The 144,179-nt window shown below is 39.5% G+C and overlaps 2 protein-coding genes and 1 long non-coding RNA gene across 11 annotated transcripts; all 3 read left to right on the forward strand.

Moving 5' to 3' along the window:
* The first annotated feature begins 12,929 nt into the window (after positions 1-12,929).
* PRRC1 (proline rich coiled-coil 1) lies at positions 12,930-43,322 on the forward strand. 4 transcript variants are annotated; one of them, XM_083819182.1, is made up of 9 exons: positions 12,930-13,061; positions 20,013-20,129; positions 24,375-24,761; positions 26,056-26,219; positions 30,063-30,165; positions 34,768-34,931; positions 36,245-36,348; positions 38,692-38,794; positions 41,950-43,322. In XM_083819182.1, exons 2-9 carry the CDS (start codon positions 20,033-20,035, stop codon positions 42,157-42,159), a joined length of 1,332 nt encoding a protein of 443 aa, XP_083675308.1. In that variant the 5' UTR covers positions 12,930-13,061; positions 20,013-20,032; the 3' UTR covers positions 42,160-43,322. The 4 variants fall into 4 exon arrangements, with proteins under 4 accessions (XP_083675308.1, XP_083675307.1, XP_083675310.1 ...); XM_083819181.1 differs by lacking the exon at positions 12,930-13,061 and adding an exon at positions 13,211-13,311; XM_083819184.1 differs by lacking the exon at positions 12,930-13,061 and adding an exon at positions 13,387-13,413.
* Positions 43,323-54,284: 10,962 nt separating this feature from the next.
* CTXN3 (cortexin 3) lies at positions 54,285-86,773 on the forward strand. 6 transcript variants are annotated; one of them, XM_083818985.1, is made up of 3 exons: positions 77,871-79,278; positions 81,721-81,875; positions 85,822-86,773. In XM_083818985.1, the coding sequence occupies exon 3, from the start codon at positions 85,869-85,871 to the stop codon at positions 86,160-86,162; it is 294 nt and encodes a 97-aa protein (XP_083675111.1). In that variant the 5' UTR covers positions 77,871-79,278; positions 81,721-81,875; positions 85,822-85,868; the 3' UTR covers positions 86,163-86,773. The 6 variants fall into 6 exon arrangements, with proteins under 6 accessions (XP_083675115.1, XP_083675111.1, XP_083675112.1 ...); XM_083818986.1 differs by having other exon boundaries at positions 77,871-79,003; XM_083818984.1 differs by lacking the exon at positions 77,871-79,278 and adding an exon at positions 79,335-79,752.
* Positions 86,774-87,652: 879 nt separating this feature from the next.
* On the forward strand, positions 87,653-108,165 carry LOC310889751. Its single transcript, XR_014576757.1, has 3 exons — positions 87,653-87,851; positions 107,776-107,921; positions 108,039-108,165. It is a non-coding gene; the product is annotated as an uncharacterized lncRNA (long non-coding RNA).
* The last annotated feature ends 36,014 nt before the right edge of the window (positions 108,166-144,179 follow it).

Below are 144,179 nucleotides of genomic sequence, written 5' to 3' on the forward strand. Positions count from 1 at the left end.
AAGGATCATTGAGTCCAGCTCCTGGCACCACACAGGTCTAGCCAAAAATTCAGACCATATGACTAAGAACACAGTCCAAATGCTTCTTAAACTCCAACAGGCTTGGTGCTGTGACTACGTCCCTGGAGAGCCTGTTCCAGTGCGTAACAACCTTCTCAGTGAAGAACCTCTTCCTGATATCCAGCCTGAACCTCCCCTGTCGCAGCTTGACACCATTCCCTTGGGTCCAGGGTGCATTTTTTTTCTTTTTTTCTTTTTCCTTTTTCTTTTTTTTTCATTTTTAAGCTGCTATTTTTATTAAAACTCTACATAAAGCACCTTTGCCTGCCTTAAGCTTTCAGTACTTCTCCGAACACTGTTTTTGTGTAACATAGCACAAGATGCTTCAAACTACTCCACATTTCTTGATTTGGACACTGCCACCTTAACAGCTTGCACAATGGCATCTTTGTCAATGCCAAACATCCTCAGGAGCCCAGTTGACTTCCCACTTCGTGGTACGTGAGATACAGCCAGGCAGTTGACTGTGATACCAGGCTCACCCACTACTGCAGCGCATACCGCTTCTCCAATGCCACCTTCATGGTAATGGTCCTCAACAGTGACAATTCTGCCTTTGGTTGCTCTTGCATTTTTGAGTATTGTCTTCTTATCCATGGGCTTTCTAGTGAAGGGATCAATCACACAGATGAAGAATTTTTTTCTGTAGAAATACTATTAAGTTATTTGCAAATTGGCCTTGGACAATGGAAGACAACAAGAGCAGCACAGGCAGCCCCTGCAATCTTCTAGAGCTCAGTGAATCTAGAGGTTCAGTGGCTTGAAGAGAATGATGCCTTCCTCCTCACCCATAGGGACCTGTGTCTCAGCTAGTAGGAGCAGCAGTTCCTCTACTCAAGAGAGAGGCACGGTGCATGCACACCACATGCCACCCTGTGGTTTTACTTCAGTGGCTAGGAGAAGGACAGGAGGAAGTGGGATAGAAAATACACCTCGACCCTAGCAGTCAATCTTGAGTATGCTATTCACTGGAGAAGGATGTTTAGGAGGGGAATGATTCGGCAGGCAGCTATGCAAGAATGGGAAAGAACCGACCCCCCCAGACTGGGAGTAATTCTGATAGAGCAGAAATAGCTGCTTATCCAACTGGGATAATAACAACCCACAACACAGAAACCATATGAGAGACTTAGGGTCATAATGAGAAAGTACTCGCAGATGAATCCTGAGGACCCTGTAGCCCAAGGGCTCTTGAAAGTTCATTTTGTGATTAAAGCCTGGCCAGATACAGAGAAAAAGCTCCAGAAGGTGGGAGGATGGAGTGAACAGTCACTGGAGACACTCCTGTGGGAGGACCAGAAGGTGTATGTCAGGAGGGAAGATGAGAGGGAAAAGCAGAGAGCAAAACTAATAGTGTTCACAGTGCACCAGGTAGTGAGGCCAAGGTTTGGAGATAAAGGAAGAAAACTTTAAGGGGAAGTTGGGCCCAGGATGGAAGGGAGAGGAAGAAAAGACAAAGGGATGGCAGGCAAAGAAAGCTACCTATGTTGCAACCTAAATCCTAGCAGGGACAAGCTTCGAAAATATTGAAAATCATTGAAAATATTGATTCTGATCAAGAAAGTCACTTTACATCACAAATATTGCAAGGACTAATGCAGACTCTAGGAATTAAATGGGAATTTCACACTCCTTGGCATCCTTCCTCTTCTGGAAGGGTGGAGCAGATCAGACAGTAAAGAAGGAATTGACTAAGTTAGTTCCGCAAACTTGGTTCCTGTGAACAAAGTGCTTACTTTGGCACTTCTCTGAGTGCAAACAGCACCAAGAAAAGAAGTTTTTCTTCTGATGAAAAGGAGTTTCATCATATTTCATATTATTTGGATTGCTGTACCTGGGCAAAGGGAGTGAATTACCTTAATTCAGGACAAAAGATGCTTTCCTTAAAAACTATATACTTGGGCTGTCGTCCTCTTTGTCATCTCTCAGGACAAGTGGATTGTTAGCCCATACCCCACCCTTGGAAGTCCTGATCCATCCATTCCGAGCAGCAGATTGGGTTCTGATATGAATATGGAGGGAATCAAAGCTATAGCCTGAGTGAGACTGACCATTCCAAGTACTCCTGACTACTGAGGTGACCATAAGAACAGCTGAGAAAAGGTGGAGTCATTACACTCATTACATTTGGGAGAAAAGGTGGACTCATTACACTCATTACACCTGCGTGAAGGCATCAGTTGACCCTGAGACCCGAGAGACTGTCCCTATAGGAGAACCTTGAGAGTTAAAAATTAGGAGAATTTGTGAATCAAAGCTGTAAATTAACTCTTAACTTCTCCTTAGGGAAGAATAACGAATACCATGTGTAATTGGGGAAAAGGGTTGGATTACGTAGTATTTCCAGGGAATTCTGTTTTTTATGTTAGTATGTATATCATTATTCATACTAATGGAAATTCAGGGGGCAATAATACTGACCCTGGGTGTGGGAATGTTACCTGGGAGGTAAGGAATTATCCATACTGTACTGAATATGGTAATTATAGGAATGGTGTTGTATATAATGCACACCAGACACAACATGGGAATCATCCTGTAACCTGATGGCTGGTCCTGAATGGCAAGGGGTGGTATTGGCTATGTGGTAATAAAGCCAGGAAAGTGTTGCCCCTAACATGTAAGAGAGCTTGTACCCTGGGGGCAATAATTCCAAATGTATCTATTAATGCAGACATACAAAGCCAAAGGCCCCTTGGGATCCATATACGCAGAATTAAGTGGACTCCAGCTAATCCTCTAGTGAAAAGGAACGGGGCATTTCACAGTTTGGCGAGGTGGTTTATCCATTGGTTAGGGATGGGTGAATTAGAAAAGGCTATTGTGAATAACTCAGTCATAGTTGAAGAATTAAAAAATAACACTCTAGATATGATCTGGGGACTGCAAGAGATGACAAGTCTGTTAAAGATAGTATTCCAGAATCTAATGGTATTGGATTTATTACTGTGAGCCTGCATGGTCTGAGCCTGGGTTACTGGCTGCATATTGTTTCTCACACCATTGGGCCCCATAGACTGATATGCATCCAGCTGGAGCAGCAAATCCCACAAAAGGTCAGAGCACACAGCCACTCATTCACTCTCCCAGGTTGGATGAGGGAGAGAATCAGAAAGGTGGAAGAACTCACGGCTTGAGATACAGACAGTTTACTAGGTAAAGCAAAAGCCACCTGCACAAGCAAAGCAAAACAAGGAATTCATTTGCTACTTCCCATTGACAGGCAGGTGTTAGGCCACTTCCAGCAAAGCAGGGCTCATCACGCATAACGGTTTTCTTGGAAGACAAACACTGCCACTTCCAATGTCCCTCCCTTCCTCCTTCTTTACCACAGCTTTTACTACTAAGCATGGCACCATGCGGTATGGGATATCCCTTTTTACAGTTTGGGTCAGCTGTCCTGGTTGTGTCACCTCCCAGCTCCTTGTGCACCCCCAGCCTCCTTGCTGTCAGGGCAGCATGAGAAGCTGAAAAGTCCTTGGCTCTGTGTAAGCACTGCTCTGCAACAACTAAAAACGTCAGTGTGTTAGTAGCACTATTTTAATCCACAACATCCACAATCCATAACACAGCACCATCTGAGCCTCTACAAAGAAAATTAACTCTATCCCAGCCAAAACCATGGCATCATCAATGTCCTACAGGATTTTCCTAAACCTGTTTGTATCGGCTGTGTGCATATCCAGTGAACGACTGGGACATTTAAGTCACCCTTAAGGACAAGGACTGCTTTTTCTCTCACTTTTACTCTACTTTACTTACCACCCCACTGTGAGGCAATGAGCAAACAGCTGTGAGGTGCTTAGCTGTCTTCCACACTAAAACTTTGCACAAGGCCTCTAAGCCCTGCTCTGAGCAGCATGGGTCCTTTCCTTCCACTCTTGCAGAGCCACCTTCCACTGCAGGCTCAGTGACCATTGGACCTATCACGCTGATCTTGCAAGGCATCTTTGTCCTCAGCAGAGCGCTGTGGGGCTTCTCTGCCTGCTCTTGCACAGCCTCTTTGCCCTCATTTGCACCTCCTGAGCTCTCTGGTTGCATTTTGCTCCACAGGAGAAGGAGCCAGGTCCTCTGCTCTTTCAAAGGAACTTTTCCCCTTCTCGAGCACCGTGAAGCCCGGTGGTATTAAGAGCTTACTGGCACTGAGTTAAGCAATTCTGAGTTGGGTCATTTGCTCTTGCTGGACTTCTTTCTACTTCCTCATGTCTCACCACTCCTGGCACTATGGCATTGTATGGTGCCTTTGCCATGGCACTTCACCCTCTGCTCTTGCAGGGCTCCTGAGCCCCGATTCAAGCCACATGGGACTGTCCCTGGTCTTTGAGGACTTCCTTCCCCTCACTGGAGCAACACGGGGCCTTCGGACTTCTGTCCCCTGCTTTGACAGCTATGGGCCCTGTGCCCTGCTCTGAACTCTGCAGAGACGTGCGCTCTCCTAGCGGCTCTGGGCCCTGAGGAGAGAGAGCCCAACAGTGCTGGGCCCTCTGCTTCCACAGAGCCTCTGAGCCATGCTTTGGCTGCAATGAGCTCATTTGGAAACCCTGTCTCCATTTCACACTGGCGACGCTTTCCCTCCCTGGACTTCCGCATGTGTCCCTTTGCAGGCTTGTGACCCTTGTGCTCTGGGCTGGCTCCACTCGGGTCAGGAAAACCTCCATGCTCAGGGGTGACACCACCTTGCTAGAAAACCCACTCCTAAGCCTGACAGGACTTCTTGAGTGTCCTTTGGAACCCTGGGAGGACTTCTCTGTTTTTCCCTATCACCAGCCTGGACTTCTCCAGGCCCAGATCTGCCTCCGCTCCTCCTGCCAGCTACTGCTGGGAAGATCTCGTCCCCGTTGCAGTCATCCCATTCCCACAGGCTCCACGTTGTGCCCCTAAGCGTACTCTGCTCCATGCTGAACCAGTCCCGGTCCCACACCCTCCTCATGGGGCGAGTGCTCCAGCCCCACCGCATCAGTGCTCTCCCCTGAATTCCTCCAGCTTGTCGATGTCTCTCCCGCCCAGGACCCCAAAGAGGACACGATGCCCGGATGAGGCCTGATGGGTGTTAAGCAGAGGGGAACGCCCTGCTCCCTCCAGAGAGGGTCAAAATCAAGGAGATTCCTGAGGGCAAGGCAAGGGCTGCCATTAGCCTGCTGTGGGGAGAACCAGGGCAACGCGAGGGCTGGCCAGCTGTGCTGGAGTGTAGCAAGAGCAGTGTGAGGACTGTGTCGTGCAGCTTCAAAGGCAGGCACGAGGTTTTATGGAATGGACGCTCTTGCTTTATGGGCCTGGAGGTGTCTGCCATGGCCAGGGTGATCTGATGGTGCACTGGGAAGACACGGCCAAGGCTGCAGTGACTGGTGGATAACACCGATGCCAAGATGAAGGCAAACAATTTTGTGGGGCAGAGTGGTAAGTGACATTGTGCTAGACACAGACGCATGTGCTGGGACCAGAGCGCTGCCAGAGCGAGCGCTGCGGGGCAGGACGGCCCATTGTGATGGCTCCGAGCGACGCACTGTGAGAGCCTGGAGCGACGGATTGTGACTGCGTGGACCTCGCTGCTCATATGCGGGCGCAGAGTCCCACGCCGCTGGCTAGTGCCCGCACTCCAGCTGAGCGTTTACGCGAGGTCTGGAGTGAGGAGCAAGGTTGGCCTTGGTGCTGGTGTCGTGCTCTGGGAGTTGCTGCAGCAGCTCTCAGTGCCCTTCCCAGAGCCATCGGAGCTTCTTCCACGGCCCTGCCTCGTTCGGGCCGTCGGGAGACCCAGGAGGAGCGCTCGCAGCAGCATAGGTGAGCACGGTGGGGACACCTTCCCCTGGGCCCTGGGCAGCTGGAAGGGTTTCCTCCTTGGGGGACCTGCACAACTCTTCCAGCCGCCCCCGGTTCAGCCGATGACCATGGCCTCTTCTCTGCCTTTTGCAGCGTGACACCTGCTGCTGCAGCGCCGGTGAGAGGGAGCGGCTCGTCATCGCCAGTTCTCCCCAGCTCACCTCAGCAGGTGGAGAGCATGGCCACGGCGCTGGACACCCGCTGTCCCATCTGTCTGGACAGCTGGGTGAATCCCAGCTATGTGGTGCCATGCCTCCACCGCTTCTGTTTTGAATGCATCCAGCGGTGGGCTGAGAGCAAGCCCGAGTGCCCCCTCTGCAAGAGGAGGGTGAGCTCCATCGTGCACTCGGTGCGGGCAGACAACAGGTTCAAGGAGCTCGTCATCCCACCACCTGCGGAGGCACCAGTCACCACCCAGCAGGCAGACGGAGCTCCTGCCCACCCAGCCTCCCGACCAGAGGCTGCAGGACCACTGCCCACAGCCGCTGTGGGCGGCCTCCACCCCTTCGCCTGGGCGTCCCTGTTCCGGCTGTACCCTGCTGTGCTCCAGCCCCTGCTGCCCTGGCTGCGCCACGAGCTGGGGCAGCTCCTCGGGGATGACGGCAGGGCAGCCTCAGAAGCGCAGCGCAACGTCATCTCAGGCCTGCGCTTCTTTGGCCTGGACGAGGGGGCCCTCACCCTGCTCCTGAGGACCTCCCTGGGAAGGCAGACGGCCGGCTTCGTGCAGCGGCTCATTGCCACCGCCGTGCAGCGGTGCAGCGGGGAGGCCCAAAACATCCTGGGCCTGGGGGCCTTCCGCACTGCTGGAGGACAGGAGGGGAGCCCTGCAGCAGTCCCCAGCCACACTGCCACATCGGTGGGGACACCATCAGCTGGCCCAGAGAGCTCGGAGGGAACCAACGCAGAGGAGCTCCCTGGGACCTCAAATGCTGCCTTCCACGGGAGACCGAGCCGCCTTCCATCCGTCCCGGTTCCTGAGCCTAGAAATCAACAAGTGCCAGCGGAGGAACCAGAGGAGGCTGTGGCCGGTCCCTCCACTGCCGGCCAGGGCAGGGACCAAAGACGCAGGGGGCCCTGGCGAGCTGCAAAGAGGAGGGCCCCCACTTGCCAGGACTCTGCCCCACCCGCAAAGAGGCCACCCCGCCGGCGACACTAGGACAGTGCCCCAGGAGCTGGCCAAGCTGGGGCTGGGCCAGCAGATGGGGCACACGCCGGCAACCGGGGGGGGGGGGGCAGAGGGGGGGGAACAGGAAGGCTCACAGCAGTCTAAGGCTTTTAGACAAAGCAAATAAAGCCATGAAAACTGCAGAAAATGTCTGAGTATTTGTAACAACACACTTGGTGTCTCTGTCCCTACCCTTGTGGCAGACAGTACTCCAGGTGTGTCCGCACTAATGCAGAAAAGAGCGGTACATACTCTTCCCTCAACCAGCTGGTAATGCTGTGTTTGTCATAAAAGGAAACTGAGTTCATCAAACACAACTTTCCTGTGGCCCACCCATGTTAGTGGTGACCAGTGGCTGCATTTTCTCTCAAGTTTTTTTCAGGAACTCCCAGAAAAACCTACTCTATAATTTTAAGAGGCACTGAAGACAGACTGACAGACTTGCAATTACCAGGGTCTTCTTTCTTCCCCTTTTTGAAAACTGGGACAACATTTGTCAGCCTTCTTACGCCTGGGAGCTCCCCAGATTCCCAAGACCTTGGAAAAATAATTCAGAGGTCTCTTGATGGTATAAGCCAGCTCTTTGAGTACCCTGGGATGAATCCCATTTGGCCCCATAGACATATATGTATCCAGCTGGAGTGGCAAATCACGCTCTTTATCATTCTTGCTGTTATGGTCTTTCCACTCAGTGCTCTTGTGGTCCCAGGGCTCATCACGGATTTTAAAGTCAGAGGCGAAGAAGGCATTAAATGCCTCTGCTTCATCTGTGCCACGGATTGACAAGCTGCATCTGCATGTTTCTTTCAATGTCAGTCCCTGTTACTGAAGGATAGAGGAAAACAGTATTTATTCTCCTGATCCTTTATGTAATTATCCCAAGGCCCCAGAGTCTCTTCTGATTGCCTTTGGACTTGTCTTTGCAACTTCATCACTGCCTACATTAAAAATCAAGAATAGCTAATAATGTGAGGGCTGTATCAGGCTAGGAAGTCTTCTAGTAAAATCTTTCACCAAGCCCACAGGGAGGTTGTGTTTCTCAGAAGGGAGTCACCAATGACAACGTCTTGTTTTTTCTTAATGGAGGTGGTCATGATGTGGGGGTGGCTTGGCCATGGTGACCGTTCCAACCTGGATGGGTCATCGTCCACATTATTGTCTCTGCGTCCTTCAAGTTCCAGAGCCACACACCTCTTGTGTAAGAGTAGCTGGGAAGGCAAGGTAGGCGAGAGGGGATTCACCTGCCACCCCCAAGCAGAAACCAGCTTCCATTCCCCCTTATCTCTTAAGCCACCACTGTCTACCTGGTGGAGAGAGAATAAGGGGTCCTTTGTATCATGTGCGACAATGGTTGACATGTCTGCCCCTGGAATGGCAGAGTATTACTCCATCAGCTGATCTCCTCACAGGCTCCCTGATGCTCCTCAGCCTGCCCACCTCCTCCAGTAGCTCTGCCGTCATGCTGAGCAGTTCTACCTGGGTGCACCTCCTACAGGTGTGCTCACTGCTGTTGTTAGCTACTGAGAGACTAAATTGGGCAGACCCGTAATAATATATCTGTTACAACTTCAAAATAACATGTTGTAGAATGAAACTGTAGGATTTTAAGGATCCCGAGAACAATTATTTTTGGATTAATATAGAAGCATTTAGAAGAATTTGACTTCTACACTTAGCTGATTGTTGATGTAGTTTCTGAAAAAAAAAAGTTTCTGACCTCAAGGCACTGTTATTTTGCTGTTTTATGTATTTGTGCAAGTGAATGATCAGTATTTTTCCATCATATCCATTTTGACTGACTCTCTTGATTGTTTCAAGAGCTAGTTTCACAAGACACATTTTCAAATGTTCCTACTTTCATAAAGATTTTTTTTTTAACCTAATCTACTTTTCAAGATACCTGCTTTTAGCATGTCAGTTACTGTGGTTTAACATCAAGAACATCTCAGTAGTTGTGCCTTCCTGAACCAAAAGCATACCAATTTTTGAATAGCTTACTACCTTGAAAATTAAAGAGTCACAATTTAGACACTTCAGAGGCTAATTCCATCACTGTGAGGATTGTATCTTCACTCTTTGCATTTGAATTGATTTGATTCTGCTGTTTTCTTGCATCTTCGCCCTGACTCAATTCTATAGGACTAAGGAAGTGTTTTGCATGCTCATTTAGCCATGACTTCTACAGGAAGGACATAAAGGACATATCAAATAAAAGACAACCTATTATTTGATTTCCCATGAACGAACTTCACACCATTGTGTCAATCTCCCTTGTGACATTTTTGCAACTCCAGCAAGGGTATTTGATATTTCAATATATCTCGTTGCCTTAAACTGTTCTATATAATTTCATGTTATGATCTTAAAAAAAACACTTTTTAATAATTTATTTTTTCTTTTAATTGACTCATCAAAATAAAAACACAAAAGCCAAGGAAACTGAAGATTCCTACAATAAAGCAGTGGAAAGATACCATAAATGAAATATCTGTTTTATTTTGTCTGAGTTCTGTAACAGCTTAAACAGATTTAGATCCAAACTGAGGTGGCTCTGCCTTCCGTCTTCCTGCCTCTGCCAGCTCTAGCATTCATGTAACTCAGCAGTAAACTGGTTCAGGGATTTCATTTTCATATAGCTGAAAAGCAACTCTTTTTCTGTAAAATTCTCAACTGCATCTAGCACATGATGCAGTCACACAGCTGCTAGCTCACGTAAACAGGCTTATTGACTGCAGACAGATTTAGGTCACACTGCTGTGTTCTCAGTTATTGGCTGTTTTTTGCTTGTTGCATATTCTACGCACACACTACAGAAATGGTATACAGGGACTGAAAAACGCAGGAGTTTTCTTTTTCATTAGCATAAACATATAGAGAAATAGTTAGCATGATCGCTTTTAAAGTGACATCTCTGTCATTTGAATTTACACCCATGGAAGTGAGAGGAGCAGCAAACACTTCACAGACAGTACTTCAGGTGCTCTGCAAATTTAGGAAGAGATCATTCTGCATTTGCTTTACATTTCAGAAGTATTTTTGCAAGTCAAATGACCAGAGGCTAACCCTGCATAAAACCTCAGTTTTATTCCAGATTAAACTTTTATATATATATATATATAAAATGAAATACATTTATGATTATGTAATAGAAGCACATGGACTTGCCAAAATGCAAAACAAATTACCATTAACATAAACGGTCTAAGAACAATATATTATGTGTCCTAAATGAAGTTCTCAATCTGACCAACCTTTCCTGGTTAATCCTTCATGGCTGAACCTCCTCCCCAAGAACGTTAACTGAACCTTGGGGAACCATGCACTAATTCAGAGGGACAATTTTCAAAGTTTCTGCTAGAAATGAAAATATAGGCTGAGGCTGCTAATGAAACATTGTAGTAACATGTTCCCCTGACCAGCATCTGAAGAACCATTCATGTAAACAGTGGCAGAAAAAGAAGGAAAAAAACGGGAGTTCCCTCTACCCAGCAGGAAGGTAAACAAACTTATTATAAAAGAAAGGCCATGTTTATCAAGCTTTCACTGAGCTTAAAAATAAGCTAAGTAATGGATTTTAAAATATCCTCTGAATACTTAACTGATTATGTTTCAAGCTTCCCATAAGCTGAGGAGCAAGGAGAACCAAACAACATGACCCTGAGGAGTATGGTTATCCCAATTAAAACGGGAGGCACTCTACTGCTGCAGTGAAGGAATTAACATCAAACCCCTTATGGCTCTAGTCCTCAATTACAGTCTATCACATAAAAGACAGATGACACAATCACCAGATAAGTACTCTTCAAGATCGCTTCCTCTGCTTGCTTCCGAAATGCAGGAGAGTAACTCCGCCTGCGCCATCTATTCTGGCTCTACATTGCAAGACATGTCACAGCCTGTGTCCCTGTGATTGCCCTGCTCACAGCCCCTCTGCTCACCGGGAGGCGAGGGAAGCTCTGACACTGAGGTCTGGCAGGCCACACTGTACAGGGGATGCCGCTGGCTAGACCATCCCTTTACCTGTACACCTCGAGTCATGGTCAACACCAAGAGGTGTTGTTTCTTGAAGCACTTTACATACAGCTGCAGCTATTGATTTTTTTATTTCCACAAGATATCTGCATAACTACAAAACTCCACTGTCATCAGAACACTGAAGACTATGCTTACACAGGAGCAAATTAAAGAAAAAAATGTTATTAAAAAGAGGAGAAAAAAAAAGTTTCCCAAACTTTTTTCTATTTTATTCATTTATTTGATAGTTACCCCAGGGCTGTTTTTTTTTTTTGTTTGTTTTTTTGTTACGTACTTTATAGAGGTAATCATAACCATTTGTGTTCACTGTATCATTTAATAATGGGAATGACAAGACTTATGAAGATACATTTTAAGTTTGCAAAGCAGTTTTGAAAAAAAATGGATTAAGGAAAATCAAGAGTTATGTCTGTATTACAGAACTTGTTTCAAGAACATGCTATTAATTAAGCTGGTTGCCACAGAGTTGGTAGAGGCCAGACTGAGGTCAATATAACAAAACAATTCTGAATGGTTTCTTAAGAATGGGGAATGCAAAATCTTCATTTACACAAATCAATGCACTTGGTGATCTCAGCAATGTCACGATGAATGCTGAGCAGTTTTTGATGGGTTTATACTTAACTTTCAAATAATCACATACCATGCTGAAAAATGATCGGCATGTCTTCCATTTAGCTAAATGAGGGAGTGACTAAATGTCCTTTTATTTAGCAACAGCTAAAATACTGGAATGTTCCAGCCAAAGACAAGGGCGAATTCAACTCAAGTGGATATGGAGTATTTGGCTTTCTGAGGCACGGAAGACAGAACACAAAACGCATCTTGCACACACGATACAGTAATAAAACCACCAAAAAAAAAAAAGTGAGAAGGCAAGTTCTCAGAGCCTAGTGCAAAGTGAAAAAGCATCCTCTGAACCAATAGGAAGGGAACTGACTCTTCAATCTTATGAGGATTTTGCATATAGTACTTGTAAGAAAAACTACGTTTTTCCATCCACTTTTCCACTTGACAATCTGCTTCAGACAAAAGGGGGAATGATACAGCCAAGGAATAGATAAAATTAGTCCCCCTGACACACGTGGCTGGTTATCTTTCCATTACTGAAATAACATGGAGCAAATAATGATGGTTCTTGAAAAGTTAGTAAGTTACTCCTAAGCTTCATTTGGTTCAATTGCTCCGAATTCCTCAGTCAATTCTCTATTGCACTGGCACTTTATAGTTTTCCTTCATCATTAAAGCCACTTCTTTTTTACAAACCCTTACTATACTAGGTTGTTTTACACAAAAGATTACGTTTTCGTATTAGTCTGTTGTTTAACAGTCTGTCAGTTGATTATTCATTCTGGCATTTCTGAACTGAGCCGGGTCAGATCGACGTTAGTTTATGTCAGTTCTGTGGCTAAACACGGAAGTCCATGCTGCGGTATTGATAAAAGCGAGCAACGAAGCATTTCAAATATGTATCTTAACATCACATCGTCCACGTACTTGAATCATACAGCTGTTCACGGTTGTGTACGGCCATCTCCCAGCAAAAAGAGAGAAGCCTGTTAATCTGAACTCCAGGGTGCCCAACGGCGTGCTCAGACCGTAAGTAAGTCCACCACGCCGGTTTTTACCTGGTAGTGAGAAGGCAGGGAGGGTTATTTGCACGCATAAAGCCGGCAAAAAGCGTCATTACGAGCGTTAAGGCGAAGCAGTAAAACCAAAGTCTCCCATCTGCCGCTCGGAGCCGCCATTGAACGTGGCACAAGGGGCGGTCCCTCCCGCCGTCCCTTTAAACCCCCCCTTTAACCTCCCCCCGGCCGCCATCTTGTAGGGCATGCAGGGGCGGGCCTCCGTCCGGGCGGCGGCCGCGGGAGACGTGGCAGCTCGTGGCGCTGGGCGGGGCCAGGGCGAGCGGGCGGGTGGCAGCGCGCGTGCGCCGCGCCGCGGGGGCCGCCGGGAGTTGTAGGCGGCGGCGTCTGCGGCCCGGGTCCGTGCCCCGTTCGTACCGGCGGGGCGCGGGGCGCGGGCTCCCCCCGAGGCCGCGCGGCGGCGGCTGGGGCTGGGCGGCGGGGGCCGGGACCGCGGGGGGTGCCCGCAGCGCGGGGCTGGGGGGGCCGCGTTGGCAGCCGGCAGCCGGGAGGGAGTGGCCGGAGGGCTGGGCAGGGCTGGGCCGGGCCGGGCGGCGGGGTCGCGCCGCTGCCGTCGCTGCCACGCGCTCGCCGGTGCCGGTTGCGGCGGTAGGGCCGGGGGCGGGCGGGACGGGGCTGGGGGCTGGGAGCTGCTGAGGGCACCCCCGGGGTGGGTTCGTGCCTGGCCGGGGGCTGGGATCGCTGGTGCGGGTAGGGCTGCGTGGTTTCGGCCTGTGGTGGTGGGACCGGGCGCGGGGATCTCCCCGCTGTCTGTGCGGGGCTGGCCGCAGGAGGTGCCGCGGGGTCGCTGTAGGCAGCGGGAGCACTGATAAATGGATTTACCCGCGATTTATACGATGTATGTTTACTGTCTCATGAAAAAGGTATTTCTTTTTGGGGAAAAAAAACAAAAAAAACCACTCTGTAAGTGCAGGAGCTGTTACATCACATCATGCGGTGTAGCTGTTGCTGCAAGTTGGTGGGACATACACGCTTACCGCTTTTTGTCTCTTTTAGATGGTGTAATGTAGTCAGGTAAAACATCCTGTCCTAAACTAGTAGGATTGGTCAGCAATGATCAGAGGTCCTCGGTGTTGTACAGGCATTGTGATATTTAAAAATAAAGCCTCAGTGGTCAGAGTGCATGTGGTCTGGAACAAATCCAGAGGGGTGGCAGTGGTAGTGAGAATCTGGGAGACGGAATAATTTACAGAAGATTAGAAAGCTTTTGGAAGAGTAAAAACGAACTCAGAGTTGCTCAGAGTGGAACTTCCTTTTTGTTTTTTTTTTTTTAAGTGTTATGTATGAACTATGATATCCCTGTCTGTAAGTAGTCTCAAATTAGAGACAACCACTGCTGGCATGCCTGGCGTTTTGTTCCGCCTTGGTGATGTGATAGGTCTGAGGCACACTGGATTCTGATTGGTGATCGGTAAAGGCTTTTTTTTTCTTTTAAGTGAAACGTTGATGTGGGTGTTTTGATTGCCGTTATCTATGCTATGGACATAAAATGGCTATAGGAGGGTTCAGGTCATTCTTTTTTTTCCCCTTTGCTTGCCTCTCTTCAGAGCTTTGGGCTTCAGGACAAGTCATTTAACACCAGGTGATTAAAATGGTGATCCCTGTATGCCCTTCCTTTGGCTTCAGTGAGGCTTTGTATATCCTCAAGGACCTGTCTGCAGATTCTGAAGGAAGTCTTATCCCTGGCTCTCTCTGCCTCTCTAAAGTAGAATAAACCAGTGTGAGGAATATTTCAGATGAAACTTTAACTTCTTGTGTTGAAAGTACGTTGCCTTCAACCAGCATCAACTTCCTCTTTAATAGGCTGTCATTCATCTTTTGTCATTTTTTTTATTGCTTTCTCCTTGGTCAGTCAGTCTGTTCTGTTTCTAATATTTTATTTGAATCTTTGAGTTCTTGGGCTTTTTTCCCCCTTGGGTTTATGTCCTGTTCAATGGAAGTATGTGCCTGTGACTCAGTCAATACAACCTAGGATGTACCATTTTATTTGAAGTGGTGTTTGCTTTGGGTGTATGACTCCAAACAGTTGATTTGTTCAGATAAATAAATAAATGGCTACTGCTTATTCTGGAAAGCTGTCAACTCGTGTTTAGCCATTACTAGTGTGAGTAACCACACATAGTGTGTTTCAGACTTTAAGTAAAATAGTTATACCTATTGTGATGTACAGGTGAGAAGTTTAATAGTGTTTGAATTCAGTATTCCAGCTGTACTTTTTTTCATTTTAGGCTCTGCTTGGAGAACAGTTTTGCCCCTTCGAGCTCTTGAGTATGTTGTGTGTTTTTTTTAGCAGGAGTATCTACTGAAATACAAGAAGGGGTTAATTAAGAATGACTAAAAATAAGACCTTAGTATAAACACTAAAGTATGACTGATTTCTGGATAATGTGTTTTTATCCATGTGAAATTTGCTAATCTCCATTTGTAGGTAATCTTATCATTAACTGTCAATTTCTGTATATTAGAGTAATAACCTGAAGAATGCTTTTGAAGTATGGTTATGTCATTAAGATTATTGCTGAAATATTAAAGCAAATGTAATCACTTCATATTAAACTTAAGTCAAAAGATGATTAATTTCCCAGCTCAGCCTTTTAGTCTCTAAATCGAATGGTTTAGTTCCTGCTTTTAACATCAGCTCCGTTAAAATTTTCAGTTAGAGCTTTAGCCTGATTTTCCGTCAGCATACACAGGCCTTGCATTTGGGAATTGGGTTAATGGCTGAGATTCATCTGGTGAGAATCAGTAAAATACAGTTACCAGTCAGCTAAGGACAGGCCTTGCAGATGTGGCACACTTTCTCTCTGTAATGCAAGGATTAAGCGTCTTCCCTAATGCATCCTATTAATACTGAAAAAGATTTCTTTTAAACCAAACAAACAAACAAAAAAAAGATGGAAGCCTAGCAGAAGTAATGCTTCTCCTTATACGAGTTATTTTAAGGATGGCTGGTCACTGGGAATGTGGGGGGGGGTGTATTTTTTTTCTCTTTTCTGTATCACTTATTTTGCTTTTGTATAAGCATAAGTAAAGGTTTTCTTCCAATGAAATGTGGTGAGATTATCAAATTTGTGATAGCAGCTTCTGGTCAAAAATCAGTAGATGGCAGTACTGCTGTAATTTTCAACTAATTGTACGTACTCCAATTTGCTTGTCTCAGAGTTTCTCCTTTGTCTCTTCAGCTTAGTAATGCACAGTGTTCCAGTTTGCAGGAAGGAATATAAAAGTCTGTGTATTTAAATTAATTTTTGAAGTCATTTTTCTGTCTATTCATGTTGCATTACATGACTATATTTGCTTGAAAAATATTTGCTGACCATAAAGGAGCGATCAAGGAGAGGGGAGAAGTAAAGAACGTAGTAGGATGCACTTTAGCATTTATTTTTTGGCAAAACAGACTGGCTTGCAGATTTGCAACATGGCTGGCTTTGATGAACAGTATTTCGTAGAAAGTTAGGTGCAATAAAAACTGTCTATGTAAAAAGCAGAAAACCTCACTGTAGCTTCTATAAAGACTTATATCGTTAAGAAATGAAGCATAGTTTTCAGGGGCTACTGATTGTAAATTGGTTTTGGCTTGTAGTACAAATAATGATTTAAACATTTATTTTTATTTTTTTTAGAAATCACTAAAAGACAGGCCATTTCGAGCAGTAATTAAGGATTTGTAGGATTTACTGGGAAACAGCTGCACTGCAGCTTCTCTGAGGGAAGCTGGAAATCCTCATTGGAAACTTTGTTGAGGACATTATTTTTGAAGTTTGTGGATTCCTTGTATTTTGTTTTCTGTTCTTACACATTTCTCATATACTGCTTGCTTCCCAATTTCTCACATATAACTGTGTTCAGACAGGCCATTTAGATTCAAGTGCTAACGCATACATGCTGCAGAATTAGTTTTAATTATATGTAATGCTGGACTCTTTTGACATGATGAGCTGTTATCTTCCAATTACATCTGTTGTATTTTTCCTTTCCTTTTGCGCATTCCCTTCTCTCTTGTCTTATCTTTTATTTTTCTCTTTAACTTTTTTTTTTTAAATTATGTTAATGCGTGCAGCACATGCAAACTATGACTGGCTTATGTTGAGAATTCAGTGTTTAGAAAGCTGTTATTTGTGCAGGCTGCCAGGTCAGGACTTCACAGTGAATTTGACTGTTGTGTGACATTTCTCAATCTTGTGTTCTTCATAGTCAGAGCGTGCTCACGGTCTGTTTCCCTCTCAGAGCTGCTTGGGTGCAAAAGAGTGTCTTGGGGCAGTGGGGTATCGGGGAGTAGGAGCTCACAGAAAACGTGAAGACACGTGTAAGCTAAAAGGCAGGGGATTGGGTAGACGGAAAAAGACAAGAGTGAAAGTAATGAATTGAGAGGGGGAGGAAAATATTACAGGCTGCCCTGGCTGTGTGTTATGTGAAGGAATAAAGAAATGTCTGCCTTTCCACCCAGAGGTGGGGTGAAGTTGTCTTTTCCCCAGTTATTGGCAAAAATCCCAGTGGATTATAGTGGGCAATATATGAAGGAGTATATGATGTGTTCGGGTCAGAGGATAAAATCTGAGGCAGACAGAAGGGAGGCAGAGCAGTATACTTGTGACGGGGTACCATCAGGAAGGCATCCGGCCTACTGGGGACGTTGTCTGGTGGTGCACACCCAGAGCTGTGGAGCCCAGGGGAATGGGAACAAACCCCACGGCTGGTAGGGTTCCCCTCTTGAGCTTCTGTCTTTGGCCAGGCTGGGTTGGCAGATGGTTGGCTGTCCTGCAGAGTCTCCCCAGTGAGGGAAGAAAACGTGAAACCACTGATTTTTATTTTTTTTTAAATTTCAAATTTTGAGCCCCCTCCTTTTTTTTTTTTTTTTAAATCATTCTACTTCAGGAACTGACTTGCAATTTTTGCTGCAAGTTTGCAGGTGCTGTAGCAGTTCCTTTATTTTAAAGGCAGTAGAGAAAAGCAACTACAGAGTCTATTTACATTACTGCTTATCCCTAGTTTTCCAGATGTCAGTTCAGGTTTCTTTTTTTCGTCAGCATCTTTTTTTGGCCCCACCTCCCCTCCCCCTTCCTGAATCTCCGATGTCTGTCTGGCTTTGAAAAATGTTCTGTGTGGAGTTTTTGAGAAGTGGCCCCGTGGAAACTTTTCAGTCACTCCGCATGGCCACGGTATTTAATTTTGGTATTAGCTGCATTCAAGCAGCAGATCAGCGGAGCCTCGATGAAATAAGATGTTTCTAGGAGGTTTGGGTCAGTGATTACTTCAGTTGCACAATGGAAAATTCTTTCTGGCTTTGCAGTGTATAATTGGAAGAAGGATGACTTCGAAGTGCTTTCACGGATGGAATGTAAACTCACGTAACCTGATTAAAAGACAGAAATCTTATCATTGCAAATTCCTCTGCGTAGTGAAGTTTAACGGGAGACTGTGTGCAGTTCCTTTCAAAGGGACGATGAGATGGATGTGCTAACTCTGTAAGGACGGTCTGTTCCCCACCAAGCAGTTACTGACCCATCCATCCTGCCTAAAGTGAAGCTTTTAAATGGATTAAAGAGGTCCCCAGAAACTGAAGTCTTCCCATCATAAGAGTTTTCATGAAGAGTGCTGTCTGTATATTATATACATGCTTATTGGCTTTCTGAGGCTAGGCTCATTTAATACCGAATCATTGATGCAAAGTTTGCATAGCGGTTTGGCAGAGGGTCTGGAATTTCTCCTCCCATGATTTTGATGCTTTTGTTGCTTTTGGAGATATGTTATAAGCCTGACAGGACTAAAACTTACATCCTACATTTGGGATTTTTCAGTTTGCTTATAAGAGTTAATATGGAGGAAAAAAATAAACTTAGTGTTGTCTGTGCATTTAAAACAACAGTGGGGCAGTGAGGATATAGTTTTTTTTCTTTTTTTTTGTTTGAGAGAGAGGAAGAAATGTATTTTTGCATGTGGAATTACTTTTATATAAATGTGGGTATTCTTACTCAACACACTATCTACGCCTTTTCCTCTATAAATTGTAAAGGGAATAATCTGGCACTCCTCAGTAGCTGCAGACGTAATGGTTAAAGTGGAAAATATTTGAGTGTCTCAGCTTTTCATATGTATAATTATGTAGGATTTTTATTTTATTAAAATTTCCTTAAGAAATGTTACTTCAGGGAGTGATACAAATCTTTGCTGTGTAGCTTACCAGGCCTGGGAGGAAGCAGGGCTTTTTGTTCGCTGCCTCTGCACTGAAGAACAAAATTCTCCAGGTGTTCTTGAGTCTTGATTTTTATTTATTTATTTATTTTTTACCTCTCCTTTTCTTGTCCTACAGCTTTATACATTAATTTTAAACTTTTAAGTGAATGCATAGCTTTACTTTTTCAGTAGTGGTATATTTTGAAGGTTTACTTAAAAGCGTTACAAGATAAACTTGGTCTTCAAAATAAAAGCTGAATTTGTCATTTGTCTTTGTTTCTGACATTGTTACCAGAGTAGTACGATACACGGATTTTACAGGAATTGGCTGTACTGGAAATCTTATATTCAGTGTACTATTCATAACTTTTCAAGTTTAATTGATTTCCATGTAATTTTAGCCGCATTTGAAATAAATCCTGGCTGGTTTCATTTAGCTTTTCTGGGGGTTAATTCTGCTGACCCAAAGTACTTCTTAAGGTAGGTGAGCTGCTGGTTAGAGCACAGGTCACAGAGTCAGGAGCTTCTGGGCTGGTTCCCTGCCATGCTGATGTTGTTGCTCGTAGCGTTCAGCCAGGTGCTTTGCCCCAGGTGTGATGCTCAGCAGCATCTGCTGGTGTTCCTAGGCCTGAGGTGGTTACAGCTTCTTGTTTAGTCCTGGTTCTCTTGCTGCCAGCAGGGGGAGGCTTTGGTCCTCTGTCTTGTCCCGGTCATGTTTTGCATCCTATCCAGCCGTGGCTCAGAAAATAACAGGTCTTTGAATTGCTACCACTCAATAATGCAGCAAAATACCTGTATATATCTGTAGTATTACGCATCTAAATGCCATTAGTATGCATTAGACACAGTAAGTGGGCATGCACAGTAAGATTTTTAGAAAGATGCTCGGTGTCTGACATATTATTACAGTGCTAAAAATAAGGGTAAGGTGTAGGAGAAATAAGACATACTAGGTAATTATGTACTTGAGAGCAGAGAATTTTTTCCTTTTTTCCTAGAGTTGAGATTTCTCCACTCTGTTGGGTAACATAAATCACTGTGTTGTGACCCTCTCATTTTAATTTAAATTTTTTTGTTTTGTTGCTGAAAGCATGCTTTTTATTTTTTTCTTGCAGGTTTTTGTAGCTGAAGGAAAATGATGGAAGAGAGTGGAATAGAGACAACTCCACCTGGCACACCCCCACCAAGCACAGTGGGGGCTACTGCTGCCTGTGCTACACCTGTCTCATTAGGTACCAAAACTTGTTTTGCAACTTGGTCACATTTATTCATGTGTTTTGAAGTACAGCCATTCATCCAAAAATATTGCAATCAGCATAATTACAGTGCTCTTCTCCAGACTAATTTGAAGGATTTAAATTGTTTCTTAATCATGGAAGTGTGCTTATCTGATGCACATTTGACGCAATATTTTAAACTTTTTTTTTATTGAAACTTTTTTTTATAAAGTTAAGTGGGTACACTTGTGTTTTTTAAGGATGTGGTCAACTATTAAGAAATAGTACCTTATGCTACAATGCACGGTTAGAAGATCAGCATAGAAGTGAGTTATAGTAGTAAACCTGAAAAGTAATCACTTTTTTAGTACTGTGGGTGGAAGTCAAAGCTATATGTGCACTTTATCTAATTTTTTTAAAGGATCTGAACACCATATGCTGAATACCAAATATTTTGTTTTTCTGACACGTCTGGTATTTTGTGCAGTGGTCTCCAAAGTGCTATGTGCTTACTTCACAAGGTGCGCAAGACAATTCACTGGGGTGTGAGAAGAAAACATTCAAACTTTTATGGACGTTTATTTTTATCTTAAAAATAAAGCAATTAAGCTCTTTGAGCATTTAATATATGCCTTGACACCCACCAACCCGAGTGAATAATCCAGTATGTCAGACAATCAAGTTGTGTATGGTATATGAGGTGTCCTTACAGAAGAGTGGGTGTTCATAACACAGAGGGGTTGACAGTAGCAGCCTCTCTTGTTATCTTGCTTTCAGTGTATTGCAACATTGTGTGTCTGGTTTAGTGGAATTGTGGATTGTATTACCTAGTTTAACTAAACTAACCCTCACAAAATGGGCAAGTGTTTTAGAAAGATTCCAGCAAAGATACCACAGATTGAAGATAATGCTAACAACGTGAACACAAGCAGGCAGCAAGGAAATGACAGAGATGACGCTTCTGCACATTGTAAGAACTCTTTGTCAGCCACATTGTGAGGTAAAAACAATGACAATCTAATCAGATCAAAGAAGAAGTTGTCCAAAAAAGTTTCAAAATTTTCGGGATTATTTGAAATACGGTTTTGTAGCTGCCACTGTTAGGGATGAACCTTACCCTAAGTTTATATTATGCCTTTTGGTATTAGCTAGTGATAGCATGAAGCCGTTATAATTAGCAAGACATTTAAAAGCTAAGCATCCAGAACATGAAGACTAAACTTTACAATTTTTTGGGCAACATTTCAGGTCATATGGTACTCAGTCCAGTACTGTACAAAATTTCACTACAGTTAATACTAAATTTTTAGAAGCCTCTTTAGAGGCTTCTTTTTTAACAGTGAAAGACAAAAAGCTACGTACCATTGGGGAAACCCATGTTCTTCCTGTGATGGTAAAAATGGCTGAAATAATACTTGGAAAACAATACGGTGACAGCACATTGTCAGCAAATACTGTTGGAAGATGTATAGAAAACATTGCTGAAGATTTGAAGAAACAAACTACGCAGTGTGGGAGGTTTGCCATACACTTGGCTGAAAGTACGGTTGTTCCTAGCATGTCTCAGCATGTGGTGTTTGCTAGATTCTGTTTTAATAATGACATACAAGAGCTATTTCATTGTGAACCACTAAAGGAGAGATGTGCTGTAGAAGATACAAACTCAACAGTAAATTACTTCTTTAGTAAAAACACAGTTTTATGGGACAACTGCATAAGAGTAACCACTGATAGAATGGCTGGCTGCTTTGGCAGCTTTTGGCATCTGTTAAAAAACAGATGCCAGCGTAAGGTTACAGAAGTATCACCAAACGTGAAATTTATTCACTGCATTGTTCATGTCTATTGCAGCAAAGAAATTGGAGCCAGAAGTGCAAAGTGCTACAGGATGTTATTGATGTGGTTCACTTTATAAAAACAGCCTTTAAATAGCAGAATCTTTACAATAATTTGCAGTGAGATGAGGGTTGACCAGCGACATTTTTTGTATGATAGAAGGGTTGGATGGTTATCTTGTGGCAAAGTGCTTAAAAGAGTTATTGAGCTTAAAGATGAATTGCATGTTTTTCTGGTATGATAAGACAACTTTTCCAAATTTTCTAACCTTTTCTGTAATGACAATATCAGCATTGTGCTACCTAGCAGATACTTTCAAAATCTAATAGAAAAAAGTAATGTATCCCATAGAGGTGAAGGAGGAGTTTTAGCAAGCAATGAGAAAGTATGCTTTTTGTTAGAAACTCATGATACGGAGAGAGCATTTTGAAAATAGCTGTTTGGGAATGTTTCCATTATTATGTGATGCTTTTGCTGAAAAGTAATACAAGTATGTACCTGTGAAAACTCTCATATCTGTACACATAAATTTGGATAGAGAAGTTCCTAACTTGTTTAAAAATCTTCAACAGAAAGAGTTTCTGTGGATTTTGAACTGATCTGTTAAAAATATGAAAGTGCAATGTTAGTTTGCATTCTGATTAGCTTATATGAATTTACTAGCTGAATTTCAAGAAGAAAACATTTAAATAATTAATGGATGGAATGGAAAAGAAGAATCATGATTTAGAAAGCACAGTGAATGATGCACTTCCTCCACTTGGATCTACATCTACCATCTACTTGGATCTTTGTGAGGTGTTTTTTCAGCTATGACAGATAGTAAATCCAAGCTTCAGATTAAACTGAGCATAGAACCAAACCTTTTAATCACTATATCACAGTGTTAGACCAAGACTTCAGAAAATAATGAGGCTTACTCAATCACACTGCTCACACTAAAGAAAAAAAAAACACAAATTTAAGTATTAAAAGTAGAATTATATACTATATTAATACTTGGACTTGAGAGGAGGATCAAAGATGGGCAGAAAGCTGGAGCATCTCACTTAAAAAGATGGTATTAGAAAGGTGGGGTTGCTTAACCTAGTGAAGAGAAGGCTCTGGAGACATCTTGTAGCTGCCTTCCAGTGCCTAAAGGGGGCCCACTGAAAGCTGGGGAAGGTCTCTTTACCAGGAAGTGTAGTAAAAAGTAAAGTGTTAAAGGCTTTAAACTAAAGTAGGGAAGATTTAGATTAGACATGAGGAAGAAATTCTTTACTGAGGGTGGTGAGACAATGGCACAGGTTGCCCAGAGAAGCGGATGCCCCATCCCAGGAAGTGTTCAAGGCCAGGTTGGATGGGGCTTTGAGCAGCCTTACTTAACGGAAGGTTTCCCTGCTTACGGCAGGTGGATTGAAACAAGATAGTCTTTAAGGTTCCTTCCAAACCATTCTGTGATTCTAATAGTTATTAATAATATATTAATAATAAAAAGTTTTAGAGCAGAAAGATGTTTGTACTACTACTAAAAAAAAAGTTTTAAAAATGTCATTCATCTTTATCTCATCCTTTTAAAATTTATAATTTTGTGTTTGTTTTATAATGTACATGATATGCTAGTACAGTACTACAAGAAAGTAACTTATAAATAAAGAAATGTGCATGTATTGGATGGTGCTTGCTCAATTTTTTATTTTATTATTTTTTCACTGAGAGGGGGGTATGAGATCAGTGCATTAATGTAATTCAACATATCATTTAACTATTGATCATGTTTAGGCTGAGGTGCATGAATTGCTTGAGCTGATCCAACAGTTGCTATCAAAATAAATTGTTTTTGTTTTTCTAACTTAATTTTCTGGCTATCCTTGACTTAATGAGCAAAAGTGGCTTATCCAAGGATCAGGTGGGGCCAGACTGAAACAGAGAAAGCATAGGGTTTATGAGGCTAGATACCAAGGAATACAGGTCTGTCTGGTGTTCAGCATGCCTTACAGATTGACACCTGTGAAGTAACTACCCTAGGCCCATATCTAAGTTGAGTATACATTTGATTTTTCTTGAAGATGGACACTTCCTGCATCACCTTAAGTCCTGTTGATTAAGCATTGACTTAGGAAGAACGGTGCTAGCTAGAAATTTCTGCAGCAGCCTTCAGCAGCTGTCCATTCAGTAGACAAATGTTGACTCATCTTTTTCTTTTTTAGCTTAAGGCAAATAGGGTAATGCAAGAAAAAGGGACATGGATTACATGATACTGTCACAAAAAATGAGTGGAATCAATGTTGTGTGCAAACTTAAGCAAAACTAACATTCCCTTTCAAGGGAAAAAAGCAAACTTGCTCAAAACTTGCTTTTAAAGTTATCTGACCAACTCTGTAACTGAATTTCTGAGGTTAAGGCTTGATATTACTAAAATACATTTTTTTTTCTCTCTCCTAGCTTTGTCCAGTCCCCTTGCTACACCAAGCATGTCATCATCTCCAGCACACTCACCACCCATGCCAGCTGCAGTGTCTCCACTTCCTCCTCCTATGATGACTTCGGCTTCTCTTCCATTTGTACCTTCCGCAGCAGTTTCTACTATTGCACCACCTTTAACTCCTGCCCCACCTCCTATTGCCCCTTCAGCTTTTAGTACCTCCCTGCCCCAGTTCTCTACACCTCCTCCATTAAGCTCTACAGCTGGCTCTAGTCTTTCTGCACCTCCCACTGGTCCACCTATTTCAGGATTTTCTATGTCTTCAACCTATGACATTACCAGAGGTCATGCTGGTCGAGCACCACAGAGCCCACTGATGCCATCATTTTCTGCACCTCCGGTCACAGGTATCTTTTTTTGCCCTTTTTTTTTGTATGCTTTCATGTTTGTGAGACGCGGAGGGCGTTGACCTCCTGGGTGGTGGTTTTTTTTATTCCCTGCTCTGCTAGAGTCCTGCAAGTTTAAGTTCTTACTATTCTAGGTACACTTAATTAATGTAGCCGCACTCAGAAGAACGGAGAGTAGCCTTTAAAATACAGTCATGGTCTAGAACAGAGTCCCCTTTCATGGAGGTCTACTAGCATCCAGGCTTGCAAAAAAATCCTTGAGAAATGTGGGTTTTGTTAACTTGTGCAGAAGAATCAGACTGAATGTGGAGACGTATCTTTTGTTCAGGACAGAGGGTCAAGTACAGGCATGATATTTCCGCAGTATGGTATGACATTGCAGGCTGTAATCTCATATTATATTCTAGTTTTATTTTTTAATCTGTAGTGAACTGCTCATCCCGTGACACCAGCTTCTATTTTCTTGTTTCAAGTCACTAAATTTCATTAGGACAGCTAAAAATACATACCTTCCATGCAAGCAGTTTCTGTAGTTGCTTGCTCTACTGATGTCATTTTCTGCTAGTGGAATGGAAACTTGGCTGTTTACTTGCAATTGGGCCAGGCTTTTACTGTTACTGGTGATATCTCTTTTAAGTGTTCTGTATTAGGAAAATGTTTAAAAAGACCTATCTGTTGGGCAATGTAAGATAAAAATAACTCTTGATTAACGCCTGTGTTGGAAAATCTGTTAAAATAGACCTGAGTAACGGGGTAAAGGCTCAAGCTAAAATTTTCTATTGTTTGAGTTTTTTTCTTTTTTTCCTTAAAAATATGTAAAGCTTTTCATTTGTTCGCTCTTTTTTCTATTGCTACTAATTTCCAGCACTCAGGGTTAGAAATTTTCCTACCTCTCTTTTTATTATGTATGAGAACATTCCTGTCTTTTTATTCAGAGAGCAACACCCATCCTCTTTTTCCTCAACTGAGGGCTTATGAAAATTTGAATACAATAAAAAGCACAACTATTGAACTAAGCTCTAATGAAAATAAAACATTGTTTAATTTTATACATAACGTACAGGCAGTCTCAGTTCTATTAGTGGACATTGTTGAACTCATTTACAGTAGTTATATCTGCTAACCTTTAACAAGCAGAATTGTTCTGGGGCCGTAAAGAAATGAAGCAAAACAGCCCAGTATTCTTAAATTCTTCCTGCTCATTTTCCTGTTAAACAATGCATGTTGCTACAGTATAACATTTAAATGCAGTAGAATAAATGAACACTTGTGTTTTATTTCTCCATTTTACAAGGTGTTTTGGCAGATCCTATTACTCAACAAGCATCTTTCTCGTCCCCTTTGGCTTCTGGAACTGGAAGTGGTTCTGCAATCACTTTTCCTGAGGAGCATGAAGACCCCAGGGTGTCTGCTACTCAGGGTGGAGCACCTGCTGGAGGACTGTGGGGGTTTATAAAGGTAAGGTTTTTTTCTCTTGTTACTTTTCACAAGAAGTTACGACTTCTTACTGACTGCAGTAGAACACACCTTATTCTTTAAATGTATGTTAATATGAATCCTGTCTTTCCTCAGGTGTCATGTGAAAGGTGGTCATTTTTAGTAGTGATGTTTGTTGAAGTTAATGCTTTTTCTCTTCCTCTGCATAGAAGAGGAAGGACTGCATAAATGCAGGTGTTCTAGGTTAATTTTAGTTTTTGTGACAGGAAGACTTGCATGCCTAACAGGTTCTGTCACCCATTCTTAAATCAGGTGACGTTCTAGAACATCTGAAAGCTGCTTTGTACTTCACAGCAATTGGATGCAGAAAAACGATAATCTGTTTTACCTCAACAGAACTGTTTATTTCCTTTTTTTATAATTCCCTAATGAAGTGGATTTGATTTCTTTGGGATGCAAGTCCTGCCTGTTCTGTAACAGACAAGTCTCTTCAAGGGGAGACCAATAAAATCTCTTCCACCAAAGAAAAGTTTACCAGAGAAATGCCTAAGATATCTTGTACGATTTTTCTGTTCTACTAGAAAATGTGGAGTATATACTGAAGAGTAGCTGCTCTTGGAGCAGTCTCATAATTCTGAGGAAATAGGCAGCAACATCCACAAGTGGAATTTATTAGTCTGTAACCTTTTTGAAGCTTTGGAAAATGCTATGTATAAGTAGCTTTGTGTAGATGGTGGCAAAATCCAAGGACTTTTAATAAATGCTGAACCCCATCCTCAAGAGCAGCACCATCTTCTTTGCTGGTTTATGCCAAACCTGAAGGAAAGATCAAGAGGACTAATGTCCTGATGGGAATGTAGAGTCTTGGAGGGACTTTCAAGCTCTTTTGAATGTAAAAAGCTGGGAGAAAAAGTTGTGAGATGGCAAACTCTGCCAGCAAGGAATATACAACTTCACAGTGATACAGCTTTGAAGCGCCAGATTAAACCTCCATCGCTACAGTGAGAGCAGAGAGAGTGTTGTGCTGCCCTTTTCAGGGAGAGATGTCTTATCATGATTATGAAAATACGTGTTTTCTCTTCCCTTAAATAATAATGTCCTTCTCTCAGTCATCATCTTTATTTTTGTATTTGCAATAGAGGTAATGTTCCAGGGGAGAACGTTGTTCTTGTGGCATGGTTTTGTAGCCCTTTTGAAAGTACTAGAGCTTGCAGTTGCAAATTATCAGAAAAGCCAATCTCATCCCTATTACTGTTGCCTTTTTACCAGGAAGGTTCAAAAGGTGTCCTGTTTCCATTTTTGGAGGAAATCACTATCTGACATCAATAATAAAAACTAAATATTTATTGACATATTAAATGTTCTGCGTGGTCCATGTGCTCAGTGGCCTCTTTTTGAGGACTTCTTAGGTCAGAGAATAAGGAATCATTAATTACAATGAAGCCATCAAATTCTTGATGTTTGTCAGCATACATCAGACTTTGTTTTCTGAAGATGAGCTGGAATCTAGGAGACAAACTGGTAATTACTATAGAAATGCGTCCTGGATTCCCTGTTGGAGAACTAAAATAGTAGTTGCAGCAGTTACCCTTATTTCTATTCTGCATATAGTCTGAACTACTTTTTTCTCAGGTGTTCTTAAGATATACGTTTATACCTTTCTTCCAGATTCCCTTCAAGTTAGGTAATACTCAAGATTGTGACAATCTAAGATTAACAAGTTGATGGTCTGGAACTGAGTGAGACTGCTTCAGTTCCCTGGATCTGTCAAAGTTGGTTGAGGAGTCTTATAGATATATTCCAAGATTGGTTGTATGTGTCAGAAGCAAAGTTAGACGCTAATGCAGTCATTGCATCTTGTGGCTAGAGTATTTGACTGGTTAAGCAAAGAGGACATCAATACCTAAATTTTCAAGAGATTTGTATTTGCAGTCTTCCAGTGTTGAAGATTCCACATCTGTTTGGATTTATGTTGACTTAGCAATGACTTGGTAGAAACTCCAAATTTAACTACGTTATGGTTCGCAGTGTTGTGGTAACTTCATGTTTTGCACTGATAGAAAAATGCAGATTATTTCTCCCTGCTCTGTGATAGGCCAATGACCATAAGGCAGTCTGCAAAGGCAGAAGCAGCAGTTTCTTGCTCTTCAGGAACTTGATTACCTGCAGGAGATGTGTATTAGTTATTAGTTAGGCAGCCAACCTGGAAGCAATTGGAGAAGTAGTTCTGGGCAGACCTTTGCGGTGCCAGGAGTTGGACTTGATGATCCTTATGGGTCCCGTCCAACTCGGGGTATTCTATGAAGTACTGCTTGACTCCAGAACTGGAACTTCCTACTGGCAGCGTTTCTGAGGATCTTATAGCATTCCTTCAGTTCTTTTCTTACTTCTCCTTCACTTGAAGCAGACAAACCTCAAATTATGAGAGAATTGAAGACGGAATATTACTGGCCTGCTCATGACAGCATCCTGTGGATACATGAGAAATCACAATAATTTGCATATTACTGAGTGATGCTACCATTCAGAACAGTGTCTGGGGTTGTACACATGGGAAAGAAGTGGCTACCATGGGCTCTGCCTTGAAAAAGTTTCATTGTGCTAGCATTAGAAATTGTTTTGTTTTCTTTACCAAATTCTGTAGTCAGGCTTAATGTTCTCCACAGTGATGAGAAGAGTACCTGAACTCAGCAGTGAGTTATTTCAGTGTGAGATGTGGGTAAAACAATCCTTATTAGTATCTGTGCTATCTCAGTAGATGCAGGATCGTGCCTTTTTTTTCCTTTAAGTTTGCAACAAAGAAATAGAAAGCATTTGTATTTGTGGAAAAGAAGCTCTGCTGAGCAGAAGTTATTCTAAGATAATTAAAGCTTGTCTGATTCTGCAGTTCACTGAAATACATGTTACTTATTAAGCAAGCACTTGCCAAAAAAAGTGCATGCACTGTGCTTTCCTGCATAATGCTTATGCGGAAGAGAAGAAAATGTAAGCATCTCCATTTTTAATGTTAGACTTAAAGCAGCCTGTCTACCAAAGAAATGTTACAGGTGTTATAAAGTTATAAATGTTACAGTTTCCAGTGCTTTATCCCTCGCAGATTAAGCATTGTTGTCTCTCTTCTTTCACCCTATAATCTTTCTTGGATTTAAGTAAACTTCTAAAGAGATACAGACATTCATTAAGACTATTTGCAAGACACAGGACAGTGTTTGTGTTTATATTTAATCAACTTTGAAGTCTGTCAGCAGCTCCACCTATGATTTGGCTGGAGAGTACAGTACATTTTTCCAGTATTGTTTAGAATCTATTTATAAATTGAGGACTTTCAGCTCAGTTGCCCTAGAAATATTTCTTAGTAATGGACAATACAAAAATAGATCCTATTGTCTTTACGAAGGTTAGAAAAGAGAGTTCTTCAGCTTAAGTTAGCATAGTCTAAATCTAGCTGCATACTCTGATGGTGCTTATAGTTAGCATTGGGAATCTACAACCTTATTAAATGCTTACGGATTCCAGTCCCAGAACAGGACCAGATCAGGTGTGTTGCACACTATGCACACTATCTCCCTGATGGAGATGTTTCTTTTTAAGTCAATTTGGGTAATTCATTAATGCAGAAGAGGATGGTGAAGACAATACTTGAAGTGTATGCTCTAACTAGAGTCATGCAGTGATAGTCATCTCCTGTAGCATATATGCTGAGGAGTGAGATGCAATGTTAAAAGGAGTAGATGTGATAAGAAAAACACAAAACAGCTTAATATTTGATTTTTGAAGGGAACTTTTTGTTTGTTTGTTTTAAACTGTAACACCTTGGCATCCTGATAGAAGATAAATATGGAAATCTTATTTGCTTGAATTCAGGGTGTAGCTGAGAATCCCATGGTGAAGTCTGTTCTTGATAAAACCAAACATTCAGTGGAGTCCATGATCACAACACTGGATCCTGGGATGGTTCCATATATCAGTAAGTATTTGTGACAAACCATTACATAATATTTGTAAATAATAGGTTAACGTAATAGCATGCTACTTATACACTTGAAGTTTGTATATCATAGAATGGTTTGGGACGGAGGGGACCTTAAAGATCACCTAGTTTCAACCCTCCTGCCATGGGCAGGGACACCTCCCACTAGACCAGGTTGCTCAGAGTCCCATCCAGCCTGGAATACTTCCAGGGATGGGACATTGACAGCTTCTCTGGGCAACCTGTTCCAGTGCTTCACCACCCTCAGAGTAAAGAATTTAAATATGTGGTATGTTAATTCAAAGCCACAGCATTGTAGTGGTTTTTCAAGTGTATTTTCCAATGAATCACTCACTCTGGAACCTGGCTTCTTTTCTTTATGTCTTGAGGTTCATTTGGCATTTGTATTCCACTATAGTTCATGTAGTGGCATAGTAATATAATTTTAATACAAATTGTGGAAGATGAGGAGAAAAAAATAAAACCGATTAAGAGGACTTGTCTATAATCCCTGAGTTCCATACTTTTTTTTCTCCCACTATATCTGCATTTAAGTGTTACAGAGTTTAAAGTACACTTTAAGTATCAATCCTATTAGATCACATGATTAAATACTAGTATTGTATAAGGTACCATATTCAAATTAAAACAAGCTGAAAGGTGGACAGACTCAGAGAGGCAAAGGACAGAGGTATTCACATGGCTTTTGAGGCTTTCTTCTGACTTTGACCTGCTCCACTTTACTCTGCTAGTATTTATACTATTTTTAGGAAATTTGGCAAACTTAAAGCAGCAGGAAAGTTAAAATTTTAAAACAGTCTAATGAGGTCTGAAGTATTGCTGGGCATTGAGCCATGAAGGAAAAGCATTGCATTTCAATTAGTTTGAAAATTATTAGGAGGGAGAAACTTTATGGTATTCAACGTTTTTTGTTTTACTGAAGTACATTTTATGCCACATATAGTGACCTGAGATTTCTATTTCATTAAATATGGAACAGAAGACATGATTTATCCAGGGTGGTGGTTTGTTTTTTTATCCTTTTTTTCCCCCCCCTCTTCCTTCCAGCAGTTCTGTAAGCAGTCCTCCCTCTTTTGTTGTGCCAATACTGCCCTTTGTCTGAATGTAGGTCAAGCTGATCAGGAAGCTGATGTGGCTGAGAAATAACTATTAATATTTTTTGCATTTTGTTTTTTGGAGCTGTTTTTCAGCTGAACTGACTCTGTGATCAGGCTAACTATATTGCTGCAGTCTTGCACTAATGCAGTGGACAATATGTCAAATAAAAGGGGAAGATGTCCTGATTAGTAAAAGTAGTTAATCATCTTAAATTTAAGTAAATATATCCCAGCAGTTCATTCATTAGTGGTGAGATAGAGGGATATGAAGTCAGTGAGAAGGCCAGCCAGTAATTGAGAAACTGTTGAGTGGAGTAGCAGGAGGCAATGTACAGTAAATGATGATGATGCGCAATTAGGGGAACTGTAGTTAAGGTTTCCATCAGTCTTGACTGTCCCTTTTTAATATGGAATCTCTCAGAATCCACTGACAGTTTGGACGGTTTGATGCAATATTCATTGGACAGAACAGCATTACCTAGAGGAGGAAGTCATTTTAATAAAATGCTTTGCTTGTAAGATTCTGTTAGAGAATGGAAGCTCAATGGTTGTCGCAAAGTTCTCTGAAGTCATGCTGGAAGGGAAAGCAGCTGTGTACATCTCATTTGTAGTTGCAAGTTGTGGAAATAGGGCAGAAATTTGTAAACTTAGTATTTACCTTTTTCTAGAAATGTTTTCTGGAATCAACAAAAGTCATGCTGTCAACAGAAATTGGCCCCCTTCTCTCTGCTCTCCGTTGCTGCAATTCCAAACAAATTTCAGATTTTTCATGCCAAAGCCTAAAAGTACCAAAGCTTGTAGATGAGGTGGTCGAAAGAATATTTGCATGTGAAAAAACAGTATTTCTGTAATCTCTTCCTTGAAAACAGCTAAACTGTTTTCAGTGGCTCAGGGTAAAGATCTCAGTCTGAGTTAAGCAACTGGAATGGAATATCTCTGCACATTAAACGCTTGGTCACCTTATAAGCATAAAAAATCCGACAGCAATAGTTTTAGAACAAAAGAGGACAGGGAATCTCTAATTGTCTTTGGAACCAGCATTTCAGTAACATGCAGGGTGCAATGCAATTTGATGTACAGGGTCTGGACCTTAACTGGATGTGACAGTTCTGTCTCAAATATACACCAATACATTCAAATTTTTACACGTTAGATTTTACTATTTCCGTATCACCATAATATGTGACAGACTCAGTCACAAATTTTCTTTTAATGCATATATTACCTTTGTTTCCTTTCTGTATTTTCTGTGGTGAAAAAAGATAAATGCTTTTGTTACATGATGATACTTAATACAAAAGCACATAATCTAAATTCATCATGTGCAGAATACAAACGTGAGTCAAAATTACCATTCTTAAGTTAATATGCAGTAACGTATTATTAGATACGTTTTGGGTTAGTTTTCAGTTGCCTAAAAAGCTCATCAGCAGTTTTTCTATCCCTAGGCCATGCAAAACAAGGCTAGCTTCAGCAAAAGCCTGCAGTCAATTTTAAGAACATTTACTTAACTTGATTTTTATCAAGAAGGAACCAATGAAAAAAAGATATTTTCAGTGATTTCCCTATTTTTATTGGCCTGTTTTTTTGCTATGTGGAAAATAATTGCACTGGAGTTCATTGTGTACATCCAATTCCATTCAGTAAACTAATTAATATATAATAAGATTTAAAAAAAAAAAAGTTTTACTACTATTCTGGCATACCTCTGGCAATTCTTCATAAAAAGAAGGTATTTCCTGTAATTGAGGTCTGCTGAGTAATATGAGCCAAAGAATAAACTGTTCTTTCCTTTAAAATTTAAACTTAAAGCTTTGTTTGGAGGATTTTATTTTAGATCAGGATAAATACTGCAGGCTTTATCAGCATGTGTAGTTAAGTGGAATCTTCTGTTTAGTATCACAGAACAGCTCTGGTTGGAAGGGACCTTAAAGATCACCTAGTTCCAACCCCCCTGCCATGGGCAAGGATGCCACCCACTAGATCAGGTTGCCCAGGACCTCATCCAATCTGGTCTTGAACAGCTCCAGGGATGGGGCATCCACAGCCTCTCTGAGCAAGATGTTCCAGTGCCTCACCAACCTCTGCGTGAAGAATTTCCTCCTAACCTCTGTTCTAAATCTACCCTCTTTTAGTTTAAAACCATTCCTCCTTGTCCTAACGTTATCTGCGCAAGCAAAAAGTTGCTCTCCCTCTTTTTTTATAAGCCTCCTTTAAGTTTTGAAAAGCTGCAAAGAAGTCACCCATAGGAGAGGTACTCCAGTCCTCTGATCATTTTTGTGGCCCTCCTCTGGACGTGCTCTAACAGCCCCACATCCTTTTTGTGCTGGGGTCCTCAGACCTGGATGCAGTACTCCGGGTGGGGCCTCACAAGGGCAGAGCAGAGGGGGACAATCATATCCCTCGACCTGCTGGTCACTCCTCTGTTGATGCATCCCAAATGCAGTTGGCCTTCTGGGCTGCAAGCGTGCTCTGCTGGCTCATGGTGAACCTTACGTCCACCAGAACCCCAAGGTCCTTCTCTCCAGGGCGGGTCTCAGTGAGTTCTTCTCCCTGTCTGTACTCCTGTTTGGGACTGCCCCAACCCAGGTACAACACCTTGCAATTAAGGCTTGTTGAAGCTCATGGGCGCAAGCAAAATCATTGGACTTTGTTCTTTTTTCCTCACAGGTGCAGCTTGTTTTTTCTACAATCAGTGGGCCTGGGTGATAACAGGTTAAAAGGCTTTATTAGTTTGCTGCTCTTGTCCTAGAAATGTCCTGATGTGTCACAGAATCACGAAGTGGTGAAGGCTGGAAGAGACCTCTGGAGGTCATCTTGTCCAACCCCCCTGCTCAAGCAGTTAAAAGTTACTGAAAACTCGCCCTTCTTTATGAAACTCGTCTTTTTCATATGGAAGTTCTTTGGAAATACTGACAACTTTTTGATCCATAGATGTTTAATCTATAATCAATATAAAATTGTAGGGAGGAAGACGAACAACAAGATGATACTGAAATTTGCAGTCCAAGGACCACTAGAAAGTGATGCAATCCTTTCTTTTAAAACTTCTGTAACTTGACATTTGTTCACTGATTCTGTTAACTGAATCCGTGTTCTTGGTCTCTTTCATAAGGACAAATTTCTGTGTCACACCAACATTCTTTACTGCTTCCCTGAATATCAAAACATCCTTAGAAATGGATGTCTGAGTAACTCTTCTAAATCCATGGACTGTCATATTTAACGAGGAGTCTGCTTTTTTTCAGGTACTGAACATTTCTCAGTTCCCGTTGTCTTTTTTTCATCCATAAATCTCTTAGCTATTCATTTAACTCTTACTTTCTAGTTTCAGTTACTTCTGCTTCATGAAAGAGCTTTTGTGCAGTTCATGGGAAAGAGAAGACCAACTGAAGTGTATTCTTAAGATATAGGACCTATTTGAACTAGCTTATAATGTGAACATGGAGAAATAAATACCCACACTATATGTATTTTACAGAAACTGGTGGAGAACTGGACATTGTGGTTACTTCTAATAAAGAAGTGAAAGTTGCAGCAATTCGAGATGCTTTTCAAGAAGTCTTTGGAATGGCTGTTGTTACTGGAGAGGCTGCACAGTCTAACATCGCACCCCAACCTGTGGGCTATGCTGCAGGTTTAAAAGTAAGTTGATATGTAACTGCACTAATGTTTCTCCAATGCAAAGACAGATTGTGGAAACGTTCACCCAAAGCAACCTTATTTCCCGTAAAGGGAAGGTCGATTTGTAGTACAGGTGAACCTTTGTTTTTTTATGATCTGGATTGTTAAATGTTTTCAAGTGGTTTGTTGAAACAAGTTTTTACTTCTTGTTGCAAACGCCTTCATCGCAGATGAAGAATGTTTTCATCAATTTCCTTATAATGTCTTTTGTTTCCATCACATCTAGCATACTTTGTGATACTGCTCTAGTTTCTAAGTATATCGGGCATTTGTTCTCCAGCTATTACTAGCACAGTATTTTGGGAATGTTAGAAATGAAAGGAGACTCTGAGGCTGAGGTTGTCTCTGCACTAATTTTGTAGTTCAAAGATAGTTTGATCAACACTTGTCACAGGGATCTTCCCAAGCAGATCTATATTACCCTTAAAAGGTAAGAATTAACTGTGCAGCCTCATTAACAGCTGTGCTGGCCCAAAGAAATGGTTAGCAAAGGGTGTTTCACCAGATTTTAAACTGCATGATTGTTGAGTATTTATACATAGGTGGAACCACCACCTGGCCAATAACCAAAAATGCTGTAAAAAACTACTTAGTATTCTGGTTCTTAAATGTAAGCAAATCATTCGTTTATTCTCAATTAAGTAATTTCTCCTAACTGTTGGGGCAGTGTTCACAGCTGAGTTAAGACTACCCTCATACCTATGTATTAACTGATACAATTTAATACTGAGGTAAAGGGGGATAACGTATATGTTCTTTACCTGCTGTACCTCTTTTTTCCCTTTGGCTACTGCTGTGTACTTGTACTATTTTTGTTAAAACCTCAGAGTGATAACAGATTTGGGGAGGTGATTTCTAGATCTTACTTGGAGGGGTACCACAACACAGAGATTCTCCTTTGGTCTTACAACATTGATAAAGGATCTAAAAGCTGCAGAAATGGCAGTGTAAGTAAAAGGAATATATTCTTATGCCTTAGCTGACAGTGAAACTTGGTGCAGTTACAGATTAGGAATTCTTTGTATACTAGTGTAGGTCTTTTTCATGGAAAAATAGCAAACTAAAAACATTGAATTAGTCTTACAGTTTTTGGAACTATTGAGGATTCCCCTATGAGCTGTTTTTTTAATGTTGAAATAAGAGTAATTTTTCCAAATCTCTCATATTGTTTAACTTGAAAAGTACATTGAAGAGTTCTTTTTGTATTCATCTGCAAGTATTGTACTATGATGTGAGTCAGAGACTGTTGTGTAACAGCTTATGTTACTTTCTAGGGAGCCCAAGAAAGGATAGACAGCTTGCGTCGGACAGGAGTAATACATGAAAAACAGCCTGCTGTGTCAGTGGAAAACTTCATTGAGGAGTTGCTTCCTGACAAGTGAGAACCTTATACCTATTCTTGGCGGCTGGGGGCGGGGAATATTCTTTATTGACTCAAAGGGGCCTACTATAAGAAGTTGTTAGCATTATCACTCTCTCAGCAGAAGACAGGAGGGAGTCTGTCTTCAGTATTGCTTTGGCAGACTTGATTTTGGTGAGGTTGTTCAGCTTTTTGGCCAGACATCTTTAGAGCTGAATAGACAAGATCCTTGTCAGCTTTATCAAGATTCACATTACAAAAGCACGATGAAGTTACACGAAACTGACAAAATTAAGGAGCTGTAAAAGTTGAAATCTGGCTAATGACTTCCTTACTCTTGTGTGTGTGCATTCATTACAACTTGACTTCATAACATGCTTTTTGACAGACAGTTCTTGAAGTAGTTTTATAATTATCTTCCAAAACAATGAGACAATATCATGTTTCCTTGATGCAATCTTAAATAATTTTCTTTCTCATCTTTGCACTGTTGTTCGTGTAATGGGCTTTGATTCATTTTTTGACACACATTTGCTCCATTTTTGAAGGTACATTTAGTATCCTTAGTGGAAGATGAATGGTGAACTTTCTAAAGTAAAGAGAATTAGGAAGTATTTTAATTTTTGTTTAGCATTTATTTCCACCTAGTTCAATTTAGATGTTTTATTATGTTTACACAAAGGAGTAACTGTGACAACAAGGTCTGTGTTTCAGAATAATTGCTATTCTCTTCATTTGAATTTACTCATTCCTAAATCTGAGAATTTTCTATAAAATATTTGAAATGAAAGAGCTGGCCCAGGAATATCATTGAACAGAATGCTAGCTTTTCTGTCCACACCATACTTGCCCCAAGAACATCGTAATCTTCAATATTATTTACAGTAGAAACAAAGAATAATTTGATGCTTGCTTCATCCAACAGGTGACTTTGAAAGTTTCCCTGCATGTTGTTACAAAAAAAACATCTGAACAATTTTTGGCCCTATTTTTTCTGCAATGAAATAATAGATCATGGTGTTAATAATTGATAAATAATAATTCTGAAGTGAGCATTGTGGTGTTGCACTTCAGTATCAGGGATAGAGTTTGTGTTCTGCTGATATCATGCTTACAAATATCTGAAAGGAGAGCAGTGTTTCCAAGTAACCACCCAGTTCTCAGTGGTCTTTCAGAGAGCTGAAGGACATTACTTCCCTTCCAGTTGCGCATTCTGAATACTGTTTGCAGAATAAGTTGCAAAGTATTTTGTTATCTTTCCCTTTAACAACTTTTTTTTTATATAAATTGAGAGCACTTTATCCTTAACAAAGTCTTTCATAGTTGCAAGTGAGAGTAGTGCTCTATCACAGGGCATTCCAGTGCTCTGTTTCCTCCTACAAAAGAGGGTGCAAGTGAAGTACTTCTTCCCGTCTCAGTCTACTGCACTCTTGCTCTGACATTAAGCTATTGTCACCCCCCAGACAGTCATTTGTTAAATTTGAGTCTTGCATTTCTATTCATAACAACATTCTTGTTTCCCACACTTTAAAGTATAAAATTTAACTTATATGTAGACACATGTATAATATGTGGAAAACAACAGCTGCAATATTTAGCTTTCTAAATCTTTTATGATTTTGGCCTTGCTTTTTTGTTTGTGTTTTCCGTGAAGTATGTTTCTCCTGTGGCAGCTCAACTGTAAAACTGTTCTGGTAATTGAATACAGCGAGGCAATGATGATGCATTGCCCTTAGTTTTGTATCAGTGTTGTAAGTTCGATAGGGAGAAATTGCTTAATTTTTTTGCAAGCTAGATAGAGAAACATTTTTGATACTGCTTCAGTGGTTTTACTGTGCCTTCTGCAGCAGGCACCATTTTTTATGAAAGGTGCAGAACTGTTCTTCTGACTAAATCATTTAAGTGATTGTAGTAAGATTAGATATACCCAGAAAAATCTTCCGAATATAGAACGTGAATGAGAATTAAGGTTTTTGATTGTTAGGGAAAGTTATTTTAATTAGAAGCATTATTGCAAAGATTGCATGAAAACTGTAACATAATAAGTAGAATATATCTGTTCATGCCCCCTCTCCTTCAGCTTTCTGTGTTTCTTTGATCTGTTTCATGTATTTTGTATATACTTTTAGTTATTTTATGTTTATTACATGCATACTCATGCACTATAGTTACACATACACTAAAGATGATGTATACAAATTTTATTTAAAATATGCAACACACTTCAATGAAACTTCATTACATACAGTTACATATGTAGCAGAATTTGTAAAATACCTGAGTTGTAATTCAACTACTAAGAAATTTTCAATCAAGTGATACATAGTACTAAAAAGTGAATTAATTTGCATATTATTGCAGGTGGTTCGACATCGGATGTTTAATTATTGAGGATCCAGTTCATGGAATTCATCTGGAAGCTTTTACCCAAGCAACACCAGTGCCTTTACAATATGTTCAGCAGGTGAGTGTTCAGGTTTCTTACCGGTGTTGGATTAACAGTCAAGACATAAGACTTAAGTTTTGATTTCATTTATGATGTCAGTTCTTATTGTTGCTCCACTTAAATCTTTCTTTATAAATGAGGATAAAAAGCGCTTCTAAGTCATAGGTAAGTACTTCCTAAAAATCTGTAGGCATTTGTGGCAAAGTAATACTTGCTCAGGAGTCTCATTCTGCAGTATATGGCACATGGAAGCATTAGTTTTACTTTTCTATTAATCAAAAAGAAATATTCCAAGAAGAAATTAACTAAGAGGAAATATTAACCAAAAAGAAACTAACTGAGAAAAAATATTCCCTCAAAAGGGAATATAATTTTAATCACTGTACTACGTCTGTCAATCTGGTTCAGCGACTAAAAATAAACCTTACCAATCTTTAGATAAAATAAGAATACTCACACTTTCCCTGGTCATACAGGAAAGCCTTGCAGCTCAAGAATGCACTAAGCAAGTGCACCAAGTACATACAGTAAGCACTCTTACCCAAGGAAAGGAGTGCTTTCCTTTTCTTAACTTACTTCATGTATGTATTGGAGTTTCATCTGAGGTAAACAAAACTGTGTAATAGTGGAGTGTCTGCACAGGTGCACATGTTACCAAACCAGTGAAGAATCTAACATTTCATTCAGGCACAAGTATATAAACTGAGACCACTCCATTTTTAATAAAGCTCATAAAACCTAGATATTTTATGTTGTTAATTACCAGCATACTGATAGGATAGCATACTGTATTGGTTAGTGTTCCTAAAACTTATTTCTAATAAATTGCAGATACCTTTTCATATTTGTGCACGGACCTAATTCCACAACATACAGACTCTTACCTAAAAGCAAGACAGATTTCCTCTTCTGAATGTGCTATTCTCACAAAGATTTAAAATTTCTGAAATAGAAGGATTTAAGTCTTGGAAATTCCATGGGTCATCCCACTGAAAATAACCCAGTACTGTGCAGTTCTTAAACCAACAGAATTTTTTCATGAGATTGCTTACATTACTTGGGCCACACTGGGAATTACTCCAAACTCCAGTCACTGCATGTTGCCTGACTGCAGATATGAGTCATACATTAGTTAACTCTGGTTTGCAAATTATTTTTAATGTTTCTGTGAAGAATTTCAAAACAAAACTGTTTGGAGTTTGATCTGCAGAGGATTGTTTTGAGAAAACAAATAGTGATTGTTTAATTTTTTGTGTGTAATACCAGTTCCATTAGAGTGGACATTTGTGGGATTGATTTTTAAAAAAAATAACAACATCATGATAGCTTTCCTTCATTTTTGTTTTACAGAACAATGTTTTGTCATTTAAAAGGTACTGTTGATAGTTTAACTTTCTGAGTAATGTCTTCTCATAGGTAAACATACTTTTCAGTTAATATATGGATGATGTGTTGTAGCAAATTGTTGGGCTCTTGACTGTGTGTGTGCACCAGTTGTTACCTTTATTCCCATTATGTCTCTTCCAGTTTCTCTCAGGAATGTGCGAGAAACTTTGTATGAATCCAGTTCAATATCTGTAATTAAAATCTAGATTACAGAGTGGAGGAAAAAAACAACAGTAATCGTACAGTGATATTTCAGACTGAAAACACAGAAGAAATGTGCATTGGTTGATAGATATTATATAGATAGATATTATTTCAGTACAAAAGGTATAACAGAATACATGAAAAGCAATTAAATTGCTAGCTGTGTGTTTTGTTGTTTTTGTAATAGAAGTAGTGATAAAAGCATCTGCATAGAATAAAACTTTTTAGAATTAGAATATAATTCTTAATGTCTTTACCAATGGCATAAACGTTTTCTGAGCACATAATTAGAGACTCGTGGCTGTTTATAACTCTTAAATATTGCTTGATTTGAGATAGTAAAAAGGTGAATTTGAGATCTTGTTATGAGAAGCTTTTTCCGTTAAGAGGTCAGATGTCATCTTTTTTTTTTGTCAAAGCAGAAACTGCAAGAACATGGGAAAATACTAGGCATTTAATTTTTTATATTTCATTTGATGTTACCTGATATTTAGCAGCAAAAATTCTAAATTTGTCTATGAAGTTATGTGCAATTGTGGATCATAATGGAGATACCATAACAGATATTCAGTCCCTACTGTCAGGTAAATTATTTTCTTACTGCCGATATGTTTGGATTAATAAGAAATATTGAATTTGCTTTTTCCTTACAAAGGAAGATCTGTACCTCTGGAGAGCAACGAGTTATTTCCATTTTTGGATCAGATTGTATATTCTAACAAATTTATATATGGGATTGGACTAGATGATTTTTCAAGGTCCCTTCCAATCCCTAACATTCTGTGATTCTGTGATATATACTGTTACTTCACAAGACAGCAGTTGTAGGAAGGCTGGAACACACTGCTGAACTTTGGTCTGCTGCACATGCAGTGGAAACAGACTAACTCAGTTACTTGTCAAAACAAAAGCTGTATGAAGAATTTGGCCCATTGTGCAATGTTATGAAGAAATACTAAGAAGAGCCTTTCTTAGGCTGAAATTTTCTTCGTTATATGTGAGAGTGGCCAGAGGTGGTTGTCTGGGGTGAGAATGAGAACAGATAAATGCAGTGATAATTACACCACTATTTCCCATCTGCATCCAGCCTCGGGGAATTACAGTGTATGCACACTCTGTGATCTCATGCAAATAGCTCAATCCTCTTTTCCTTTTTTTTCCTTTCCTGAGCCAAGCTCAGTTTTCTTGTTACTTGTCTACTCCAAAAGGACATTTTAACCATTAAAAAAAATAAATCTTTGGAGAGTAAGAATTTACTGTATGAATATGTATTGATGCTGATTCCATCTGTTGGCTACTTCAAAAGAGAAAACTACTTCATACTAATAGCAGAATGTCTTTATGCCGTCAAATGTGCTTCACATTTAAATTGTTCAGATGTCACTTGGATCATGATAGACACAAATCTAAAAAGTGTAATCGGCTTGCAAAATTACAGGGTAGTATGAGATTTGGATTCTGATATTCTTTTATTTGCCATGTAGTCCTATTGTAAGAAAGTTTACTGCTAATATTGGTGAAGACAGAAACAAAACTACTCATTTCATGCTCATTCAATAATCACTTCTCAAAATGTTGCACAGGCTAAGAGTCTCACTCCTCAGGACTACAATCTGAGATGGTCAGGCCTGTTGGTGACAGTGGGCGAAGTGCTTGAGAAGAATATACTGAATGTCAACAGGACTGATTGGCACATGGTATTCACTGGCATGTCCCGTCGACAGATGATCTACAGTGCGGCCAAGGCTCTAGCAGGAATGTACAAACAACATCTACCACCCAGGACCGTTTGAAAGAAGGCTGATCCATGACACTAAGGAATACTGGCTTTGTTTCTGGTGAAAACTACATATTCTAATTCTCAGTGGGGATACCGCACAGATTTCTAATCTACCTGTAAACTGTATTTTACTTTTTAAGATGTGGAGGTAGTTTCCAATAGTGGAAATGAGCAATTCCAATTTTTAATAACCATGTGATTTCCAATATGATTCATAAAAGAGGAAATCAGAACAAACAGATATATTTATAAATAAGACAAATAACATCACAGTTTATAAATTGGAATGTGCTATTACTTGACACCTTCATAGGCATTTCTGAAATGTTTAATATTTCAGTTACTCAATGTACTTTTTTAAAGATGGGGATCATTGTTTAGCTACTTCTATTACATTAGTAATATAAACATGTTGACAGCATAATATGTATGTTATATGTGCATTTCAATCTAGAGAGACAACTTCTGTATTAGATGTTTTCTTGGGGCCTGTGCTTAAGTGGTATTTCACAATCAGAGGTTTGGTGTAAGTTCGTTCGTTCTCAGGACTGATGCTGAGTAGTTTTTTTAACATGTAACAGTGAACTGCTGAAAAACAGCACAAATCCATGCCCAGTTAGTTCGAGTCTGGGCTAAATAATTCTTGAAATCTCATTTTCCAAGCTGCATCTTTTTCTTTTTTATGTATAGCTTCTCTGTAGCAGAGATGAAATCATCTCCAGTTAAAACACACAGCAGATTTCAAGTTGCTTCAGTGGCTTTTAGATCAGGTAGCACATACACATGAAATTATCTTAGCATTGCATTTCAACATCATTTACTACAGTATTTCCAAACCACACATTTTATATGGAATTAGTATAATTTCTTCTATCAAGTTATGGTTGTCAGCAATTGGATGTGGAAAATAGTGAGATGTATATCACTTGCTTTGCTATTCTGCATTTTCTAAACATTTATAAGTCTTAAATGCCTTCTTGATGTCATGGGCTCACTGTTTATCATATAAGTTTTTAGTCTTCTCTGATTTTTTTCATGGCTTCATTCCTTCTATCTATGCTCACACAATCGTAAATCTTTATGCAGAAATACGGAAGTAATTGTGAAGAGAATATTTTGGTAATAATACTTTTTTTAAGAACAAAGAATAAACAATTACTTTTTGTTTGCCTTAAACAGTTTTTCAGCTTGTATTCTTTTGCTTTTACCTTTCTTGATGCTTTCAAAGGACATTTTTATATGCAATACTGTTAAGCCAGTTCATATTTGTACCCAGTGAAAGCCTGTCTATTTCCAAGTAATATATTTTGCCTTAATTGGCTTACTCTGTAATTTAGTTGAATAAATGTTTTTCCTAGAGGAAAATATTATAAAGATGTTATAAAGATTTACTTGTTTTTAATATAGCTGATGAACACCTTGATGGGAAGAAAAAAAAAAACACACGTATCTGACTCTTGAGGTCATGAGGTTTTTCACTGGGGGGACTTCTTAACTTCTTAGTATCAAAAGCTAAAAGGATGATACTGGGACTTCTGTTTGTCATCATGAGTGAAGTGAAGCTCTTATAACCTAATGGGAAGCTGTAAGTGACCCACTACATTATTTGAACATTCACAAGTCTATGGGGCTGGATGGGAGTCATCCAAGGGTACTGAAAGGAGCTGGCGGAAGAGCTCACCAAACCACCTTCAATACATTACCAGCAGTCCTGACTAACTGGAGAGGTCCCATTTGCCTGGAGTTTATTGAATGAGACTCCAGTCAACAAGGGCAGGAAGGAGGATCCAGGGAGTTGCTAGGCCTGTGAGTCTGACCTCAATGCCAAGGAAGGTTACGGAGCAGATATCTTGAATGACCATCACACAGCACATACAGGACGATCAAATGATCAGATGCAGCCAGTATGGGCTTATGAAAGGCACGTCCTGCCTGACTAACCTGATCTCCTTCTATGACAAGATGATGCATTCAGTGGGCAAGGGAAAAGGCTATGGATGTCTGCCTGGGTTTTAGTAAAATGTTGGGCACTGTTTCCCATAGTGTTCCCCTGGGAAAGTGGCTGCTCATGGCTTGGACAGGTGTACGGTTCTCTGGATGAGGAACTGGACAGATTGCATGGCTCTAAGAGCTGTAGTGAATGGAGATCAATTCAGTTGGCAGCTGGTCACCCATAGCATTCCCTGGGGCTCAGTATTGAGGCCAGTTTTGTTTAACATTTTTATCAATGATGTGGATGAGGGGATTGAGCCATCCTAAGTAAGTTCATGGACAATGCCAAGTTAGGCAAGACTGTTGATCTGCTTGAGGGTAGGAGGGCTTTGCAGGGGGATCTGGATGGGCTAGATTGATGGGCTGAGGCCAATCGCATGACATTCAGCGTGGCTAACTGCTGGGTCCTGCACTTGGGTCATAGCAACCCCACACAGCACTATAGGTTTGGGGAAGGGTAGCTGGAAAGTAACCCAGCAGAAAAGGATCTGGGGGTGCTTGTTGACAGCCAGATGAACGTCAACCAACAGGGTGTTCAGCTGGCCAAGACGGCCAATGGCATCCTGGCCTGCATCAGAAATAGTGTGGCCAGCAGGACTAGGAAAAAAATTGCCCCCTTGTACTCAGCACCGGTAAGATCGCACCTCAAATATTGTGTTCAGTTTTGGGCCCCTCAGCACAAGAAGTGTATTGAGTTACTCAAGCATGTGCAGAGAAGGGCAATGAAGCTGATGAAGGGACTGGAACACAAGACAGAAGTGACTGAGGGAGCTGTGGCTGTTTAGTTTGGAGAAAAGGAGGCTGAGGGAAGAACTCGTTGCTCTCTACCTGAAAGAAGTCTGTAGCAAGGTGAGTGTCAGTCTCTTTTCACAGGTGACAAATGGTAAGACACAAGGAAAAGGTCTCAAGTTGCTCCAGGGGAGGTTTAGATCGTACATCAGGAAGAATTTCTTCACAGAGAGGGTGGTCAAGCATTGGAATGGCCTGCCAGGGAAGTGGTGGAGTCCCCATCCCTGGAGGTATTTAAGAGTCATGTGGTTATAGCACTAAGGGACATGACTTAGTGATGGGACTAGGTCAGGTTGATCGTTGGACTTCGCGATCTTGAAGGTCTGTTCCAAACTAGATGATTCTGTGAACACATTGTTCAGTGCAGGTATCTTTGCTCTTAATGTCTTTTCAGCTTGCAGTGTATAATATATTAAATGCTGCCCTTTTATTCCCTGCTGCAATATCATAGAATCATTTAGATAGGAAAAGACCTCTAAGATCATCAGATCCAACTTTTAACCTGTGACTGCCAAGTCCACCATTAAAACATGTCCCTAAACACTATATCTACATGTTTTTTTGAAGACCTCAGGGACAGTGACGCAACTACTAGGCAGCCTGTTCCAATACTTCACAATCCTTTCAGTGAAGAATTTTTTCCTAATATCCAACCTAAACCTCCTCTGGTGCAACTTAAAGCCTTTTCCTCTTGTTTTATAAACTAGTATTTGGGAGAAGAGATCAATCCCCACCTTGCTATAGCCTCCTTTAAGGTAATTGTAGAGTGATTGTATCCTACATGATAAAAAGTAGAAGAGGACATGAAATTATCAGTAGGTTTGTGTGTGCTGAATTAATTAATTTAATGAATTAAAACTGAAGATGAAATTCTGTTTTTCTTCTCCCTTGCATGTTTACATTTAAAAAAAATAACATCCTCACATAAAGAGCAGGAGTTCAGCTTCTTCCCTAAGAGGCCAGGGAAAGCAAAAATGTCTACAGTGTGCTCTGCAAAGCTAAAAATAATAGATAAATTACTTCCTATTTGAGTGAAAACCCTTTTCAGAGTCTGAGCTGCATGAATGAATTCTGGAGCAAGTTAAAGATAAATTTCAGCTTTTCACAGTCTGCTCCAATAGGGTCATGATAGGAGAGAAAGCTCAACAGGTAGGACACTGACATCCTGTGTTAAATTTATGCTGAAATCAACTTAGTGAAGCAAATGAACACATTTGGACATGTAAGGGCAATTCTCAGCTGCTTGTCACCACTGTAAATACAGAGCAGAAATAATTGCTGCTGCTTTGTGAATGGATGTCATAAGGAAAAAAAAAAGCTCCCTCAAAAAAGCTCAGGAAAGCTCCCTCATTTGAAGATGGAGGCTACACGCAGAAAAAAGGGAAAACAGCTATATAAGGAAAGCAGAGTTGCTGTACTTTATCTCCAGATTTGGAATTACAGTTCATCTTTTTGTTTACTATAGATTTTGTAGCAAGCAGCATTGAAAGTAATTTTTTCCATTACCATGGACTTTTTTCAGTACTATCATGATGTTTTGGAGATACTTGCCTCAAAGAAATTGTAATTGTCTCAGCAGGAAATATATGTTGATAATCACACTGTAGAAAGAACATAACGTGGTATGACCTGCTTCTATTATAGCTCCTGCCTCACTGCCGTCAAAGTTATGGCACTGTACCAAGCAGGCTGCAGAAGGTCAGGCTGTGAGAGATGGTCTGCATCTTGTAGGTATGCTGAAGAGTAACAATGACTGCATGCTCTGCTATGACATTGGTGACACTGGTTTTCGCTGCACACCTTTATAATGATACTGTAATCTCCTTCACTATCAGCATGTGGTCAGTTCAGTTACTTGAGGCTAATTGCACCACTGCTTCTCAGCACTGCATAGTAGCTTTTTCATGACCCTGACAAAGACGTCCCGATTAAAAACCTTTAGTGCCTGTATGCATGTCAAAATACATACTTATCTGTTATACCACATAAAAAAAAAAAAAAAAACAAAAAAAAAAAAACAATAAAAAAACAGATAAAGCCAAATCTTTACAGCTTGAATTAAACTGAAGGTGATCTACCTGGGACAGAATTAAGGCTGAATCTTAAAAAAATGTTAGGGACTATTTATTAGCTCTGCTATTTGCCTGATACCCTACCAAGCAGCAACACTTGCTGCTTTTGTGTAGCCCCTTCAATGCTAAGTGTTTAAATATACTGCTTAGTACAAGTTAAGGCAGTGATTCATTTAAGGCACTTGTAGGTTGCACAGTGATAGCATTTTAATTGATGTTATGGAGAATACTAATTAGCAGACCTGTGATAAATTCAGGCTGAACTTGAAAGGATCTGTACATGCTAGTAAGAGGTGGATCAGTCTTCAGGAAAAAATCAGCACAAGGATCTTCTCTACAGGAAGAATATGGGATTTTTAAATTTTTATTAATTTATTTTTTCCTGAGGCTGAAAAATAATTTCAGGGCTTAGCGAAATTGTTTAAAAAATGAGATCTAGCTCCTGCTGGCAAGTAGAGGGCTCAAATTCTTTATTATGTATGTGATGTCAGTACTAAGAGTTAGTGAAAGATTTTTTTTCTGTTTTTTCCTGCAAGTGAGATTTTAGTACATAAGAGTAAAGTTTAATATATATATATATATATATTCATTTTTTAAATTCGGATTAGTATTCTTTAGGGAAAAACAACAACAAACAAAAACCAAAACTGCTATGTCAACAGCCATCCTGTTAAAACACCACTGTGTGGTCACTTAGACACCTTCTGTATCACGTTACTCCTACTGGCCATTCTTGAGCTTTTCCATTTGTAGCAGCTGTTTGGGGTGTTTGTTATTATCAACAGGCTTAGGAAATTTATTTATTTATTTATTTAATAAATGTACTCTTCCTGTTTGGTCCAATTCCACAACAAGTAACCCTCACAAAAAAAAAAAAAAAAAAGAAAAGAAAAAAAGAAAAAAAAAGTTTAAATTAAACAAAAATAAAACTAAAAGAAAAAAAAAATGATGACCTCAGCTGAGGAATAGCCCCATAAATAATCACATGCATGCTGATAACTTCAGTGGGCTGAGAGGTTGCCTGGAGCAGAATGAATTAATTATGAAAGTCTGACAAGACTGTGTGACTGAAAATCTGGGAAGCCAAAGCTTAGAAATGAAGTTTCTCAGAGTTTTGGTGCAAGCATTTAATTTGCCTTCCAGTCTGGGTCAGATCATCTAAACAGACTGAGACAAGCTGAGTGTTTAGGAGAGAGTGAAATATTTTTACGTTTCTTATTTACCTCTTTTTCCTGATATACCTAGAGATTATGTTCCCATAATTAGAATATACACTCTGTGCAGAAGCAGGACACCCCATCTATTTCAAAATGCCTGCAGCCTGCATACCAGTTATCCAGCAGAAGTCCAAGTGGAATGCTTTGTGAAAGGAAGCTGTGCACTTTTCTCAGTAGTAGAAAGTATAACCTCAGAAAGAGGAACCAGTGGTTACAGAGGAACCTGGTTACAAAAGCGTGAAACAAAGAGCACATGGGAAGGCAGCAGAGATAGGTTTACCTGTGCTAAATTTATTCTAGTTAGTACAGATGACCACAGAAGGAAAAACACGGAAACATACTTAGTCTCTGGATACTTTCAAGCTGGTTGTTATTCTGTGGTGAAGCCTTTGGCACTGCTTTTTTAAAACACTTGTTAATTGTGTCAATGTACAGGTTGCAAAAATGTGGCTGCTTGTGCTCCCTTTCCACTCATACCTCATTAAGTTGACCTGCTAAGTAGGTCATGAATATACATGACTCAGGAGACTGCAAAAGTCAAAATGAGGTGTATGTTCCAAATAGGTGCTGGGGTCAAATTCGGTCCTGTTGCAAATGATTTGATTTCACTGAAGTTAAAGGAGTGATGAATAAGAGCAAATAATTATTACTTATTAATTTTAAGCAGAAAATGATCTATATTACATAATATTCCTAGCAGAATAAGCTCTCTTTACTCACAGCCAGCTGAAGTTACCTGGGACTGCTCTCACACACTGTTTCGGTTGCAGCTAGACTGAGTTGAACAGTTACTGCTCTGGGCTCAACATCAGCCTTTTCATCACGTTCATCATTCAGAACTGCACCATTCTGTTAGAAATACCTCAGCTGTAGAACTCTCTACCCATCCGTTGAAACTACTCTGGATAAATTTCATCCAGCTACCTTCTTCAGATTTACTCTAATTATCTCTGGAGAAGAGTAAGGTATGTAGGGCCTGCAGAAACAGCAGATACAAGTTATTTAGGTGGACTGTCAGTTTATCTGAAATTAGAAACAAATCACTTTTGAGCCTATACACTTTCTAGGATGTTCTTCTTTAACAACAGGTTTTCAGAAATGCCTTCCAAATTCAATCTTCATTTTTAGACACCTGCTCAGTTTGGGCAAGTTACTGAGACATGGCAAAAGAGGGCAAAGAAAGGAATGAAGTCAAAGGATGTGATGGAAATCAGGATGTATCAGAGAAGTAGGGATGTTCAGTGAGGAACGGAGAACAGCTAAAACAAAGAAGGTAGAACAGCTTCATCGTCTTTTAGAGTTATTCAATGCACTGAATGCAGGAAGTAGTAGAGTATAACTGAGATAGCAGATGGGAATACAGTGTAAGTCCTGAATCCCTCTAAAAATTCCTTGGGTGTGTCTGCTATTGCTGAATTTGGCCAGCTTTAGAAGAGCATCCATGCAAGTCTTGCAGTAGAGAGCTCTAGCATAATTGTGATTGAGTATGTACGTTTAATGAAGTTTACAAGTTGCCTTTTATGTTAATCCTTGCATATGGTTTTTCAGTGAGTGATTTTCAAGTAGTAGGTTTCTGAAGAAATTGTATAAATAGAAACCTGTGAAAACTGTAATTTTAGTAAAAATCATTCAGCAAATTTGTAAAAATAGTCTTTTTTTTTTTTCTTTTTCAAAATAACATAATGTAAACTTTGCATATGGAAAGTATCAGTTTATCTCTGAACATTATTAACTGTCAAAGCTGGAAATTTATGGGTCTAGTTTACAATTACATTTAATATTTGACCAAGTGGTTAAAAAACAAACTAACAATAAAAAACTTTATTTTCTTCTTCCCCTTAACAGACATTGGAACAAATAGAAAGATGAGACCATTCTGTAACCTATCAAAAGTTGTTAAAAGATTTGAAAACCAGAATAGCATAGCTTCAGACGTGGTTAATTTTCTGATGTGGATCTTCACAGCCACAATTAAGTCTGTCTGTAATCTATCAGAGCCTCACATTTTGACATCATGAATCTTGGAGCCATTTGGCTTTGACTTTATGGCTCTGTTCCATCCATAGTTATACAATTAAGGAAAAACTATTCATGTAAAAGTAATGGTGTATAGAGCTGCAGTTCCTAAAAGGAAAAAATGCCAGTTGTTTTGATTTATCATCTCATTGTGTAGAATTCTGTCAAAGCTTTAGATATGCTAGCCAGTTGACTTTGTAAAGTAGCCAGACTATGACCTGGTAATTAAATTGTGAATACACAGTGCTGAAGACAAATGACAGATGCAAAAACACTCAGCTGCTGCTTCTGAACTAATGCAATCATTTTTCATAAACTGGAATCAAAGTAAATGTAGATTTAAAAAGGTTACAGACAAATTTAAACATTTCTCATTGAAAAAGTGATTTCCAAGTGTCTTGGCATTCTAGAAGTATGAGTGAATGTATCCATGGACTTTTCTGTAAAATAGGGAAGTACCTCATATCATCGAGGGGAGAGCAAGTGAGTTAGTTTTCTAAGGTTAAGTTGGCTTTCTTCAATGCAAAAAGAGATAGAATTCTGTTTTACGTCAGAGTTTTTAATCACAAAAACATGCTTCCCATACACTGTGACAGGAGTGCAAGTGATTTTTTTATTTTTATTTTAAACATAGTGCTAGTAATGATGAATTTAGACTCTCAAATTTATTTTAATCTATTTTTCGTAGATCAAAGAAAATAGCATATATTTGATAAAAATCAAGCTTAAAATTAACTAGTGTAGAAATTTTGTTGTGAACAATGCATTGAGACACTGAGTCAAATTTCTCCTTCAACTTTCTGTTGTATTCTATCACAAATTCTCTTAGGTTTAAGTTTTCACTGGAAAAAGCTCATTTTGAGTATCTACAGGTGCATGCTCTACATCTTATGCAGTTGAGTCAATTGTACTCTGAATTTTTAGGACTATTTCCTAATGGAAGAAAACACTTTTCTCATCTAAGAGGATACTGGAAGGAAATTCCTTCTTTTCAGCTCTGTAACAAAAACAAATAGATGTTGCCTTGTTCGTATGCTAAAATTGGATTAATTACTTTTGCTTGTGAGAAAATGAGTACATGTAAGATATAAGTTTAATTAAACTCTCATCATTTGCTGTATCTACAAATGTGAGACAGGCTGTGTAAAGCATATCATTCAACTGCAATGAGATGCACTCTAATTTATTATTTTCTTTAAGTATCAAGCATAGTATTTAAAGATAAGTTTCATGATTTAACTCTTACAATTGCAGAAACAACTGTTGCAAACAATAGGTGATTTTTACCACATGTCCTTGGGAAAGTGCAGGAAGTTGTATTTTGTGTAAGGAAATGTATTATGATTAGTCATGGGATTTTGAATGGTAGCTATGCCATCCAAGAAGCAGTAAAAATAGATATACTGCAGAGTAACAGGTTTAGAAAGTCTGCCTATATAGGTCAAACAGTTACGCCATAAATTCTACAGAAGGGATTCATCCCTGGGTACTCTAGGAGCTGGCTGACATCATCACAAGACCTTTCTCACATATTTTTCCATGGTCTTGGAAATGTGGAGAGGTCCTAGTTGATGGGAAGGTGGTAAATGTTTTTCCAGTTTTCAAGAAGGGTAAGAAAGAAGACTCTGGTAATTAGAGGCCTGTCAGTCTCACTTCAGTATCTCTTTTTATGGAGAAGGTTTTTCTGGGAGTTACTGAAAGACAATGGAATCACTGGTCACTGCCAACATGGGTTCACAAGGGGAAAGTCCTGTTTAAGGGGAATGTTATTATTATTATTTTTTAATTTCCTTTTATGACAAGGTTACCTGCCTGGTTGACCAAGGGAAGCCAGTAGACATACTCTTGTCTACCAACAAAGTTTTTGGTACTGTCTCTCACAGTATCCTTCTGGACAAAATGCCCATCACACAGCTAGCCAAGGACATAATACGATGGGTGAACAATTGGCTGAATCTGAATTAGGAGAAGTTCAGATTGGATACTAGGAAAGTTTTCTTCACTGGGAGGGTGGTTGCACTGAAAGAGTGTCCCCAGGGCAGTGGTCACAGCATTGAGCCTGTCAAATTTTGGTAAGCATCTGGACAACACTCTCAGACACTCAGTCTGATTTTTGGCTGGTGTGGAGCCGGGAGTTGGACTCAACGATCCTTGTGGGCCCCTTCCAACTCGGGAGATTCTATGATTCTAAGATCAAAATGGCTCTCTCTCTGCCTTGTACATGCAGTCCTTTGTATCTCCTGTAAACTCCTTTGCAGAGTTTATTCCCTTGGACATTCCAGCTCCCTTCAACACACTAGTACCAGACATACAAAATCTGGTGATAAATTGCTAAATCTAAGAAATTAAAATTGTTACTAAAGCTAGGGTGTTGTGGTAGTGTTCTACTCTGAAAAGGTTAGGTGCCACAAATCCCATGGATCTGTGACGACAGGTTCTTTTACTATGAGTGACAGACAAATAAGTAGGCAAATAACTTTGAAAAACTTCATGTTTTCTGGATTCTTAAGTACAAACAAGAAACAAAAGAAACATGACCTGTAGATGCCATGTCTTACTCTGGGCAGATTTAGAAGTTTCTCATTAGTTGTATAGGAATCCACCCATGGTGAAAACTGTACTTTAGCCTTAGGAAGGTGAGGAAGACCTAAGTGGTGACAAAGTATGTAGAACAATGCTGAGAAGGGAATGAAGTGTATAAACCTCATTTATGATGGTATAATGATAAGGATGAGGGAAAGCATGAAGTTGGAGCTGTGTTTTGGGGACTCTGTATGTGAAGGAGAGGTGGGAGAGAGCTGGTGCAAAGTCTAGCTACTCTTGATGACACTACCTGTATCTTGTATCAGAGTATCTTCCTTGCCACTGAGACTATCCAAACTAACACTCGAAGACCTTGCATGAGGGATTTTGCTTTTGTTCATTATTTTTGGAGAATTGTCTAATGCTGGGTGAAGAATGTTTGAAGATATATATTCAAAGTTTAGACCAATGCATGGAAACAGAATAAGGAATAGCTATGCATGTGAAGCAGTACTAGCAAAGTCCATAGAATAGTTGCATAGAATCATGTGTATGAATGCATGATTTTAATTTGCTTTGCTAATTTCAGTTACCTCTCACTGCTGCCTGTTTATATTACCTGCAATTTGCTCTCTATTTTCTTGGTGCAGAAGCCTCTCCCATTTCTGTTGGATGAAAGCATGAGTTTGTAAACAATTTCCCTTGCTAGTGTTTCAGGCTGTGATCAAAGTCACCCTTCTAGTTAGTGCTAACAGAACTCATCTGGTATTAAAGAGAAGGGCTGAGTAAACACTGTTTTGTGAGAGCAGATCTCTCCGGTCAGGGTTGACACATATTCAGGCTGAAGTTGAGCAGAACTTCTTGCCTCTGACAACATAGCATCCTTCTAACTGCAGAGTTGCCTGATTGCCTATAAATTTACTTTTCAAAAGAAAGGCCTATTTTTGTTGATTTTTTTGAAGTAGTTCAGAGCACATAATAAGAAATTTGCTACTGTATTGTAAATTCTAGCAAATTCCTAATAACTTGGTATGAATAAAACAGTTATAATAATATAGTTTCAGTGCATCGTTTTTAATTTACTTAGGCTCATACAGTGAGAGGGAAGTTGCTAGCAAATAATGTAATTATATATCCAACACATCCTCAGAGCAGTAGTCACTGCAGGAAAGCAGCTTAGAGGCAGAAAACACAACAGTCCTCTGGAAACTTTAGTAAGCAACCACAGACACCATGTGGTTTTGCACACTCTGCCTAGGCAGCTACATAAAAGTGATTGTTGCTTGCAAAAGTATCACAACAGAGAGAAGGTGTATCTGTGCATCTATTTATTCACAGTCATCCCATTGAGTCTTAGTACCCTAAAGCACTGAAGATTTTCCTTCTTTATCTTACTTCATTCAGTGAAGACATACTATTTGTGAGAGGTTACAGTTAAAATAACCCAAAGGTTTGACATTCCTCTAATGGGCTGGGGAGCTGTTTGCTGAGCAAGCTAGATCGCTTGTACATGCGACATCAATCCCTTTCAGTTTGACTATACCAGTGTGTTGGTGATGGCAAGTTCCCAAGGAGCAAATGCTTATGTTCACTTCCTTCATTCTTTGCATGTATTTAGCACTATTCATATGACAGCCCTAGTGCTGTACTTCTGTGTGAATTTGTTGAATAAGAACATTGAGGTTGACAAGGTTTCACACTTTTCACACACATTCAAAAAATCTATTTGGCTTTGCTTTTGGATCAAGGCAAAGCATCTCTCAGTCTTCAGAGGTCTGTTTTTCCTCAAGTATTGAGTCACACATGAGAGGTGCTGGACTGAAGGCAGTTGGCATTTTAAATTTTGGATGTGCAGTCTGTCGCTGTGTATTCTCTTCTGTGTATTTCTCCAAGAGAGATGAGCTACTGTGAAAGCAATCCTGTAATTATCCACTCCAGGGATATCAGTGCCAAGACAGCAGAGGAAAACACACGAGGTGCCAGTGACTGTAGCCAACGCAGCCATGTATACCTGGGGGCTTCTTCCCACCTACTGGAAGGGAATGCTGACATACACCTGCCATGCTCTGCTCCAGCTGATGCCAAGTGGAGAAGGTTTTATAACAGCTTATCGTGGGTGGGTGTAGGTGCTACTTTGCAGGCACAGCTGATGAAAACTTTAAAATGAAGACAAGGTAAGATGTGATATATGTGAACATAATGTGGACATACTGTCTTTGTGACTCCCAGCTGCCTTGCACTAGTTATGCTGTCTCCAAAAAAAAAGAACTGCTGGTTTTGTTGTTTATCTGGGTTTTATTTGTTGCTGTTATTATTCTTAACAAGGACGCTTCTATAATTCTTCTCTGTTTTGATTACCGTGTCAAACACTTATCTGCAGGCAACTTTAACAAGCACCAGAGCACAAGAAAAAAATAATTTCTAGGCATCTAACAGATTTGTTCAGCTGTAATTTTAACTCTCATTTCCTGATTTGTATCATTTCAACCATCCTAATCTGTCTTTCTATTAATTTCCCCTCAGCCTACTCTGGTTAACTGATGCTCCCTTACCTCACCTCCACTTCTTCTTTTAATTCTATTCACCTGGTTTTATAGGCTTACATTCATTTTAAGGAAGTCTCACTGCTGTGGTAGGCCTGTCACCCTCTCACTGGATCCCATTAGGGACATGTTAGCTCCTCTACCCTTTGACAAAGCTTCATTCCGCCCTTACTCCAAAGAACAACTTGGTCAATTCTGCTTGCTGTTTTGGCCCTCTGCCTTTGTCTTTGGCATTTAACATCACTGAGGAGGGTTGATCTGGCACTCAGAGATACATGCTTAACACCTCAGACTGTTTTTCTCCATTATTATTATTAATTTATTTATTTTTGTAATACATTTGAAGAGTTCTTCAAATATTGTAAGGAACTGTTGCTCAGAAGGCCTTAAGAGCCAGGTTAGCAGCTATGGAGATGTTGATTTCCTACAGAGGAGGGCAGTGTTCTTCATGCAGTAGCCACCACAGTACAGTATTCACAGGAGACATACAAGACCCTAGTCTAGTAAATGTTTGATTTAAAAACTTTATTTTTGGGTAGTTTTTATAATATACACCCATTTCCTGCTGGTGTTTGGCTCCCACACTTCAAATCTACCAAGTGAACAAGATACAACCTGAGGCTTTCCAGAGCAGATGCACTTAGACCTTTGTCTAGTTGGTTTTTGAACCAAACTCTATCTATTTTAACTTTTTTTTTTTTTTTTAAATAAGCATTGACAGAAAACCTGAATTTTGGTGTTTTCTGAAGTACTCTTGTATAATTCTTTATAAATAAGGGTGGGAGTAAGTGTGAAGTCTTTTATTTTTATTATTTTATTTTATTTTATTTTATTTTATTTTATTTTATTTTATTTTATTTTGTGGAATAGTAATGTGTCTCAAGTTATATCTTGGCTAAGCAGCCATCAGAACTATGTTCTTATGTACAGGGCAGACTCTTTATAAAACCACAGTTTTATATAAAAACTCCCCAAAAAGGGTCAAGAGAAAAATATCTTTCTAAATTCTATTTAGATTATGATATTTAAAAACTATGTGTATTCTTCATATAATAAGTATGAGAGAGAATAACCCTTGAAGTGATTCATAGGGCACTGCATTACATGATTTATTGAGAATATTTTGCAGGCTGCTGGTGATTGTAAAGAAGTGCTTTTTAACAGTGTTGAGAGAGAACCTCACTCAGCTCAGGTGTGTGTAGAGAAAGTATGAATGCAGAACATCACTCATGAGGAACTAAACAGAATTTTAGGCTAGAGATGGACTGCAACTTTCTGTTTAGTTGATATTTCACTTTTTTTCCTTTTTAATAGAAGTAGGAAAAATGTTGTTCTTTTCATTCATTATTAAAAAAAAAAAAAAGGCAGGGAAAGAATGTGAAGCAGATGGAGGGAGGTACAATGGAGAAGGTTTCAGTCTATTTAATAGCTGAACTTTACTTTTCATATTTACTGACTCTACTGAATCTTTAGGTAACAAATTGCAAAGAGGTGATCCTTCCCCTCTACTCAGCATTGGTGAAGCCATACCTGGAGTGCTGAGCCCAGTTCTGGGATCCTCAGTACAAGACAGACATGGACATAATGGAGAAAGTCCAACAAAGGGCCACGCAGATGGTTGAGGGAACTGGAGCATGTGTCCTTTGTGAAAAGGCTGAGAGAGCTGGGACTTGTCAGCCTGGAGAAGAGGAGGCTCAGAGGAGATATTATCAGCGCAAATAAATACCTGCAGTGAGGGTGCAAAGAGGATAGAGCCAAGCTCTTTTCAGTGGCGCCCAGTGCCAGGACAAGAGGCAATGGGCACAAACTGGAACACAGGAGATTCCCTCTAAGCACCAGGAAGCAATTCTATGCTGTGTGAGTGACTGAGCACAGACACAGGTTGCCCAGAGAGGTGGTGGAGTCTCTCTCCTTAGAGATCTTCAAAAGAAACCTGGGCATGGTCCAGGACAACCTGCTATAGGTGTCCCTGCTTAAGCGGGGTGGCTACACCAGATGTTCTCCAATGGCCCCTTTTAACCTCAGCTGTTCTGTATTCTGTGATAATGTTACTAATACATCTACTTTAATTGAAATATTGTTCTTTCTGGAAATACTCTCTCCCAGCGAAAATGTTGGCAGACATTTCCTTTTCTGTTTGCTACAAGCTGTGCTGTCTACAAGTGAATGTTGATGTAGGATGTGAATTGGAAACACAACAGTTATTTCTGAGTAATTGAATGTGTGAATGCTTCTGTTTCAGAAGCCTGTTTTTTCCCATTGACCTTAATGCCACACATGGAGATGAGCAGGAATGAATCTGTGCAGACAAGTTCTGTATCTGATTCAGTTCATTTTCTGAAGGGAAAAATGCTCTGTTCTTGAAGAGATTCTTATGTTGGCACCATTACCAAAAGTGTATGAACATACTTTCCAGACCAGATTGAGAGTCAATGGGATGGCCATATTCCAGGTTTGCCAGTCCAGTCCCTTCCCCTCTTAAAGGAAGATGTCTATTTGTGCTCAAGAGGTAAGAGATGCAGACTGTTGAAGGTCTTAGATATGTTAAAATCACAGGGATTACTGTGGAAAACTTCACTACTTTAGGAAAAACTGTTGCTATAGATTTTTTTAAGGTTGAAATAAAAATGTGTCATAAAGTTTTGTGCTCACACAAATATGTTGTGGGAAAAAAAAAAAAAAAGGACATTAACCAAGGTCATTGCTCTGCGTATCAGCTGTAGATTCAGAACAAGTATTCTTTGAGGAACTAAATCCTGGTAAATCAGAAGTGTAAATAAGTTCAAAAAGAGTTTAATAGAGAAGTACAAAATGTCATTAATCACAAGGATATAGACACAACTGTATCTCTAAACTACGTCTGTTAGAAAATGGGAGGCCTCAGCATGAGAAGTTTCGTTGTGTGCTGAGCTGCTCCTATGTTATTTCATATGGAATCAGCTTCTGACCAGGGTCAGAAATATGATGCATAGCTAGAGGGATCTTTAGCCAGACCCACCATAGCTGTTTTGATCTTATATCACAAGAGAGCTGCTGACAAAATCCTCTAAAACTCTCTGGAGATTGAATAAGACAATGGGCTTTCAAGTAGTTCTTCCGTTATTTTCTTGAAAAAAAAACAAACCAACAGACAACAACAAATAAAAATATTCACCAGTCTATGTTCTAGTTCTTACTCGTTAGTGACTAAGAAGCTATTAGGTATTTATTTCCTGCAACTCTAACACAGTCTACAGGGAGATATCTGTACCCACATGACCACATATTCTTGTGTAGTATCATTTATTTCTCTTGTCTCTTCTGAAAACAAATGCCTCCTTGGCTTCCTGCTGTTTCTTTTCTCATGTTCACCCCTTTGGCCTCCTACTATCAAGTTTCCCACACCTGAAATACTTGTTTTTTCACCCCTGTATACCAAATAGCCGGGTGCTTTCCATTCATTCTTTCTCTCTGTAATCTGACAAGATAGCCAGAAAGCATCTAAGTGAAAGAACAACTCCAACCCCCAGACCTGTGCTCTAGGTTGTGTCTGATTTCCCTTCGGTCTCAGATTCCTGCAGGGTTGAACTCTGTGTGGAGATTCACTGGTGGGCTGGGAGGCAGCCTTGTTACTGGAGGATCAGGTAAAGAAATAGTTGCTGTTTTCAATGAGATTTGCAGGATGAACTCCAGGAGGCAACCCTGCTCTACTCATTTTGTTGTGGGGGGAATTGCTGGAGCCTGTCTGTTGTACTGAAATCTATCTCTTGATTTTCAGCTGTGCCAGTTCCCTAAACTGGCCTACATGGCAATCATTATGGACTTGTCCGGAATTGTCAGTTACTTGCTCAGTAAGCAGATGAAAATATTGTCCATGCCTAGTAAATTATCACTACATAAATGTTTGTGGAAACACATCCATCAGACAGGACTGCTGAAGGAAAAGGTACCAGCAGGCATTCAGAAGGTATCAGAATGAATAAAATGGGTCATGGGATAAAGAAAATAAGGCTAAATTCAGGACTGGTACTAAAGCACAAGTAAGCAGTCTGAACTTGGTGACTTGACAGAGAATTTATGGTGCAAGAAAAAGATAAGAAATTGCTGGGGAAGGGCATGAAAAACGGTCAGATGGCTTTGAATGGGAGAAACCACCTCGGGGACAGTCTAGGAGAAACAGAGGAAAAGTATATATTGCCTGCTCTTACTGCCACAGAAGTTTAGTAACACATCTCCTTTGCATGTGCAGACTCCAGAGAGAACAACTGTCAGAAAGGAGGAGGCAGGAGGAAGGGCTTTCAGGGACAGTCGGACAAGGACAGACACTTGGAGAACTATTCAGAGATCCCTGTTTGGGAGCCTGGTGTGAAGAGCACAGCAACCACTTTGCTGCAACATAGGATGTATAACCTGAAATTTCACTGGAGCTGTTGTATCCCATCCTCTGTGGTCATACTACACAAGCCTATTCATTTCTCAGTCCTCAAATAACTTCTCAAGCCTTTCCCTGGCCCTGACCACAGTGGTCACATTCAAATCACTTCTTGATTTTGGTCCTCACTTGTGTCGCTGCCAGGCATCATGATGCAGAGCACAGTATGGCATATGACAGAGTGATGCCCATGGGTGTGCTAGGGGTTAAACACACTGCAGGGCTCTTTCTTTGATTCTACTCTTTGATTCACTCTTCTTTGATTCTGCTTATTTACTAATACAAACATAGCCTAAAGACCAATTTGCTGATGCTTCCTTCACAGTGAATTCCCCTAATCTATTCACCACTGACGTAACCTGTGGTAGCTGATAGATAACTGTACTGTCTTATCACACCCCTCTAAATGAAGCTGGCCGAGCTACAGAAACTTGGGCAAAACACAGCAGCAAATGTCCTTTCATCAACCAAAGTCTGGTTGCTTCCGGTTTTACTGCTTTGATTTCATATTTTACAAACTATTCATAATACTATTTTTGTGATTTAACCCAGCTGACACCTAAGCACACACAGTCATCCACTCACTCCCTCTCAGTGGGATGGGGGAGAAAATCAAAAAAAAAAAAAAAAAAGGTAAAACCTGTGGGTTGAAATAAAGACAGATTAATAGGACAGAAAAGGAATGAATAAATGAACAATTAATTAAATAAATAAATGAATAATAGAATATGGAAAACAAGTGACGCACAATAGAATTGTTCACCACAGGCTGATCAATGCCCGTTCCATCCCCAAGAAGTGGCAGCCTGCAGCACCCGGCCAATCCTCCCAGATTTATTGTTCAACATGACACCATACAGTATACAGTATTGGAAATCCCTTTGGCCAGTTTTCTGTCCCTTCCCAGCTCCTTGTACACTCCCAGCCTCCTCGCAGGTACAGCAGCTTCAGAAACTGAAAAGTCCTTGGCTCAGTGTAAGCACTGCTCTGCAACAACTAAAACATTGGTGTGTTATCAATATTATTTTCTTCCTGAATCCAAAACACAGCACCATACCAGCTACTAGGAAGAAAATTAACTCTAACCCAGCAGGAACCAGGGCAACTATGCAAAAATATATACATATAAAGAGGATAAAATTAACTTTCGTATTTGAAAGCTTTGCCTTTTTTTTTTTTTTTTTTTTTTTTTACCTCCTAGAGCCATGTAGAACAGTTCTACACTATGACACAACCTTTCCTGGCTCCACTGGCTCCCAGGGAAAGGCAGTTTCTGCAGATTGGCAGGAGACTTGGGTTTTGTTGTATTCATCTTCTGTTAAACCAAACTAGTGCTGGCACACAGTGTTTTGGCACAGCAAGAATGACTTGTCCTTAAAGTGTCACATTGGGTTGCTTGAGACTGCATTAGGTGGGGCAATAACTGTTCTCCCTTATTACTTCTGACCTGAGAGGTACTGTTAATGCTTTCATATCCGAGCAAAGATATATAAAGACAAATGTAGAATCACTGCTCTTCCACTTGTTCCAGTACAGGTTCTGCTTAGAGGCTTGATGACTTTGAACATGCTGGAGTGTACAAGGAAAGCAGAAGGCATCATATGGACTTTAGATTTCATTTTTGCTAATGTACAGACATTATCCTAACTCATTTTAGTTTACTAGAACAACTCTTGCCAACATAAAGTGGCAAACTGCAGTTAGTTTTGGGGCCTTTGACACCTGGTGAAACATAACCATTCATTTTCTTTGGTTTACAACTTCAAACAATGTTTGAGTCATAGTAATGAGGCAGACCGCAGGCTATCAGCTTGAATAGAGTTAATGTGCTGTTGCTATTATTCTGACAAGAAAACCCATCATGGATCTACTTTAAAGAAATACTTGTATCCTGCTTGTTTGAAGGTCACTTTGACCTCTCTTAAAGATTTGCTATGCAAAAGCCAGCTCTGTATGTTCTCTGCCAGGAAACCTACAGCCAAAACAAGTCAGTTCATAGCACTACCTGACTTTTGCTAATAGGAGATTCAACTGTCATCTGTATTTTCTAGCCCTTCACCTCATCATCCCACTTTGTTCTTTTGCAAATGTATGGGACTTAACATGTCTGAAGGTTAAAACAAAAATTGTATGTATACATAAGTCTCTCTCTCTCCCTCTCTTTCTCCATGAATAAAAGACAAACATTTTTTTTTTTCTTTTCCTGAGGAGGTAATCTGCAGCCTGTTCTTTAAGGAAAGCCACTGAAAAATGTGATACCCAGTAAATTCCAGTGGATGATGCTTGCACACCATTTTAGACAATTAGGGCAAAAGTGACTCCATCTTAGTTTAAGAAAGGATTGTTGTAGTTTAACCTAGGGGGAAGATGTGGCAGCTAGCAGAGCAGATCTCTAGTTAATTGCCAAGCAACTTAATAATCTTTTTTTTTTTTTTCATTTTTCAAAGTTGGTTTCATTATTGCAAATACAGTTGTTGTTTTTTTTTTAAAAAAAAAAAAGTTAATGTACTACTTTATCCCTAGGCCTTGGCTAGTGATAAATATAAAATGGGGAGATCTGGAATGCAAAAATGTGATTCCCAAGGATCTCCATGGCTACAGAACCAAAGCCTTTGGAGAAATGTTCCTCAATGTGCTTCAGGCATCCTTCAGTCAGTAACAGGTCACATCTCCACATGATGGACTCCTGTCAGGGGCAACGTGGGGTCTGGTCCTGTAAGAAATAAATGACCTCCACCAGCCAGCGTTAGGGAGGCAAGTTCTCTGCCATCTGACAAATAAATGCTAACCATGCCCTAAAATCTGGGATCACCTTGTCAGCCATGAATTTGAAAAGGAAAGCTCAGCAATGGTAATGAAAAAAGTATATGTAGCTTCTTTTAATGTCAACAATGCCATTATTTATGCCTAAGATTCTGTTATGTCTTGGAGATTGTTTTCCTCAGGAAATGTTACCTCTGAAGCAACACCTTGGAAATTACTTGGATCTATTCCCTTGTCTGGAGCTTGGAGCCACCACCAACTAATTGTAAAAAGTTCTACTGTAGTTTGCAAGGGAATATAGTTAAATCCTGTTGAATGTTTCTCTTAAATTATTTGGAAATGCTCAGAGAGTAAGTTTTGGTCAAAAGAAACATAAAAATACTGGAAGTATTTGGGCAGAAAGTTTTACTCTGGCCATGGAGGTCTTGTAAGTAAAATTGTTTTTAGTTGGCTAAACAAAATGAAAAATTCTAATTAAAAAATTGAAGAGATGATTCCACAGGATGACAGATCTCACCTGCAGGGAGTATTTCAACTCTTTATCATTCCTTCCCTGAGGGAAACATTTCTGTAGGTTTTTCTTTGATTTAAGCATTCAGATCTTTCGAAGGCCACAGACATGTTTATAGTTCTTTTCTTCTTCTTGGATTTTATTTATTTATTTACTTATTTTTAAGGGGAATTTTTTAGCGTGTGTTTCCAAGGAGATCGAAACATACTGGATCAACAATGGTACACGGGTATTTTTAAATAAAAGATATTAATTAAACCCAGCTATTTTAAATAATCCTCTGTATTTCAAATTTGACCCAGTCCAGAATGCCATCCTGTAGATTCTTAGGTAGCTTAAGTCCATATGAAATCCAGAAAGCATAACTAATTTATACCAATGGAGTATTCAGCTCATTGTTTCAAGCTCCTGCAGAAAATGATGGAAATATATTTTTTTATTTATCTATCTATCTATCTATCTATCTATTTATTTATTTATTTCCTATAAGGTCTTAAATAGAGGCTGTAGCAGAGAAAGATTCATGCCCATTACTTCCTCTAGCCATATTTATCAATATCATTTTTCTCTTTTCTAACATTGACCCTGAACTGCTATGACAATGTTAGCCTTGCTACATTGACAGAGTTTCTCCCATGTCAGATAATGTAAAAATTTTTCAAAATTCTTCTCTGTCATATACAACAGAGAATTTATTTTCTTTGATTTTGAACTAGACAGAAAAGAAAATATCACCATTTTCAGTATTTTTAAGAAATAGACATGGGAAAAGGCAGGTCTATTTAATGTCTCAGTGCTGTGACTGTTTGCAAAGATATTAGACATTAGTATGCATTTAGTTTACTGATAGCTCATTCATTTCACTTGACTAGATATATCTGGTAATTTTGCTTAGAGATTAGTCATTGACCTAGCGAATTATTTCTCTGTTAAGCAAAAAATAAATGTTGGATTATTTTCTCTTCCTATTAACTCCATGCCTATTCCTGTCCAGGAATGTAAACTTTGATACAAAACTTCCACTTCCTTCAGTGTTGACTCTTGGGAAACAACACAAAACCGAGTGTTTTGAGCGCTATCTATGGCATTTACTCCCATCTGTCACTACTGTGGAAATATAAGTCATGGTTAACAAACAGTCACAATACAGTCATTGAACAAGAGGAAACACCTGGATGCAAGCACAGTTGGCAAGGAAACATGCGCCACTTGCCTATTCCAGAGAAATGCTCAGAAGCTGTGTGATCCCAGAGCAGTTGCAAGGAAACCCTATTTCTAATACCATCCTTATGGGAAAAGTGCCAGCCATCATGTATTTGAGAATTGATCTCCCCAGAGGGAACACCCTGCCCATCACACAGAATTTAAAATTTAATTGCATGCCAAAGAAGTACTTTTCTGTCTCTCTCTTTTTTTTTTTTTTTTTAAATCTATCCATGTGCCCTTGCTGACATGCCAAAGAGGAGAGCTATGGGGAAGATGGGAATCACATTCTATCGCAGTGTGTTTTCAGATGTCAGAGCTTCAGGTGGTCTTGAACAGGAACGAAGGCCAAAAAGTCTGAAATTCTCCATCCACAGAAGGGAATTCTGGGAAAAAAGTACGCTTTGCAGGAATCTTACAAAATATATATGGAGGCAAATAAATTTTTGTATTAATTTTGCTATTTTGACAAAATTTTGTGTCATCATGGGTTGACAGATTCAGTTGGTTGTATATCTATACTAATAAACCTGTGTATGCCCTCTCATGCACGCTTTCTTTCATCCCAGAAACAATTTCACAAAGAAGTCATCCTACTCTCTTTTAGAAATATCTTCACTGTTTGTCATTAGAAAATCAATGTTGGTGGCTTCATATAAATTTCAGTAAGAAATTCTAAATTTGGGAGTAATATTATCCAGATATTTTGAATTGGGAAGGTATGAAAAAGAAACAAAACCAATCAATATGCAACCAAAAAATGTTTACTTTTAGCATGTTCGTGTTCCAGAATTTTTGATCTGTCCTTCACTGACTGCAATAATGAATGTAAAATTAGAATGCACTAATCTGCATCTCATCTTCAACTTTATGTTAGGTTATTTTTAACATTTAAACTACTACAATCTGAATTTCAACTGATTTGAATAGTTTATTATTAAGCAGAGGCAGCTTGGATGTGGTAACTAGAGAGGCTGGCTTTCAGAAGATGTTTATAATAGACTTAGGGTTGGTTTTGGATAGATACTGCTGTACTTTTAATGAATAAGGTGAATCGGTGCAGGAAATGGACAAAGACAAATGTAGATTGATCTACTTGTGAAAAATCTCAGCTTTTTGGCATCTACATTATTTTAGTATTTAAATTTTGCATTTTGAAAAAAAGAAAAGTATAGCACATGAAAGTTGTGAAGCCAAGATATATCATATTTACATTATATATGTATATATGCATATATATTCATATTTATTTATATTGTAAGTTTCTGCTTCAATGACAGAGAAAGAGAATAATCTCAAGGGATCACATGTAACGTTTGTGGAATTCAGTAATTCACATGGGTTACATCAAATAATATTCTCCAAGAAAGCATCTATCAATCCATTACCACTGTCCCCTAATGCTAATGTTCTTCTCACCTATCTATAATAAATAAAAACCATGTTTTCCTCCAGTCATCTTGTGCTTTTCCATAGCTACATGGACTTTCTGAAGAAGTAGCAAATAATGAAAAATTGGTGTGGCAACTGACTGACTAGACTTACTGCACAGCTTTTTCTGATTCATTGTTTAACTTCTTTTCCCCACAGATGTCAGTAAGATTAGTTTTATTATTCAAATAAGCAGCTGAACTGTCTTTTGATGCTAGGCTCACCCATAAGCAACAAGAGCTCATGGGAATAAGTACCTCATCTGTGGTCTATAGAGATGGATAGCCCAAAAATGGGACACCGAGAACCTAATTTAAGTGCTATATGTCTTAACTGGAGAAGAATCTGCATTAAATATACATGGTAAAAGTACTGTATTCAAGTACTGTAGTTAACTGTTAAAATAAAATATTATAAATACTCCAGAATATTGCAGATTAATTTTTATTGGAAACCTACGTCACAGCTTCACAATTTTTATTGCAAACACTAGGATCCTAAATATACCAGAGTCAGAATAACATTTTTCTCAGTTGCAGCACATGCTTGCACTCATCTTGTGATCAGGTGTATACACCCATGTCTTTCTTTTCCCTTGTTAGTGAATTCTCAGCTTCAAACAGAAGTTTATTCATCCCCATGTGCATGATAGAGGTTTCTTACTTGCAAAATTTAATCCTGTTTCAGTTACTTATATCCTCATATTTTCTTTCTAATTATGTTAGAAATTATATTAGAGATCTTTTCTCTTCACAAGCATCTTTGTGCTCTGTCTCTCCTTTATTTGTATGCTATATTTCAGATTTTTTTGTTCTTTCTATCTCCAATATGTAGACCGGAGAAGAAATGCGACTAACACTAGGATGCTCAGTTACCCTAGGACTTATGCCCAGCTTCATTCTTCACCAAACATTATGCCAGTGAAAGGCCATTGTCATTCTATTTCTGTAAGGGTATTTGCTGATGGCGTGTGCACTAAGATGAAAAAACGAGTTAACTTTAGATTGTTTCTTAGCTGTTCTTCTAGATGTATCAGTATGAGTTTAAGGGACTTAGGTACAGTCCATTTGTTGAGAAGATAAAACTTATCACCTTCTATAACCATCTTTTAAGAAACCAAATGTAGAACAACCAGTTGACCTTGGTCTCAGTTTTTTATTATTTTATTTTTGTTGTTGTTGTTTTTTCCTCCAAGGAGTGTTTGGTTTCTCTGGAAGATAACCTGAATCTTCTCTCCTTTCCTCATCTTTGTCAACACAGTTACTATTGACATCTCCTTCTTTATTAGCAGGATTTCAACAATATCATTTTTCAGAATACCATTTTGTGTTTCAGTCTCTCTTGAGACTTTGCCTGCCCAGTTCTTCTTTTCTTGAGCACCAGTCTCTGCTTTACCAGGGTTTGCTTCCTTTCCTATCTTCCTTGCTACATAGATTTCTGTAACTGCTCCTTTCTCAGCAGAGCAGCAAACTTCTTTTCTTGCTTTGCTTGGTCTTTTATTTTTCTTTGACTCTGTGATCAGTTTTCTCTCTCAAGCCCTTTTCTCTCTTTACTACCGGGTATGGAAAGCCCTCTGGTTCAGCAGCTGTCTGCAGATGAGATGATGCCCATGTAGTTAAGTTCCATAATCTTCTTCATCACATTTTCAAGACCATGTGTATTTTATTTTACTGTTGTCTCCCAATGCATTTATGAGCACAGATGAACGTCTTGGTTTTATATTTAGTAGGTTTTTTTTTTTTTTTCCCTGCCCCTAGCTCACAGGAAACTATGATATGTTCCTTAAAGATAGGCTCCACTTTTCTTGCTTTGGCAGGTAGATTTCTAGGAAAAAGTGCTACAACAATACAACACTTGAGAAAATGTCAACCTTTCCTTTCTGAAACATGAAGTATCTGAATGTGGAACACATAGTTACTAGCAAAAGTAGATTTGAATGAAAACTCTAACACATGTTCTCTTCATTTTTTCTCACTTGTGGCCATTTCCTTTCTTATTTTATTTCTTTCTTCTTCCAAGGAATCCTCACATCTCTTTGTTTTATTTTTTATTTCCATATCACTTTCCATCTGCATCTACTTTCCTTCAACCTTTCAGGTCCATGAACATGCATTATGTTTTCCTTGTATTTATTTATTCCACTCTTACCTTTGAATTAACCTTTTGTAGTCCTGTTTCAAATTATTTACCCCTCCAGAAGTACATTTTCAAAATTGCATCGGACAAGCCAAAAAGTTATTTTATTTTACCTTGTTACTTTTGGACATGAGGAATCTAGCAAAACAGACAACCTATCCCCAGGTATCCAGTGGATACCTTATCTTAGCAGAAAAATATGATGTTATTCACGAAAACATTGCAATTGCACCTTAAACTAAGCCTGTCACAGATTCAATGATTAATAGTAAGAAGTGCACAGATTTTCCTTATAAAAATGTGTGGAGCTAGCATGTGTCACTATGAAGGACATCTAGGAGCTCAGAACACTTCCAAACAAACTTACATCTGAAGAAGCATTGTAACACAGTTTCACAATATGGGGTCTGTGCTTCTTGGTGGGTAAAGACAGTAATGACAGTGATTTATGATACTGCTCTTCAGAAAACCAGTTGAGCCCCAGGACTGCCAAATTAGATTAAGGTGCAAAGAGAAGTTCTCAAAATATGGTCATGTGGTTTTTGTCTGTGTGAGTCAGAACATCACTTGAGAGGTTCCAGCTACACAAAAAGTTGCCTGCTTTTCTTTCTCAGCAAGCTAAGACAATGCTGCCAACTCCTGCAATTTAATTTTGGCTATTTGATGTTTTAATTAAGGCCCTATTCCTACTGGCATCTGACCATGCGAGAATTTCAGCTTCCACTTAAAGAATAATGAAGATTCTAGCCATCAAAATGCAGAAATAAGCACTCAGTAGGGATCCTGATGCACACTAGTGGCTCACAAAATGAAGGAGAAGGAGGAGGAGAAGAAGCATTCTTTGTTAAATATTAGACAAACATCTGCCAGAATAATTTTGGTGTAGTTGGGCTTGCCTTAGGAAAATCTCATGTTGGTTTCAAATAATGGGACTGAAAAGACCACAATTTCAAGTTTTGTTTGTAATTCTGGGAATAGGCTGTGAATTGGACAATGAGATTTTCATCTCTATTTTTATATTTTAAAGAATAATTAGTTTTGGTATTTTTAATGTAAAAATATTAAAGCACTTTTTTGTTGCTTTTGAGAATTTTCAAAGAAATGCATTTCACTGGGAAATGCAGTATCTGCAGAATCAACATAATTTTCAGGACATCAAATTCTGACAAAGTAAAATTAAATTCAATCTATGATATGAAGACACTTGATACATACATTACAAAACATTAGAGTTTTTCATTATATCATCAGATCTTTATAAATGATCTGTCAGAATAGAGTCTCCTTCCTTTCTCACAGAAAAAGCCTTCTCTTTGTGACATATTGCTCAGATTATGTGCAGAAAAAAATGAAGTTGAAGTCTACCAAGAAACTTGTAGACTTTCTAAACCAGAACTGAAAAACAGTCAATGAGAATGTCTTTATATGCCCTTTCAATAGTAATAAAGGATTGGATGAAACTTAGAGACATTAAATTTAAAGCTAAGAGAAAAAATATAGGTCAGTAGTTAGCTCACTGTAGAACTCATTGAAATGAAAGACACTTAGGTAAGAAGCAAAGCAGAACAACCCAGAGAAATAGATGATTTTGCAGCTGTTTCTAATATGAACAGTGTTTGCAGCCACAGCAAAACAAGGCTGTATTTTTTTTGTGTACGGGCATTGCCTTAATAAGAAGCAAGGAGTATGGGTTCAGGTGAAGTACAACCAGTGCAGCTGTACTCTCAGCTTACTCTGAGAAAGCTCAAGTACCTAAGGTGAACTGCAGTGTCAGTGCTGTGAAGGCACCCTCGTTGCCTCTCAAATGTGAATGCAGAGGATCAGCTGTTTCACAGAGTGGCTACTCTCAATCTGGTTAGGGTGACTTGAAAAAAATTACTTGACTGCAGCGGTTTTACACTGGTCCTCTGCTAGAGGCATAAACTAAGTGGATGTTGCCTGTGTGTACCAGAAGTAGATGTGACTGCAAAGCAGTAAAATCCTGCAGAGGACAGCAGCTTCATTAACGCTTTCTGATGAGACCTGCACTCCTTAGGTGGTAGGGGAGATAAAATAGCAGGGTGAGACAGGGAGGTCTATGCATACAGATTTTCACAATGACTGGGTATAAGTAGAAAATGAGAAGCAAGATTAATAGGTTTGTTGTTTTGAATGAGTAATTGCAAAGCCCTCAAAGGAGTGATCTTAGTGCATGTAGGCTGCTCAGAGATGGGAAGAATCTTTACTCTTGATGTGCTTTGAGTAAGGGAGAAGAGGCTAGTAAATGTGACCTGGCACAGCTAAATTGTGATTTGTTCTTCCTCATTCCTTCAAAGGAAATATTTCAAGTAATTTCTGTTGGCACAAAAAAGACTAAATTTATCAAATAAACTAACTGACTGGCATTAATAGCAATATTGGCTTCTGAGAGATTCATGCTATCAGTTATGCTGTGTGCAGTCTAATGAATATTCTATTTTGAATAAAAAAACAGAGTTATCTATTTGAAGCCATGTAAGGATTTGGTGAATATCTCATTTTTCTTGCTGTTTGTTGGCAATAAAAGACTGAGTTAGAGGTTAAGGAGTTAATGAATCAATATTAACTGTTTTTATCCCCATCAGATTTACCACCAAGCTAGAGGAAACATACGTGGATAGACCGGATGAGAGAGATACTGTTGTACTGTTGGAAATTATGAGAGATAAAAACTTTCAGTCTCCAGTTCTGTTAAGTCAGTTTCTTTAATAAGCTTCGCAATTGTTTCAATACTATTTAATATCTGAACTTTAAATTAATTTTAAATGTGGTTTTATCATCTGGAAAGCCTTAAGGGCCACAAAGTTCTAATGTCATCAGAAAGCTTTATTGATAAACATATGTGCTGATGAAAGCCGTGTGACAGAAAGCAAAGAAATGCTCTTTTGGTAGCATTTTCAGTGTTCATGGCTGTCAGCCACAGCTGGGAGCTCCCCCAGTACCTTATCTGAGCCTGCCTTTCACTAGACTGCAGTCTGCCTGTTACAATGCTGAAAGTCAAGACGCTGGAAGCTGACTTTCAAAACACTGTATCATCCAGTGGCTGGGACTAATCAGAACTGTTTAAGTGAATTGAAATATATTTTTTAAAGTATTGTGGACATCTTTTGCAGCTTTATGATACAAAAAAAAAGATCTCCCAGAACAAGGCTTGTTGTCCCTTTCTTTTTTGCTTTGTTTTTAATCTTTGACTTGTCAGATGTATCAAATAGATTTTTTTTTTTTCACTAAAACAATTTGAGAAGGGTAGAAAACACAAGGAGAGCCTTCAGATATTCCTTTTATTTTTCTTTAAGTGGAGAAATTAACCTTCTAGGGCTTTAATTTTTAGTATATCATACTAAATTTAAAAACACGAGAAAGCTATTTTTCACGATAGAGAAGCCATCTCCCAAATGGAGTTTTCCCCTCAGTTTCATATGTGTGGCCTTATCATGACAACCTAAGAAAAATGGGGCCTCAAGGAAAAAGTGAGCTTCCATCTTCTTAGCCTTTGGGTGACAGCAGATGTACAGACAGCTCCCACAGGACCAGGGCACCTCATGGCTGGCAGTGTTACTGCTGGTGCCGGCATGGGGTGTACAGACAGTGTAGAGCAGTGGGAGTATGGATGGCTGGGAGTCTTGTCGTGTACCATAATAAACCTGTTGCAGTACCAGAAATGTCTTCAGCTTGCAGCATGATTACAACCTTAGTATCATACTGCGTATTATTTGTGTTTGCACCTATAGACACAGCACATTAACTGCTATTTTCCTGTGACTTCTTCCCAAGCATTCTAATGCACAGAAGACTCCTATTCCTTCCTCTCAGCCATTAGACTCCCCTCTTGCTCTCAGGCACACTTAACCGAAACTGTGGTTTTGCAATTAACTCCTTCAAGTACTCCCATTTAACTCCTTCAAATGCTCTCCTTCTTCAGCCTTCTTCCCTACAGCCTCTCCTCCCTATCTCTTCCTACAGCTTCTCACAGCATGCATGCAGCTCCTCTGCAAACCTGCTGAAATCACCCCAGTCCATCTGCAACTCCCTCCCTTTCCAACCTGGGTCTGTTACAATCCTACTGCATATCTCTACTAGAGGTAGCCACAGCTGTGGCACACCCGTGGACCCTCCCATCTGTTTGAATCTCCTTCTTTGTCTGTCTCTAAGGAGAGGTCACTGAGGAGTCATTATCATCCCCAGCTTTGCAGGAAGGCTTAGGATGCAGTTTCAAGTTCCAGCTAAACAAATCTAATAATGAGCTGCTGCTGAAAAGAGACAGTCCTGCTCCTCTGTTCCTCCCTCTGCGCCCATCTCTTGAGATGCTAAATGATCCGATGAGATTTTTTTTTTTGCTTTGTTTCATTTTTTTTTTCCAGTTGAATTTTCCATACCTGATTTATGATGTAGTTGCACAATAGCTGTGTCTGATGCAAAGTGTGTGGTGGGAACCTTCAGAGTTGGAAGTTGTGGGGGGAGCGAGTTTGCCCTTTTTTGTCAATAGCTTGCACACTGACTATGCCGCAGCGTGAAATGGCTGTCTTGAAGCAAGAATTAGGGAGATACAAGGCTGGCTACAAAGGTCATCAATTCTTCTTGTCTAGTGGCTACAAGGGAGTAAAGTACCAAGGGATGTGGGCAACCTTGATGAAATTGTAAGAGGGAGTGAAAAGGGGGAGCTGTAATTTCTTTTATGCTGCCTAGCAAAACCTGTCTAAAATAACTTTAATTTTGTTTGTGATTTTGGTAATTTCTGTTTCAAAGCAAAGGAAGAAGGCTGAAAATTTTGTGTCATTTGAGATCTTTGCAGGTTATTGAAATACCAACCTAAACAAAGCGAAGGATGTGCAATCAACTGCATTACAAAATAGGAATGTATATGGATTTTGTTGATATGTTAGCAGTTATAATATAGTTTAAGTTGAAGGTTATAAATTTTCAGGTGTATTTCTACACCTTCTATTTGTAGATGGCAAACTTATTGATACGTAAAAATGCAGTAATGCAAACGGAAGCTTTATTGCTTTAGAAATACATTTTGCAATGTACATTTGAGGACCTGGCATACTCTTCCTTTGTTTGTCACAGTTCAAGAGCATACCACCTTTTGTAGAGAGTTTTTCAGATTAATTGTGATTAATGTATGAAAGGACCTTTCAAAGGAAAATGATTACATTTGCTACCAACTCTTAAAATAGAACTAAAACAATTGCCCCAGTCATGAAAAACGTGAACTTATCTCAATTGTAAATTAACTGCAGTATTAAATAACTCTGTTGTCTGTCTGTGTGTGTGTCTCTGTGAGTGCTCACATGCTTTGAGTTCTAATTAAAGAGACTAATTTTAGTTTCAGAGAATTATAAATTCCATGAGACAGGACAGTGAGAGGTAGAATTACAATATGCTAGTTATTATGCTATTTGGAAAAGAGAATTGCACAATTAATCTTTTGTCACGTCAAATTCATTATGCTTACATTTGAAATGTATTTTTTGTAGCCTTTGTGTATATAGTATTCCCTTACATTGGATAAGTGTTTTATGAACATTTACATAAATTAATTAATATTATATTGTGTTATTTTCTGATATAAATGTGTATAACTTATGTATCATATTATATCAATTGTGGTATTATACCTTTAGCTGTGGGGAAAAAAAGATCCATCTCATCTGTGTCCGTTTGACTTGTTGTTCTGCTGGAAGTGTGAAGCATTCATTATGGAAGTTCTGTGGTTTTTACTGAAAAAGCACTGTCACCTTTGGCATTTCTGGGTTAGCCAGCAGGATGACTTTCATTCCTTTAAGGCCCTAACTTAACTAAATCAGTGGATAAGAATCACTTGGGCGTTACCAGCTTCCTCAGCTGGAATTCTGTAGCACATTGTATAGAAATTTATCTGTAAGGGTTTGTTTAAGGGATCTACCTTTTCCTTTCATGACACACTTTCAAAGGATGACATCAGTGTGAGAAGGGGCAGCTTTTGTAATGGAAGCAGGATTCTTGAATGGGAAAAAGATACTCATCATTCCAAATTTCTCTAAAGGTCAGCAGTTATATCACAGTTACACTCAGCCTCTGCTGAGACAATACTCTCTTGCTTCTCATCAGTAGCTCCCAGTTCTGCAAAGTTATTGAAAATAAGGACAAAATCAAATAGCAAAAAAGCCAGTGTTATGCTCATTAAAGTCTCACACGTATTTTCAAACTTGTTATACCAAAATCTCTCTGTGTTATTCTGAGATGACTTTTAAGGCAAGCTAGTTAATATGGGGATGGGAATATAAGGTAGGGTTTATAATTTCTTAAGCAATAAAATCTGTTCAGTGATGTTATTCTGGGTTTATTTTAATGTGTATCAGCTAAAAAAATATTCCTTTACTGACATTACTGAGCTGCATTATACCAAATTGTAATTGCAGTATTCCAGTGATGTTTTTGGAAATCCTCATTCAGTCTCTTAGTTTTCAGCATCAGAGTAGTAAAATTGCACATTGCATGTTTAATGGCTAGCAAACTTATGGAGTAAAGTTAGAACTAATTGTACACTTCTATTCTGCTGTGTCTGTGCAAGGTAGAAGTTTAAATCATTGCTTTTCTAAAGCTGCCATTCTTAAGATATCCAGTACTCTCTTACATGCAGACCCAATCAGAATTTTACATGGCTCCCTATGTAAATCAAATATAGAAGAGAAGTTCTTATAAAACTTTGGCTTTTTGGCAGCAGAAATGCTGTCATGTTGTGTCAGGTGTCACATCTAGGCTGCATTAAGACAAAATGGGGAAATAGAGAAAAATGCAAAGAAAGTCAATTCCCTTTGAAATCTTGTTTTTATGATGAATTATGTAAATGATGTTGGGGATTGTTATTTAATTATTTTTTATCCCTACAGTGCAAACTAAAGAATACAAATGAAGGAAATATAAATCAATACTAGTGAAATATCATTTGCAAACACGGACTCTGAGGTACTAGGTTGTTAGTGTATTGAATGCCACCTCCTTAAGATGACGGCTTATGGCTCTTCATAGGTATTACGCTGAAACCCATGGTGGCCGATCCCTGTTCCTGCCAGCCTCTGATGTCAATCAGAGGTGAGTGACTCAATTGCACTTCAGAGGGTTTTGAAGCAGGACAGGTTTTGTCAGCTTTTGTGGCAAAACCGTAAGGGAGATGCTAAGCAGGATCCTGAAAGGGGACCCATGGGGCACAGTCATATAAAACTAAAACACACAAACAGGAATGTGAGAGCTTGATTTTCCACTGCATATATCATGCTGATGCTTTAGGCATCTCCTGACAAGGTGTTGTAACCCCACAACTTATCTTTGTTCCTTTTTCCCCCTTAATTCTCCAGGTGCAGCAGCCTCTCCCTGCACAAAGGAGTGCTGTTTTCACCTTGTCCTTAAAAAAACATTCAGAAGTAATTGCAGATTAGGATCATATAAACAGCTGTCGACATTGGTGGTCAGAATACGAATGATATTTACACTGAATGCAAAACAAAATTTCTTCTTGCTTTCTCTGGCCAAGCTGAGACTCCTGGCTCACATATTTATTTGATCTTTTTGCACTGGTTGGTGTTAAATATTACAGAAGTAGATACAAACATAAGATAACCGCTTTTACAGTGGGACTGGTGAGCAGAGATGCTACATAGTCTCCAGAGTAAATCTCAGTTGTAATACGACTTTTCCTTCAGATATCTGAGTGCTTTACCCTTCCCGCTTTGCCTTGGCACCAGTAAATATCGCTTTGCAGATTGAGGCACCCTTTACAAATTTTTCATTAAAAAAATATATTTTAATTTCACTGGGTCCTGCAACAATAGCTCTAACGTGCCAGACCAAACACGTATGCGAGGGCTGAAGTAACCACCACAGAAAACGCCACCGACAGAGGTGGGAGGGGGCAGAACGGGCAGGCCGGGGAGGCAGGCCGGCTGGGCTTGGCCTAGCCCCAGGAGTCATGCTGCTCACCTACCGCATCTATTCAGAAAATATCTGAACTACGCCGTTATTTGGCATTACCTATGCAAAGCACTTTTGCACGCCCTCTGAAGAACACTTCTCCCTGCATAGACAAAACAAGGAACTGCACTGATAAGACAGTGCAACGAACCCAGAGCGGACTTATGGATGTAGTGGGCAGATTTATTTTTCAAAACGTCCTTTGCAGTGGATGTAGGGGAGCCCCAGCTGCAGCGCTGCAGGGCATGGGAGGAAAAGCAGGGCTGGGCATCTCAATGTCCTGCCAGGGACCACTGGCCAGATGCTGTGCCTGCTCTCGGGATGTTTACAGCCCCTGACAGCCCCTGCTTGCTCATCCAGCCAAACACGTGTCATGGGGAGGGATGCCTCCAGATGTCAGCAGCAATTAATGCCAGCTGCAGGAAGAAGGGAGATTCAGTGAGGTCAGCAACTTAACACGTGACCCGTGGACTGAACCCACCAGGCATACTCCCCATTCTTGGGGAGAAGAGGCCAAAGGGGCTCATGATTTTCTCCTCTGCTTGACCTCTCCCAGCCTGGTGCAGGAAGCCCCATGGTGGCATCGGCCAGAAGGGCCACAGGTGGCTCAGCAAAATCACCTGGGACTGCACATCCTGCAGGAAAAAGCAGGCTGCACCTACCCAACCTGATGGTAGAGGGCCTGCAAGGGGGACATCTCCCTCTGAGCCCATAGCATGCCTCTGCCAACACAGCACGGTGCAGGCTGCACTCAGCAGTACCCAACCCAGAGAGCCAGCGACAGGTCTGTAGGTGGATGCAGAGGCACATTAAAAAGCCTGCTGGAGTGTCTCCCAGAGAGTTGCGATGAATGCCTCATGATTGCATTTATGACTTTTAATCAAAATCCATTTGTTTCCTGAAAGCTTGCCTTTGTTTACACCTTTTGGGACCAATACAGATTTTGGAACTGAAGCCCATGTGAATACCAAATATAATTATTTTCAAGTCTCTCCTATTTCAAGAAGTTATTAAGGGTGAAGCACAGCTTTATAGCAAAGCAAGTCAGGGCTATGGAAAATATTTTAATGGTACTGGCTGAGAAAAACTTTCTTTGAAGAGCAGGAAAGGAACTTTCCTCTTAAATAACTGGAGATGCAAATGCATCTTGTTACCAGTGCAGTAGGAAATTACCTGAAATACCAATGTTTCTGATATTTATTTCAGAAGTCAAAGCTATTTCCTTTCAAAGGCATATGCTCAGCATTCTATTTTCAAATGAAATAAGGACGTAGGAACTTGTAGTCCCTGGGGTTGCATATTATACACTCATTGCAGCCCCTGGAAGACTGACTTACAGTGTCTGATAAAAGCAAAAGTCTCACTCAAAACCTATAGCAGCCTAAAGCAGCATCAAGTGGACTATAGGAAACTGACTAATATCTGCTTGAACTCTCTATGCTGTCCTCTTATCTTCCCTCTTTGACCAAGCAGTGGGCCTGTGTGACACACCCCAGGACTTTTGCACTCAATTCCTGGCTCCTGTGTGTACCTTTTGGGGAGCAGACCCTAGCAAGAGCACTGCAGAAACTTCCTCAGTGGTCCAGCTTACACTATCTGGCAGCAGCACCCAACTTTTATATGTTAACCACCTGGATCCCACAATTACTTGTTTTCTTTTTTTTTTTTTTTTTTCCTTCTATCCAATAAAACACATACAGAACAATAGGAGAAAACCTCCTCTTCTATGGGAGTTCCCTTGTTGCTGGATAACATATCTGTGTTCTTATAATGTGTCTTCCTGTAAGAAATGAATCATTCCTTATTTTCTTACAGAATTGCTAAGCTTCTTGAAGCTGGGTGGATGAAAACATGCATCATGGTGAGGACAGTTTAAAAGGACGCAGGTGATTAGGAGTTTCTCTGCAACAAAAAGGTGTACCCTTTAATGCCCACCAGCTTGCCTGGATCACAGAGCAGTGGTGCTACAGTAGTGTACTGTTGAGACTGTGAGACTTTTTATTATGTGAATGAAGTTAAATGCAAAATACAAAACTTCTGCCTAATGTTATGAAATCACTGTCATGAAATTTTCTGGGAATGTAATCCAGCCTCTTTTATCAAGTCTTGTCATGAACCTTTCAGACCATGAGGGAGGAGGGGCTACTAAACCTTGGCAAATACCCTTCTAGCAGTTGCTTGCTATAGCAATGGGGTGGATAAAATATAGATTATCTACTGGATTTTAGGTTGAGAGAGTGGAAAATCCCCAAAGAAATAAAAGAGAAAATAAAGTTTGACTCTTTAAAGTCACAAAATGAGAAGTTCTGGTGGGACTAAAGGAAGTGTAGAAGAGGGCTTAAGATACCTTTTTGGAATCCAGTTTAGAGGCACAAGATCCTGAGGGACTCAGAGGATGCAGAACACAGCATCAAAGCTGACATGCATGTGTGCAAGGAAGAACAAGGAACTGGAAAGTCCTCTCTAGACAGCAAGAGGAGGTGCTTTCCTCTTTGTTTATTGCTTGCAAAGCATGAGAAGCCATGCTGTGAATGGGCTTAAGACAGACCCCCTCATGGGTGTATAGGGGTCTCTGATTGTCCATGTGGGTGTCCATAAAATGTCCGTCTCTGTTTTGTGTTACTCTGGGTGGCAGCTTTGCATCCTCTCTGAAACTATATTTTGCCCTATTATATGCACAAAACCATGGTCCCACACTACACACCGTTAAGCCTGCCACCCACAATGCAGCTGGAAACTTTAATGATCTAAAATAAAGGATGCTTCAACAGGAAAAAAACTGCAAGGGACAGAGAAAGGGAGATAGGTGGGATTTGAGTTTCAAATCTATTTTCCATATTAGAAGCCTCATGGAAAAATAAGAAGAGGATAATATACCATACTCTTTTCTTGCTCTGTGACAGTATGGAATATATAAAAACTTAAATTCCCAGTAAAAGATCAAAACAAATGGCATTCTGTCACCCTAAAATGGTTCAGGTTTCTGTGTGCATGTGTGTTTGCTTGCTTTTAAGTAGAAACTTGGGGGAAACAAACATACAAACAAACAAAAACTTACATGTTTTAATCTGTCTATTTGACAGACGTTCTAAAGCTGACTTTATTTTTTCCCATGGGAAAGGAAAACAGGAACCTTCTTATTTTAGTTATTTTCCTTCAAAATAAAACACAGCTATATCAAGGACAGTAGGGTGGAAACAAGAACAACTCTCAGGGCCAAAATGTCTAGATAAAAGTTGAGCGGTAAATGCTATGGAGTGTATCCTCTCCCATTGCAAGGTCAGTTTATTTTCTAAAGAAATATGCCACAGGAATACATATGACATGATTACATTTTAATGAGTGTTAATTCATGTATGTATAATCTTATTTTCAAATTGCAATTTATAATCATTATGTAAAGGTTAATGCATTTGAAGATCACAAATTGTAATAAATATTCAGATTGTCTGATAAATGCAGAGTTTACTGCCATTAAAAAGAAAGATTGCTGACAACAATCAGTGAAGAAGAAGAGAGAAATGCTAGCAGATTATAGCTCTGATTTTGCAAAGGTATGGGAATACCCTGTGATTTTTTATTTATTTATTTATTTATGGTACGCCTTTTGAATGTTAATGTTCTGCTGAAGATGGTTTCAGACAGCCTGTGAGGCTACTGCTGTACTTGGTGAAGCAGAATCCAGTGAAGAGTTGCTGAAGCAGAACTGAAATTATAGCCTCACTTTCAAGAACAACAGTATTGTCAACTAATTATTTCTAACACACAAGTAGGATTCTCATTCCATTTTTTGGGGAGATGTTTCGTTGATTTTTTGTTTGTTTGTTTGTTTTGTTTTTGTGATAAACTATAAACCTTTAAAAGGCAGCTTTTTATCTTGGGTTTTCACTGGTTCCTTGGTAGTCCTGATCCTTTATGCTTAGAAATACAAGAAATGTACAGAAGAATGGAAACTAAAGATACAACTTGTAACTACCTGTAATTGCTGCAGTGGGAAAAGAGTCAAGTTCTCTCTGGACTAGATGAAGGTATTTGTTTCACAGAAATTGCTTGCCTAAATTTCCTTATTTATTTTAAAAAGTTATAACCTCTATATTGCATATGCATGGTTAACACTGTTACATCCTACATAGCAGGTTGGGAATACTGACAGCAGATGAAAAAATTACAATAATTAAATGAATATGTACACCAATTATGTTGTTGCACATTCTTTGTTTTCTTTCTAGAAAGTATATTACAGTATATCATTTACAGATGTTACAGATGTAAGAAAGGGTAATATAAAATCCATTTCATGTCCTTTCGAGCTGCAAATGGCTTTATTTTATTTTATTTATTTAAGGATTTATGACTGTTAAGACTATAAAAATTTTCTACCTGCTGATTCACATAGGAACCAGACTACAAGGATTTTAACCATGTTACTCGTTTTTAAGGCTTTAGCATTTTTTGGTTATTTTATTATTACCATACATTTAAATATTCATTGTGGAGAAGACTTGCAATACTGATGCCTTTGTATCTGTATATCCTCTTTTAAAAAGAAGAGGGCATAGAGAGGAAGGAAAACAGTCTGTTGGGTGCATATTTCAAACCACTGCACAGGTGCCTGGATGGTATAAACACATTGGTGTTTCACAGATTCATGCATTCAGATCTTCACAGGTAGTATCTCATAAAGCTAGCAATTACTTTAGCAAATGCAGTGAATAATTCAAGCTTTTAGAGTAACTTTGACTTTTTCATGTATAAATCATCCTCACATCTTATACTATGTGTGTGCATTAATATTTTAAAGGTGAGGATTCATTTTAAGCATTCCATGGTGCATTAAATAAAAGTGAGGTGCATGGTATTGGAGAGAATCTACAGAAATAAAGAACCAATCAATTTCTATCTTTGTTTTATTGCTAAAGTTAACCCCACCAAGTTGCTTTAATAATGCCAATAGCTGAAAGGCACACCAAGAATGTCTTCTCCCACACAAAGTCTTTAAAAGCTGTTGAAAAGACAATGAAGATATGTGTCTGCAGGGAAGGGCAATGTCAGTTTGATAACAAATTTGTAAAAAAGAGGATGAAGTATAGCCAAAATAGGGTATTGTTAATACGTCTTCGTAAAGTATGCAGTTGCTGTTGCAAATTACTACACAGGATGAAGTACAAATGCATATAAGGCACATTTGAATACAAGGGTAGGGCATACGTCATTTAATTTTTTAGCTTTGTTCTTTTCTGTAATCGAGTTCAGTTTATTTACAACAGGTTCAAAATGCCAGGCACAGCAACTGAGCTGTGGGCACATGGAAATATCTTCACTCAAATAGTTTGTGTACAGATGTTTGAGCCTGAAGAAACTTGCCATGCGTTTTTGTAGCTAAGGAAGTGAGTAATCAGTGAAACTAGTATGGGTGGTATAGGAAAATCATGCACACAGGCTTGGCACAGTTGTGTGCTTGCTACATTCCATGGGATATTTCATAATGGAAACCCAATTGCTCCACTAACATAGGATACCTACATATCAGGCATACATTGTAAAGCACCCAGTGCAGTCACAGGACCACATTTTGCCCTTACACGTTAGTCCAGTAAATCTCGAGTGAACAAGAAAAGGACAAGATGGTAATTAAGTCAGCAGAACTCTAGCAGTATACTTGGCCTTGGGTCTAGTTAACAGGTCAAATATATTAAACCATATATCCCCATGAGTTGTTTTTGATGGTCAGATTCTTCCTTTCAATCTGCTTGTTTCAAAGGCCTCTCTTTTTGTTTTATGTGATATAGACAGAACAGTGCAATGAAGGATCTGGCAAGAAATAGAAATAAACAGATGCCACCACTAAATGATGTTTCATTCTTAATGTTTGTTGTTGTTCTAAAAATTGAAATACCCACTTTAAATCCATGTACACATAGACTGTGTATGTCACATTTTAGTCTGGATGTCTTCAATAGATTTTTGAGTTAGCATTTCTGCATCTCTTTTGAAAGATGAAGGGCCAGTAATGCTAATCCGAGTGTACCTCAAGCTACGCTGGGACAACTTTTGGCAACTGAAGATCACTTCCAGAGCCTCTCTTGTGTCTCAGAGTGTTTGTGCCATACTCCAGCCACACAAACAGGATCACTGGAGAGTTTATGAACAGGTAGGATATAGAAATTGTGAAAAGGGTAGAAGTGAGATTCTACTCAGCACAATGAGAATGTGATTACCTACAGTCTCTTTGGTTGTGACTTTTCACAAACATAAAAGGCTTTCATGAGAAGAATGTACATATACGAGTGTTGACACAAAACGTCATTTATGTTGTATATGGTAGTAAAGAAAGGGCACTTTAAACAACAGAACAACACCAAATTTAATTGTAAGTTTCTAGAGCTGCAGATCTTGTAGCCTATCTTTCCATTAGTCCTACTGTTTTCAAAGTAAGAAGCTTTAAAATATGAGCCCTGAGGAAATCCTTTAACTATAGAGCAATTTTCAAGTAAAGTCATCTTTGAAACAAGTGAAATGCAGAAAGCCCTAAAAGACCAGTCAAAGGTACTGTGAAAAAGTTTTAACTCTCAAGAGTCCTGTGAATTTGTGTCTTTCATACCAATGTGTAGATAGCTCTACTAACTAATTCAATGTCATTTTAATTTCAAAAATCTTAGTGGCTTGACAATAAAAGCTGTCTTTTGGTGACATTTGACCAGATCTTGTGCTAATAGGTCAGCTTCTGGGTTGAAACTATATGAAAGATATTAAGTCTTGGGATGTGCCAAGGACTAACATGTCGATTCAATGTTGCTAATAATATGCAATTTCAGTTCTGTTTCTTTATTACTTTACAAATTTAGTACCTTAGAATGTAAGCACCACCTCAGGGAGATCTATAATTGAAGTACCTAATGGATGTGTGCACACTGGCAAGGAGAAATTATAATAACAACCTGATGTGGATAGAGTGATTTGCAATTGTGTACTTATTAAACAAAGGATTAGTCACATCTGCAAGGAACCCATTATAGAAAGTAATTGAATAGGGCATCCCTGCATTAAAACAAAACCGTAAAAGCAGGCCTATTTTTTTCTTAAGTGAAGGATAATCTGTTTGTTCTATCAATTTTATCTGAGATGTAAAAAAAGAAAAAAAAAAGTGGGTCTGCACCTAGAGGAATCTTGGTTACATCAACTACTTTTAAACAACCTTGAGGATTTTCCACCCATACGATAACCTGGATCATTTCTGAGTGATTGGAACAAGCTGAAAAGAAATCTCCTGTCTCCCCCGTCAGCCTTCAATCTGTACCACAGAGGTGTGATGGAGTTCAGGCCAGCTGGCGGAATTCTTACAAGGACTGCAGAGATCCTTATACAAGAAAATACACTTTAAAGTTATGTTACCATTTCTGTGTGGTCTCCTACATAGGTAACATTTTCTGTTGGAAGAAGTTTCTGGTGCCCAGCTCCAGTGGAGCTCTCCTGACACAACCGAAAATGACTGGCAGGGAAGCAGATGGAGGGCTCAGGGTCTCCCTTGCACCATCCACCAGCTGCTGCCTGTTCCAAGTCTAACTAATTACTTGTGCCTAGAAATAACACCCAACTAATGTCATTAGCTGGTTAACTTCTGTTTTCAAGTACCTATGTACTTGTATCTGTAGAGACAGTTAAACATCATTTTGATGCATAGGAAACAGTCGATGATATCACTAAAGTTCTGGCTTGCAGAAGTGCTCCAAACAGGGCAATGGTTTTGATTATGCTGAGTATAGTGCCTTTCTATGTAGACAGACTGCCTGTCCCCAAAACCTTATAATTGTATGCAGTGATGAGCATACTCAGAACGCTGTCTGGAGACCAAAGCCTGGGAAATACATTCCTTTCAGCTTTGCAATGTAGTCTTGTTATTTTCCCACTTATAATCTATAGCATAAAGATTAGCATTTGGAGTGTGAAAAGCTGCTAAGCGTAAAACTATCAGACATCCTCCCATTCCTAAAATAAATGAGTAGCACTTAATGGTATGAAAATGAAAATGAGCATGAAATGAGTATGAAAATGAGCATCTGTATTATCCAGAATAGGTGCCCATACAGAGCCTAAAGGAAAATAATTAACTGTATTTGATTATCACTGAGTACCTAATTGCACATATCTCTCTGAAGTCAAGTTTCTTCAAAAACTGGAAAGATACTGTGTGCTGAGTCTATGTGTATTCAAAGTTTGACATTTAAAAGCAGCATGTCAAAAGCTGATCTTTCCTGACAGTTGTTTTCTCCCACAGTCACCTGCAGCATTGAAACAATGCCTAGAAAAATGTCAGGAAAGCATTTCCTAAAACACTCAGATCTGTGAGAGCAAGTATGGAATACTGCATCTTGTGATTGCAGGTTTAGGGAAGAGTGTTAAGTGTGTATAATATGCATATAGCTGACAGTGTGTGCTTAAATGACATGGAAATCCATGACATAATGTGTGAGTGTTACAGTTTTCTGTAGTCAAAATACCAGAGGGCTTTAAGAAGGGGTCACCACTGCTTTTGACTTTCACTGTAGTATCTCTGCCACCATGTTACATGCCTGTCTCAATTTATATATTTCTTCTTCTTTTATAACAAGATTGTTTATCATCAGAATTATTTCCTCCACAAGGTATCATAAAAAAAAAAATAAAAAAAATCAGTCAGCTTTATTAAACTGGGTGTTCCTTAAGTTTTAGCTCACTGTTAGATAGTCTGCATTTTTTATCGGTTGGTAGATGAAACATGCTTTCAAAAGATGAGAAGTTAAAATTTCAAATTTGCTACCCTTTCATTCATAAATTGAATCAGGCAATAACAGTTGTGCAATTCCCATATTTTTGTTGCTTTAATACTTTATTTTGTTTGAGGTATGTTTTTTAGAATAATACCATCAAAATGATAGTGTGACTATGCTTTCTGAATCCACTTATACCTGTTAACTGGTTTTGCTGAGGCATGCTTGTAACTAATTACTGACCCAAGTCCAGTGACAGAATAGCCACAATCACTTGCAAGTTCCACTTGTGCATACTTGTGCACTGCGTTGTGCTCTTTTCCTATTTCTTCGGAACATGTTCAACTGAGACAGTGCTGTCCTTCGACCTTCAACACTTCTCTTCCCGAGGTCATTTCTCAGGTAGTGTCGATGACCAGGCCTAAGCTGTGGCATCCAGCCGTGCTTCCTTCTTACTGGAAGGAAAACCCAGTGTGTGAGGGAGGAGGAGGCAGCAGCTGGCAGACACCCAGACAGACAGACACAGCAGCAGAAGTGCCAGGCCAGCGGTAGCACAGCCTGTGCTCTTCTGTCCAGAAACAGCCAAGCTCAGTCACAAATCTTGGTGATTCTCTTGATGCCATGGAGCAGGTGATATAAAAGACATTTTCTTGCTAACTATATTTGTAAACCTCATCGTGATTTTAAGTAAGAAGAGGAAACATTTGCCCTTGAGCTGCATTAGTATTTGACTTGTTTTAGACTGCCTTCCTAAATGTTTTCCTCTCATTTCAAACACTATTTATGCCCTTTCCTTATAAATGCTGCAGCGTTACAAACACTGGGTTGCTGCCTTCCACCTTGGAGACACATGCATTTTACTGTCCTGCATCAGATCCTGGTCCATCCCACCTCAGAACATTTCTGGTCACTGTGTATAAAGCCATAAATACACTTGTCTTTCTAGTCCCCCACGTAGAGTGGTATCAATTGCAGTTCGTCCATCCTGCAGCAAGGAATGCAATTTGTTTCCCAGTTGCCGTTTCTGTAGGTTACCCACTGGAACACTGTGATTAAAACCCTCATTTACCCTTCAAGGAAAGAAATGTTCTACCCCAGTCCAAATAATATGGTAGGAGGGAGAGGTTCCTGCCAGCTCAGGGTCTAGTGACATGTAATATCAGTGACTGAATTCTGCTATGCCAACAGAGCAGTACGGGATTTCTAACATGTCTCTCCTATGTGACACAGAGGCAGGCAGAACTGCTGTCAAGTCCTTTTCCATCTCATTTTTCTCCACTAGGAGAAAGTTGCATTGAACTAAACAAAAGGGCTATTCACAATTAACATTGCTTCCCCCTTGCCCTACAGATAACAAAGTGCATCTAAATGGCTTCTACTCTGACCTCAGCAAACTAATGATGAAAAGAAGGAGACTGTGGGATTATTCGTTTCAGCTTCCCTGGACGATGGATGGAGAGATATTCAGTGCCACTTTGGTGCCATCTGGGAACATGACATCAGATTCCAGCAGGACCCTGGAACAGAAAACAACCTTTGCCTTTGTGATTTTATTATTTATTTTCTTGGGAATCCTCGTTGTTCGCTGCTTCCGAATTCTGCTTGACCCCTACCGGAGTATGCCAACCTCAACCTGGGCTGATGGACTTGGTGGAATGGAGAAAGGCCAGTTTGATTATGCTCTTGCTTAGAGATTGAGAATTGTTAAGGCTTATTTAGCACACTGATAAAGAAAGAAAATTCAGGAATGTATTTTATTTTGGTTTTGCTTTGCATTTTATCAAATATTGTAGGAGTTACAATATACACATATGGACACAATTTTTAAAAAATTAAATATAAAAACAAGTAAAATTTTTGACAGTAGTTGAGTGAATCTTCCCATAGGAAAAAGAGACAGGTTGCATTAGCAGAATGGTGCTTCAAAATGCATTGGAACAATATATAGTACATGTGATCTCTTATAACTGGATAAGAATCACTAGAGCAAATGTTTGGTTTTGTTTGTTTGTTTGTTTCTGGGATATTCTTTTTATCATTAACCAGACTGTGTGGAGGAAAGCGTCTTATAAATGTGGTAAGAATGTCTTTTTATGATCTGTAGATAGCAAATAAATTTCTCAAGCCCCACAAGTCTCATTTTTTACTCCCATGCTCTGAAGACAAGTGAGGAAGTTTCTTGTTCTGTAAGATAAGTATGAAAGCTCTAGAAAATTTCAGGAGAAAAAATGCCTAAACTTTTTTCCGAGGTTTAATGTTCTTTCTTAGCATTAAACAGTGATTAAGCTACCTAATACTAACAAATCACTGACTGTAATCTTTGTTGTGAATAAAATGTGTAATGACTTTGGCCTATCTTTGTCTTTTTTGACAAAACTGATTTCTACTAAGATAAGTTTTTACATTGTTCTTACAACAGCTTATGCAAACAAATTTCAGTCTTGCATGAATTTCAGACTGTGTATTTCAAGCATTCAGTCAGTCTGTCTATTTGGTGTGCAGGTCACATTGCATTGTTCCTTTTTCCTAATTGGATGACTGAAATATCAGCAGTGAGAATCAATGAAAAACCACCACCCCCTTCACAGAGAAGTATCTCTGAAAGTGCTTGTACAATGAAAAAATATTCCTAGAAGTTAATGTAAATAAAAACGTATCTGCATGATCGATTGAAGGAAAGAAACATTTAAAAGATGGCATAAAATGGCATAGAATGACTTACAGTCTAAGTGGATGTTTGCAAGCATGGTTTAGCAGTACTGAAATACCACAGTGGAAATAACATCTGATGTACTGCCAGGAAGTAAAGGCCACACTCCTGAACACACAAGAACCGTGAAAACAGTCCTGGTGCTGCCTGGCTTGTGAAACATTTCATGGAGTGGGGAAGGGAAGCAGCATGCTGCCTGTTTTAAGAAAAAGCCTTAAATATAGCTATTTTGCACTCAGTATAACAATGAAGGCCGTTGGGAAGTATTCCCTTTGTGCTTTGGCTTGCAGCCTGTAAATGGAGGAGCAAAGCCAGCGCCATAGCTGGTACAGCTGGGGCTGTGCTGACTCACCCACACTGAGGCCCTGACTCTCGCTGTGGCACGTGGTGCTATTTATTTCCTTTTGCTGCTTGTCCTGTCCATCGGTTAAAGGTTGCAGCTATTTGTGGCAGAGGCAGTGGGGCAGGGGGTGGCTCATCACTGCGGCTATCACAGTTCACAGGAAGGCAGTGAGAGCTCCAAACTCAGCTCCATGATGAGAAAGAAAGGAGCAGGGCTACAACCTGTCACTGCTGGCATACAAGCACAGCTCTGCTTCTCTGTGTCATGGGGGCAGTAACCTTTGAGACAGAGTGGGCAGAAGGGACGGTATTTTCCAGAAGTCATGAGGTACTACTGGCTTTTGCTACTTCTTAACCTGTACAAGGGCACCTCGATCAAAGCTAACACAAATTTACAGACTATTAACCAAAGGTAATGACAGGGTGCATACAAAAAATGTTGCTGTTGTTGCATCAATACTGCCTAAAGCAACGTGTTGTCAATATTTATGAAGCTGCATTAACAGTGTTTCTCTCTCTGGCCTAGGATTTCTCTCCTGTACCGGGGTCTGTTTGTCTTCAGACACTATGGATTTGATTTTATTTTAAAAGAAGACAACTTTTCTTCGTAATTACACTGAAAGAGGGAGGTAATGTCTTCAACCAAAAAAAGAATGTAGACCGGTGTTCAAGTGAGGTAATTTGATTCTTGTGTGGAGCTTGGAAGTCGCTAGCTGAGGACTATTCTGGGGACTGAGCTTGCCAGCATCTCTGGTATGTTTGGAGGCATTCCAAAGAGATATTTTTGTAAACCACTGGGATAAGTCAGTCTGTTAAGGGGAATTTAATACTGCTGGGCAGTCACTTTAAGTCAATCTATCTGTGGATGTTGCTAACTTCATTACAGCAAAAAGAGGAAATTCACACCAGTTGCCATACCGCAGCACAGGATTTTTCCTTAGCACTCTCAAAGTCCAGCAGAAGTTTTCTGAAGACATGCTGGCAGTTCGGTTTTGTGATAGCTCACTTTTACTTTCCATGGAGAAACTGGACCAGACTTTGAATGGAAACAGTACTATTCCAGTCCACAAAGCAGTCTCTGGCACATTGCTGTGCCTCATAAGAATAAGTGTTCACTGTGGAATGACCTGAAATATTAATGAGATGGGAAAGAGAGGATCTGTGCGCTAATGCAGCTGTGCTCAGGCCAATCTGCAGCTCTGCATCACTCTGGTACAGACTCTCGCTTATTACATTGGTTTCTGTAGAAAATCTTATGCAATCTTTAAAAACTCTTCTTGAAATGAGTATTTCTTGATGTTAGTGAAGCAAATATACTTATGCACTGTGGACAAAGAAGTAGAATGTGTAAATTTTTGCAAATAGCACATTTATGTTAGTTTGTTTGGCAAACAATCTAACTGCGAGGAGTTTAAGTCAAAGGCTACTGCAGAGAAAGAAAGCCAAATAAGGACAGAGAGAAGACGCTTGATAGGCATGAGGGAGTAAAGCTGTCGTACTCCAGATGAGATTTTAAGACTTTTATATCTCAGTTATGACCCTTTATCTCAGTTATGACCCTTAAAGCAAAATGCTGGCCCAAACAGTGAGCTGAGATGGGAGCCTGTTCTCAGCAATGTGTGGGGTGTATGTTTGTGAGAACTGCTCTGATGCTATTTCTCCACTGCAGTCAGAGGTTTGGATGCAACTGGTGTTGAGCTAGCTACAACGTGAGCTAGCTTTAAAGTACCCACAGAAATCCATAGCTCTGTGCGCTCTGCAAGAGCCATGCAGTGGTTACTGCTGTATATGTTCTCATGTGCTGGACCTGCACAGAAATGTCTGCTATTGCCATGCAGCTAGCAGGATCTGAGCTCGCCTTCAAAGGCAGGTGAAGTGGTGTGACCAGCAGGTTGAGAGGAGTGATTCTCCCCCTCTCCTCCACTCTTGTGAGACCACACCTGGAGCACTGCGTTCAGCTCTGGGGCCTGGACATGGACCTGTTGCAGTGAGTCCAGAGGAGGGCCACAAGGATGTTCAGAGGGCTGGAGCACCTCTCCCGCGAAGACAGGCTGAGAGAGTTGGGCTATTTCAGGTGGAGAAGAGAAGGAGCCAGGTAGACTTTATAGCAGCCTTCCAGTGCCTAAAGGGGGCCTACAAGAAAGCTCTTTGCAAGGAAATGTAGTGATAGAACAAGGAATAACGGTTTTAAACTAAAAGAGGGTTTTTAGACTAAGACAAAATTATTTGCTGTGAGGGTGGTGAGGCACTGGCACAGGTTGCCCAGAGAAGCTGTGGATGCCCCATCCCTGGAGGTGTTCAAGGCCAGACTGGATGGGGCTTTGAGCATCCTGATTCAGTGGAAGGTGTCTCTGGCTTGGAAGGGGAGTTGGAACTAGATGATCTTTAAGGTCCCTTTCAAACCAAATCATTCTACAGCTTTATGATTCTGGGTTGGGATCCAGAAGTACAGCTGTGCTAGCAGAGAGAGAAAAAGAACCATCAAACAACTGATGTAGTTGGCAGCAAAGCAGACTTCTCCCTCACCAGAGATGGACTTTATAGAAAAGAATTTGGTGTTAATAAGAAAAAATGTATAAAAACAACTTGTCTTATTTTCTCTTTGCTCTGCTTGCTTTGTATTCTGAAGAGATACATAAAGCTTGATTTCAAAAAAATAAAATAAAATAAAATAAATAATTCTGAGAATCATAGCTTAGTCAGCTTTTACTACCCATGTTTCCAGAAGAAAGGCTTGTGGGTACTAAATGGGTCTGGACCTGTGGGCCTGATGGGATTGTTACACAGGGATTTTGCAGGTTGGAGATCTATACAGATGTACTAGAACTACACATGTCAGCAGTGATTTCACTGGACATTTTCAAGAGGTCTAGCTTGGGAGATGTAAGCTTTGTTATGATCTGTAGACCATTTGCTAGGAATTTACACTCAGTTAGTTTGGTGCAAAGATCAACAAATTTGTCAGCCCTTGTCAGTGACCACCAAGAAGCAGCCCATAGATCCCAAGGACTGCAGGAAAGAATCCCAAAACCTTTGATCTACAACATGACTGGGTGTGTGGCCATGACCAAAAATTTCTTTGACACAAAATCTCATTTTTTTTCATCCTGGCTTACTGAAATATGCTTAGTCTGTAAATAACATGTTAATGTTATTTAATGTTACATCTTTCATGAAAACAAAGCTATTTCTTTCCTACAATTTACATCCTATTTTCAGTGCTTCTGGATTTCTACAGAATTTCAGATCTACTTTCTGCAGCAAAGTTTTGGATTTTATTTTATTATTTTTAAAATATAGATTTGATGTCATTTCTGCAGCATCGATAACTGTGGCTGCCATGGCTCCTGCTCTTGTGTCAGTGTTACGATGCAAGCAGCTGACACTTCATTGCAATTTCTCTTTTTCCCCTTTTGGCACACAGACTAATCAACCCCCATCATGACTTCAGAGGTCTGCATTGTTATCTCCATGGTCTAGCAGGAACAGAAGGGAGTGAAAGGTTAAGGGCTTTTCAAGGCAGATACAAAGAACACTTATCATCAGTGCTAAGACAGGATCTGTGAAGCATAGGTTTCTGGCCCATGCTGAAGTCGCTGTGCCTTAGACAACAAGGCAGTAGAAAATGCATCTGTTTTATATAGAGGGAAAGCTACTGGTGCTGTAACTTCTCCCAGCATGTTACTTAGGCTAGTGCAAAAACTCCAGGGGAGTTGTGGGATTTGGTGCAGCATTGTTCTGGCACCTTGATAACCAGTGCCTGAATTAGCCTATACTTTCATGTTATGGATTTGATTTTCATTGAGATTCTCCATTTTTGGTAGATTGTTTTAAAAATCTTGCCTTGTCTCTTTAAATCGGTATTATAGGTTTAAATTTGGAGAACTGATATTGAGAATTAAATATTAACATCCAAGCAAAGAACTGCTTTGCACACTATGAGGCCATGGGGGAAAAAAGATTTTTTACTGTCTATTCCACGTGGAGAAAAAATGACAAAGGCTGGAGTGGGAACATTGCATCATAAAGTATGTTTAATTGTCCCCAGTTTGAGACAGCAGAAAGACTTATGTGAGTTCCTAATCTTTGTAATCCTGTGTCTGATTCTGGTGATCACTTCAGACTCCAATGTAAATCAAAGCAGACCTATGGTACTTTAATCTTGTGACATTAGTCACAGTATCCTTGTCACAGAAAAAGAAATGAATTTACAAAGTTTATGTAGTTGGAGGTTCCCATTCTTATGAGCTGATTCCATGTGGCCTTGGTTTCTTGTGATCAACTTTAGCAGCATTACTTCGGTATAACTGAGAATCAGCCTCCAAACTTCTGAACATATCAAGAACGAATTGGTAGTGTGCCACACTGATGTTTAATACATGTGCAGTCATTTTTTTAATAAAATAGGTTTTGAGAAGCAACATCGTTGGTTGTTGTCCTTTAATAGGTTCTATAAGAACTGTAATATTATTATGGGTGATAACATGCTTTTTTAGAGGCTTTATGACATGGCAGAGTGTAGCTTTCTTCCTGGTATTTGCCTGATAGTCACGGGGTGAGTCTCATAAAGGAGGAATTAGAATTACCATTAATAGCACCATTTCTATTCTGTCACTCTGTTTTTGGCTAGGCGTTACCACTGGTTGAGATTTGGGTCTTTTATTTTAACTATTTTATTTTGCTTTTTATATTTGTTTAAACTTTAGACAGTTTTTGTCAGAGTCTTGAACGTTGCCTCATAACCTATATAGACTGGCCATAAAACATTACTGTGTAGTTGCCAGTTATATAAAATGAGATGTTTCCTCTCTTTACCATTTGGATTTCTCAGTGTCAGGAGACTGTATTATAACATTTCTGCTTTCCTTTCCTAAAAACGGTTGGCATAAGATCACTTTTTTCTCTTCCTTCTTTGTCATTTCAGATATTTCTGCCTTAGTTTCTTTACTGCAGTTCTTTCTTCTGTTTGTGACTCAAAACTCAGATGTTCCTGTCTGCTTGTTCCAAAGCTTTACTTCCCTGAGAAAGGGCCATTTCCAGGTGTCATGAAGCAAAAAGACATGTTGCAGTGGCCAAGGTAGCAAAATATACAGTGAAAGAATTTTAACAATCAGATATTTAAAACAGTTGAGAACTGTGATTTTTTTGTGTGTCTCTTTATCCCTATGACCTAAGCTTATGGGTTACCCTATCAAAAGTATTATTTGTAGTCATTGTAGCTCCTACTATAGATGTGGACAAACAACTTCCATTATTGTTAACTTCAAAAGACAACCAAAAGACTTGGTTGTGTACAAAAATGCAGCTTCTTCCCTTGAAGCATCATAAGATGTTGGTGACACAATTACACCAGCAGTTATAACAGTTTAAATTTGCCATATGGTGTAATGTTTTCAACTTTTCCTGAGTTTCTCTCTAGCCATCGAGAAAATAGCAGTTATTAAATTAGAGGAATGCTTATTTATACAACAATTAAAATTGGAGTTCAGAGGTGATAATGGAATGGTTTTGTGGAATTTGATTGATAGTAAGCACTGGTTGGCTGATGTGTTCTTAGTTGCATAGCAGCAGACAGAAATAATAAAATCACAATTCAATAAATTTGTCTTGAAGTTTAAGCCATAGACTGAGAAAGATCTTGCCTAAAACACACGGATAATGTAGAAATAACTTACAGAATGGTATATCAAGATTAGAAAGCTTACAGTGTTTAGAAAATAATTATTCACAATTGCTAGTTAATGCATTTTATTAATCTTATACAGCATTACAAGTATGCATACCTGTATGTTAACGGGTATTAGTTTACATGCTTTGAAATGTTTCTTGATCTATTCAACCTCATATTTACCAAAAGATTTTTTTTTTTCTCAAAAAGAAACCAGTGCATTTACATAAAGAAAGATGTAGTTAGCTGCATACAACTAAACTCATGATGCTATTACCTGAAGCAGAGCTGCATAAACTAAACTCATGATGCCATTACCTGAAGCAGTCACTGCTGTGACATGTGTATACAGGCATGTTTCTCTAACTGGACATGTAACAGCATAAAATCCTAATGTAAGCAAGCACAAAGTGGCTATTTCAGTATGTCCACTGGAAATTGCTACTGTACACCTTCATTGTGGAGGCTGAATCTACGTCTGCATAATAGAGACATATACAGTATGTCTACTATCCTTGTAGTTTGTGGAGGAAAATACACTTCAGCTCTTGAGTAACAACTTCAATATTACTAGTAGCATGGCCACAGCACTGAAAAACATTGTGGCTCAGCACTGAACAGATCCTGAATAGGATCAGCAGCTCTTGCTAAGCCCTTTGTAGCTGCTTAGTGCTGATAACCAAGATACAGGGTTTATAGTGAAATGGAATAAACCTTACAGGCATCCCCATCCCTCTGGACTGTAGCATGAGCCATGGTCTCTGTAAATCTCAGAATAAAAAGTCTTTGTGCCAGCTCACTATTATAATTTTATATTTAGATGGCTGTCACGATGTAAAAATAAAAATAAAACCCTGGATAAGACCCATTAGTTCCTATTATAGGACAAAATAGTGTTTGTGAAGTATGAAGTTACGCTAACATACAAATGATGTATCATCAGGAAAGATCAAGAGAGGATTTATTTATTTGTTTATTTTATATGTGCTCAGAAACATTAGCAGAACATGTTGGTTAATACACAGAATCACAAAAATTAGAGGGCATGTAGGGAGATATGGTTAGATGATGTTGCTCAGGGCTGTGTCCAGTTGTGTTCTGAATATCTGCAAGGTTGGAGATCCCACAGCTTCTTGGGCAGCTGTTCAAGTATTCAAATGTTCTCCAATGGAAAAAAAAAATAATCTTGTTGGAATCTCCTATGTTGAAACTTTTGCCTACTGCTGCCTGTCCTTGCACCTCTGAGAAAAGTCTGTCTCCATCTTCTCTTTGCCCTCCAATGGGATCAGCTGTAGGCAGCAGTAAGGTCTCCTGTGAATTTTCTCTCCTCCAGGTCAAACAATCTCACCTTCTTCAGCCTGTCCTCACTTGTGAAGGGCTCCAGCCTCCTGACCATCCTGGAGACAGCTGGACTTGCTCCTGTATAGCCATGTTGGTCTTATGCTAGTGAGACACAACCTGGACACAGTTCACCATACATGATGCTGACCCTAGTGCCTAATAGAGAAATATCACTGTCCTGGTTCTGCTGGCTACACCCTTGCTACTACAGCCTGGGATGTGGCTGGCTGCCTTCACCACAAGAGCAGAAAGCTGGTTTATGCTGCTTTCTTCCCAGCAACACTGTTCAGTAACTCTGGGTGCATTTTCTTGCAATGAAATAGTCATGCTGGAAGCTCAGCTGCCAAAAGTCTACTGTGATGGAGGTTATTTTACAGGGCATTTTGTTTCATGTGGGGAAAACTAAATAGAGGGTATATTTGTTCCTTGACAATTTCAACTATAAGTTTTCAAATTTAGAGAAACAATTGTGGATTATGCCAAACACAACTTTAACAATCTCATTTTCGTCACCTCTTTGTGAAGAAGTACAGCAGGGGCATATCTGATGATTCTGTACTGGCAGCATGCAAATAAATCAATTTCCTTTTGATTTACAGTCTTTTTCAAATCTCCCTTGAAGACCGTATCCATTCAGTCCTCCTCTTCCTCCCAAAACAGAGTGAAAGAAAACAAAAAACATAGAAATCCACCAAGACCAAGAGAAAAACACCCTTTCTGCAATCAATTTCAATGGCTGTTTGGGCATGCATGGATTGTTCCTGTCTTAGCATGCCAATCAGTAGCTGGAAAAGGGAGGAGGACTGGTCGGTAGTTTAATTCCTCTTCATAAAGCTATTTGGTAAATCCTTTTCAGTAAGTTGAGTACCTAAGTATATCAGTTACTCTAGTAAAACTCATTACCTCTTCCTAGAGTCTTCCTAACGTGCTTAGACCACTTTGTCATAAATGACAATAGAGCTATTAAAAACCAAGGTATTACGCAGTGACTGATGGTTGAACTGATTTTCCCACAGCAGAATAGGAGAGCCTCCCATGTAATGGTTTTATGAGTGTTGCCAACATACATTTTCATTTTAGCAGCTAGATTTTAAGAGCAGGGATTAATGACGAATCATTATCACTGCTGAAATGCAATCTACCTATAAGTAACCATAAAGCTATTTTCCCTGTCCTGTCAAGCATGTATATCAATTGCTGGATATGCCAGAGATTGTGTGGACAGCTTTTAATTTTCAGTGTACGGGACTTTGGTTTTCCACAGTTCCACTCAGCTAACACAGTTTAGATAACGTGCACCCAGGGAAAGTGTCTTTCCATTGCACATGAAGATGTACAGCTACCATCTATATTTTGATAGCAAATTTATTAGAAAGAAAGACCTGCCTGTGCTGAGTGAGGCTAGGTCAACAAGCACTATTCATTTTTCAGATGTAACAAGAGGAAATATAAATATTTTCTTGAAACCTAAATGATTGTGTCATTTCCTGCCATTTTCCTTTCAAAAATTGAAAGTGAAAGAAGTGCATATTTCTAAAATCCTTCTGGAGTACCAGAGCAGGGTTCCTGGGAAATGGCTCAGTTAGGTCCATTTTCTCCTTATTAGTTATGAAAATCCTGCCCATTATTTCTCTAGGAAAGGGATTTCTAAATCTACAAGCCCTCTGCTGAAAAGAAAATTTCATCTCTGTAGAATCATGACAGGAAGTTCAATAATCTAAGCAAATAAAATGAAGTAATTTTATTAGGGTTATATTATTAATTGTGATTATTGTTCTAGACCACTGGACAACTTCTATTGATTTCAGTTTCCAAAATCAAGACAAGTGTGTAAGATCTGTATTTTGTCTTTGCTTATTGCCAGGACTACATCTGATCCCCATTTGATAGAGTTATATTATGAGGAAAGAAAGTTCACATAAGATCAGTTCTGTGTGGATAAGACAGTGTGCTCAGCTTCAGGCTGTAACACACTGCGTGCAAATTATATTTTCAGGGGTTGAACTCACAGCCAGAAGAGCACATGTAGATGTGGGAGCACATGAAGGACATAACACAAGGCTGTTAGTGAACAAAACCTACCTCCTGCCACCTGAACACTGTTTACTGTTGATTCAAGAGCAGAGCTGGACATGCTGGGAATTACAGACCTGACAATCATAGCACGTACAAAGCTTAAGTGGGAGTCTAAAAAAGTATTACATTTCTTTCAGATAGGATTGCCTGTCTTCAAAAAGTGGTCAAGTATTGCTCTTTGTAGTGACAAAATGTTTACAGTGCTGAAGAGCTTTTGTATGGTAGGCCTGAAAGTGTGTTTTTGTCAGGGTTATTGTAGTGGTAGGAGCTTTGATATCCTGTTTTATTTGTTCACACATTTTTTCCTTTGAATTGCGTATGAAAAAATATAAAAACTGGAATATATAACCACTCTTCTGTGCCTGATGATAGGAGGTAGGGCAATGCAAAACACTGACCTAGAAAAATTGGAAAATTTAAACAATTTAAACTCAGGTTTGGATAAGTTTGAAACAGTTAAGCATAACTGTTAGTGAAAACAGACAAAGAAAAACCACCACCAAAAAAACTTCTTCAACTTGTAATACAAGATCAATTAAATCTCTTTTGCACCTTGATAACAGTAAGGAACCAATAACTTGATTGCTTGTTTTTACCAGCTCTGTATAAATAAACAAAGTCAATCACAGGAACTCATACATAGCTCTGTAAGGGGTTAGTATCTATGTAGTACAAACTCCCAACTCAAAGCAGAACATACCAGAAGCAACATGGATCAGAAAGAAGAATATTCTGAGATACTAATGAAAACCTCTTCTGACTTGTGTATGTGTGAGTCAGAAAAGCAGAAAGAGGTACCCACTCTTGATCCCTACATACAGCAGGTATTACAGAGGTCTGAAGGGGCAGGGAGCAATATGATCTGACAGATCACAGAGAACTATGTTGGCTGCAACAACCTAACTTGGAAAAAGAGAACCGTTTTGCTCTTAGCTGACCCAAGCAACCAGGAGCATTGTGTTGCCTTTGACATTTCATTGCACTGCTGAATTTGATCAAATGTGAAGATAAAAAAATAATTTAAAAGTGCGGGTATTTCTATTTTAAGTTAATGGGATTACTCAGTATGCAGCGGTATCTATTTCAGGCTCTTCTTTTATATCTATCAGTTTGCCAGTAAAAGTCATCAGAAAAGAAAGCTTCTTATTTGTGGAAATTGTTCTTGACCATGTCTAGTGTATCATAAACAATTCAGTTCAGACTACATAACAGCTTGCTTTCCTTAACATTACTCAGAATACTCTATTCTGAAACGTAGCCATTGTTTACACTATCTGGTTAGCTGTGCTGATGTGCAGTAAACAATCCACTTCAAGTTAAACAATTCTAATGTAGTAATTATGTCTGGAAAGTGTATGGGACAGTCAAAGGCATCACTGTAGAATCAGCCATACTGAGGACCACTGCAGGTGTGTCTCATATGCTACGGTCATAACTTGAACATAAAGGCTTTGTACTCAGCTTGCTGTGGGGTTTGTGCTGATGGACTACCTGGCTGCAGGAAAGTAGCTGACCCTTTGCCATAAACTGGGCACTGCATTAGATGAGTCTGATAACACTGTTTGTAGGCTGTCTAGAAAGCTTGTCATAAAGCTAAAGTTAACTTGGTCACAGAAAATTTGCGGAGAGGAGGATCCACAGATGGATAATGGAAAAAATTGGACCTTTTTCGTACTATATCAATAACCTTTAATAATATTCCAAAAGTGGATACCTGCACAACCTTAGCAAGGGAATACCCACCATATGTTGTGAGTACTTGTATGTACATTGGTTTATTTTCTACATTTGAGGTCTTAAAAACTAAAGTAAAAATAGTAGTTGCTGAAGTACATTTTTTCCCAGTAAAAATGTGATTATATTGGGATATTGCAGGTAATTTGCAGACATACTTTAGTCCCTTATGTCCTTAATGTAATTTTCCTATAAGTATTACCTTTTGCTAACCTTGTTTTTAACAGCATTCAGGCAACTACTCTGAACTATTTTGTATATTCAGTAATCTGCTTTTTCATATTTTTTTAAAAAAAGCTATGAAAATGATACTAGTGATAACTTGGAAAACAAGATGTAAAAATAACAAACCTCCAGTGTATCTGATGAATTTAACTACTTCACATTATGTTGTCAATTAGTTTAACCATTTCCCCTCCACATTATAATAACAAAATTTCACATCTGCAAAATACATAGTCTGTGTGTGGGATATACCCATTATAATTACGTAAAGTAAAACTGAAGCTAAAATGTAAAAGTCATAATTAAAGTATATCTCTGGAATGTTATGTAAGAATTGGAAAATATACACACTGAATAATATAAATTTTTGTAAGTTGCTCGATTTCCAGTCTTCACAGTGCTGGATTTCAGAACTGAGAGACGCTTACAGATTATTCTGATTGTGGGACTGTATTTGGGGCTGGTATAGCTGTCAGTGTGAAAACCTAACCACATGCTTGTGGAGGACCAGGGGCTGCTGCAGCTGTGTGCTCCGTTCTGGCAGCAGGTTCCTGAGGAGTTGCTTACATCCCTTGTACGAGCACCAGGGCTGGTCAGCGACCCTGTGGTTTCACAGCAGGCTCCCTGTCTCCTTTCACTGAGAGCTGCCTCAGTTTGTCTGCAGCTCTCCGTAGCCCCAGGGAACAACTTTGTCCGTCAGAGGCGGCTGGGGCAGCGTGCCTGCTGGTGTGTCACCTGCACCACACTGCCAAGCACACGCCTTCCTCTCGAGGCTGTGAGGGAAGTGGCTAGAGCCCATAAGCCCGCTTCATCCTCCCCTGCCAAGGGAAAGCTCAATGGAGCGGCGAATCAAACACATCCAACCTGGATCCAGCCCAAGAGGCTCACAGTTGCTCTTAGGGTGGTGCTCCTCGGTGTACACATTGCTAGTGAAAGGACGAGCTTGAAAACATGGCCTGAAGAGTGGGAGGAGAGACCTGCAGAAACAGGTTATAATTACGGATATGGAGGAGGAGAGGAGCAGCCAGCAGGGCCCAGCAGGCGCAGCTCCTGCTGCTGACCACCGAAGGAAGGAGCGCGGCGCTGTGCCACGGAGGAGGTGCTCTGTGCATGGACCGCAGAGCGATCACAACGAGCTCGTGAGCCCGCAAGGCAAACATGGTTCTCTGAACATCTATTTCCTGTAATCTCAGTTCACGCTGGGCTTTTTATTGTCTTTTTAAGCTTAATTGAGGATAAGATAAAACAAAATCCTTGTAGGGGAACCTTGGCCTAAGTCCCCTCAGGCATCTACTGCCACAGCTGGGTACTTGGTCCATGCTGGACACACTCCCTGTGTGCTATTACTGGGAGCTTTTTCTGTCTTCTCCTTGTTTTCCAGCCTCTCTTTAAAAAATGTAAAAGTTACGGCGGTACATCTGAGCTGTACACAGCCCAGAGACATTTAATGCTCACATTTAGGCAAAATTTGTTTGCCAGCCATTGACATTTATGAGAGTAACTAAAGTTCAGTCTTTCCTGAGCAGAAGATTCCATATCCGAACCCAAAATGGTTACATCAGCAGTACAGAGATTTAAATAAAAACATGTTTGGCTTAAATTGTCATTCATCTAGAGGTTGCAGTAATGAATTACACAAAGAAAATTATTAAGCATACCAGTGTAAACTGGTGCAATTGCTTGCTACTGTAAGTATGACCTAAATCACTCTTGGCAGTAGGCTAGGTGTGGAAGTCACATAGGAAAAAGTCTTTGGCTCTTGCAGATTGTCTTGGCCACCCTTCCTGGCAGTACTATTCATGCACTGATGGTAAAGGTGTCTGAACTTAATGAGTGAATTAAAGTATTACCTTCGAAACAATGACAATAATCAGTTTTGAAACAGTTCAGAAATAAGCATTTATATTAAACAATGAGATGCTGACAAGTTAGGGAGTGATACAGGTACGTGATGTGTGAAACGGATTCCCGCGTATTGACAGCAGGTTGATTAACCTCACAAAATCTGAAACCACACATTTTCTGGGTGCCTAAGTTAAGGAGCAACACAACTTTGCCACAGGTCACTCCATGACTGGCTGGAGTGTGCTGGATCTCCCTGCAGAGGAATGGTACTTTACTTAGGGCTGCTTTTAGTAAAAGGATTTATGCTGCAGCATGGCCCCTTCCAAGGGCAAGTAAATCTTTCAGTGCAAGGTAAGATGAACATGAGCAAAGGAAAAAGAGTTTATTTTCTCATTCATGCTCCACAGAGCTAGCATGCTAGCATTTTTTGCAGTTATACTAGGAGCATGAATGTGAACAGGATGACAGACTGGGGTGAGTGGGCTGCCTCTAACAAGTAATGACTAAACTTCGTGGAAAGTGGTACATGGACTCCAGAAAGACCACATCATTATGGTCAGAAAAAAATGCAACAAAAAGACAGGGAAACACAGCCAGACTGAGAGAAAAGGGAAGCAATCAATCTCGCATACACTTACAGAAGTGTGCAACAAGACCAAAACTAACAGACACACACAAACAGAGACATTGAGGGGAAAAAAAAAAAAAAAAAAGCCAATGAAAGAAATGGGATTAACATAGAAACCACAGGAAATCATGTGGTTACACTAAGATATCACTCCCATCATTGCACACCATCTAGTTTTCAGTAACAGAGATCTGCCAAGGCCTGACCACCACTGTAAGCTCCACCCGCTCTTGTAAAATGGAAGCTCAGCAATTTTTGATTTATTTTCCAAAAACTGCATGGGGCTGAAGTGACAGAGATGATGTACTATTTTATGTAAAACTGGACATTTTAGATGGGACAAAGGCTGTTTCCTCTTTCGTTCAAGGTATCCTTTCAAAGGAGGAGCTATTGTCTCTTTTTTTTTTTTTTTTTTATTTTGTTTTAACAGAAGAGTTTAAGCAAACCAAGCACTCTTTAGAGAATATACTGACTTTTAAAATGCAAATCAGTGTAGCTGCTGAATGTTTCTCAAACTATAAAAAGACATCTAAAATGGTTGTTGTGAGGGTTGTGTCTCTGGGAGTACCTTCTGGCATGTCCCTGCATTTTGCGGTAACTGATGGCAGAAGATGCCATCGGGGGGACATGCACAAAAGTGCCTGTCTGTATTCTGATATGTGTTATTTACCTCTTTATTAAGCACACTTCTAAAGGAAAAGGTCCAACTTGGATTTCTACATAAATGCCACCCAGAAAATTTGCAATGACTTTAGTAAGGGCATTTTCATCCCTGTTTAATCTTTTATCTTAAATAACACACCTTGGCAGCAGCTAGTCAGAAAAGTGTTAAAGGACAAGCTCCACTGGCGTGATGGATTTCTAGCCAGAAACCCTGCTGAGCTTTGGGGTGAGATATACTGTTATGTTAGCTGGGAGGGAGGGGAAGAAGAGAGGAGATGTATGGGTGAGAGAGACTGACTGACTGGTTGACCCTGAGTGAGGTTCCCCAGAACTCTTGTTCACTGTGCAAGGGCAAATATTTGTAAGGAAACCTGAGACAAAGGCATACGAATGAGGTAGGGCACGAGAGTAACGGGGATCACCTCTACTGGAGCAAGAGACCCTGGTTGACTGATGTCTGTGACTCGTGGCTGAGTTGGTTTTCAGCTGCAGCAAGTGAATATGTTTCTGATTCTTAGCAAGGCAGTTTTAGTCCTTGTAGGATAGAGGGAAGAATGAGTGGCACAGACTGATATGTGAACATAACCTGAAATCTCTAGTGTTCTGAGCTACTGTGGTGGGAACAAAATATCCCTCTTTTCTGTAAGTCTGTTCAGGGCTATGAGCTTTGCAACAAGGCTGATGATGAGCTGTAACTCTGTGGAGTAAGAAGGACTATTGCTTGTGGACCAGGTAAGTTGTCAGGACCTGCATGTCCTACACAGGGCACAGGCTGTGAGCTCTCTGCCCCTGGGGTTTACACTGATAAAGCAGGATGAGTATCTTACTCTTTCAGAAAGCGAAAATGGGGCTGAGGGGCCCACAGACAGGATCAATGTGTCACCTCCAGAGATGGTACTGGTTGCTGTTCTTTTTTCTCTTTCACTTTTTTTCCTCTCTCCTCCTACAACCCATCTGGGAGGCAAAAAAAAAAAAAAAAGAGGGAAAGGTGCTTACAGACATGGGCTTGCCCACTCTCAGAGTGGGCAGATCTTCCTGAGAAAGGCAGAACTGTCCTAAATTTGTCTGGATTTTTATTTTTTTTTTCTTCATAGCATCAGCAAAAGGTGTCTAGACTCCAGGAGAAATGAGAGTCTCAAGTTTCCTGCAGCTTAAGAGCGGTGAGGGTCCCAGCAGGTGGAGCCTTGTGTTGGAAACTTCCAAGATTCAGCTCTTGGAAGAAAAGGGCTGTGAGGCCTTGAAGTATAGGAGGCCTTGCATGAGGCTAGGGAGCTGTGAACACAATGTATGAAGATACACAGGGGCTTGAATACATAGATGTCGTGGAACATGTTCCTCCAGACTGGACTTTCTGTGGTTACCCCCAAATGGAGACTATGAATAGTGCCCTATACTCATGTACCAGATGCTGAAGTATGCCTGATTTTAAATATACGTGTGCACAGGCCTGCGTGCACGTATGCACATATATACACACACACAGAGGTCATGCAGTGAAACAAGATTGTAGTCTGCTGTTACAAACTCATAGAAAATGTCTGTGCTATGATTCACCTAGAGCTAGGGCTAATATCCTGACTGCCTGAATGGAACTAGTATTTGGCTGTTCCTTTTCCTGATAATTTCAGGTTTGTTTGCTCTTATTTCTGTGCTCTTCGCACTTAATTTACAAGTGGCTAAAAGCCAGATTCTCTGAGAACTTAGTCCCTTTGCAGACATTCTCAATTATTTATGCCTTTCTTTAATAGTGAGTCTATTGTTCTTCTGCCTTGTCTGCAATGAATCCGTCTCCTCTATGTGAGGAGTATTTTCTGTCATACAAGGATGTTCCATTTTTTTTGCAACAGCTAGTCTCAAATTACCAAAAAGCTAAACAGTTTTTGTAGGTGATGATTTAAAGTGATCTTCATTGGAGCACATAACTATAATGCAGTGGGCAGAACAGTAATCCTCAAAGGAAAGAACTTACTTGGGGAAAAAGAGTGACTGATTCCCCATTTCTATGAACATATGTTAACCAGATTACACTCCAAAAAATATCCTTACAGTAGACAGCTGTGCAATTCTCGTTTTTGTTAGGAGTAGAAATGTGATGTGCATGGGTAGTGCCACATCATCTTTGTTTTTTGCCTGTTTATAGTCTCCTTGTTTTCTTTATCGTCATCACTTTCCTCATAAGTGACTAGGTTTCTAGTTTTTGTTGTTGTTTTTGGCTAATTCTTTTCCCTACCTTGTCTTCTGCTTTCAAGCATTGTTCAGCACAGGGCTATTCTGTCCATGCTTACTAGCAAGCAATCTTGCTATAGATCATTTACAGTGCTTCTGCTATGACTGTTTCTCAGAAGGGTCTGCTGAGGTTTTTACCTGATCCCGTTCAACATTGATTTCTGTACTCCTCTCTGCACCATTTTAAACATAGTATTTTCTGTTAGCCAATGTAGTCCAATTGTCCTCCTGTACTCTGCTCTGGTGACTCTGCACCTTGAGTACTGTGTTCAGCTTTGGGCCCCTCACTACAAGAAGGACATTGGGGTGCTCGAGAAAGTCCAGAGAAGGGCTACGAAGCTGGTAAAGGGCCTGGAACACAAGTCCTATGGGGAGCAGCTGAGGGAACTGGGATTGTTTAGTATGGGGAAGGGGAGGCTCAGGGGAGACCTCATTGCTCTCTACAACTGCCTGAAAGGAAGGTGTGGGGAGCTGGGGGTCAGCCTCTTCTCCTAGGTAACTAGTGATGGGACTAGAAGGAATGGCCTCAAGTTGTGCCAGGGAAGGTTTAGGTTTGAAATTAGGAGACATTTCTTCTCAGAAAGAGCAGTCAGGCACTGGAACAGGTTGCCCAGGGAGGTGGTGGAGTCACTGTCCCTGGGGGTGTTCAAGGAAGGGTTGGACGTGGTGCATAGGGACATGGTTTAGTGTGTGACATTGGTGGTAGGGGGATGGTGGGACCCAATGATCTTTCCGACCTTAATGATTCTGTGATTCTATGATTCTTCCATTCTGACTCCCTTCCTCCAAACACTCGCTTGTTACTTGCCTTCAGGTAACTTTCTTCAGCTTTTTCTTGGCTTTTTTTATGGTTACTATGAAAATTTATGTGTGCTTAAAACATTTCTGGGAATTTCCTACTCTTTAAACATTGAGTAGTTTTCTACCAAAACAATAATTTCCTTTTCCTATCTTCCTCAGTTTAAAAGCTGAAAGAGAAAGAATTTAACAGGGCATGCTTTTACATAAATACGGTCAAAAAAAAAAAAAATCACATATATATTCTAGTGAACAATGTTGCAAGCCACCTAAAGAGAGCTTTACACAAGGAATATTGATAAAGATAGCAAATGATACAACAGGATCGATAAATTTCCTCCACATATTTATTTTGTTTAATGAACTAATAGTAGTAGTTGTTTAAACATTTTTAGCTGTGAACTTATTTGGTAAATCCTGCATATTGGTCAAAAGAATGTTTGTTCTGTATGGGCCTTATGCAGGTTATCATTTCTATCTGTACATATTCTGTATGTAAAACTTATGAGATCATAATTTTCCCGCATTTCTTAATCAATAAGCTAAGTCAATGTTAACTAGGTAAAGCTGAAGGAGAAAATGGTCCTTCATGTCCACAGCCATAAGAAACAGGCAGAATTCTTGGCACGTATATATAACTGCATATACTTAACAATAGATTTATTTTTTTTTTAAGCTTGAAAGCAGCACATGTCTAACAAACAAAATTAATTTCAATTTTAGTGTGACTAATTCTCCATCTCAGAGCTCTTAGTTTACTTATTTTGCCATACAGATGGCCCAAACCGGTGTATGTGAGTGAGAATACATGTGTGTTAAGTAAATACTGGTCTTTCTCTATTTCTAAAACATGAAACTAAAATGAAGAACCAAAGCAACTTGCCAGTAAGAATCGTAAATCATATTAGGATGTTTATCTAAGTATTTTGAATAATTATATCCAAGGATGAGGTATAAATGGACAAACACTTTAAAATCCCTGCTCTGTTTCCAAACAATAAGTCCCTTTTTAAAATTTGAGATTTACTGTATGTATGAGCTAGTCTAACTGGACAAAACACTTTTCTAAATAGTTCAATTTTCTGCTTTTTAAATCAGCTTGTCTGTAGAAACTGTTTCTCCTAGGCCAATTACATATTAAAATTAGCAAAAAGTTGAGGTGATTTTTTTTTTTTTTTTTAATTTCACAGAGGGTGGTTTACTGAATGCCCATCCGTAGGTCTATAATATAGTGGTGCTTCACAAATGTGTGTTTATGGTTCGTAGAGATACACTTAATGAAATGGAAAAGTAATGAATTTCTAGAACTATGCCTGAACAATTATTATATTAGTGTTATTTAACAGTGGAGACTGCTGTACTAAAGTTTTGTAGCTTCTACCAGACCATTGGCCCCTTTGTTATTTTTACTTAAATTGATTCTCTGTTCATATTTTAAAACCTCACCCACTTTCCTGGTAAAATTACACTGTCAGAACTTTTTTTTAAGGCACTTTGAAAAGGCACTAATATTAATGCTGTGAAAACCTACCACAAATGCCAACCAATTGCAAAGAAAAACTGAATTTTCCATTGTAGGCTCAGCCTCAGTTTTACTGCTGTAAGCAGTTGTGTTTTAGCTACTGAAAATCTGATAATCTGATGTCTAAAAAACATGTAACAGAATGACATAGCTAGGAAAAGAGGACGGAGATAAGTGTTGCTTTTGTCTTTAGTGAAATAACAAGTTTCTTCTTTTGTACCAGCACACTTCAGTAATTTTATTGCTATAGTTTCTTTTTAGTCACTTAGCAGACCGGCCATCAAAACAGATAGTTAAATAGCTGTCCTTCTTTCCCTACAACTTGGATAAAAATGCTGATCCATTTTATCTAAGATTTTAGATTTGCTTCAACTGTATTAAGAAGAAACCTACATTAAAGGAATCCTGTGATCCCGGTGTTTCAGGAATTGCTGACTGAAACAGCAACTGTTCAGATAAATATGGTATCAATTGTCCAAGTCGTGTGAATCTTCTGCTATATAAACCTCTGCTTTAAAAATGAACTTCAGTTTGGTTGCCTTGAAGCTGTAGGAAGAAAACACTAATTAGGAAGAACAATGTAATAGAGCTTAACAATGTGTAAATCAATGAAATATGAATTCCTTAAAATGCAAACAAAACCCCTGAAAAGTCAACCAAAAGGGGGTGGGAAAGGGTGGGAAACAAGACAGTGTTGTATTCCTAGAATTTGTTATGAGGATGTGGAAAAAATCCATGCCCAGCACACATACTCGCCAGAAATCTCTCTTTAGACAAAGACACAGGAAAAAAAATCTGCCTGTTGAACTGACATATTGCTTAATCAAGGTTTCACAACCAGAATTACTCCCTACTATTTAGAGAGTGATTGAGTTGGCTGAATACATCTCGCTATTGTAGAAACTTTAGTTTTTATGGTTAGCTAAGAAACTAAGCTTGTGCACTTACGATGCCCATTTCCCTTACTTTTTTTATCCAGCTTTAATTTTTCAGTGAAATTCAAAATGGGAGCAACAATCTTGTAGATAAATTTCCACAGAAACAAAAGCTACAAGGGAGACAAGGCACTAGTTAGTGCACCTAGTTTTTTTGCATCTGCAGAAGGGAACTAGGAGGAGAAGGAAGAAATAGAGGACATGGGCAAAAGGAGAATTATGAGTTGGAACTGCTGTGGTGTACATAAAAAGAAGAATCTGCAAAAACAAAAAAAACACGGCCCATTTAATTTTGCTGTCTGGGGGAACATGTCTTTTGTAGTCAGTCTTCTGCATATAATGACAAACTTACAGATAGCTTTACAGGTTTCATCTCAAACTTGGCTGTTGGCTACTAGAAGTACTTTGAACCAGAGTTTGGAGTCACTTTTGCCTCTTTGATGTCACTAAAGTATGAACTACAGCCCTTGTGCTGTCGGCTGAAGCCGCTGAACTCCTCAGTGAGAACACAGGGAACAGTGCTGGAAAAGTCTATCATAGAGTGGGTTCTGCTCACAACAGAAATCCTAGCAATTGTCATTTATTTTCTAGGTTCTTCTGGAAAATATGCTTTATATTAGTAGATTTAAAGTGGAAGTGTTTGGTGTGCTAGATATGGCCCTGGACTCCCCCTCTGGATCACAGGAGATGAGAAGCAAGAACATTGAGGCTCTGGATCAATCTTGCAGCTGTTGTGGGTAATGCTCAGCAGTTTCTAAAACCCTTCTCCACTTAAGAGTGTATTGAAATGCTGTCTGCATTCTGGCAGCCAGAAAGAACTCAAGCTGATGTCTTCCCTCCCTCTCTCATTTCAGGTATTTACAGAAGGAAAAAGAACTTGGAGATGTCCCATGGCTGGCTCATTTAAATGACTATACAGTTCTGCTTCTTGTGAAAAAAAAAAAAGAAAGAAAAAAGAAAAAAAAAAAGAGAGAGAGAAATCTTCAGAACTCCCATTCTGCTCTGGCCCAGAGTTCTTACCTCAATGAATCAGTGTGATCACACTTCCGAGTTCATAAATTGCAGCTTGAACACAGATTTCTACATAATCCATTGATATCTATATAAGCCAATAAAGCTGCTGAAGGTGGGAATTTCAGCTGGAGAGATGTCTGACTACAGAAGCATATTGTGCTATGATTATAGATGGGCTAGGGACTTGTGACTATTGTACTGAAATCGTGGACTGTTTTCTATAGATGGTTCTCTCAAAGGAAGAAAGAAAGAGTAGTCTACAATTAGGCCACAATTAGTCCATGATGACTCTCATTATCAATGCTCGTGATAAATAAAAATATAGCTGCTTCAGAATATGTGTCAAGGAGAATTTTCTAATCCAAGGCAATTACTAATTGTTTTTCTTCCTTTGAAAGCAGATTTCTGCACTCAATTTCACTTCGCTATTGTCATTAGTAGCAACTGAAGTGAGCTGGAGGGCAGATGCTTGAAGAAAGAATGGTGTGAGCAGTGTGAATTTTTAAATTAAAAAAAAAAAAAAAAGGCCGACTGGGTTGCCTAAGTTTTCTAAAAGCAGTGTACGTTGGGATACTACCAAATATCACCAAAAAGGAATTTCATATTCATGAGCAGTCTGAGTTCCAAGGAAAAAAACGCTCTTCCATTCTTCTGGTTAATTTGGTTTTGGAAATTTTTTTTCCTTCATAGTCACTTAAAACATCTGAGATGTAATAACATTTTAAATGTTCTGGACTGCAAAGGTTCAGGAACAGATTCACTGGCAGGTGAACCATTCTTGCCTCACAGTATGGCAACTCAGGTGAGAGGAACTGTGAAGACCACAGTTACTCATGGTGCTGGCTACTAGCATCTAGTCCCAATCCTTTTGACTTCTTTTCCTACTTTTGGAATACTTGAAAATAACAACTTCTAGAGAAGACAGTGAGATCATTTACTTACTTCCACCACATTAACACTATTGAAATCCTTTTTGGATTTTCCTGTATCATTTTAGATTTGTCTTGCTGAGATAAATTTTGCATGTGTTTTGACTTTTGTTGTAGTGTGACTTAGGCATCTAAGTACAATTTGAAAGTTTTCACCCCTTTTCAGCTGACTATGAAATGTTCTTTGCTTAGTCAGAGCAAGAAAATAATCCAAACCTTACTATATTGCTATAGCTTTGAAGCAGTGATTCAAATACTGCAAGGCTTGAAATAAATGTTTATAAGCTGTTATAAAATAAAGTTTATGAAGACCTCAGAGATACTAAAGATGCTTGGAAGATGTTTCTTTAGGCTAAACATGCCATTTATAGTTACAATCTTTGGCATAGGGTTTACCTCCTTGTCTTGTGTGACCCACAGATGGTGTCATATGTAACAGATATCATCTTGTGGAATCATTATTAGTTGTCATCAGCTGGCTATCACCCCGTCTCTCTGATAGGTGGAAGAACATATCAGTGTGCTGTTGTTGTGGTTTAACCCGGCTGGCAGCTAAACACCACACAGCCATTCGCTCACCCTCCCCCCTCCCTCTCTGGGATGGGGGAGAGAAACGGGAAAGTGAAGCCTGTGAGTTGAGATAAAGACAGTTTATTAAGACAGGAAAATAATAATAACAATAATAATAATAGTGATAATGATAATAGTATTAATAATAATAATGTGTAAGAAACAAGTGATGCACAATGCAATTGCTCACCATCTGCTGACCGATGCCCAGCCTATCCCCAAGCAGCCGGCCCCCCCACCCCAGCAAGCCACCCCTATATATTGTTTAGCATGACGTCAGATGGTATGGAATACCCCTTTGGCCAGTTTGGGTCAGCTGTCCTGGGTCTGTCCCCTCCCAGCTCCTGCTGCACCCCCAGCCTGCTCGCTGGCAGGACAGAACGAGAAGCCGAAAAGTCCTTGGCCTGGTGTAAACACTGCTCTGCAACAATTAAAACATCAGCATGTTATCAGCGCTCTTCTCATCCTAATCCAAAACATAGCACCCTACCAGCTACTAGGAGGAAAATTAACTCTGTCCTAACTGGAACCAGGACAGATATCCACCCCTTATTCCATACCATTTATGTCATGCTCAGGTTACACTCTTTCCAATACATTCTAATTAATCACTATTTTTATCTATGATATATAGCAATCATGGTAGTGATGACATACAGTATTATATAATAATTAACATACTACAATTCAACTCATGGGCTATTCTCACCCAGTATTAAATCCCCTTGAGGTACACACCGGACCTCCCCATTCTTTTGCATTACCCACCAAGTGCATCCAGGTCCCTGAGCAAAAGCAATTCCACGAATTGGTTTGCCTTTTCCTGAGGCAGGAGTAGCCCAGACTGTTTTACCCAGCATGTTTCTTACGTGCACTACAGGAACTTTATCCCCTTCTACAGTGCGTAACAGGTTTGATTGGGCAGGTCCAGCTCGGTTAGCAGATCCCCTTGTATTGACTAACCAGGTGGCCTTTGCCAAATGTGTATCCCAATTTTTGAATGTCCCAGCACCCATTGCTTTCAGTGTAGTCTTTAACAGTCCATTGTATCGTTCAACTTTTCCAGAGGCTGGTGCATGATAGGGGATGTGATACACCCACTCAATACCGTGTTCTTTGGCCCAAGTGTCTATAAGGTTGTTTCGGAAATGAGTCCCATTGTCTGACTCAATTCTCTCTGGGGTGCCATGTCGCCATAGGACTTGCTTTTCAAGGCCCAGGATAGTGTTCCGGGCAGTGGCATGGGGCACAGGATATGTTTCCAGCCATCCGGTGGTTGCTTCCACCATTGTAAGTACATGGCGCTTGCCGTTGCAGGTTTGAGGGAGTGTGATGTAATCAATCTGCCAGGCCTCTCCATATTTATATTTCAGCCATCGTCCTCCTTACCAAAGAGGCTTTGACCGTTCGGCTTGCTTGATTGCAGCACATGTTTCACAATCATGAATAACCTGTGCTATAGTGTCCATGGTCAGGTCCACCCCTCGATCATGAGCCCATCTGTATGTTGCATCTCTACCTTGATGGCCTGAGGTGTCATGGGCCCATCGGGCTATAAATAATTCACCTTTATGTTGCCAGTCCAGGTCCACCTGAGCCACTTCAATCTTAGCAGCCTGATCCACCTGCTGGTTGTTTTGATGTTCTTCAGTAGCCCGATTCTTGGGCACATGAGCATCTACATGGCGTACCTTTACAACCAGGTTCTCTACCCGGGCAGCAATATCTTGCCACAATGCAGCAGCCCAGATGGGCTTGCCCCTGCGCTGCCAGTTGTTCTGCTTCCATTGCTGTAACCACCCCCACAGGGCATTTGCTACCATCCATGAATCAGTATAGAGATAGAGAACTGGCCACTTTTCTCATTCAGCAATATCTAAAGCCAGCTGAATGGCTTTCACTTCTGCAAACTGACTCGATTCACCTTCTCCCTCAGCAGCTTCTACAACTTGTCGTGTAGGACTCCATACAGCAGCTTTCCATCTCCGATGCTTTCCCACAATACGACAGGACCCATCAGTGAACAAGGCATATTTCTTCTCATTTTCTGGTAGCTTGTTGTACAGTGGGGCTTCTTCAGCACGGACCACATCCTCCTCTGATGATATCCCAAAGTATTTGCCTTCTGGCCAGTCCATAATCACTTCCAAGATTCCTGGGCGACTGGGGTTTCCTATTCGAGCCCGCTGAGTAATCAGTGCAACCCACTTGCTCCATGTAGCATCAGTTGCATGATGTGTAGAGGGGACCCTTCCTTTGAACATCCAGCCTAGTACCGGCAGTCGGGGTGCCAGGAGGAGCTGCGCTTCAGTACCGACCACTTCCGAAGCAGATCGAACTCCTTCATATGCTGCCAATATCTCCTTTTCAGTTGGACTATAGCGGGCCTCAGATCCTCTGTATCCCCGACTCCAAAACCCCAGGGGTCGACCTCGAGTTTCCCCAGGTTCTTTCTGCCAGAGGCTCCAGGTGGGGCCATTCTCCCCGACTGCGGTGTAGAGCACATTCTTTACATCTGGTCCTGTTCGGACTGGCCCGAGGGCTACTGCATGAACTATTTCCTGCTTAATTTGTTCAAAGGCTTGTTGTTGCTCAGGGCCCCATTCAAAAGCATTCTTCTTACGGGTTACTTGGTAGAGCGGGTTTACAATCAGACTGTAATTTGGAATATGTATTCTCCAAAGCCCCACGACACCTAGGAAAATATGTGTTTCTTTTTTGCTAGTTGGTGGAGACATAGCTGTTATTTTGTTGATCACATCCATCGGGATTTGACGACGCCCATCTTGCCATTTTATTCCTAAAAACTGGATCTCTTGTGCGGGTCCTTTAACTTTATTTTGTTTTATGGCAAAACCGGCTTTCAGAAGGATTTGGACTATTTTCTTCCCTTTCTCGAAAACTTCCTCTGCAGTGTCACCCCACACAATGATGTCATCGATGTACTGCAGGTGTTCAGGAGCTTCCCCCTGCTCCAGCGCAGACTGGATCAGTCCATGGCAAATGGTGGTGCTATGTTTCCACCCCCGGGGCAGCCGATTCCAAGTATATTGGACTCCCCTCCAAGTGAAAGCAAACTGTGGCCTGCACTGTGCTGCTAAAGGGATGGAGAAAAATGCATTAGCGATATCAATTGTGGCATACCACTTGGCTGCCTTTGATTCCAGTTCATACTGGATTTCTAGCATGTCCGGCACTGCAGCACTCAGTGGTGGTGTGACTTCATTCAGGCCACGATAGTCCACTGTTAGTCTCCACTCACCATTAGACTTTCGCACTGGCCATATGGGACTATTAAAAGGTGAATGAGTCTTGCTGATCACTCCTTAGCTCTCCAGTTGACGAATTAGCTTATGGATGGGACTCAGGGAGTCTCGGTTGGTGCGATATTGCCGCCGGTGCACAGTTGTGATAGCGATTGGCACTTGCTGTTCTTCAACCCTCAGCAACCCCACAACAGAAGGGTCCTCTGAGAGACCGGGCAAGGTAGACAACTGTTTAATGTCCTCTGTCTCCAAGGCAGCTATGCCAAAAGCCCAGCGGAACCCTTTTGGGTCCTTGAAATATCCTCTTCTAAGATAGTCTATGCCAAGGATGCACGGAGCATCTGGGCCAGTCACAATACGGTGCTTTTGCCACTCATTACCAGTTAGACTCACTTCAGCCTCCAATACAGTTAACTGCTGGGATCCCCCCGTCACACCATAAATACAGATGGGCTCTGGCCCTTTATAGCTTGATGGCATTAGAGTACGTTGTGCACCGGTGTCTACCAAAGCCTTATACTTCTGTGTGTCTGACGTGCCAGGCCATCGAATCCACACAGTCCAATAAACTCGATTGTCCCTTTCCTTCCCCTGGCTGGAGGCAGGGCCCCTCTAGTCCTGGTCAGAATCTTCGTTTCTGTGTTTAAAGGACTGCCAGCTGGAAGTTGGAGCAGCAAACTTTTCAGAGAACCCCTTTTTCCCAATTGTTTTCTTTTGCAACTCACGTACCCGTGCCTCTAGGGTCGAGGTAGATTTTCCATCCCATTTTCTCATGTCCTCTCCATGGTCACGTAGGTAAAACCACAGGGTGGCGCGGTGTGTGTGCCCACCATATTGTCTTCCTTGCATAGATGAACATTTACCCCTAATAGCTGAGACACTGGTTTGTACAGGTGGGGAGGAAAATAATCTCTCTTCAAGTTGGTGGATCTTTTCAGAAAGTTTCTCCAAAGTATTCTCTTTTAGCTGGTGGACACTGGTTCGTTCAGGTGGAGGGGAAGATAAATTCTCTTTAAGTTGGTGGACCTCTTCAAATAGTTTCTCCAAAGTATTCTCTTTTAGCTGGTGGACACTGGTTCGTTCAGGTGGAGGGGAAGATAAATTCTCTTTAAGTTGGTGGAACTCTTCAGAGAGTTTCTCCACAGCCGAGACACAGGCCTGTAGGGAAGAGGAGAGGTTTCTTTCGTACTGCTGGAGTTGTTTAGCCAATTGATTCATTGTGGGTTCCTCATCCTCTTTCTAGGTTATTATTGCCAATGAGCTGGCATATGATGATGGTGCATTCCGTACAAACTTCCGCCACATGGGTCGTGTACACTGGACTTCATCTGGATCTGTGGATGTTTGTGCGTCATCTAGGTCTTTATAAATTACTTCCCGTATGGCTAATTCCCTCAGGTACTGAATTCCCTTCTCCATGGTGGTCCATTTGCCTGGTAGACATACAAGTTCTTCCTTGAAGGGATACCTTTCCTGCACAGCTGACAGGAGATGCCTCCCTGACGAAAAAAGGCAATAGGTGTAATTGCTAATAGTTTCCGAGATATGGGTTCCAAAGTATAGAGTCGACGACAGTGCTGAGTACAAATACCAGGTTAGAGTCATGACCAGAAATTTCATCATTTCATAAGCCATTGTTACACCCCACAGTACCATAACAATCTTAAACCAGGGCCCGGAAAGGATAAACAGTGCAACAGGGAGCAGATACAGAAAGTAACGTGCTATAAAACTCAATTTGGAAAACAGGCACAACAGTCTAGAGATTAAGGCAATCAACATGGTGACTAGCACCTATTAGGCAGGTCCAATACTTATACCAATTTTAGTTTAACACACTCAGGTCAAATCTGTCGATATCTCAACCCTTCGAGCCCCACGTTGGGCGCCAAAAGGACTGTTGTGGTTTAACCTGGCTGGCAGCTAAACACCACACAGCCATTCGCTCACCCTCCCCCCTCCCTCTCTGGGATGGGGGAGAGAAACGGGAAAGTGAAGCCTGTGAGTTGAGATAAAGACAGTTTATTAAGACAGGAAAATAATAATAACAATAATAATAATAGTGATAATGATAATAGTATTAATAATAATAATGTGTAAGAAACAAGTGATGCACAATGCAATTGTTCACCACCCGCTGACCGATGCCCAGCCTATCCCCGAGCAGCCGGCCCCCCACCCCGGCCAGCCACCCCTATATATTGTTTAGCATGACGTCAGATGGTATGGAATACCCCTTTGGCCAGTTTGGGTCAGCTGTCCTGGGTCTGTCCCCTCCCAGCTCCTGCTGCACCCCCAGCCTGCTCGCTGGCAGGACAGAGCGAGAAGCTGAAAAGTCCTTGGCCTGGTGTAAACACTGCTCTGCAACAATTAAAACATCAGCATGTTATCAGCGCTCTTCTCATCCTAATCCAAAACATAGCACCCTACCAGCTACTAGGAGGAAAATTAACTCTGTCCTAACTGGAACCAGGACAGCTGTTCAGATATATAGCATTCTCTTAATGGAGATCAATAGGAGGCTTGTGATAATCAGATGTTGCTTTGGGCATTTGGTACCTATACTGGAAAACACATAGCCAGAAAAACATTGCAAGAGCAAAGCAAAATTCCCTTCCCTTCCATATTGTGAAAGTAAAGCTATACTATATTCAAAGATCATTTGGTATGCCAGTAAACGTATACCATTGTACCATTGTGGTTGAAACCCACAAACAAGTTTGGAACAAGAATGTGCAGCATAAAAGGTGCCAAAGGAAAGCAGGCATAATGAATACTGAAAGCTCTGGCATCTGTAGCTGCTGGTATACTGTGAAAATAAGACTAATTTTCTCACCAATTAAGCCACAGGAACTGGATTCCAGCATGTTGAATTGATGGAAGATTTCATCACTACATTCAACAGGAGGAAAGAATAATTTTGCTGTGGGCTTGCAGTCTATTTGAACTTCTCTATTTCTTTCAAAGGATGTTCAGTGGTATTCAGATGCTATAAGTAAAGGTAAGAAGCATTTAGAGGGGAATCTGAGGTTGCAGTCTGAGGTAGAGAAGTTATGACTTGATGGTTTGTAAAATGACTTTGTAAGTTAATGCCCCATGGCAGAGCATGTGGACATGCTAAGGTTCTCTGTTGCAGGCAAGACAACTAATTTTATAGTTGCATTTTGCTGAATGTCAAAAAGACTTGACTTTTTGTCATTTTGACTTCTTAGTGGATTTTGAGATACTGACCTATCCATGTTACTGGATTCATGACTCATCCTCCCTCTTCTCCCCTTCAGAAAGCATAAGTTCTATACACTCTTATTACTATACATTGTTTAATTTCAAAGCTAAAACTTTGTTAGTCTGTTTGGTTATTAAATGTAGAAGAGTACTTCATAGAATAGTCTTTTAACATTCTTTCACTTCACATTCTTGACTGAAAATATGAAAGTGTTTGGAGGCAGTTTGTTATCTTGCACTTCACTTTTGTTGGCAATGTTAGTGTTGATCTACCATGGAATATTTGATTTGGAACCTGACGTTTTTGCAAAATATAATTCATTTCAAAATGTTAGGTATTCAGCACTTCTCTAGAGTGTGAAAACTTGAATTTTCAATAAGCGGTACTTTTACCTATGACTTATGAAATACAGAAATCTTGGTTCAATTTTTTGGAATTTTGGAAGACTGTGATACCACACACAGAATTTTAAATCAAACAGATCAGGAGTGTTAGACATCTATGTGTCTTTGTAAATTCAAGCTCTGAATTTACAGATTGTGATTAAATCTAACTGTACAGAAATATGTTCCTTTCCAAATTTGATTTCCATACAGTCATTGCTTTGTTGAAAGTGAACTGTGAATCTCCAGTCACTTAGAGCAATCCATGGCACTGTGCCCTAGTCCTTTCATTGCAACACCAAAGCAAACTTACTCCTTTTGCCAACTACTTGTGTCACTTTTACCATAGGCATGGTAGCTAGCCTACCGAAACTGCTTTCCTAAAGCAGCTGTGGTACCCAGGAGTCCGCTTTTTCCTCAAAGGCAATGAAAAAGTTTCCTTTTGTTTGCTTATAATTCACCCTGGAATAGAAAGAATAAGCATTCTAGAGGATAGGTGAAACTTTGGACTGAAGTTTTCTTAGCCACATGATTTTAAAAATATGTGTAAGAAACACAGGTTTAATATATGAATGTTAGGAAAAGGTTTTCCAAAGCACAAAACATATAAAAAAAATACACCCCAGTGTTATACAAAATTCACACATAGCTACTTTATTAGTTTGAAGGAGGTGATACATCAGGCTTGTTATGAAAAAAATATATATATTTCTTGGAAACAGATATATCACTTTCTAATCCTAAGGTATTTGGAGAAATCATATGCTGCAGACCAGTGACTGAACCAAATGGAAAGACCTTAATGGAAAGACACATGGATCTGATCAGTTAAATAAGGCTGTTCTCATTAAATATTCTATCTGAAGTATGCTGTCCCCAAAAGCAAAATAATATAATACTGAAGCTGAATGTCTTCACCAGCTTTGTTGTAGATGATTGAGTGTGGGTTGAGTCATGACAGTTCTTTTCATTGTTATGAAAGCTCAAAACCTTTCTAAAGAAATATTTTCCTTTATGAAAATCGATGTTCCCTCAGCATCTTCTGTGGGGAAAAGATCACTTCTGGCATACTTCTTCCATGGGTTAAGTCCTAAATAAGCCATATTTGGAAGTCAATTTAGAAACCAGCATCTGCCTGAGCTTTTGGAGTGCCTCTTTAGAGCTATATATCTGACTCGAAATATCTTTTCTCCTAATCCTATTCTGCAGGACTTGCTCCCCAGTGATATTATGCCTCTTGTAATGCACAGTAGTTTCTGCTTGTCTTTCTGTTTCAGTTCCACCAGGTAGAACAGCAGATTTTTATTCCCCAGCTAGAATAAAAATACCTTTTCAATTGGCCCAGCTGTTGTTCTCTTGTCCTTTGCAATGCATGAGAGATGGAGAGCAGCTGAGACATCTGCTAGGTTGAAAGCCAAAGCCTGAACTGATTCCTTCCTACTTGTGAACAGATGGGAAGTAGTCTCTGCCCTGACTCATGGGACAAAGGTTCATGCAAATTGCCTAGTATCAGCATGCTTCCTTGAAAATGATAATCTTAGCACTTTTGTGGACCATTTGCAGCGAGTCTAAAAATTGCACCATCCTGACAAAAAATAAAGCAGATTGATCACCTCCAAAAGACAGTTTGATTAAGAGAACAAGCAGAAGACATGAAAACAACATTTTATTCTCTAGGAAATAATGAGGCTATCAGAGAAATGGAAGACAGATTTGTTGCTAAATGTTAAAATTTAAGAGCTTAAGCCCTGACCTGGCTGTGTAACAGGGAAGAACTGCCCCTGCAGTTGATAGCCCACTGCCTCTCCTCAGGCGGCTGCTAGGAGATAAGAAACTACCATAAGACTCTAAAATAGCAACAAAAATCAAAAGAAAGGTGTCACGTCAGCCAGACATCTGTCTGCCTGTTGTTGCATGTGATACAGCCTACAGGGGCTGCAGTTCCAGTGGGAACAGGCTGTAGCTGCAAGATCACCGTGACAGCAACAGCACATACATCAAAAGCAATGCACTGGTAGGAGAACAAGAGGCGGCAATTATAAAATGGTTGGAGTGAAGTGATGGTGCATCACCTCCTTTTATTTGGAGAGTTTTTCTCTTAACGTGGCATTATAACATGGCACTGTGCATTGTAATATGCTGCTGTCTGCGATGTCAGATAGGAAAAAGGTGGTTGTGATATAAAGAGGGTTCCTTTCAGCTTCTTGTTACAGAATACCTGAGATAGAAAGGATACTCATAGACACCTGTAAAGTACACATCATTGCAGTGTACAAAATAAATTTCTGTTAAATAAACAGAATGACATGCTTTGATTCCACTGGAAATTGACATGCTGTCAGGATGTGAGCACTTATGAGATAATTTTTCAAAGAATATGTATGTTCTATGTATTCTAAATTATCATTCAAATAAAATAGACATGTTAAATACGTTTTTTTGTCATGCAGTTGTGACAGTGCAAAAGATCATTGGTTTCGTTCCATGAAATACCTTGTTTTTCCAGAAACAAGCTGTGAGGTTGTTCAGCTTTAACCAAAACCCATCAAACATGGTATAATTTTCTCATTTACTTCACTGGGAGAAGACTTCTGTTGCTATAACTATACTATTCATAGACTTAAAAGCTTCATTATTAAAACGTGTATTAATAAAGTAAAATACTCTTTATAATTACCCCTTCAAAACTTGAAATTACATATTTCTCATCTTTTATTTTTCTTTTAGAGAAGACAAGAAAAAAACTATTTTATGAAAACAATTTCTGTGAGAAGTGTCCAATTCATGAATTTGGTAAATGAATTCCAGCTAGGGAAGGAAACATTTTTGATGGTAATAGTAAAATATAGAAACAGGAATAAAAATATCTATTCCAAACAGTACAGAAAAGAATTTTAAGGTAACAAATTTTAAAAAAATATAAAAAATGCAGCTTTCAACCAAAAAAAAGTAAGAAGAATTTTATCTGTTTGCTAGTATGTTTTTGCTTTGCTATTTTATAACACTTCAATTAGACCAAAGGCTCAGAAGAATAGGATTCCTATTTCTCTGGGGATGGTTGATGTGGTGACTAGGGTCCCTCATCCTGTAGGAACCCTGGGATGGGGACAGTGGGGGTCCTGGAATCCCCAAGGTGGTGACAGTATGCCTCCCCAGACAGGGAACAATATGTCTGCCCCAAGATGGGGAGCCCCTTGTTTGCCAGAGACTGAAGTCCTGGGGCTGTGGGGGTCCCAATGTCCCCAGGGACAAGGGTGTGGGGACACCAAAGGTCCTGGCATCCCCAGGGACTGGCCTGTAGAGGCACCAGTGGTCCCAGTGTCCCCACAAGCAGTCAGCATCCCCAAGGACAAGTATACCAAGACACATTTGGCCAACGCCCTCAGACATATGGTTTAATTTTTTGGTAGTCCTGTGCAGAGTCAGGAGTTGAAGATCCTTGTGGGTCCTCTCCAACTCAGGATATTTTATGATTCTATGAATCTAACTGTCCAACTTGCATCTTGTCATGCTTTTCTTGTGCATCTGGAATGCTGTGCTCTGGTAGAGATGTTTCTCAGAGGCATTGTCTCAGAACAACAGAGATGTTCTGCACTCGCTGTCAACAGATGCTGCTTTCAGGTTTATACCTATATACATGGATTCTAACTCCAAGTCCCTGAAACTTGGGTCAGCAGAGGCAGAGTTATAATGGACTGCTGATCTGCTATTTAATAGATGGAAGCATTTTATTTTTAAGATTTTCTGGAGCTGTTTGTACCAGGGTGAAGCTGAGGAATGGTTACTCTCTAGGAAAATAACTTTTGGATCAAAGGTCTTAATTTATACCATATTATTATTAATATATTATCATTCCCATATATTATATGGGAATATATCTATTCCATACACAATTTTAACTCTATCACTTTTCTGGTGATTGCCTCCCCTTCTACCCCAAAGGCTCCAGAATGGACAATGAGCAGAAGTTTCTTTTCTTATTTTTGGAAGTAGCTATAGATCACACAGTAATTACATGCTGTATTTTGTTTATAAGCATATTTGAGAAGCTAAATTTTTAGTCTTTTTAAGACTTAATTGCAATTTGTGTGAACTTGTTAAGTAAGGAGAAGAAACATTGTGAGGAAGTTTAGAATATCTTTAAGTGTTTCGGATTCTTGTGAGAAATTAAATACTTTCTCATCACCTTAGTGATGTTTACAATGGGCACCACAAAATGCAATGTTCCTGAAATATTAATCTGAGTTCCTGAAGTATTATTAGCTTAGGGGACTTTTTAAAAAATGTGTTAGGGTTGGAAAGCAAACAAACAAACAACAACAACAACAAAAACAATAGAATGTGGGTGGGTGTTTGTCCATAAATACTTGTTCATTCATATAAAGTCCATTGTCAAAAAAAAAAAACTAGCTCAGATTTAGGGGTAAATCCTGCTCTCACTGAATGCAATGAAAGCTTTCCTATTGATTTCAAAGAAAGTAAACAATCCATCTAAATTAAGATCTCAGCTTTGTAACAAGCAGTTGTTACAATAAAATACATGGGAGTCTGTAGGGGTAAGAAACACAAAAAGGTTAACCAATTTAGAATGGTAAACAAGTATGATTTTAATTATCTGTCTGTTGAGACTGTGGGTGGATTTTTTGGTCTTGCATTCCTCTTTTTCTCTTCAGGCATTAGCCAAATTTCAAAGAGGCTATTGTTTAAGTTTATTTGTGATTCAGTTGCTGACGAAAGGAACACTGTATTTCTCTATTTCTGTGCTTATTTACACTCCGTAAAAGCATATTTTTGTCTTGGCTGTGGCATGCCAGGTCAGTTAAGCAGGAATTTCAGGGGCTGCCTGGAGGTGGAAAGAGTAATGACCAATCATCATCCCTTGTCCCTTCCACTTGATCTGGCAGCTAAATAGCACATAGAGTACTGTGCTGTCATTGGCAGCCACAAGGGAAAAAATTTGCTGCTCCCCAGTCCTACCTCCCCCCCAGCAACCCTCTACCCACCCACCCCTCACCCCTTATGCCCAGCACCATGTTACTTATTGCAATCAAAATCCCTGCCTGAATTTCCAGCTGTGAATTCATGTACTGACCAAAAAGCAAGATACCTCTCCCTCTTCAAAAATTTTACAATTTATCCCAGAACCTATACAGAAAGGTAAAGTTTTAGAAAATCTCATTTTATGGTAGGGGACTGGTTCTTTTACAAGCTTTAAATGATGGGCATTACAGATATCTAGATTTCAGGGAAAATACTCTGGTTTTCTTCAAGCTCAGTTTAAGTTCTGTAGTTCAGTCCCAGATTTAATTTAAGTACAAGTCAGGTAAGTATTAATCTGTCAATTCTTACAACTTTTCAATACACTCTATTCAGTATGAGAAAACGTTGTATAATTTCACCTATTTAGTCTAAGGGCTTATGAAGGGAGTAAAACTATTTTCATGGCACAGGCTTTTACAACATCTACCAAATTTACTTGAGGAGAAGAGAGATATATTATAACTCCAAATAGACCTTGATGTGTACAAGCAAACTTGCTCCTGCTCCTTTCCACCCAGCTGTCTGTGTGGCATGATACTTAGCCAAAAGGAAGCCCCTCATACACAGCATACCTCCTAGTTTCACACCAGTCTTTTACAGTAGCTGAACTTGTTTTAGGCAATAGACCTAGCTGGCAAACCATTTTCTTAGTGCCTCTTCCCTCATAGAAGGCTTTCTATAATATCTGGTGCATGCTTTTGAGAGAGAAAAATGTTTACGCTGCTCAGGCAAAGTAATTCAATGTCTGCAAGGTGTTGCCCAGACCTCACTACTATCCTGTTTTTGAAAGAGAAAACTGTGGCTAAACCTGATCTGCTGTCTTCCTGCAGGATGGAGGATACGGATGGATCTAGTATTGCGAATTTATGTTCAGATGAGTGCTAAAGACATTTTGGTTACAGCAGAAGACAGTTTGAGGATTAAGGCATGAGTCAGGCTTTTAATTGGATGCATTTAACTTCTGCTTTGTATTCCGGCTATAGCCTTTCTTTTTTTCTGAAAACATTATTTCATTGAACTGTTGCAGATAGTACATGCATAAAGCAAATGGATTAACAACGTGAAAATTGCCTATACCAGACAAGTGCATGTACACAATATCATAAGAATGTGTTTTTTACAAAGAAACTTCTTGCATTGGGAAGAGGAGTAGTGTAGTCTATACAGATCATATCCAAAAACTAAAAATATGCTAGCTTAAAATGACTTGGTAAAGATGTGATGTTGAGTTCCTGAAAGGAAACTGCAATTCAATTTGTAAGTGAAATATAAAGGGAAAACCAGTTGCTATTGTTTCTAGTGTGGAATCTTTGCAAGTTACCTACTCATGAATTAATTGTACCAAGTTTACCTGAAAAATTCTCATCTCCCTGTAACATTACTGTCTACGGGGCTATAAAATTATGCAATGTCTTGCAAATGAGCAAAACCCCTTGTCCTAGAACAAATTCCCAGTTTTCTTGATGTAGACCAGTGCAAGACATACTTCTGCAGTAAGGACCTGATTCAGAAAGCTCTTAGAAATATGATAATCTGAAAAGTACTTTGTAAAACGTATGTCTCCAGCAAGATTTTCCCACTAATTTCAATTTCTATACAAGCTAACAAGAGTTGTATGATTATGTTCTGGTGCAAGGGTAAAGTAAAAAACAAATGTCTTGAATCTATGTTTTTCCCTGTGATTATGTTAACATTTTCAGTTTTCCAATGAAAGCTTCACATTCATTATAATTCAATCTGTGTATTAAGATGCAAATGTCCCAAACTTAAATAACCATTTGCAGTTGCTGAAACTCTGGAGTATTATTCACACAATGCACTAAAGCAGTTCAAGTATCTATTATGTGGATTCAGAGTTAAAAAGAGAAATACATTTATTTATTTTAACAAAATCTGAAAGAAAACATGTTTTGGCTTTCCTGTTGGAGTGTAAGAAAAATTCAGAAAAGCTGTTTTTCCAGAAAAAGCAACATTCTTTCACTCTGTTGGATGAAACAAAAAGAAGAAGGAACAAAGCAGAGGAAAAATTCTGAACAGTCCTAGGTTTGAGAGGTCTTCAACAAATTTGGCAATATCTTGTTTAAATTAACAACATCATAGAGTCACTAAAAAAAAAAAAAAAAAAGGCAATATCCTAGGACCCTGCTGACATTCTCTGAACTGTAGAACAGTGTAGTGAGTGTTTTTCTTCTCTTCTTCTGAACTGATGCTGCATTTAATTTTTTGCCACCAAACAAAAACAACACTACCAAATTAAAAAAAAAAGAAACAAACAAAAACATAAACACACACAAAAACAGCTCAAGCAAGCCACAGGCAATCTGCAGCAAAGCTTTTGTAAGATTAAAGTATTTAAAAATGCTCAGCCTGGGAGTGCTTTGTAAGGATAGAATAAATTAACGTAACCACTACTTATGTTGTGATTAGACTACTGATTGATAAGTTTTATGCCTGAAAGTGGATGCAAGTTAAAACATATGAGTCACTGCTGGAACTGTAAACTGCTAAAAAACATCCATGTGACGCAGTAATGTGTATGTTTACAGGGTACTCTGCTCAAGCCGCATGGTCCTTGTACACCCAGAAGACCATGGGAAAACATTTTCATGCACTTATGCCAGTGCAATTCTGTTGTCTTCAGATCTTCCCACAGTCCACGAACAGAGGAAAAAATCCTTAAACATTTCAGGTTATTTTTCCCCACTGGCCCACAAAATATCCAGGAGGACTTCTAAATCTTAAGGGAGGGAAAATCTTGGGAATAATTCTAAAATAATTTTTCAAATGCCTGACCTTTCTAAAAGTTCTGCTTTTCTGATTTACTGAACTGGACTGTGAACAGCTGTACTCTGCAGGATAATGAAGCCATGAAGACAAATTGCAGAGGCCTCTCTGCTCTCTGACCCTTTAATTCATTTGGGATATCTGAAATCTTTATCTGAGCTTGAAATCTTAGATCTAAGTATTCCCTGACTGAGTCCTTTCACACTGGTTGCTGGTTTATGCACAGGCAAGACAAGTTTAGCTCATGTATATGTGAATATGAAATATTACCTCAGTGTGCTATCACTCACCACCTTTTAATTTGGCATATGACCTTTCTAATAATTTATAATTAGGAAATAGTATCCTAGATACCTGAAGTGATCACTCTACTTAACAATAGAAATAAAAACTGCTGGAGATTCTTTGGACTGCATATACTGCTTGTCACATAAGGACAATAAGTGGCTATGTCACTCATTTGGTCTAAATTTGGTCAGTTTGGTATTTGCTTGGACAAAGCTCCAGCTCCAGCTTGGAGAAGCAGTGGAGTTATGCTGTGGAAATACTCATCCTAATCTGCTGCTCTAATAAATGAGATTTTCAGGGCTAGACAGGACTGCTTCAAATTTTGAAAGTGTATATGGTATAATGTGAAGTCTGTTCAAAAATTTCAAGAAAGTCCAACCTGAATTTTCTTCTTAAATAGTCTATTGGCTATTACAGGCAAGTATAAAGGGTAGTCTTAATTTTTTTACTTTTTATTTTATTTTTTTTTAAGCTGGGAGGCTACATGCTGAATTAAACTTTGTAATTGTTTGTACATTGGCTCTGGAAATATTTGAAATTTTAAAAAGTTATTGAAATTTTAGGGAACAATAGGAATAAATTTTGATAGTCAGTACAATTGTGTCCAATTTTGCTTATGTCAGCCAAAAATTTGTTCAAACAGAATTCATTTGCCTGGCATACTGAAATGATTTCTCCCTAAACAAGGGGAACTAGTGAGAAGGAGAAACTGAGATTTTCTGCTTTTTTTGGCCTCATGCTCTTTTAACTAACTAGCAATGTGAGTGCAGACACTTAAGATAAGCTATGGAGCTGGTATTCAACTTCTGAAGACAAGTCCCCTCACTTAAATCTATGTCGTACTGGGGTAAGATCTTTGCCCTTAAATGTCACTCTGCCATTCTCCGATATGGATAACAAGCCAAGGCCACTGATCATGCTACAGTAGTTAGTATGGAGACAAAAATAATAGGAATATATGTTCTTCATGTGACATTTGATATTCCTGAAAAGTCAATTGTCTTACTTCACTCTTCACAACACCGCCTGCAGCTGTTGTTAAAGAAACACCTTCTCTCATGTCTTCCCTGCTTTCTTGCATTTTGAAAGTGAACGCTCTCTTCTGAGGAAAGACACTGCTTGCACTCTTCATGTTCCTGTCTGAAATAAAGTAACGTCCTGTCTTGTAAACAATCTGTACAAATGAATTGTTGTCATGGGAAAAGGTCAAATTGGACAGCTTCGTGACAACTAGACCACTGGAGGTTATGGGAAATCAAGCTTTTAACGACCTTGAAATATGTTACTAAAGTTTTAGAGCTAGCCCCTTGCTGCTGCAGAGCTAACATAGCTCTGTTGACCTCCAGAGAACAGAAGCGATTGACATCATTCTTACCATTGATTTTCCTTAGGGTGCAGTGTCCTGCTGTAATCAGCTGTTTGTCTATGCTGCATCCTTGAGACCAATGGAAGAGTCTGTATTTTGCTATTTGCTGTATGTTTTGAAGACCATCATTTTCCTTTTTCTACTCATTATAACCCCTATGTTCTCCTTCACATAAGGTCAAAAACAGCTGCTTGGCGGTTGAAGCTACTTATGTGATATTAGCTCCTTATGGAGAGAGGAAAGAAATGAGGAAGCATAAAAAAAACAAGCAAGCAAACGAACAAACAAAAAACTTGGCTTTCATCAAGACATCTCTTTGCCTTCTGCCTTTAAACGACAACTACAGTCAGGTTTCTTGTTTCCCAGCATGCCTCATACAGATGTTTCACATCACCCTGGACTAGGTTGGTCAAGACATCTTAACTATTTTTTTGTTTTCTTGCAGAGTGGCTGGTGTTCAAGCATTTTGTTTGTTCCACCAAGGAGAGATTTTAGTAATCAGTTGTGGCACAGTATTTCAGAATGGCTTTCAGATTTTTTTTCCCCACACACCCTCACAATTATCTCACGTGGTTCACCATCATCTAAAGGTGAGGTGATGACTCTATTTAACAGTAATCATCACTGCATTTTCCGTAGTTTTGCTCTACTCTGTACTGCTTAGCAGAGGAACTGAGGTACCATAATGTCCATTCAGAGTACACTTATCAGATTACAAAGGCAGCATGTGTCTCTGTTAAGGGCAAAATATCTCTGGTTCCCATTACCTACTTATGAAGGAATGTAGTACACCATTAAACTGGCATTTAGTTTTATCTAGGCTTTACACAATATGTGGCACATCTCACTCTTCGATCAAGGGCATCAGAATGATATGTGTCACTCCAAAGAGGAAAAAAGAGATCTTTGGGAGAGAAAAAAAAAAAAAAGAAAAAAAAAAAAGGAAAACAGCTTTTAGGTTTTCTGGGATTTATTCAATTTTCTGCCAAACTTTATATTTGTCTTCCATTTCTTTTCACTCTGTTTCATTGCAAAACTTGAATTTGCAGTTAGAACAGTAAAGTTTACTTTGATGCAAGAAATTCAAGAAAATGAGAAAATTCTACTTCTGGAAAAAGTTATCTTCAAAAAAATGGCCCAGAAAGTTCGGAGATTAGTGCATATACAGTGAATGGTGCATTTGTATAGTTCAGGGTGGCTGTTTGAGAGAGAGTGAAAATGAGCACAGAAGAAAAAGAATGTTTTAACATTCTTAACAGTTTAAGCTGGATATTCTGTATTTCTTACTATTCAGTTACCTAAGGAAGATATTGATAGATATGGAGCTCAATACTTTGTCATTGCTACCTGTTATCTACCATACAAACGGAAGAAGCCAAGGAATAATTCAACAGTGCAAGTTATGCTTTTATAGTGAAACTCTAGATATGTCTGGATATAGAGGGAATGAGAGGGAGAGAGAAAGAGGGAGGGAGAGAGAGAAAACAACCCTCCTTAAATGCGGATGCTAGCTACAACAAAGCAACATTAAAAAAAAAAAAAAACAAAAAAAAAAAAACTTTTTTTCTAGTGGACTAATGGAATTCCATCAAAATCTGTTGAACGTAAATAAAGCATTTCACTGAAATTTATTGGCCCTGGATCAAGCCCATTATAAACTAGTTCTCTTTCTGATTTGGTCTCAATACTGACTTTTCTACAGCAATGGAGAATGCAAAACTTTCTGTGGTGGTACAAAATTTTGTGACAACAAAAACAGAAACTTGCTATTGCAGGCAAAACGCAATGCATGCTGTAAATGACTAGTGCTGTGCTTGACGTTACGCAAGGTAACATGCTAAATACATGCACGCTGCTCTGGACACATGGGTTTTCGGAAGGGTATCACTGTTCCATCATGCTCAAATACATCACGTGATGACAGATCCTCCAGGCTGCAGCGTCAGCGGGGGTAGGGAGGGGAGGAGTGCAGCCTCTGTTTTGTTCTAGGTAAAGTAATGCTGTTTCTTGTGTAGACCTGCCATACAGCAGCCTATACCCAGACACTTGCTCAGTTTAAATGTCAACAAGTTAAACCGATGGGTTTATGAGACTGCCAAACAAGGCAAACACAGGAAATGAGTCCATCCCTAAATCACTAACTTTCAGCTGCTTTAGTATTTGTTCTACATGCAAGTGTGTGCAGACAGATTTTGTCCTTTAAAAGATCTTTCTCTTGTTGCCCCTATTGACATATGCAGGAGGAGTTGGGTGACTTCCCTTTTAAAGGAATATCCATCAGTTGTATTCAACTTTGCAGTAGACAGAGCTGTGTACTACAGATGAAGCTGGAAATCCACTTAGAATATTCTTCCATTATTTCCAGATCAGGTCAAAATTCCACCTTCATAGTTCATATTACTTATCAAAAGATAATCTTGTCATATGATTTTTAGAAGTTACAAAGAGTCATTGGTTTCTCTGAAGCAATGCTAACTTTCAACCCACTGGACACTGTAAAGAGTGTTGTATACAACTGATATGAAGCTATGAAAAACTGCATACGTGCAGTAGTTAGTAAGTATAACCATTCATTATCTCAAATTACATTAGCAATTAATTTACAGTTTAGTTTGCAGGAACATGTGTTTAAAAAGTAACGACCTGATTTTTTATATCCAGCCAAACTTGTACCTAAGAGATGTGACAGAGAGAAAGAGATTTAATGAAAAAGATATTTGGAATTTCATCAGCTGAACAAACATTGAAATTTTTGTCTTCCTCTTATTTGGGATACTTTTCTGTGAGATGTTTAAAAGAAATAGCTTTGTTTCAAAAATGAGGTCCTTGTGCCCACTGCTAGAGAAAAACACAAGCATTCGCAAACACTCAGCAAAATCGTGTACTTGTCATATGATCCTGTGGGCCAGGTTCCTGATGTACTTGTGTGTGCTGATTGTGTGACCAGATGCTTACATTTTGGTTATATGACAAAAGGGATGTGAGAATGACATGACCATGAAAGACAGCAGAAGGGATTAATACCTCAGAAATGTTTGCGTGTCCTGGTTCTGGCTGGCTGTGAACATCTGAGTGACCTTCAGAAAATGAAAGTGACGCTAAGGAGCCAGAAAACAGGTTCTGCCAGTCTAGATGTGGGACAACAGTTGGCCTCTGTCCATCTGTAGCATTTTTTTATATTTCAGCTTTTAAGCAGTGGAGACTGCCATAATATTTATGCTAATGTATTTGGTCAATTATTACATGTAATCTAATACATCATTCTTATTTGTCAGAATATAATTCATCTAATAAAATCATAAAAAATGATGATGTGTTAAAAAATGTATATTAGAAAAAAGGCTTGATGTTTGTATCATTTTAAATGGAGACAGAAAAAAAACAGTCAAGATAAAAACAAACAAACAACAACAACAACAAAAACAAACAAACAGAAACAAACAAACAAAAAAAAGAAACAGAAAAAGATTACACAGGTAAGATACATCCCAGAAAATTTAATGGACTAGATGAGACATTCCAGACTGTCGCAGACAACTACGAAAAGTTGGAGAGGGGTTCCAGTGGACTGAAAAAGGACAAAGTATGTTTTGAGAAAAGAGGAATTATCTTAGGATTTACAATCCAATCAGCTTAATTATCCAGAAATACACTGGAAAGTTGATCCATATCTTTTTGGGAGATTTAGAGAATAATAAAGTCATAAAAGAAAGTCAGCATATATTTCTCAAAGAAAACTTCATATCCAGTGCTTTTCTTAGGCAGCATATCTAAAAAGAGCACAGGAGAAACTCTGCCTTGATTTCACTAAGATTTTTAACAGTTCTGTGTGACATTTCCCTAATAAACTAAGAAGATAAGACCTCAAGAATTTACAGTAAGGCATAACTATACCTGATTGTAAAACAGGAGGTAAGCAAAATATTAATAATTTTCTATCAGACTGAAGGACTTCTCAAGTGTACGGAGGTATATGGAATATCTGAGGACTGGTCAACTGTAAAACAATCTGGTCTTTTCCAGGTCTACCTCACATTTTTGCTAACTGCTATAATGGAAGAGGAGTGCATTTATAAGCAACCATGAGCTAAGAGGAGTCACAAGCACAGTGTGGGGCAGAGTTCAAATGCAAATTGCTCTAAAATCAGGTAGGTGAAATTCAAAAAAGATAAGCTGCATAACATATATTATACTTTATATATTTTATACTACATAACAAATATACTTTGGAAGCACCCTTGTAAAATTAAAAATAAATGGCTAGGTAGAAGTGCTGTAAGAAAGAATCTGTAAGGTGTAGTGGAGTACAAAACATATGAATAAAGATGTAAAGTGTTCCTTTAAAAAAAAAAAAAGACATTGCCTAAGTATTAATGGTATCGCTACATGGAATGTGTAAAAGATTATGCTGCTTTGTTCTGACAATACCTTGGGTAGGTAGAATGACTAGCTTAAGACATTGTATAAAGAGTTTGACATTGAAGAGAAGTAAAAATGATAGTATCAGAAAAGATTTGGAAGATGCCTTTTTGAAGGAACTGAATTTTCCCAGCCCAGACTAAAGAAAGGAGATACAAGACATAAGTTTCTCCATGACCCCATCGTCTTGTCTTCTTTGCCCAAATTTCTGACATCAGTAGCATTCTTGTTTCTACTGGACTTAGTAGCTTTGAAGACCAAGACTGAAATAAATAAATAAGATTATAGTGCTTAGGAGTGATTTGGCAATTACCCAAAATAAGATGAGTGTTGTTCACAGGTTGCCTTTTCTTATCTGTATTTCAGCCTCTGCTCCACTAACTATGCTATGAGACAGTGTTAAGAAATGCAAACAACATAATGCAGAACTTGTAAAAACTTAAATAAGGATGGATTTAAAGTTTAATCAAAATCTCTCAGTAATCACCCACTGCTGACAATCAGTGAAAGATCTATTTTATCTTTCAGCTAATGCAGATTAGTCCATTCTAAGCTATTTCTAGCATTTCGATCAGTACTGTGCTCTGGGGCTTTCAGCTTTTACCATATTTTGCCACTACAGATTAAAACATCGCTGACTTTCAATTTGTTGTAGATTTGCCTATCCAGGAGGCTCCAGATTTCACTTCATTCATGTTTTGTTCCAACAGTACAAACCATAGCCATAAAATTGTTCATATTATACTACTGAACTAACTTTAGCCTGATGGCCCTAGAGAGAATAACAGAGGATCCTTTTTTGTTCTTGTTGTCCTTTCTAAAAAGGGCTAAACAGACTATTTCCTCCTCATGAACATTTAGCTGCACACTCCACACAGCACACTCACAGCCTTGATACCTCTTGTTGATATAAGGTCTATTAAAGAACATTTTCAGTCAGTCTTAAAGCTTTGCATGATTTTGATTTGGCTTATGTACATCTTTTCAAATACAATTTTGTTGACTTGCCAGCTTTGGAGTATTACTTCTGTCCAGCACTTATAGAGATCTATGTCCGGTATTTGCTGAGTTTACTTTATGAATGAGAGATCTGAATAACTCAGGGCCTGGCTTGAACTCTGGATGTTTGGAACTGAGTGTCAGTGTGTATGTATTGCTATTAAGTTCACAAATTTAATCTCTGAAAAGTTTATTCTCCAATTTTATCAGTACATATGCTTCAAAATCTGAGACAATTTAATGATATAAACTCAAAAATTAGCTGTGAAATCATCAGTCTTTTTTCTTAATTTTAAGGAGAAAACCAATTATTGGATATTACTTATTCCTATCACAGAGCAAGCTATGAAAATTGCATTCCATACATCTACTGTATATTACTGAGTTATTTAGTGTGTATAATCCTTGCATTCCTCTTGGAGGTTTAAGAAAATCAACTTTTATACAAAAAAGTTAATTTAATAGCAAAACTCGAAAACAACTGCCTGTCTTTTCATATCACATATCGTATCATAATGTAATATTTAATGCTGTAACTATGTCAAAAACTTTTGTATTGTTTATATACTAACCTTCTTCAGAATGTATTGTATGAGTATATTTTTTTTTTTCTTTTTTTTTTTTTTCTGGGAAAATGCCATGAAGTCATAGATAGTATTTAGATATATATATGGATTATGTATCCCTATATATATATATATACATATATATACACATATATATATAGGGATTTTGAAGGTTTACAAAAAACAGTGGCTGAATCTTTAGTCTCATTATAGAAAAAAACTTCCAACACTGGCATTTGGCAAGCTGATACCTAGGGTTCTTTAGATATGTTTTTGGCCAGATTAATCTTTCTGTACATGGGTCTTACGTAGGTCTTGGCTTGGAAACTGATTCTGCCTAGGACTGATGCCCTTCACTGTGAGTCCTTGCTAGTAGTGCTGGTTTGCTTGCATTTAGCAGATGGGGGGGAGTTGCCTAAAGCTAGGTGTGGCAAATATTCCCATGGGGAATGAAGAAAAGCAGCTCCTAGCCTTCCTGGAGGATGGAGTTCTGTCTGAGCATAGCAAGACTCACAAATCACAATTGGTCGTGAGATTGTCCAAGAGAACTAGGGGAATATTCTTATTTTTATATTCTCTTCAGTGTTAGAGAGTAAGTTCTCATGAACCTTGTTTTGAAGGTTCTCTTTTTAAAAGGAGGAAAGAGGAGCACATCATACATTCCTCAGGCTTGCTGGGTTTTGCCTTTTTGTTGTAATAGTAGTTTGTCATCCTCTTGCTATTTTTGAGAGATAAGAAACCCCAATCTGATGAACTACAGTCAGGATGACAATTTTGATATTAACTTCCAAGAAGAGATTTGCTGGGTTGGACACGAATGCTTCACAGCAGCCCTAGTCAGAACTGCTGGCAACAATTAATTTACACTGACAGGAGATTACAAATTTTAGACTGTGAGTGAATTTCATTTTGTTTGCTTCTTAATCAGATTTTAGTAATTGGGGTCAACAGCACTGCTTTCTTACAAGCTGTCAGCACAATTTAACTAGCATTTGGTATTCTGTACAGCAAAGTAACAGATATTGTGTGTATTTATAGTAGTGTAAGAAAAAAGTCATATAAGGCTGATTGCAAATGCACATGTGGGATAACATTTCTTACTCAAAATCTGGTATTTTTCCTAATGTGCTTCTGTTTAGAAAACAAGTTTAACATTTCAAATAAACAATGTATTGCTGAGTTAATATGCACTCTGTATGTGGTCTGCAGAAAACTGGAGCACATGGCACATAAGGTGGAAAACAACAGTTTGAAACGTTTGCTCCACTTACTACCATGTATTCTGAATAACAAAAGCCATATTTGATGCCAATTTCATATTGTTTTGGTAAAGAAATCAGATATAACTGAAATCCACTAATTTGCTAAGAACTGGTCTACTCTCTATGCACGCTTCTTTGACAGCGCCTGACAAGTCTCTGTGTAGGGCCTCTAACAAAGAGGATCTCAGCCTCCCCTTCTGAAAATGCTGCTAACTTGAAGGACTGTTGACAGTGGTCAATGAACTGCAAGTCCTCATTCAAAAATAATTAACCACATGTTTTACAACACTAACTTTATAAAAGAAAAGAAAGGATAACATGCAGTAGCCTGTGACACTTTTTCCTAACCTAAATCCTCCCTCTCCACTCTTGATTCTGTGTGATTCTGTGTGATTGATCATGCAACTACTTGGACAGCTGTCTGCTCCCCTCCTCCTCTTCAGTAACACTCCACTTACAAAATGTGGGTGTCAAATCACAGGACTCTATTAACTGCCATGCTGGATGGCAAAGCACCAAACAAGCTGCAGCTGAACCAGTGCTACACTTTGTTTTGATTCCAGTCCAGGTAGCTGCTTCTCTTCTTCAGTGAATGTTTTTACAGAATGAATCCAAAGGCTGCAATGTACTGCTGAAGTTGAATGCTCTTCCCCTGATATACCTCAGAGTAGTTAGTTTGCCCAAACTTGTACATACAAATATAATCCTCTCCATTTTATCTTTTTTTTTTTTTTTTTAAACAAAGGGCTGCAACGATGACAAAACAAAACATTAAAATTTAACATTTTTACACATGCTCCTTGATCCTTTTAGTTTCAGCTTGCTTGCTCTCTCAACCGAGGGTCAAACACATTTCCCTGACTTTCCATCCCTCCATCAATCTACAGTTTTCTGCTCCAGGAATTCTCCTTCCTTTCAGACCTTATGCCTCACTCTTATTCAGCAGCCCTGAAAAGCATGTTCAAGCATGACAGGACTGCCTTAGACTTCAGAAGCCTTCAGGTCTATATAGAAGTTTTACAGGATATGCACGCTAGAAAATAGAACTAAGCCTGAGAGTGTTCTGAGGCATTAGCTCTGAACTGTCCATCCAGATAAATTGCTATGATCGCCTCTGGTATATTTTTGGCCCAAGCCACTTAACCCTTTTTAATAATTTCTGTTTGAGCTTCAGGAACAAGCAAGGGCTATAGATCACTCCAAACAAGTGCTTTGCTTGCAGCATCTATGTTCTGGAGACAAAGAATTTCACAGCATTTAGAAACGTTTGTCAATTTATTTTAGCATCAGATAACAAGACTGATTACATTTAAGATTATAGTATAGATGCTGCATTAATGTGATTGCCACATAGCCACAGATGTAGACAGGGCAGGATCTCCCACAGTATACCATGTAAGAGCCATAAGAAATTAGGAAACATTCAAGAGAAGGTTGGCTTGGATACAGTAGCTGAGACAGAGAACAATCTGCATCATTTTCTAAGTGATTATCAAATAAATATAGTTCCTGTTGGATAGTGAATATGAATCTTTCCCAAATAGGATTTTTATAAACAAATGCACTATTTATGTGCATACTTTTTATGCACTATTACAAGAAACTACTTTTTATTTTTTTTTAAACTAGTGTTTGCAAATTTGTGAAGTTTACAAAGATGAAATGTGTAAATCCAGGCTGGCATTCTTCCAGCATAAATGAGAACATTTTCACCACTTATTTACTGAAATAAAGTAAAAGATAAGAGATAGCTACCTGCACCTAAATATTCAACCTGTATTATTTGTGAACAGTTCATTATCACAGAATCACAGAATCACAGAATCGTCTAGGTTGGAAGAGACCTCCAAGATCATCTAGTCCAACCTCAGCCCTAACACTAACAAGTCCTACACTAAACCATATCACTAAGGGCTACATCTAAACGTCTTTTAAAGACCTCCAAGGATGGTGACTCAACCACCTCCCTGGGCAGTCCATTCCAATGCCTAACAACCCTTTCAGTAAAGAAGTTCTTCCTAACATCCAACCTAAACCTCCCCTGGCGCAACTTTAGCCCATTCCCCCTCCTCCTGTCACCAGGCACGTGGGAGAATAGACCAACCCCCACCTCGCTACAGCCTCCTTTAAGGTACCTATAGAGAGCGATGAGGTCTCCCCTAAGCCTCCTCTTCTCGAGGCTAAACAACCCCAGCTCCCTCAGCAGCTCCTCATAAGACTCGTTCTCCAGACCCCTCACCAGCCTCATCACCCTTCTCTGGACTCTCTCCAGCACCTCGATGTCCTTCTTGTAGCGAGGGGCCCAAAACTGAACACAGTACTCGAGGTGCGGCCTCACCAGAGCCGAGTACAGGGGGACAATCACCTCCTTAGACCTGCTGGCCACACTGCTTCTTATGCAAGCCAGGATACTCTTGGCCTTCTTGGCCACCTGAGCACACTGCTGGCTCATATTCAGCCGACTATCAACCAATACTCCCAGGTCCCTCTCGGCCAGGCAGCTTTCCAACCACTCTTCTCCCAGCCTGTAGCGCTGCTTGGGGTTGTTGCACCCCAGGTGCAGGACCCGGCACTTGGCCTTGTTGAACTTCATGCAGTTGACCTCAGCCCATCGGTCCAGCCTATCCAGATCCTCCTGCAGAGCCTTCCTACCCTCGAGCAGATCGACACACGCACCTAACTTGGTGTCATCTGCAAACTTATTGAGGGTGCACTCGATCCCCTCATCCAGGTCATCGATAAAGATATTAAAGAGGACAAGCCCCAGCGCTGAGCCCTGGGGGACTCCACTAGTAACCGGCCTCCAACTGGATTTGGCTCCATTCACCACAACTCTTTGGGTCCAGCCATCCAGCCAGTTTTTAACCCAACAAAGCGTATGCCAGTCCAAGCCACGAGCAGCCAGTTTCTTAAGGAGAATGTTGTGGGAAACGGTGTCAAAAGCCTTACTGAAGTCAAGGTAGATCACATCCACAGCCTTCCCCTCATCCACCAAGTGCGTCACTTTGTCATAGAAGGAGATCAAGTTCGTCAAGCAGGACCTACCTTTCATAAACCCATGCTGTCCCATTAGGACAGTTGTTTTCCTTAACTGCTGCAGAAATGCCATTATCCATTTATCAAGTAAAGTCACCTTAAGCACCTTAGATGAAGTGATTTTTTTTTCTAAAGTGCAATTCATTTGATTACTTTCCTTTAAATTAACATTATAATTATATTGTATTTATAAAAGCTACCTTTCTCTTTATGAATACTAGCATGTGTATGTGTACACATATATTTTCCATAATGGATACACAGATGTCTGTATATTTGTGTAAACTAATTTATGTATTTTATGAGGAAATCTGCTCAAAAAGCTAAGGAAGAAGTCTTTGAAGAGAATATAATCTGAAAAGAAAAAGAAAATCACCACTGGGTGCCACTGTTCTTCCTTGCCAACTATCTTGTCTATCACTGCAGAACAATTTTAGCAGTAAGGACTTGATCCAGAGCCCATTCAGTCAGTGGCAAAATTCACAAAGACTTCAACAGCACAAAGAGAATCTAAAAGAAAATGGCCCTTGAACAGATGCATCTGTTGCATAACTATTGTAAAACATGGTAGTTTCCAGTGCAACAAAAATCTCTGGAATTTTATTCCGTTGCTGTACGTGGTTGGTGAGAGCAGCAGCTTCTAAGGGGTAAGTTGGCAAGCATTTGGGATATGAAAAAATTCATGGACTGATGAGAATTCCTGAGAAGGGCAATAACAAGTCTGACCACTTCAGCAAAATCACAGGCAGATTTAGAAACCAGTTCTGCATATGTTGGGTGAAGCTGTAGAGTCTCCTTTTGTCTGGAGAGGCATACATTTCAGAGCATCTACAGGAAGCTGTAATTCTTATTTCTATTTCTCCTAAGCTGCACTACTTGCCATGCAATAACATCCTCCCCCTGCAAGGAGGATGTACGGTGGGTGCAATTTAGTGATGCTGGCATTATTCTTCTGTTGGCTTCACTCTCCAGTGGTAATACTGTTGATTTATGAAAGACTCAGAGTACTTAGATAAGCTATTTCCTGGCTCTGTGCCTTCCCTTTCTCTGTTTCCACAGAGCCTCAGGTCATAAAGGAGAAAGGGAGAGCATTGTCCTAAGTTTCTAAAGTCAAGTTAATGCTAAATGCCTTTGGCATTTGAGGGATCTTTTCTGGATTCATATGTTATACAATATTATTAAAATCATACAGCAAAGGCTAGAAATACAATATTCAGAAGTACCTTAAGTAACTAAAGAATATAAGGACAGACTTGTAAAGATTTTTATATATCTAAGAATCCAATTACTAGAAATTGTACATGCTTTAAAGTCAGTGGGAAGTAGATGAATCCAGAACTTCCTCAGCATTGGTATGTTCAACATTTCCTGTGCCTGAAGGAATTACCTGTCCTGAGCTATGTCTGTGATAGACAAAGACAGGAGTCTGCACCTTAGAATGGGGTTCATAGAAGTCAGTAAACTGAGGAGAAGGTTGCTTAAACTCACCGTTGGGAAATACTGATAAGAGCTCTCACCTCTCAAAAGCAGGTGGGTTCCTCAGCACCATTCAAGAATATCTGTTTGTATGAAACCAGGTCATAGAAACAAGGTCTCATAGAACTTCTCATAGATTCTTATTGCTGGACTTCATTTCAGAACATTGCTGAATTTATTCTAGTTTGTATAAGAGAAGTACTACCTGAAAAAGAGATCTTCCATTTTCTCTTCTGTCCTGTCTCCCTTGCTTATTGAGCTTTAGAGACAAACAGGCTGGTGATATCGGGTGTTTAGGAAGCACAACACAGTCTTGCCAGAAACACAGGGACGCCTCAGTTAAGTGGCAATTAAGAGAGTTCAAAAATTTCAGTAGCATCATAGTGTTGGTCATAGCTATCCCATTACATTTTTTAAATCCAGTATACTTTTTGAATCTAGCCTTTAGTATAACAAAATATAGTTTAGGCTTTCAAGAATTAGATCAAAAAAAAAAAATTTTGTTGTATAACACCTATTAAAATCTGGGTCTGGAGGGTGTTTGGTGATTGAAGGCTATGTGCTTAATAAATTTTTGAAAAAGGGAATGCACTTTGATATTTCTGAAAATACCTTCTATGTACTTGCTCCTACCTTTCCCAGGACAGAACATCTCCTCGTTGTCTACAATGCCAATGTCACTGTCTACACACCAGTGGTTTAGATATAGCTTCAAATACAATTCAGATATAAGTGCTCTGGACTTCACTGTCTCTTTTTTGTTATTCTTCATTTATTATACCAAGAAATGCATAGGAGCCAAGTTGCTTCTTGCACTATAATACCAGCTAAAGGCTTAGCTGTATTAATTTCAATTTAGCCTGATACCATTTACAAGAGTCCTCATCTTTTCTCTTGAATGGAATAATAGATGCAGTTATGCAAAACTGATTCATTTAAAATATGGGGAGAAAGCAGCAATTGTAAGGCAATAAAGAAAGGATTGTTCTAGATTTATAGAGTGAAAAAGCTCTGAGGAAACTATACATAATAGGGTTCACGTAAATAAGGTTAAGTATTTTATAGGCTGTTTATTTTGCAAGACTAAATTCTACTACCAACAAGGGGACAAATAAGATGAGTCTTTGCAAACAGCAAAACAAAAGCCCATATAAAAATTACAGCTCTGCACTTAGGATTTCCAAGTGGCACAAGAACAAAGTGAATACTTTCTGAAATTTATCATAGTAAATAACCTGCAACCTGATTTCAGCTACTCATCATTTGTTTTTGTTTTGTTTTGCTTTTTAAAATAGGTATTGTGCCTGGATTTTCATAATAAAGCATTCCTTTGTTTAGGTGGGGAAACTCTTTGTTAAGCATAGATGTTTGGGTGGTTTTTAATTAAAAAAAAAAAATCTGTGGGTGATTTAATCTGAAGGAACGTTTGTTGAGTATTTATATATTAAAATATACAGCATTTCTAGTTGGAGCCAGAGAGAGCCACTTGTCTTCGCCTTGCAATCCTTGGTGTCACTTGAACTGCTCATGTGACAACATTCTAATATGAAAAGAGACAATAGCCATTGTTGGCTTCACATATTAATAAATAAGAGCTGCAGTGTGTGCAAACAAAGGCTGCTTCCTGGAACATTGTGTCACAAGATTCCCAGGGTCAATCCTGATGGCTTTACTCTGATGAGAAGCTCTATTGAAATCAATGAGCTCAATTCTCTTCAAATGAGTTTTACACCACTGTAGAGACATTACTATTACATAGTCCCAAATTCTGATATCAGTTTTATTAGTGTGACTCAGATCAGCAATGACCTACTGTTATCAGGGTTATATCCAGTGTTATCACTGGGCTTTCTAAATAGGCTCCTGTGAGCAGGAAAAATGGTCCTGCTGGCTGCCATTGGGAATCTCTGAGGAGCTGTAATTAGATATTAAAATCTGTGGGAATCATAACAGAAGTGGTGAGAGAAAAACTCTTGAGGATTTTAAGCAAGTGTCCCATTTTTCCACTGAGCATGGAATGAGTGGAAAAAATATGTAGCATTTGACTGTGTCTGCAAGGCATATAACCCCCTGCTTTTTCTCTCAACTCAGAATTCAGTTTTACTCTTTCTTTTTAGTTATATCTCTTTCTTGTGTGCTTTTGAGTGCCCTTCTTGCCAGGAGGGCTCGCTTATTTTTTGCATTGCTAAATTATAAAACATTAAAGGCTGTCATATAAAAGACAGACAACCAGCAGTAAGACTGTTCTCTTAGAAACAACAGACAATCTCAGGTTCATACCCCTAATTAGTACTTATTCCTTTCTAATTGTTTCTAACACTTTTCTAATTATTTTCTAGACTACTGATATACACACACTTAAGTATTACTCTAAACAGTTGTTAAAATAAATATCCTGATAGCGTGTCTATTGACTGGTAAAACCCACAGTAATGTGGCTCAACACTTTCTGTTCATGTAAATTTAGAGAGTGAGGGTTTTGTGTATCATACTGTACTGAAAACATCTTTTTCAACCTCTCTCTGCTGTCCTATTCTCCATTAATCATCCATACAGCTTAGCTCCCCTGTATAGCAGTACCCCCTATAAGCACTTTTCCTATATCATTTTCCTGCATAGTTTGGGTATGAATGTAGTAGAGAATGCAACATTGGCTCGTGAGATAGTTCCCTCTTAAAACCAATCTGGTGAGAAAAGTAGTGGGATCCCTAACCTTGATAGACAGCCTGAGGAGAAAAACAAAGGGAGTATCCATCCAGGAGTACAGTGTACTAGGAAGCAGGAAGCCTGGAATAAATCAAGTCCTAGTCCTGAAATCCTTCAGGTGTTTTACACTCATAAAGCTCTGCCAAACGTGTAGTAGACAGAGTAACTGAAATATATCATGCTATTGTAGACAGCAGGTACTCCCTGACCAGAACCTGCTAATTGATTTATCTGCAGTCTGGTCACTCACAGTTAACTTTAAATGTTGTGAGACTGCCCAGACAATCAAGTTTTTTTTAACATATATCGCTAATGGCTCACCGCTGTTTGGGGTAAGAGAATAAAAAGCATAAGAGGACCGAATTCTTACCAAGATTCTCATCTTCTTTTAGAATGAGTAAATACCATGGTTTGCATCGTCTATTTTGTCCCCAGCACTGTCTCTAAATGGATCTGAGCGGACAGTTCAAGTTCCAAGACACCCTGTTGCCTTGCCCAGAGAGCCTCAGAACATACATACAACAGGGTTTGTTTCCACTTGGTCTTTGAGCATTGTCAAGCAGACACGATTAACGCTAAGAAAAGTAACAATGGAATCTCCCTTACCTCTGATTTTATCATGAATTTGGGACTGCCTGTGTCAGCACCAGAGATTCCTGAAGTCTTAACCAAGGACCCAGAACACGCTAATAGGTACAATGCAGTAATATCTACTCATACAAATTTATGTAATTCATCAAATATTACCAATATGCCCACATAAACATATATTACCAGTATGGTAACTATAGCCCATGTTAATCTACTTCTGCTTGTCTACTGTGTCAACATAAGGCTATATCCTTGGGAAAGTTGCAAGTCATTCACTCCTACTACAGGTGAATACAAGCACAAAGAAAAGCAGAAAACTGTGCATTCACTTGCAACTCGAGAGGTGCCTGATATAAGATTTGTTCAACTGATTTTCCTCTGAATCATGTTGACTCCCCTGTGTTAGTACAAACAATAATGAAGTAAGTTCAAGGTCAAGTACACATCAACATTTAAGTAGAATCACTCTTCTCTCCTCTTCTGCCAATCTGAATTCATTGCATAATTTTTAGTTTTTAAGAAAAATAAGATAATTCCACTAATGACAAATTTATCTCCACATTTCAACCAGACTCTTTCTCTCCCAGGCACCAGAAACCAGAGGTAGCTTTTTAATGCAGTTCTTTCTACATGATTATGGAATCTACACAAATATAGATGAGCTGGAGAAATAAAACAAGATTTTTGTGCTATATGTATATCCTGCTAAACTAGCCCTAACTAGGGAGATTACTGAGAATACTTTGGACACTTCATCAAATTATATAATGGCTCTGGAACACTTGATATAAATAAAGATTTGTGCTTGGCTGTGATGGTACCCTATTTAGGTCAGTGCCCATTTAGACTGCTTTCCCTCTATTTCTTTGTGAGTTCAGGTTTATAAAAGCAATACGGTATTTCAGCTGGTGCATTTCTAGGGGATTATTGTACTTGACGGGTGGTTAAACATCATTTGATGCATGCAATGATTGCCCAAATATGCACTGCCTATTGTGTTTTAACGTTTAAATGGAACACTGGATCTAATGAGGATGTTTGTTTGAAGTAAGGTAGTCTTAGTAGCAGTGTTTATACGTGAAAGTGCATAAATACTATGATTTCTTTATAGCCAAAAGTGAAAATTCCTTCTCTGCAGCTAGTTCTGCCTGAACACATGCTTAAGTTCTGTGTCAGACCCAGCTGATCACAGAATCACAAAATCATAATTATTAGTGACAGATAAACTTATTAGGTAAGTCCCGTGGGGACCAGCACAGCATCACTGGCACAGTAATCTCTCATAATAAATGTAGTTATACAGCCAATGTAAGTAATTGGAATTTTCTATCTCTCTATCCAGTTACTTCTGCCTGAATGCAGGCTTAAGTTTTGTGTTATACCCAGATGATCAGAGAATCACAAAATCAGAATTATTAGTGTTAGAAAAACCTATTATGTAAGTCTCCTGAGGTGCAGCATGGCATCATTGACACAGTAATCTCTCATAATAAATGCAGTTTTGCAGCTAATTTTAGTAACTGGGACTTTCTTCAAACAAATGTGTTACTTCAGAGGCCATTTGGATTTGATGTCACTGCAAGAGAATTGTTCTGCAGCAGGACCTCAGCTTTGTTAGTGAGGAAGGAACACAAACACTGGTACAGCAGTGCTGTATTTAGAGCAGCATATTGGCTTAAAGAGAATGGTAAAGATATAACAAATCAGCTTTTGTTCTTGTTTTTTTTCCAGGCAGGATGTTTGCCTCTGCTAACTAATTACATAACCAATGGCTTTGCTTAGTCTTAAATGTCATGCTGTAGGTGATGTGAACAGCGCACGTAGATAACACTTGTGCTTTCAATAGACAATATCGCCTGTGTTTCTTTCTCTTTTCTAGTGGATATTGGGGGTTGCACAAAAAATTGATAGTATCTTCCATCTGAAACTTTTCCAAGAGATGCACAAACTTAACTGGAAATTAATGATAGGTAAAATGACTGCCATTTAGTCAGTATATAGCAATTCAACATGCAGCAATAAAACGACACATAAATATCAGTATGTTGGTGTCACGCCCCATGTACACTTTGGCCTGTCTTTGGCTATGATCAGTACAACAAGCAACTTATCTCAGGATTTCTAAAACTGTAAATCATGGTATTATTCTACATATTTCTGAAGGAGATGATGGACTAGCCTGCCTGCCAAATCAAAAGATCAAAGAAAGAAATGCTCTAGAGCAGAATGGCTCTGCTCCACAGCCCAAAGGGTCTGAATTGCTGTTGTGGAATGCCAATTCCCCATGGCCAGGCCAGGTTAGCGGGGGAATAACAAGAGCAATAGAGTCTTGCTTCTCAATACAGACAGTAAAAAAAGGTATTCTTATCAGCCACAGATACAGGAAGGCATGCTCCCATCGTAAACAGCTGTTTTCCTTCTCTAATTGATAAATGCATCTGGCTGGAGAAAATCAAACAAAAGGCTAAAGCTGACCCTCAGGCTACATTTTGACTGTCTGAGTCTAGACCCTGAAAATCTGGTGTGACCATAGGGATCTGTTCTTCCCTAAACAACTGACAATTGCTAAACTTTTAAACAGCAATTATCTGATCGTGCCTCTGCCAAATGGCTGTTATTACGGAGCTGTGTCTGCTTGGCCTTTCTGGTACTGACTGTGGAAGAGATCCCTGGGTTACAAGCAAAGGCCAGGGAATTCCTCTTGACTGGAGATGTGTGACAAACCTTTGAGGGTGTCCACACTAACTAGACTGTCAGAAAAAGGCAGGTCTGTATGCTGGCACCGGATCTCTTATTGTTATCCACAGCCTTTTTATCACCTCTGTGCACTGCCAGCTGGTTTGCTTGATCCTGTTACCAGTTCCTGCTACTCTGACATAACATTGCACAGATTTATAGTGTCTCTGTGGGAGATTAAAGCCCTTGTATCAGGCTACTGATGAAGCTAGATTCTGACACAATCCTCATTTTGATGTGGGAAAAAAAGAAAAGAAAAAAAAAGTTTCATTACCATTTAACAGGCTGAAGCATGTTCTCTGTTTTACCTAATACCAGAGAGGAGCACAGGCAGAGAA

This window comes from Anser anser, assembly GCF_964211835.1.
Source record: "Anser anser genome assembly, chromosome: Z".
NCBI classification, from domain to species: domain Eukaryota; kingdom Metazoa; phylum Chordata; class Aves; order Anseriformes; family Anatidae; genus Anser; species Anser anser.

Coding starts and splice junctions, on each gene's coding strand:
- PRRC1 (XM_083819182.1), top strand. CDS start 20,033: ATGATGGAAGAGAGTGGAATAGAGACAACTCCACCTGGCACACCCCCA. Junction 24,762..26,055: donor TTCTGCACCTCCGGTCACAG/GTATCTTTTTTT, acceptor CCATTTTACAAG/GTGTTTTGGCAGATCCTATT. Junction 26,220..30,062: donor GACTGTGGGGGTTTATAAAG/GTAAGGTTTTTT, acceptor GCTTGAATTCAG/GGTGTAGCTGAGAATCCCAT.
- CTXN3 (XM_083818989.1), top strand. CDS start 85,869: ATGATGAAAAGAAGGAGACTGTGGGATTATTCGTTTCAGCTTCCCTGG.